This window comes from Epinephelus moara, chromosome 18 (genome assembly GCF_006386435.1).
Source record: "Epinephelus moara isolate mb chromosome 18, YSFRI_EMoa_1.0, whole genome shotgun sequence".
In the NCBI taxonomy this organism is placed as follows: domain Eukaryota; kingdom Metazoa; phylum Chordata; class Actinopteri; order Perciformes; family Serranidae; genus Epinephelus; species Epinephelus moara.
This window is the reverse complement of record NC_065523.1, coordinates 29,520,854-29,643,558: the sequence shown is the minus strand read 5'-3', so window position 1 is coordinate 29,643,558 and position 122,705 is coordinate 29,520,854. Positions and strand designations below refer to the sequence as shown.

Here is a 122,705-nt window from a genome sequence, read left to right as displayed (position 1 = left end):
AGGAATCGGTAAGAGGAATCGGTAAGGAATCGGACCGTTAAGAAGGAATCGGTAAGGAATCGGAATCGTTAAAATCCTAACGAGTCCCAACCCTAGTTCAGACCAATGATTCGTGTCGAGATGAAACCGTTTCAGGATGTTTCAGAGAAAAGCCATCTGAGCTCGACTCATGCTGGCTGATGGTGTCACCTGCAACTCAGCCGGTCAAATCGCCAGCAGCTGGTTTTAGAACGCAAGGCACGTCACCGGATTCTACAGTCAATCAGCTTGTAGCAAAGTCCACTGGTCAAGTGTGTGTAATATATCACTGTAACAGTCATTTTATCATTTGAATCAGTGACATTGGAGGGTAAAATTTAGGCTTCTGCAGCAAAACTAACACCCAACTAGGAATATCTGCATCATTTTGTTACTTCATCAATGCAACAAACATTTACCACAAGGGCCGACCACTTTCCTTTGGTTTGTCGTAGGCTACAACATAGGCTACAGCGCTGCGCCCATAATCATTTCTACAGAAGCATGCTCAGGAATAAACTTGGCTGTGCTGCAGCATGCTAATTCCTTGGTGAAAGTGTTACAACCATCCCCGGTCTCCCCTACATGTGCATGTAAATACTGACCTCACCTCCCAGAGAGCAGCACATTATAACACCATCCTACTGCACAGTAACAGCCACGCCGCCCTTCAGCCTTTATTGTAATCTCCTTTTCTCCCACCATTTTATAGAGTATCTAATGACATGTAATACGGCGACATCAGAGATGAGTGCAGGCTGCATCGTGTGACCTAATTACTAATAATCAAGTGAGATCTTTGCAATATCAAGTTCAAATAGGGTTATTAAATATGTCTTATAACCTTGAGGCTGTGTGTTTGATTTGGCTGCGATCCTTGTTGCGCTGTCTTTTATTGTGAAGGGTTGCGTAAATCTTACTGTAATTAATGTCATGGTATTATTTAAGTTTTGGAAAGTGCTTACCTAGAAGGAGACACACTCAGGACTGAGTTTAAAGGTCAGTGATAATGCTCTGCTTAAGTGAACATGCAGTTTTTGGTTTAAGATGTTCTTACTTATGGTTATTTTAAGGAAAATTAAAGGGATATGGTCTGTTCCCTGCAGTCAGTGTTTTCATATCCCATTAATTCCACCCTAATCTCTTCATCTTGTTTTTGCCTTTCTATAAAGTAATTATGTACTTTTCGTTTTGATCTTTGGAAAATGCAAACTCCCATCCTGGCAGCAACAGCGCACAGAGACATGACAGAACAGGTAAAATGGGCACGGCACTGTTATGTATGATGTGCTGATGGTTTTCAAGTGATGTCTCATCTGTGTGTGGAGCTGGCACTCTAATGATTTAATGAGGCTTTGGGAGGGGGAGGGGTTGCCTCGTTAATCACTGGAGTTATTCAGTCAAAATCAAACATACCGGTATCTTATTTCTCAGCCCACAGCGCACAAACAGTCCTACAAGGTCACGTGACAAAGGTGCGCACGTTTCAGTATGTATGTGGGTGGGTGTTACTGTTTTGCCTGTCAGGGTCACACCTGTCGGGCGGTGCCGCCAGCAGCGGGATGTCACTCACTCAGTCCGTCTGTTGCTTTCAGTGTGGCCGGTTAGATTCTTCATTTGGAAACTGGGAATGACAATGGCGGAGTGTTAATGCACCATGGCCGGTCACAGGACTAACACAGCTGATCGCAGCAGGAGACCACATGAAGTTATGTGTGTGATGTTTGGAGCTGAACTCCTGCAGAGGACCAATTAGAGCACTTTTAAGGAGCTTTCTTTAACCAAAGTTAGGAGCGTCACGTGAAACGTGGAGTTAAAGTTATAGCCTACTGTTTACTTTTGTGCGCGAGCCATGGCTCTGTCCCAAATACTGTGCCTGGACGATAACCATGTGAACCCGCGGACGCACGAGTCCAAACCGGAGTTCCTGTACAGCGAGGACCAGCGGCTCGCGCTGGAGGCTTTCCTGCGGGAAGGTCACGAGGCGTTTGTTAAGTACCTGGGGACCCACGGCCTGCGCGGCTTCCTCTCAGACCCGGAGCTGGACACTCTCGCCGGGGCGGTGGAGCCCTATGACCCGGGCTTGGAGCTCTTTCCGGAGGATGCCGAGGAAGACGAGCCCCCGCCGCTGTCAGAGCACTACTGGCCCGACCTGTCGGACACGTCCATCCCGCAGATGGACCTGGGCTGGCCGGAGAGCATTTCTTACCGGGGGGTCACGCGCACTACCGTGTACACGCAGCCACCAATGGAGGACCAGGCGCACATCAAAGAAGTTGTCAGGAAGATGATTGCGCAGGCGCAAAAGGTATGTTGGGCCACTAATGGACAGAATAATGTTAATTTGGCCACGGGCGGATTGTGAGACAGTGAGCCTCTGGGCACAGACATGTAAAAGGCCCCTCCACCTTTTACATAGGAACCAGACATGCAGGCTCTCTGGTTGTTCAGCCTCTTTGTGTTGTTGTTTTGTGTGTCTTTGTAGTTTTTGAGCCCTATGGTTGTTTTTCCCCTTTTGGCCTTGCATTATTTTGAGTGTCTGCATCATTTTGCATCTCTTTGTGGTCATTTTGAGTCTGCATGTGACGATGCGGGGTTGCAATTTTTTAGTATTGTCTCTTTGTGTGTCTTTGCAGCTGTTTTACATCTTTGTGTAGTCATTTTGTGTGTCTTTGTGGATTTTTTGTGTCTCTTTGTAGTTGTTCGACGTTTCTTTGCAGTCATTGTGAGTCTCTGTGTGTCTTTGCATTTCTGTATAATCATTTTGTGTCTCTCTGTAGTAATTTTGCAGCTCTTTGTGGTCATTTTGAGTGTGTTTGTGAGGATGGGGGGTTGCATTTTTTTGTTGGTATTGTCTCTTTGTGTGTCTTTGCAGCTGTTTACATCTTTGTGTAGTTATTTTGTGTGTCTGTCGATTTTTTGTGTCTCTTTGTAGTCGTTCAATGTTTCGTTGTAGTCCCCGTGAGTCTCTTTGCATGTGCCTTGCATTTCTGTATAATTGTTTTGTGTGTCTTTGTGGTTGTTTTGCCTCTTTTCATTGTTGCTGAGTCTCTGTGTCCCTTTGCAGCTGTTTTGCATCTCTGTTGTCATTTTGAATCTCTTTGTAGTCTTTTTGTGTCTCTTTACAGCTGTGCTGCATCTTGTTGATGTCATTTTGTGTCTCTTTGCATTCATTTTGAGTCTGCATGTGAGGATGGGGGATTGCAATTGTTTGTTGGTATTCTTTGTGGGTCTTTGCAGCTGTGTTACATGTTTGTGCAGTCATTTTGTGTGTCTTTGTGGACTTTCTGTGTCTCTTTGTAGTTGCGCGACATTCCTTTGCAGTCATTTTGAGTCTTGTTGTCATTGCTTTACAATGTGCTGAAGTGAACTCAGTCCACTTTAACCAACATTAAGTCATAAAACAACCTCCAATAAAGCATACAAAGCCTATGAGCAGTTTAGGGTGTTTTACCTTATTTGGAATGCATGCTATAATATATTAATCTCTCTCCAGCTCTGTCTGCTCAGTAGAAGACCTACAGTCTATACATAGCTTATAGTTGATATTTATTATCTGTACTTTTGAATCTGTGCTCTCCTGTGTTACTAGTGCATCAATGAATGTCTTTTATATTGGTCCACAGTAATGTCTCTGACCTGCTGTGCCCATTCAGATGATTAACTTTAATGTTGACATAATGTAACCATGAGCAGCCATGGCTCTGTCAGTATGAGATCAGAGTACAGACTGATGTTGACCAAGTGAGACAATGAAGAGTAAAGTGCAACTTGATTAAACTGCTTTATCAGGGTCTAGTGCAAGACAGGAGCATGTCTGTTATGTTGGACATTTTGCATGTCTACTGCAATTGCACGTGTATAACTGCCCATGAGTGTGTGCCTCTGTCTGTTCTGCAGCCGACATATCCAAAGGCACTGTGACATGTTTTATTTCTCAGTAGCTGTTCTCAGTGGCATGTGTTACTTGTCTAAAACATCCTATGGCAATTTCCTGAAGAGCTTCTGACAGTAACAATAAGATATATGGGTCATATACAGTATGAGCTTGGAGAATATATATATAGCGTTAATTATCGCCTGGAGAGTTTTGCACAGAAAAACTTGTGCAATCGTATTTTACTCAAACCCGTGGAACAACTTGAATCGTATTTGTTTTGGCAGAGAAGGTTAAACACTGTTATGTTTGCATGTACACGTGTGCTCACATTAACCTCAAGTCACTTGCATGCATAGACAATGTATGCACAATGTATGCATGGAATTATGCGAGAGTGTTTGACACATGGGTGTGATGTAAGTCGTGTGTGTTTTCCTCCAGGTAATTGCAGTGGTGATGGATGTGTTCACCGATGTCGACATCTTCAGAGATTTGCTAGATGCTGGTTTCAAGAGGAAGGTGTCAGTCTACATCCTGTTGGAGCGCGCAACACTACCTCATTTCCGATCCATGTGTCAGAGGGCCGACATGCATGCCGGACACCTCAAGGTGAGTCAGTGGTCTGACATTTGGCATCAGAGGGCAAGGCTTAGTTGTAGCTAAGTTAAAACAAGTCCATCTGGAGAGTCAATATGTGCTCAGTAAAATCTAGGGCTGACCCCAACTAAGAATTTTCCCAGTAGTCATTTAGTTGACAAGTCGCCCGCATGTTTACGATATTTATTTGATTATTAAATGATATATTTTGGTTGGGGCAACACAATGGTTTGATTTGAATGTGTGAGAAAGAATAGTATCAGTGACGCTGTGGGCTAATGGGCATGTAGCTACTTCCATGTTTCAGATGATACGTCATGTTTGTAGTCGACCAACTAAGATGAGTTTACATATCACCTTGGGTTCGTCCTTCACCTTCTCAAAATGATCCCACACTTTGGATTTCCTGCCCGACATGTTATTAACTAGCCTGTGGAATAACTGCAGGTACCTGCCCTGGAAATTAAGGTTGTGTTTCCAGGAGCTTTTTGAGTTTTACCAGGGAAATCATCTAATTGTGACCCAATCGTTATAAACCATGACATATTTTCTGTGGAGAGGAAATGTCAGGGCAAACTGGCCATATTTTACTCTAAAACAACCAATATTGCTGTGTATTATATGTCACACAAACAGAATAATAAGCTGACAAATAATAAAGTTCATCAACAACTGTGTGAGGATAAAATTTCAGTTTCTTCATAGGTAGTAAATGTTTCACGAATAGAGTGAATCTGACCTTTGGATTGCGAGGGGTGGAATTTCCAGATGTTCGGAAAGCAAGAAAATGATCAGCTTAGTTTGAGACCGTAACATATCTGTAAGACGCTGCTATGAATGACAATGAATACAAATTGTTGTTTGAAAGAAAGACGAGCAATTGAAGTCAAGAGGTTTTCGTTATGCGTGGATAAGTGAAAGCACATGCCATCCCTCCCTTTCTCTTTCTCTATTTTGCCTTCTGTCTCACGCACACACACACACACACACACACTCACCCACCAGTACTCAAACAACCAGCAAACCCTCCCAGCTGGCACTGTATCATAGACGAATCTTCTACCTTGTTGCTTTACTTGGACTGTTTTATTCCATAATTGGCTGGCTACCACGAAAAGCACAAGTTAGAAAACACATTTTGCTCATGCCAGGACAAGTAAAAGGGAGTTACGTGGAAAATACACCTGTATCTCCAGTAAGACATAAATCTTTTGATCGAACTGCCAAGTCAGCCTATAAGAATGTCTTCATAGAGGATAGGCCTTTAATGGTTAGCATAGCAGTGCGGTATCTGGCCGGCAGGAGTCTGACTTTTTGCTTGCTTGCTTCAATGCTGCTGCTTTATTCCTCTTTTCTGTAGAGGGGATCATTTAGATGATCCAACATACAGGAGAAGCAGGGATGGGAAATTTCCACAAAGGCTCCCAGTGTGCTAATTAAGTTCAAAGTCATAATAGGTATACAGTGTGTTAGAGCAGTATTTGGCAGGCAGAGGTAAGACATAGAAGATGCAGAAAGCTGTGTTTAGGAGACTTCAAGAGGCATGAAAGCAATGCATTTGCACATGGGGTGTGCACACAAATGCATATGTGCTGACAGACATATTTACAGACACACACACACACACACACACACACACACACACACACATATCCTGCAGATATACAAGAACAGGTCAGCCCCCACACACACACTCTACTCTCTGTCAATGTATGCAAAGCAGCAGCTATTTTCACAGTCTCATGTGTCAGTTTGTTTTTTAGAAACCTAAATATCTGACAATTACACATGACAAATGATTGACGAGGTTGTTTTAGCTGTTTTCTACTTGTTTTATGAGCTCCCGCAGGTAAGCCTGGAGGAGATCATGCTTTGGTTGTGAGTGTGTGTTACTGTGTCTGCAGCTAATCTTGCAAACTACTGGACCAATCAGTCTAATATTGTATGTGCACATTTATGACTCTATGCGCAAGGACCTCTTGTAGTTGTGGTGGGTTACAATTGTTGAAAAACCTGCTTTATTGACTGGTTTTTACCATCATTAGCTGCTGTCTCGGCTGATATTGGCTCAGCTGAAACCAAAAGGCCTTACCTGGTCTGTTGCAGGCCCAATTTTGGGGTTTATTGTGGCTCAAAAACTAACATGCATTAAAAAGTTTGGTCTCATTTTGACCCAAAGCATCTGCAGTTAAATTTCAAACCCATCCACTAAAGTTAGGCACAATACAAGATGAATAAGTCCATTGTTTTTTGTATCTTCGCCACCATTTTGACTGTATTTAGCATTTTGATTTTACTTTCATTCTTAGGGATGTCTCGATCATGTTTTAGGCCACAAATCCAAGTACAGTGTGCAAACCTGCACACAGTAATACAGCCGCACAGTGCACTCTCCGCCTCAAGCTGCCCTACATTTAAATGAGTCAAATGTCTGATCACAGAATGGCTGTTCATGAAGAAAACAGCTTGTGTCACAGCTTTACTTTTGTGTTTTCCTTTCCCTGTCAGTGTGGATGTGTTATCACAATAAGCTTTGAGCAGGACCCAAGTTCACATGCAGTTATCAACAATAGTAGCTCAGGTGTGACACTCGGGCGTGGTGCCCCTGAGAAACGTTGCAGAAATACACACAAAGCAATCGTTATTTGAACTCAAACCGAACCTGCTGCCATTACATATTGACACTTGTTGTCAGAGTGAGTGTCATCAATTCAACAATCAATACAAACAGCTGGCTGATATTTTTTTAATGCCACTGTATGGTTCACTTGCTCTTAACAAATAGATCCGGTGTTTTAATGGAGCTCAATGAGGTGTGTTTGACAGCTGGCATACTTAGAGCACAATTGGCAGCAGCACTTTATATGAGCTCGGTTAGACACAGTTGTCGGTGTGCTGGGATCTGCCCTTTAAATGTATCCTTCAACAAAGTCTCTGACAGACTCCCATCACTGTGGGTCCTATGTGTCATCCTAGAAAATATAATAGCCGAGGGCACAGCTGTACAAGTGGCATTTACGACCAGGAGCAGTGATGAGCGGCTAATGCAGAGTCTCCCACACAGTCGGAGAGCCGAGTCCGGACTGCTGAATTGAGGAAATGATTGGCAGGAAGAGCAGCAGACAGGTGTGACAGCTTGTGGACAGCTTGAGTTTTTACTCTAAGTGACAGGAGTAAGCAGGTGGAGGAGGGGATGGACAGGATGGCAGGATGAGTATGTAGTCAAAAAGGTGCCAGATTTCTTTTTACTCTTCGGTCATTTGAGGGGGTTTCTGCACATGTTACACCTCTGCCAGATGTGGACTAAGAGCATTTTAAATGTAGCAAATGCACAGTTAGTTGGTGTGCTGTTTTGTGTAAAAGCAATTAAGCTTCTTTGGTGGTTGTCTTCTCACATAATTCTTTCTAGGACAGCTAAAGCACTCATCTACAGTTCAGAGCTGAAGACGCACACACATTGGAATTTGCTGATTTGATCAAATCAGTAGCCAAAGGAATGCACTGAGGCAAACTGAGAGCCAAGGGTGGGACCAAAGGAAGGAGAAAAACAAGTGTTCCTATTGTGAGACACACCAGGAATAATCTGGTGCATCAAGATAACTGGTTATCTAATGTTTTGGCTACATGCATTCGAGTTCAGGATCCGGCCCCTCAGACGGACGTGGCTCCCAACGTTTTGCCCTTCAGAGGACTTAAAGGTCCAAATGAGATGGTCTAAATCTAAACTCACAGCAAATAATGTAATTGTAACAGCTTACAAACAGCTGGGCATCTGTTACCAAACAGTTTCAGATACTGTCACGCTAAAGCTGCAAATCACATTTACTGCATTTCACACAGTAGCTCTTTGCCAGATTTTGGAATGGTAGTCATTTTGGGCTGAGATATAATACATTAACGGCACCCTGAGCCAAAATGAAGTTATGCTCTGTGTGCGTGTTATAATCCAAGCTTCTCTGTTGTTGTGGTAGACAGTCCAGTTGCATTCGCATGTTAGTGCATGTGAGTCGCTGTGAGTGTGTCCTACTGGCTGGCTCATTATTGCCGTTCTGTTCTGCACTCATACAGCATTTGCCACTGATATCGAGACGCTGGTGGCGTGGAAGCATTGCACCCATCCTGCAGTTCCTCCCCAGGTTAACAATGTTAGCTTCACCACCAGTGTTGCTGTTGTTAGCTGTTTATGGAGTTAGCACCAATAGGTGCTAGCCAACTCTATGTTGAGAACCATCTGCAGACAATCCCGGCCCAAACTCAATCATTAGCTCCTTAATTATTACTCTGTTTAAGGACATAATATCATGCCTTTATTCTGCCTTGCAGTTCTGTATAAAAAATACCATTGTGGAATGGGGGGAAAGAGTTGACTTTAAGCTGGCGACAGAGATAGTAACAGTGCCGAATTGACGTCGGTGTAAAAGGGACCGACATTTTGAAGATGTGTTACCACCAGGAGGTTTAAAAAAGCAGCTAGCAGCAGTTAGTGGCTAACTCAAAGAATAAGAACAGCGGCTGAAAATGTCCTCAAACTGGGGAGACAATGAGGTTCAGGAGCTCCTTACCCTCTGACCAAAGGACGAGATCAGCCACCATATATCAAAGATGGTACATTATTGTTATGGCTACATTATACCATGGTTGTTGTTAGACATTAGAGGCCAATGCTGCTGTGTTAGACCTCATGCCTGTCACGCCTTTTTTGCTTCTGCATTGCCGGCATGCTGTCTAAAATCACACACTGGGACAACATGATGCTATTTGGTTCTGTGTAAAAATGCAAAGGCAGCGTAAAGAAGGCACTTCGTAGCAACCCTATAGCGTGATCCATAGATATGGTTTGAATTGTCACATACAGCTCCTTTAAGGCCTATTATTTACACCTTGCAGGGCTGCTGTATGCGCCATACTACTGATCACCATCATAACCAAACAACTGCATCACATGATACTTCCTGACTGTTTCCAACACCTGAGCACTCCAAGTGACAACAAAGGACAAAAAATGGATTATTAGATATCACGAGCTGCAGTAAATGTCCATCAAAGAAGGGCTGCATATGTCTGTGTCAGAATTAGGATGCAGTTTTGTCTTTTTGAGATGGATTAAGTACAGATATTTGTAAGCATATCTATCCTAAAGAAAGAAACAAAAAGTGAGTCAGAGTGAGAGAACTGAGGAAGACTTGATAAAGAAAGTGTTAAGCTCAAGGTCCCTTTCATGTGTAATCTCTTATCTGAAATGTTGTTACAGTCTTTTATGGCTACAGCACCATATACTGCAACACCCATGACTATATTGCTTTATAGCTATACAGTCACACCTGTAGGCCTGTTAGTGTGGCTGTGTTCACGTGTGCAGGATGCAACAACAAAAAAAACAAACATACACACTAAATTCTTTCCTGTATGACTAGGGGCTTATAATAATAACAACAACTAAATATCACCTTTAAAAACAGAGTTTACAAAGTGCTTTGACAGACAAAGCAACAGCAGAAACAGGATACTCAGAGGGCAATACAGCAACAGGAAGCCAAACAGTCTTAGCAAACATAAGCGAGACAACATGAAGATGACAAAAAATGCAACACAATATAAATAGATAGAAACAAAAAAGCAATAAAAAGACCAAATGTCACTGATTCTGCGAGCCTTATCTCCTCAAGCAGGCCTTCTGAAGCAGAGGGGACCTGATGGCAAAGGGACAAGCACCTTGAGATTTAAGCCTTTACTTTAGAGCAGCCAGATGGGCCCCACCTGAGGATCTAAGGCTGCTAACGTTTCTGTTATGTAGCTCAGACCTAGACCAGCTTTATAAATGATCAGTAGAACCTCAAAATCAATCCTAAATCGAACAGGGAGCCAGTGGAGAGAAGCTAGGATTGAAGTGATGTGCTTTCCTCCCGTAAGAAGAAGTAAGAAGCCCAGCTGCTGCATTCTGAAGTAGTGGATTGATTATGGTCTGGCTGGACCAAATAACGAAATAACCAGTGGACAGAGAAGTGAGCCCTGTGGGACACTAGATTTTAATCTGACCGAAGCCTGACACAGAAGTAATTTTTACTGTATACGTGCAGTGTTTTCAGTCAGAAATGAGCAAACAGGCAAGTTCCAACAGCGACCAATTAAGTCCGTCAAGGTAATAAGAGAGAACGGTGTGGTCCGTGGCGTCAAATGCTGCACTTAAAGCTTCATGTAAAGACAAGACGAAGATTAAATCAGGATCCATGGCAATTAACATGATGTTGGGTTGTGTAAGATTTAATCACAGTACTTAGTTTGGATGTGGTATGTGTAATTGCACAGCAGTTTGAAAAAGTAGAGCAATTTGCTTAAATGACAGGTGGAGAGTGGTAAATTAGTGCGCCTACTGTCTGTGTATGACTGTAGGGTTTTTATTAAGAAGTACTGTCAAACAAGCAGAGTGACAGTTTGAATTTGCATTTGATATGTCAATGTGTTTTATGGGAAAACTTAAATCATACTTCACGAAATTTGGCTTGAGACGTATGTATGTCTTAATTGGTATCTGTGCTGTACAGATTCTGAGCATGTTGGAGTATGTCGGCCTTTTTCATGTAGTTTATTCACACCTAGTGGCCATCAATCAGCTAATAGATAATCAAAAAAGAAGATAAGGTCCCCTCATAAAATCATAAGAATTGTTCTTGATACTAGATGCTATAAATATTTGTTGTGTTGATAATATCCGATTAAAGCTGGGGTAGGCAGAAATCTGGAAAAGAGAATACACCCTCCTCCTGCAGCTCTCCCCTCTCTGTCCTAAGCCCCTCCCACCAGACAATCATGGGCAGATGCACGTGTATCATACAGTAACCCAGTGTTACCTATACGATGATTTATTTAATCTTATTTGAGTGTACAGGTGCATGCAGCTCATTTGCTCAGCCCCTCCTTGCCCCTCTTAATCAGGCCACAAATGAGACAAGAATTAGCTAGTTAGCCAACCCACAATCTCTCCCTCTCGCTTTCTCCCCGGCAGGAACTTCGGTCGGTGGTTACAGTAACTCGAATTTGGCCAGAGCAAACCCCTCAACACCGGGTGTCACAGAAGGCTGGTGGCCACTGTCAATGCCGAGTCTAACCTGTGTAACAGCAGCAACAGAAAGTTTGCTGATCCAGCGGAGAGCCGGGGCTGCCCGGACCTCTGGATCTGGGGTTTGTGCTGGCTGGATTTAGTTGCTGACTGGGGGTCCATTATTAGAGCTGCGCAGAGGTAGTCTGTAATGGTGGAGAAACAGGCGGAAAACACATTCTGATTCGACCTGTGATTGGCCAAAGTCTCCTTTCATGGTCTAGATTTCCTAAAGCCTGAAAGCAGACCACTTCAATTACAATTTGCTCAATGGTTAGTGCAGGATTTTTCCCCAAGAAGCCAAAATTAAACTGTCATTGTAATTTCGTTAAATTAATATAGAATACCACCATGTTAGGTCAAAGTTCAAGATGAAGTTATCACTGTCATAGTTTTACAACATCACATCACTCAGGTGACAGGTTGCAGGGTTAGTTTTGAATCTGGAGAAGGTATAACATCTGTACTCTTTTTGTGTCTGTGTGTTACAGCACCTGCGTGTACGCTGCACACATGGATCAGAGTTCTACACTCGGTCCTGCACCAGAGTCAGAGGGCGAATGGGACACAGATTCATGTTCATCGATGGCGACAAAGCTGTGTCTGGGTCGTACAGGTCAGTGCTCTTAATGAGTGTGTTTGTCACTGAGAGTGTGAGAAAGAGAAAGACGGTGAAAGAAAACAGATTATCTCCGTGTGCTCCACCTGTCGTTGTTTCTATGAGTGTGGCATGGAGAGATACAAATGAAGAATGCACTGTGTCTGTTAATGTTCAGTAGCATTCTCTGCATAGTAGACAAACTGGTTGTAAATGTATCAAGTGCACAAGACAAATAGATGCGTGTACAGTGCAGTCACTAAGTAACCAGACGCTGCTGCTATCATCCACATACATGTATATATGCCCCAGCTGTCTGTCTGGTTCAGAGATTTTGGTGTTTACTTTCCAATTAATAGGTGTTAGTTTTGTAATGTCTTAAAAGAAGTCTAACATATTTGCTTTGTGTTCTGTAGTTTCACTTGGATGTCATCACGGCTGGATAGAAATCTCATCACCGTGACTACAGGCCAAGCAGTGGAAACGTTCGACAGGCTGTTTTGCATCCTCTACGGATCCTCCAGCTCGGTTGACCTCCGGCAAGTCGCCACGAAGCCTGAACCTGAGCTGGAGCCCCTCCCACAACAGGCCACAGTGCCCCTTCCTTCTGCTGCTATTGCAAGGAAAATGTACAACCCCAAATACGCCCTGGTTGCTTTAAGCAGCCCCAGCCCGGCCCCTTCTGATGGCCCCAAAGAGACCCAAAATCCAGAGGAATCCAAGAACCCTGAAACAAAGAAACGGAGGCGGAGGAGGGGGAGTAAAGAAGCCATACAGGAGGCCCCTCCCACTCACCCTGGACTCATTCTAGAGAAAGTGAACTTGATACCATACCTGCCCACCTGGCCAGAGCCTGACCCCTCCAGTGATGTTATTGGGTTCATTAACATTCGTGATTCCAAAAAGCCGACTCAGGTCCATCTGCAGAGATCTGAGATGTTTCAGACCAGCCAAGCGATCAAGTTTAGCAGTCCATTCAGCATGCCTAAGGAAATCCTGCCAGAGGTCGCCAAGCCAAGACAGTTCACCGTCAAACATGAGGAGATGAATAAACTCAAACCAGCACAAGATAAAACCAAAGCTGAAGAGTCGGCGGTAGGCAGAGCTCAGCCAACGCAACTCAACGCACAGCCTGGTGACATCAAAAGCAAAGCAGAGGCACCTGGACAGAAACCACCTACATCTGAACCAAAGTTCGAATCTAAAAATGACACAATAAAGACTCTCAACGCTGAGAATAAACTGCATTCAAACACGCACAACAACCTAGATGCAGGGCACAACGGTACACCTCACCTTAATGCGCACACACCTCACCAATCCAGCAACAAAGCATCCACTCCTCACACTGAGAGGCCTTCACACACCACACAAAATGCCACCGTCCTCCCCAGATCAAACACTAAAAATGAAACTAATTCAAACACACATCGTGCTGTTGTGTACAGGACGAACACCCTGGAAACGAGCAGTACAAAAACCTCACACCTGTGTCATCCTGCTGACATCACAGAGCCACACACACAAACAAAGACAGATTCACACACACAGTCTGTTCAAACGCAGCCACAAAACTCCTCTGAAATGACTCCCGACAACCACAAGCCCTCCTCGCCTACTTCTGCCACGTGCTCTCAGTCTGTCAGTTCCACCTCTGAAAACAATCACGTCTCCGTTGCTACAAGCACGACTACCAGTGGCTGTTCTCCTTTGTCCTCCCTCAGCTCCTCTTCTTCCGTTCCTCCTCTTACCTCATCTTCTACAACTCCAAATCCTCACCTCCCTTCATCCTCAACATCCCCACCTTCAACCTCAACCCCTCCCATCCCTAAACCTCGCACTATCCAGCTGGTTATCAAAGGTGGCGTAACTGGCGATAACCAGAAGCTGCCAGAGTTCAATGTTGTCAGGAAGCCTGAGCCCAGCACGGGGCCGCCAGTGGTTCAAAATGTAACAACAGAAAAAGTCCCCGAGACTGTTCCAGCACTGCAGGATGTCAGTGGAAGCTTGACAGGGGCACAAAAAGATGTCAAGAATGCAGAGAAATCTCCACAGCAAGGTTTTACCTCTCAGCAGATGAAGAATGAGGAAGCAGTTGGACGACACGATGACAGAGAAGGAATGCAGTTGGTGGCTGGAAACAACCTGGAAGCAAAGTCAGATGTTTTGATTACTGGCATGCCAATAGCAGAGAGTGAAAGTTTTCGGGAAATAATTCCAAAAGATGTCGAGCCCAAGACTTTGACATCAAAAGAAAGCACATTAACCCCACAGACAGACTGTGAAGCCGAGGCGCAGACAGAGATAAAGGCCCCAGAAAGAGCACTAACAGGCTGTGACCTCACTGAGGTGCCAAATGAAAAAAGTGAGAATGTCACAGAGCACGAAACGTACCTTGCAAGAGCATGTGTACCTCAGAGAATATCATATAATAATACAGATGCATTAGAGACTGTGGACTCTTTAAAATCTCCAACACACACTCCTGTGTCTGCTACACACATATCCAAAGACAGTGCAGCTGTAGACACACAAGGCCAGCAGGTTAATCCAGCACACCACACAGATGGCATACCAAATACTGCAAAACATAACACGCACAGCACTTTCCAAGAACAAATTCCTAAAGCACGTGGAAGCACACACACACCTGAAAGACCCCTGCACTTGCATCTCTCGGACATACACACGCCGGACTTTCGTTCACCTGAGAGAGAATCGCGGTCGCTCACGGCTCTCATACGCACTCCGACTCCAGATGGATTTCTCCCGCGGACGCCCACCCCTGACTCAAGAACTCACACGCCGGATCCACGGTCGCACACTCCAGACTTTCGAACTCCTACGCCCGACGGGTACGTCTCCGCTCTCTCCACCACCTCAGAGGATTATTACGAATGTAGCGACTCTCCTTCTCCTTCTCTCCTGAACCACGAAGCGATGGAGGATCATATTGACTTTACTCTTACAAATACTTCTTACGCTACAACCAGTCCTCTATACATGAATTTTAACAGTTGTGCTGCTTCATTGGGCATTCCAGACAGTAAGACCTCTAGCAATGAAACACTGAGTTCGTCTGGGCCTGCTGGAGTCTCCCCTTCTTCTCCTTTACTTGAGAAGAAGGCAAAAATGTGGGATGGAAAGGAAACCACAAATGAAGAAAATGGGAGAGAAGAGGGTGAAAACGGGAGAGTGCCAGAGAGGAGGACAGAGGGAGTTTACAAGGGGACGGAGAGGAGAGGCAGCGAGGAAGCTAACATAACAGCAGACCATTTAAAACAAGGAGAAAATTCAACAGAGACAGAAGAAAACAAACACGAGGCCCAACCCCAGGCCCCGAAGAGGAAGAGGGTGATAAACCAATCAGCAGCTGTCGATGGAGGAGTGACTCCAGGAGAATTAACCAATGACAGAACAGAGCCAAAGCGACTGTCCACAGGTGACCCTCAACCTAAGAAGACTTCTGAGGGAAAGAGACCAGACAAAGAGAAGGCAGTGGACAAGGCGTCACTAGGACCCGTCAGTGTGGAGAAGAAAGACCGGCCCCAGTTAACCAAAGAGACGGAGGGACAGAAGGTAAGGCAGCAGATGTTTTCATCTATATATGCCAAATAATTCTCATCACACAGAAACAAACTTTTAAAGTCAAAATCATTTGTAATTTGAATTTTCTAACCACTTTGCAGTACTTTGTTCAGCGTACGCCATAAGTTTTCTTTAGTGTATAATCACCTGAACATAAGAATCGTTGTGTTTTTTTACCTTAGAATGAGCCGTTTCTATCCACATAGGGAGTGGGTCATCTACAGAGATAGCCATGTTGCATCATCATGTTTCTACAGTAGCCCAGAACATACAAACCAAATACTGGCTCTAGATAGATCCATTCGGGTTTTTGCATTGGCTGCCTTAGTTAGGAGCCCCTACGGAGTAGTTTGTAATGTGAAACTGATGTATTCAGTGTTTTTACCCAGGTTAAATCACCAGAGGCCTGTACTATGAAGCAGGATTTGGAGTTAGCGAGGTAACTTTAGGGTTAACTCTGGGTTTTCAGTACCATGAAGCTGGTTCTCTTTTTACCGGGATAAATCAACATGGTAAACTATGCTAAACAGCTAACCTGCTCCGGAGCAGGTTAACTTCAGAGTATCAGATGACAGCCTGTCAGCGTCCTGACCTCTGACCAATCAGATCACTAAAAAAAAGCAGTATCCATGGACGAAAGTCTGGAGTCACAGGTAATAAAGAGTAGCCCGTGTAGTATTACAGGTCAGTGGAATCATTTAATTGTTTCAAGGCTGTATTTCCACTGTTTTAAATCAAAGCCTGGAACAAACAGAGAGATCGTTAGCAACACTAAACACATGATTTTAGCAGCATTTTAACGTATGCAAAGTTAATCTTTGTCCGCAGTGACAGTGTTGCTGTTTTACACTCTGGTTCCATCACTGCAGCTCAAAATATCATGAGAACTAGGAAAGAAGATATTTTATTAGAAAAATAAATGATGATCTCAGCAGTCATTAATAGGCTACTTTTCCCCCCATTACTGCAGTAGCAGAAAGAATGATGTTACTTTAAAGTGTTTAATGTGACATATTCAGAGTAGTTTTGTCATCTTCCAACTAAACAGCAAAAAATACTCTACATTAATGTCTCATATAGCATAAAATGAGCTGTTTACATTTACATGTGGAGCGGCTCTTTGTCTGTTCTGGGCGACTGTAGCAACAACATGGCACATGGTTTTATTTGGTTGCAGTCTACATCCTCACTGCTAGATGCCACTATGTCCTGCACACAAGACCTTTAAATAAAGATATAACATACTAATAAATAATCTTTTGAGATGCTGCTAGAACTTTGTTACCTTTGGACAGAACCAGGCTAGCTGTTTCCCTATGTTTCACTCTTTATGATAAGCTAAATTAGCCAAATGCTAACTGCAGCAGCTTCATGTTTAGTGTACAAACACAAGATTGGTATCAATCTTTTCACCTAACTCTCAACAAGAAAGTCAATAAGAGTGTTTCTCAATTATTAAACTTGTCCTCTAATGGACCTTTTTTTAGCTAACGTTTAATTAAATGAACCTTGAAAGTTTACATGACATAGTGACAAGTGTGTCTCATGCTGTTTATTATTTAAAACTCTATCCTTGATATTTAATTATGAAGTAAATATAAATATTAATCACCTTTTGCTTCACTGTATTAACCCAAATTATTTTGCCATGCTAAACAGACAAAGCCAATACTATGTCAGCAGCTGGTTTGGACAAAAATTTAACGTCCTGTTGCAAAATTTCAGCTGCTGAAGTCTGCTGATGTTTCACAGAGGTGTTACAGTCATTGGCTCTGATGTGTTGGTGCTCACTCAGCTCCACAGCTGGTTTAAACGCTGTCAAATATTTAACAATCAGTGTGGGTGTATGTGTTTGTAAATGCAGCTAAATGCTATCTATTAATTTATCTGTCTGTCAATCAGCTGTGTGTGCAGCACACTATGCAAGGTTACCATCTCTGCCCGTTTGCCGAGGTCTGTTGAGTATGCACCAGCAGAGCGTAGCTAAGTCGAAGCGCACGACACTTGTTCATTATTGAACAAGGAGACTATGTGTGAATTAAAGTGACATACTTTTAATGAAGCGTGGCCCGTGTTCCCGCTGATGCAATATTGATGAATCGGTAAAAGATTGATAGTTTCACATTTATTGATGGCGGTTTAGCTCACTCACCGACGACCTGAGTCTTCGCTTTTCGTCTAACAATAGTTCTCTCGAGTCAGTGAGGTGTTGCTGGCATGTTTAAGCTCGCCGCTGTCATGTAATATTAACAAGAGTGACAATAAAACGGATCTCACATCAGCACCCAAGTACCTCTCTTTTCCATTTGCAACAAAGCTTTTATGTCACTCATCTACAATGCAGTGTAAAAATAGAATACAATATGAGGAACTGGTGTTTTAATAAACACTGGTCAAATTCATTGATATCTTATTCATACATTAAACATTCCTCCTCATCTCCATTCTCTTATCTTTCCCTAGATTTTGCACACTCCTCCCAAAATTCCACGAGGACAGCAGCAGAACAATGGATCGTCCTCTCCTTCCCGACCACCCAGACCCCCGCGACCAATCTCAGGCAACCAGTCTTTGGGTCCTCGTCCCTGGGAAACCCGTCAGCCGAACCAGACAGAAAGCAAGGTGCTCCACGGTAATTTCCAGGTCTTGGATAATACCTCATCACCTCGCAGGCTGCCATCCAGACCACCTCCTCCAGTGGCAGCGGGACGGAAGCAGGCCGAAGTCTCCCCCGGCCAGCAGAGCCTCCTCTCACGACAGCCTCTAGCAGCGCAGGGCAGGACGAGACCCGGACAGTCACTAAATCCACATCCCTACCCAAAGCCCCAGGCCTCTTTCCTCCACATACAATCAAACAGAGGGGAGCAGCTCCAACCTCATTCCCAGAACCAGATGGTAGCACAGCGGGAAACACATTGGCAGGAAGAAGCAAGGTCTCCATTTAGCTTCACTTTTAGCAGGCTGTACAACTTGAAGGGTCTGAAGGACAAGGTGAGCAAGCTGCCAGCACAGAGCAAGAGAGGCAGCGCCAGCTCTCCGGGACAGGGACGCAAGAGCACGAGCTAGTCTGGTACCATCGGTCATCCTGGCATCAATACTGTATCACACCAAGCCAAAGCAAAAAAAGCCAACTCAAAAAAAAAAAAAAAAACAGATTTAAAGGGACAGTTCACCCGAAAATCAAAATTACATATTGTTCCTTTTACCTGTAGTGCTGTTTATCAATCTAGATTGTTTTGGTGTGAGTTGCTGAGTGTTGGAGATATCGGCCACAGAGATGTCATCCTGCCTTTAATATAATGGAACTAGATGGCACTTGGAACGAGATTGTTTGTGGTGCTCAGAAGAAACATTTGAAAAAGCTCTTTCCAGAAATCATGATGTGGTTACTCAGATATTCAGTAAAAACCAAACAAAAATGATCTCTCATTTCTTTAGTTTGTCAACAACAGGTGATTTCCTTATTTTAGCAAAATTGTAAATGATTGAGTTGGGGTTATGCTCTGCCATTTCTCCTATAATCATCGCGCTGTAACCTGTGAGGTTTATGCCAAGATCACTTGACGACACTGACTCCTGTTCGCACACAGCGAGAAAGGAGAGGGAGAGACGCTGTGCTGCTGCCAGAGGAGCCGCTGAATAAGTTCCCTCTGAGTGGTAACTCGCTAAAAGAGTGTGAGAAGTCCGGGGCTGTTCATAAAACATTCAGGACGCCACAGTTTATTCCACACTACTGAAACTGCTCCTCTTTTTGGAACCACTGCGGAGTCTTTAATAATTTTGCTTTTAGCTATGCCATGTCACAGCCGAACTATCATGAGCATCATGATTTACATTTTTCATATGATATTAAAAATTATACCAATATTATCGGGAACAAGATGATATGGCACACTCCTAGCAGGAACTATTTTCTCTCTCACGAACTACAGCCGCCTACTTTATCACCGCACAGAAGGAAGCATGCATCTACTACTGCTAGTACTACTGGCGTCCTCCTTGGCTGAGCTGTAACGTTAGCTACCTCAGTGGTACTAGATGAGCAAGCAGTAGATGCATGCTTCCTTCTGCACCATGATACGGTTGGCAGGAGTAGAGAAAATAGTTGCCCGTATGAAACTGCTCACAACAAGGATTGTGGATTATCTTGAGTAACCAGGTCACGATTTCTTGAGACATTGCTTTTGAGTTTTTCAAATGTATTTTTTGGCACTTTGAGCACCAGCAACCTCAGCAACTCACACCAGGACAATCTAGATTGATAAATAGCACTACAGCTAAGCGGGAAAATATGCATTTTTTTATTTTGGGGTGATCTATGTCTTTAAGGCAGAAAGCTATCTCTCTTGACCCAGTATGTTTACTGTGAAAGAAATGCCAAAAATAACAGTTTCCACAGCGTCTGTCCTGTGAGCACATCAAAGACTTGGCTCCTCACCACCTTTTTTACACTTGGGTTACTTCTTAACTTCGTTATAAGCAAATGTCTGAACTTTGACCTGTGAGTCATTACTTGTGGGATTAGCCGGCTCCTGTCTCATCTGATGGAAGATGCACTTTAAGTTGTTTCCACATGGCAGTATGAAAAGGCTCCTGTGAGTGATGTTGCTCATTACTGGACCAAACAAAGAGTGATAAGACTGGTCGTTTTTTCTCTTGGCTCGTCATTGCTAAAGAACTTTTTATGTTAAAAAAACCCCCACCTGCCTTTTCTGGCTAAACATGGAGCTTTGTGCCTTAGGGGGTCGTGGCCTCTGATGTTATCAGTGGCCTGGACATCTGGAGCTGAACCATAGCTGCCTCTCCTAAATTATTACATAGTTTGGAACGGTTTTCTTGTTGCTTGTTCACCCACTTGGCCTCACTTATTTAACAACTGGATAATGGAGTTCGTGTTAACCATTTTCACATGAAATTTTGGATATTAAAGTTGAAAGTGTTTGTATGGCTATAGAAGATGAACACTGGGACTGTATGTAAGTATGCCTGTGACATTGGGTATTACACTTACTGCACATTAGATAGGCTGCTGTGACTTAGATCAACTGTACATAATATACTGTAGATAGAGCAAAAACATAAGCAGTTGCTTCCTGAATTCACTGTGGTACACTTTAAAGGAACAGTGTGTGAGATTTAAGGGGATCTGGCATCTGGCGGTTAGGATTGCAAATTGCAACCAGCGGAAACTTCTCCCAGTTGGAATTCCTTCAGGAGTTTTTTTACCAGCAGCTGAATTATCCGCAGAGGTCTCTTCCTCTCCAAAACAAACGGACCAGGTGATGAAAACCAGTGAAAACACAGAACACAGAAGTTTAATGTGACAAATCGGTGTTTCTCCTACGCTGTTACAGAAGAGCCGCTCATCCAGCACCTGCTAACGTTTGCTCACCTTGTTTTATTCAGACGTTGGGGAGGTTTATACCATGAGCCGATTTGTCCACAAAGGTCTCATCCTCTCTAAAACAAACGGACCAGTTCAACCAATTAATCAGTCAATCATTAATTTGTCACTTGGAACTATACGAGGTGCAACTTCTGTGATTCAAACCGTTAAAAAAAAAAAATCTGAATAAAGCATTTTCGCACTGTTTTTTCAACACATTCGCACTCCGACCTCGTCACATATCGATGTTTTGGTCATGGACTTTTCACGTGAATGTACGACTAGCAAGGTACCCTGGTTGCGTTGGTTGTTGATGTTCTGGGACACCGTGTCAAGTTCTGCAAACACACGTGGTTGGGTTTAGGCAACAAAAACACATGGTTAGGTTTAGGAAAACAGAACAGGGTTTGGCTTTGGCATCTTATGGGATGCAAACACTGCTCTCTCGGGTGAAAGTCAGTGTTTGTTAGACCCATCCACCCCACTTGGACTCTTGCCACCTTAACTTTTGTCCTCGTCTGGCCATGTTTCCCCTGATGCCGCCGGGTGCTGTTAAATTACAATAGCAACCGGCTGCGTATCATGCAGACGTTAAAGGACGCCTTATTTCATTGGTTTCCAAGTGCCGGATTTTGATGACTTCGGAGTGAGACAAGGCTCTTTTTTTTTTTTTGATGCTCTTGTCATGAAGGCGCTTCTAATTATGGTGACCGACACGAAAACACGAATGGCTCTATCTAGAACCAGTGTTTGGTTTTGTCCATTCTGAGCTACTGTAGAAACATGGCGGTACAATATGGTGATCTCGATAAATGAGGACCTGCTCCCTATGTAGATATAAACACCTCATTCTAAGGTAACGAAAACAACGATTCTTATTTTCAGGTGATTATACACTAAAGAAAACACACTCATTGAATGATATTACATTTCTGCCAGTATATCCCCCTAAATCCCTCACACTGGACCTTTAAGTGTCTTAAATTAACCACTTCCTCTTTTTTTTGTCTTTTATGTCATTTCACTCAGACAGATTTCAAATGTGGGAGATCCTCTTTGCTTGCAGTTATATGCTATCTTTGGTTGGTGCTGTGTGAATGTGAACAGTATGAGTGACTGCGAGTCATCACACTGCACATTAATGGAGTTTAAAATAGGTACTATTATCACATGTTTGATTAAAGCATGAGAATGTACACGCACACTGTATTTACAGATGTACTGTATCTTGTGCGATAGTGAACAATGCTGAACACTACTGAATGTCACAGACTGTGTTGGAGAGGTTTACTGTTCTCCAGCACCACTTTACATTCTGTGAGCAGACAAATAAGTAAATGTTCAAATGGCTGACCTCATGACAGCGGCTGTTTATATTGTGTTTATACGAGCTGGGAGCGTTTGTCCCACATTTGTATTATAACAAGCCAAGTTTTTCCTCTGCTGTGCATTTAAGTGTTTACGATACAAATATGAATGCTGAAACTGTTGATGCAGAATCTTATCGTATTGTTTTTTTTATGTCTCGGACCTTTATTTTCGTTGTCTTTGTATTCCTCCATTGTGTGCTATACATGGAAAAGACTAAAGGGGTCAGGTAATTGATTTATTCTTTGTTTACACCAAAACCCATTTACATTCAAAATGCTTTTTGCCTGGAAGACAAAGTCACAGCGACTGCGCCCAAACAAAACATAAGTTATCTGCAGAGACGAGCACAATAAACACTGCGCGGGACAGACTCGTTACTCTGAAGACGGATGCAGATGTCCTGCAGATTACGACGACGGTGTGCAAGATGGTGCCCTTGAGTTTTTCTGAAGGAAAGTGGTGCAGAGGTGCTGTTTGCATTGAAAATAAACTCAGATGACATTAATGAAATGGCTGATGTGCACATAATTCACGTGTCGTTTGACAGAAGATAACAACTGTCTTGTTTTGGGCGACAGACAATAAGTTTGTGCACTTACTCAATGTTTGTTTGGGTCTTTACTTCTAAACCAGCTTTATTTGCCTGTAGTGAATCCCACATCACTGTTCGGCTCTGTGAGTGCGTGTGTTCATTTTGTTTTGGGTTGGATTTCCCAATCTGCTCTTAAGGAAGGCATCAGATAAAAAACAAGTTTTCTCCCAGTGCGAAAGAATTGAATTTTTTTAATGAAATATACAGTAGTTTATGAATCATGGATGGCTGCCCTTTGGAGCTGTGAAAGGCTGCTCTGCATGCCGACTGAGATGCACTAAACATCTGATTTATCTCAGTTTATCTCTTCTAGCTTCACTCCTGCCAAAAAGGAGTCAGAGAGAAGTGAGCAGAGCTGGTGTGCAGTCTCACGATGCCTCTGTGGTTTCGGAAGCTTCAGTCATCTTTCACAGCACGTTGCAATTCGGCAAATATCAGCTGTTATCCGTGTCAGACAAGGTTGTGAGTTGTTATCAAATTTCCAAAAGTAAATAGCACATTCAAGGTGGTATTAAAGGATGTTTTTATTAGATGTTACCTAATACTCAGACATGGAGCACAGAAGCTCCGGCTGAAAAAAAAGGGCGAGCTGGTGTGAGTTGCATAAAAATCCGCAGCTGGTGTGTGATGATTTATAAATCTAGTTTCACAGTTAAAAGAATTTGTGGCTTCAGTGTGTGAAAAGACTGACACGGTTTGTTTAAAGTTGTCTTTGTGTGCTGTAAAACCTGATAACATGCCAGGAGAGAAAAGTGATACATCTGACCGCCGACTGACTCATCTGACTTTACATGTTTAGGTAACAAGAGGAGGAGAAAGTGAAGACCTGCTTATTGGGTGGGATGGTGTGCATACTTTCAGAAACTACTTATTATACCTGATGTAACCTCTGTGAGAACACCTGGATGTGACTCCATGGCTCACCTCCAAATATCTGAGGACTGTTTTTAACTTTAAAGGAATACTTCACCCACAAAATGATAATTTGTATATCAGTTACTCACCCTGTGTTATGTTGAAGTTGTGAAGAAACTTTTTTCTTGCATGCCTCCACAGTGAACGACGACCTGGTCTCACTCCGAGGTCGTCAAAATCCGGTGCTTGGGCAGTGACTTGCTGCGTTGTCTTGTGTCTGCTTTCTTGTTGCAGGGCTGCAGACCTTGAGTGAGTGCAATCAGCAGCATAGGACACACCTGGAAATACTATTAGGGTGCTTTCAGACCTAGAGTTGTCTTGCTTTGGTCCGAATCAGGGACTAATTTTGTCACAAAGTTGTATAATTGCCTAGAGTTGGTTCATGTTCTCACAGCAGCATTTACAAGCGGACCAGATCAAATGCCTTGTGTGAGAAAGCTCCTCTTGATTGGTCAGAATTTCCATGTGGGAAAAATCCAGGAAGTAAAGCAAGATTGGTCAGAATTTCCATGTGGGAAAAATCCAGGAAGTAAAGCAAATGTTGAAGAGGAGTACACTTGCAAGAGTTGATTTTAGNTGGTTCAGATCCAGGTCGGAACACGTTCTCACCACAAACGAACCGCACCAGAGTTTGTTTGTAACCAGACTGAGACCACCTCTTCAAGAAGGTCTTGGTCCAATTAGCAGCAGTGGTGAGCTACAAAAGAATTCTGACAATATAATTTTGATATTAAAATATTTTAACAGACATTTAACAGTGCTCCAAAGAGACCAAAAACTGCAGCAGGTTTTATGTAGATTATATATTTGCATATGCCAAAAATTACAACATCCTATATGAAATTGCATCATCAAAGAAGTGCTAATGTGATTTCATCTGACTCCACTGTAAGACACAAGGGTGACAGGTGCTGGAACAAAACTAAATTCACATCGTCATATAGACACAAGATGAAATATGGTTTATGAATAGTTTTCTGGGTCACACATCCGGATTTAGAATGAGTCAGACACACACACTCATATCACACGAGGAGGATACGGGGGGGGGAGAGAAGAGCAGTGATTGAGATGCAGAAAGCAGAGAGATAGAACAGAAAATCCCTCCTTCTTATCTGAAGTGACTGAGAGGCAAAAGGCGGGGAACAGAAGGAAACTGCGAATAAAGCATGAGGCGGGGAAAGATGGAGAGACAGAGATATACAGCAAGAGACATGAGAAACATGAAATCTGTTAAATAGGATGACTTCAGCATCCACAGGACAGGCTTCTTCCCAAGTTTACCTTTCAGCTTTTTCTGTGTGCCACACTCTGTTAGTAGCCTACATCTCATGATACACCTTCCCTGCCTGTGGCTGTCAGTCCGGCAGTTCCTACTGAAGACGTACATCTTTAAAAGTTGTCACAAAAATATAGTTTAATTTTTGAAACAAGGGTAAAACTATGTAAATAGACTACACTTGTATAGCGCCTGTCTAGTCCTCTCAGTCACATTCACCCAGTCACACACATTCACCCACTGGCGGCCGAGGCTGCCATACAAGGTGCCACCTGCCACTCAGATTTTAACACACTCACCGACGGAACAGCCATCGGGAGCAAATTGATGTTCAGTATCTTGGTCAAGGATGCTTGGACATGCAGGATGGAGGAGCCGGGGATAGAGCTGCTGATCTTCTGATTGGTGGATGACCTGCTCTGCCCCAATTCATGTTTTGTTCTGTTGACATATAAGTGTCAGAAATTTTCACAGACGGAATTTTAAAATAATGTCAACCAGCTGAAATGTTTCCACCACATCTTCAGAAATAAAATGAGGTATAAATCAGGCTATAAATTAAACATGAACAGTCCTCTCTGTAAAAACCTTCAGAAAATAAAGATATAAGTAAAACTGGAAAGTTTGGTACATGTAAGTCCTACTGAAGTTGAGATTTATGTCGTTAAAATGGCCTTTAAAGACATATCTCCTAAAATTTTTCCAATGCGTTCTCAAACCAACTCAGCAAATATTGCTGCTTTGTCAGCGGACTTTCACGTCAAAATATGACAGGCAAGGTACCCTCCTACATCTGTTGTTGAGGTTCCAGGACAGTGTGTCAATATATGGCTGTTACATGTAACAGGAAATGTACAGTTTCTGCTCGTTAGATCTTTTTCAAATACAATTACAGCATAGGTAAAACACCTTGTTTTTACGTTTATGTCCTTGTGGAACAAAAACACATGGTTAGGTTTAGAAAGAAACATCATGGGAAATGTATGGTATTAACTGAAAAGTGCACAAATGTATTATGTAACGAAAGATAATTGCAAAACTATGGTAAAGTCATGGGAGGGGATGGTCTGTGTTTGAGTGTGTCAGCAGATGAATGAGGAAGTGAATGATGTCTGCAAGGTGTTGTATGCAGAACTCAAACTGGAAACCAGGTCGAAGCCAACTGTATGAAGGGAGAGAGCAAACTGACTGAACAGCCAGGCTTATATAAACTGCCCCTGGGAGACTGGCCAGGTGCTCCCAGTTGCACTTACTTAGCTCCGCCCAACAGGACCTGCAAGACACAGCAACAGACTGGGGAAAACACACACACACACACACAGCAGGCCGCGCTGAAGCACAAGGGCGGTCACACCTCCCACCCCCAAACTCGCCAACTGTGAGATAGCGAGGGCGACAGTGATGTACCCAGGTCGAGTGGTTGAGCAGGGTACAGTTAATCCAGTCAAAAGAAAAAATCCTAGGGCTTGGTGGGATACTAGAGAGAAGTAGTAGCGCCCCTACTAATTTGTTGAAGGGAAAATCAAGTTTTGTCTGGTCCCCTGTTTGCTAACAGGCTTTTGAGAGAGTAAACTCACTGTTGTGTAATGCCCCAGTTTCGGCAGACCCATGGTTTGACTGTCCATTGAAATATGTCCAGGCAGGCGCTGTTCTGCAAGCTGATGGCCAGGTCATGACAAAATTCACACAAGAAGTGAACAGCGAGCTGCCGACAGTTTGTAGGACCCATCCCCCCATGTGGGATTATCTAATTAATTATGTGTGTTGTGTACAAACTTCCAGAACAAAAATCTGACCTAAAATAAAGACCTAAATACATATTTTAGTAGCTTTAAAAAGATTTGTTATAGAAGCAAAATAGCCCAGAATCACCACACTGACCAGTGCATTGAGAAAAAAAAACCTTTTGTAGTGTCTCCCCTAAAACAGATGTCAGTGAAAGCTTCTCAAATAGGAGGCACATAACATCTGATGGACTATTTGCAGCAGCAGGTCTGTGTATGTGCAACAGGAATGTTTGCAGCCATGAAAGAACATGTCACAGTGCATTTCTGGTTTTGGAGAAATATGGAACGTCACCAACCTTATAAAGCTCTGTAAATAGGCTGACATGCTTGTGAACACAAAACACTGGCTGCATTGAAATTGACTTGAAACATGGCTGACTTAATTAAACAGTTGCTGCAATGCAGAGAAATTCACAAACAGAAAACCTGTTCTGATTCCCAAGAATGACGCATGTCAGATCTGTCCATCACCGTCCTGTAAATGTTTTCTGTCATGGAGTTTATGACTTGTTGTTATCTTATCTTATCATTATCTAGGGTGGAGCCTGGATGGTATTTAGGTGGGACAGACAAGCAGCAACCCGAAAGGGAAAAAAAGAAAAGAGAAAAGCCATCTGTAGTGTGAACGTGTGCCAGACTCAGGTAACCTGTTCTGTCAAACCTGTACAGTCAGCAAGCCGAGCAACGTTAACCGGAACTCAGCGGCAACACACTGCGAGGCTTCATTACCTCATTATCTCAAACATAATGCAAATCTTGTTACCAGTGAAACACACACACACACACGCACAAACAAACCCACACACACACAGGCGGTCACGGAAGTCTTGTGATGGTGGTTTTGTTTTTGTGGCTGATTGGACGATATGATAGTGGTGGCTCAATCCCAGAATAGCACACCATACACATACAAACACTCACATTTAAATAGAAACTATCCCCTCTCCCTCGGGCCATTTATATGGAGATGAGAGACTTGGTTACACCACACACACACACACACACACACACACACACACACACACAGAGTGGCTTGCAGGGCTCATCGTAGCATCATCCATTCAGCTGAGCCCTCCAAGCTCATCATAAATGATAATGCCAGACTTCCAGTCAGCCTCAGGGGTCGCAATACAGACAGGGATGACACAATGGGCTCACACACACACACACACACACATGCACAGACACACACACACACAAAGTGGTGACTCAGCCCTCTTTTGGGTCTCTGTTCTGTGGACAGCCCTTTGGGTCCTTCAGCTGCCAAGCTGCTCACACACACACATATACGCGGACACGTGCACATAAACACAGACACTGGTTGTCTTGCAGATTCACAGATATGAGAGAGAGGTGTGTGTGTCTGTGTGTGTTTGTGGGAAGGTGGAGGTGGACCGAGGCTTCAGTCAAGACATCCTCTGATGTCAACAATTCCCGACACAAGATGTGAGTCATTCTTTAATTAGCACATTTCACGCTCAGATGGTCCTCTGGGTAACGAAGTGTCCCATTAGCCTGTTTAGACTTGATTAAAGACACACATGTGTCTGTTCAGATTTCTTTGTGTGACACTGGGCTGTGGTGGAAGATGAAGATGTTAACTGTCGTGTTCGCTACTTCCTGTGCTTCGCTACTGAAGCCTCATTCATGTGACGGAAGAAATAGAAAGTTGTGGTTCTTCTGAACAGCTGGAGACCTGCAGTTACTTGTGTCGTTTCTGAAGTGTGAGAATAAAGTCGAATGTAACTTTTCTGAGCAGGAACTGTGTACAGTAAAAGAGGGCTAAGATGCTTTGTGAATAATAATCTTTACCAGTGGGATGCCACCATCACCCACTGCACAAAAAACCCACTAACACCTGCTAACATCTGGCTTTCTAATGTAATGGGAAAGGTTACAATCAGCATTCACACCAGGGTCAAATGACTGCAGTAGTCACAGGTATGTATCAGCACACAACATTCTGGTGAAGGACAAAACACCCAGACATAAGCAGAGTAATGTAGTGTATGCAGTTCAGTGCAGCCAGGAATGCACAGATTTGCCCAGTGGGTAAATAAAACAACCACTCCACAAGCACATGGCACAGCACAGGAGAGCCAGCTCCTCAGGTCTAGACTCAGCTGTCCATTTACATCTATAGGAGAAGTGACACTCCTTTGAGGACAGCAATGTACACATGTTGGCAAGAGAAGACTTTTTGAAAGAGGAAGCCACCTACGTCAAAATGGAACAACCACCGTTAAACAGAGGAAGTGGCCTATGACACCACTTATCACCCACTTACAATGCAGCCTTGGGATCCCTCCCCAGGCAGCTTAACACCAACTCACACCTGGACCCATCTAACCTTAAAGGGAAATTTCGGTTTATTTCAACCTGTCTCCTATCGTCCTAAATTTGTTTCAAGTGACTAGTGACATAAAAATAATAGTTAGCATGTTAGCCGTTAGCCTAGATACAGCCGGGGCGCATAGTAGCGTCAGACCTGTTAAAACGTAAGTGAACGGGCAACCTTCAAGTGCAAAGTTAGTCCACTAAACAAGCTTTTTTTCCACAAAGACCGCCTCATATCGTTAGGATAAATGTCAGAGAACATATAGAAAACGACATGTAAACGTGTTGTCTTACCTTACCTATGATACAGCACTTAGGATAACCAAAACAAGTCAAACCCACTGCACCAAATGGGAGAAATCTGTAGAGTCAGTGATGTAGAGAGTGGATGAGTAGAAACGTGCCGTAGGGGTGTTGTGCTGTGAAAATAAAGTAAAAGGAAGCAAAAGACACAAAGCACAAGGTTGATTGAGGAGGTCTGCCAGCCCAGACTGACTTCTGATTTCTTAAGTGGGCATGGAGAGCACCAGGCACAGGTGTGTCCTATGACACTAATTGCACTCAATCAATCCAGCTGCCCTGGAATGAGAAGACACAGGATGAGCAGGGGAACCAAGCAGAGGGGCCAATTGAGGATTGAGGATTAGGAAAGGAACAGTTTTCCCCCCTCTGAGCTCTCTTAAGAGTTAAGATGCTTTGTGAAAAACTGTTATTTTTACCATGAGGATGCCCCCCCCCTCAGAATATATATTATAACGACTGCCTTGTGACAACTACTCTACATTTAACGTGGGCAGGAAGTATGACTAAGGCATGATCCCTCACCCTCATTATCAGCTGTTAGAGGTGAGAAACCAAATGTTCCACAATGAGTGCAAAAGTTCAAAATCTAGAAATATTACAAGGCATATTTAGCATGTGAAAGATGATAATGTCAACAACTATATTAGATACCAAGCTGACTGTCACATTATCATCTAATCATCTGTGCTGTAGAGTCCACATAAAATGTAGCTGGTTAGGAGAGATTTAATGACGCGTGGACAGTGATGTTTGGGAAGCAACAATCTTTTTTAACAAAGATACTTCACCTGATGCAGAAATACGAATATGCCCGAATATATCTGTGAGTTATTTGCTTTCTGAATCTTAAACCAACAGAGACATACACTTTGAAAGAATCCACACACAGTCAGCCTGCAGTGAAGTATTTGTTCGAAAATGCTGCACTTATAGTCAATAACAGAACAGCTTTGAGTATTAAATAATTAACTGACTGGTCATCAGTTGTTGCGATCTGGTGGGAAGAAAAGGCGGGACAGCAGAGAAATCACTAAAGCAGCAAATCTCTGCATCTTGGTGAAAATCCAAAGTGATAAAATTGTTGGTGTCAGCTTGCAGAAGCAGCCGGGCTCACCCTGTTACACAATCACATTGCTGTACAATAGTTGGATCACCTGGGTGTAGGTGCAGTTTGTCTGCTTTCCTCTGGGAGCAACCAGCACAAAGCAGAGTGGATTCAGATGCTGACTGCAAAGATTTCGTGAGAAACAACTCTCATGGTCACGTGTACTCTGGAGGCTCTACAGTTAATAATACCGGCTGACAGGGTGTCCGATAGACTTAGGGAAAGAATAAGAATGCAGAAGAGTGGTGACAAATTAATGGGAAAACCTGAATAAATGAGAGGAGAAACATAAGAAATGCAAATGCTTCCACACAGGTGCACTGCATGGTGTAATTAACATCCAGTCATGCTCTGTGGCATAAAAATTCTCGGCAGCCACAGTTAATTCTGATTTAGATTTTGGTTTTTATTTGTTTGTTTGTTTTGTTTTGGACCAACGTGCTAGACCGTGCTCTCCATCAATCGAGACACCAAAACAGGGAATATCTTTTGGAATAATATTGTTTCATCCCTCCAGTAAAGTTCCACAGACTTGCAGAATCAATAGTATGGTGCATGTTTGAGTAAGAAATAAAAACAGAGCACAGCCCCTGCTGCAATAGCTTGCTGAAATGGATTTTTAAGCAGTGTGACCGAGCAGCTCCTCAGCCAGGTGAATTATATGTCTGCAGGATCTGCAGGGAGGGCGAGCGTGAGAGGTGGTTTACATATTTCACAGGGCGGTCAGGTGCATGGGCTTGTCTGGAGCCTTCTAAAGATCAGAGCGCAGTGCCAACTTTGGTTGTTTGGCTTTTAAATGTCATATCTAATGCATGATCATTTGCTTTACTGTAAGCATTCCATTCAACTCTTAAAATCACTCGGTATGGTCATTAAAGTCAGAGGGAATAAACCTCAACTGACAGAAAACTGGAACCACAGGACTGTAGACACATCCTGAGCACAATGGTGATATTCAGTTCAATGTAATTTGAATGACTCACAGTTTATTAAATACAGGAAAATTAACTAACAGTGACTGTGTGTTGTTACCTTAGTGAAACCAAAGATTATGAGGACCTTAAGCTAATTTGTCTTAACATAGATCACAGGGTCTGCTCATTGGCCCAAAGCAAAAATAAATAAATAGCTTGACTTTTTAAAGAATCATATTATTTATCAAAAGCTTTGGAAGGCAGTAAAGATGTGCTTTGGGCTGAATGCTAAAATCAGCATGCTAACAGCATGCTTTACAATGGCAATGCTAACTGCTAATGTGTAGTGGGTGTAAAGTTTACTTTACCGTCTTAGAAGAGACAGAAAAATTATTGTTGTGGGGAGTGGGGCTGAATCATAGCACAAAAAAAACAAGACAAAAAACATCAAAAACACAACCAAATTACCAGAAAAATAATGTTTGCATTGAGCTTTTATGCAAACCACGGATATGTTACATTTGTACGTTATTTTGTAGCAGAGATGCTGAAACTTTATGTTTCTCAACAATGCTGTGGTGAAGGTGTGGCTGGTTATGGCTAGGAAAGGATTGTGTTTTGGCTTCAAACAATAAGTGGAACAAAATCCACTGGAAAAACAAGGACAGGTAGGTGAACAACACCCATGATCAGTGCTACAAACTTTGGTGAAAACGCTGCAAAGAGTTGCCAAAAACAACTAATGCTGTTGTTCATTGGTTTCCAACGCGTTTTTATCCCAACTTATCAAATACCGCCACTTTGTCAGTATGCCTAAATGTCAAAATATGATGCATTAGGTAACCTCCTGCGTTAGTTTTGAACATTCTGGGACGGCATGTCAATTTACATTTGTTACACACATTGTGTGTTTTTAAAATGCACTTCCATTTTTACAGGAAATGCACAGTTGCTGCTCGTTACATGCATACAGTCTTTTTCAAAATAAACCCACAACGCAGGTAAAACCCCTTTGTTTTTACTTTTCTTTCCTTAAGTTTAGGCAACAAAAATACGTGGTTGGGTTTAGAAAAAACATCATCATGCTTTGGCTTAAAATACAGTAAGTAATGTTGTTATTAACGTCATGTAAAGTCATGTGGCTACACATACTAGCGCACTGTTTTGTTCTTAACTCTGCTGACGTTTGGTTTCATGTGGGAAATGATCAGTGGAGTCTGATCCATCCACCACCCCTTCCATCTGCCCTATAGGGCCTTTCTTACTCTTTACACTATAGTTACTGGCAGTGTTAGAAACTGTTGCTAGCTGGTGCGTTTCATGACTCTGTAAAATATGCTTTTGTGCATTGATATCTCACACTGACGTCCAAAGCACACAAAGCAGCAGTATTTTACAAGTTTGGTTGTTTCCCGCTGTGTCAACAACTGCTGCCGCCTGTTGCGTACTATACCACCGCAAAAGGTGCCTCTGTGTGTCTGTATCTTACGCTGAGATTACTGACAAAGTGGTGGTATTTGACAAGCTGTGAATGAGAACGGGCTGAGGTTTTGAACACTGGTCCCCAGCTTCATAGCCATCTCACCTAGGTGTCACACCGTCCACCATTCCCTCCACCGCCCTATGACAAAATCAGCTCGTATGCTAGATTACTTATGAATAATTTATATGATACATATGAAATGTAGAAATGTAAAGTAACTGTGGTTTGCAGAAACGTACAATGCCAACATGGCAACCAGACCAAATATTTAGACCCTATCGAGCCTTATTGTACTTTTCAATGAACCTTCAAAAATGCCATATCTTAAAATGCAAGATCTCAAAACAAAACATATGGCAAACACAACAAAGATGTGAAGATACTGTCTGTAAAAGTCTGGATAAATTAAAGTTCAAATGGATTTGCGTTACAGTACTGATGGAAGCTTTTTCCATGTAGCATGTGCTGTTTTAAAGCTCTCGGTGTTTTGGTTACAGTTCAGCTGACTGTAAAAGAACAACTGATAAAACTGAGTTCAGATCAGTTTGTGGACTGAAGGGAATGTGCACGTAGAACAGATCATATTACGTAGCTATGTTCCACACTGTAAACTGTCAACATGTTCATTAGTTTTGCCGCAAGGCTAAAAGACAGCCCAAAGCTCATGAATTTTTAATTCTTAATACTTAAATTAATCCACTGTCAATCAGCACTGGCTCCATTATGTTGGCTGCTACCTCATGTGGAAAAAGAACATCACCTGTTGCTAATAAGAGTTTATGCTTGAAAAAGAAATCGACTGCTTCTGTCGATTTTTGTTGACAAAGTGGATTAAATAAATGTCATGAATGAGAGAACTATGTTGAAAGAATAAAGAAATGAAAACATTTAACTCATCGCTCCCTTTCTTTCACTCACGTGGCAAACGCTTGCATTGTGAAAGTTAAAGCCACTGTTTGTTAGACGCCAGCCTCACTTGATTTCGGAAATCCAGGTTTTGGAATACAGTGAGGTCCAAAAGAAAACCTGAAGTTGTGTAAAAGTAAAAAACTATAGTGTGACTTTGGAGTGGCGAAATGTATTATTGAAAGATGATTTATCGGATCTTGAAAGCCGGGTGACTAACACGTCTGCCCTCGGCTGAATAGTGTCACACTGGCACTTAAAACCACACCTGGCGTTAGAGGATGTAGAGTAAGCCTGCTTTGTCATCTCGAGACTAGCTCACGGCTAACTGGCACATTTTGAAAGGCACTTGAGATTATCTTTATTGTTTCATTGGAAGTGTGATGTTGTAAGGTGATATTTCAGCCCCAGTCTCACAGCAGATGAGACATCCAAGCTCTACAGGCTGCCCTGCAAACAATCAGGACAGACAGACTGACAGTGATTTTGGATCTGTTGAGGCAGAGCAGCAGGGAGGGTCCTGGAAAAAGGGAACGGTGTGTAAGGTCACACACACACACATTCACACCATCCTCTGGCCCACTCCCTCCTCTGGCATGCAGCTGATTGTTGGAGTGGCATTTAATTAATCCTGTCAGAAAAGGTTAAGGAAAAGAAGTTAAGAAGGGACGGAACAAAATTAAAGACATTGACGGAGGGAGAGACTTTGTAAGGCGCTCCATTTCCCGACTAAAAAACACAATTTCACTAAAGCAATTTAGTTTCGCTTCACTCTGCCGACAACTGAATTTGGTATACCTGAACACGTATATCTAAACTGTGTCTGCATGCCAAAGACGAAGGTCAGTGTAAGTGATGCAGGTTTTATAAACTCTCAGATATGCTGTAAATCTGCACAATGTCATTAAAAGTCTACAGCGCTCTCGTTCTGGATCTCTCACTACAGGTCGCTGCTTCACATCCAGGTGGTGAATGTACATGTGGATCCCCTCCCTTTGCAGCTATTATCAAGCCCTTGAGCAAGGTATTCAACCCCTGCAGAGAGGCGCAGGAGGAGACTTGTTGTGAATGAGGCTCCAAGAAACATCCAGACTGTGATGCATGGAGGTTATACGAGTTATTTTTTTAGATGGATCTTTTTTTCCAAAGAGGTTTTTATTGCTCAACGCCAGAGATGACAGTAACACTGTATCTGCAGGGGATGATAAGGTCGTTGATTTACTCATCAGGACCTGAGCTTCCTGTCTTGTAAAAGTCATTTTCCAGACCTGGTGGAGTTTAGTGATTCAGGAGCTGCATCTGAAGACCTTTGAGTCGAGGCGTCAAGACGAAACATGAATGAAATAGCAGTGTTGCCATGACAGACAGTAGTTTCTTCTTCTGATGGATTTGTGCTCTTATTATCCAGGTCCTCCATACTGTGAGAATCTAACTTCATCGTTTAAGTCAATTACAGGCCGCTGTCATCAAGCTGGATAGAATATGTGAGAGGTGGCAGATGTTAAGGATCACTCCATTCAAGTGGTGATGTCTGTGCACTTCCCTAAAATCTAAAATTCAAATGTATGCTGAACAAGCTAGATGAGGTACGTCACTAATACAAATGCCAATGGCTATCTAGTATGGGAATCAGGCATCGACAAGGTAACAGAGTTCAACGCAACACTGGCAAAGAAACCTGTAACCACCAGCGCAGAGCAGACTTGTCAGTACAGAGAGTAGAATTAGCATGGTGAAAGTTTAACCAACAAACCTTGTAGTGTGCACCCATTGTAGCAGACTGTATGTTTCACAACCACTGCCAGTTAGCCTGCAAGCTAACAAACAACATGAAAAATAAAACATGCTAACTACTCTTACCATTCTTATATGTCCGCTAGTCGCTGATTTTGGTGCACAACAGACTCCTCATCTGAGTCTGGGTCTGACTGAGGCTCAAGCGGGTATGGCTGAATCTCTCTGATGTTTGCTCTAATGCTAACGCTAGCTATCTCGATGTGCACTGCTCTTTCACCGGTCAACCTGGCTTAGCACTCAGTCAGCATTTGTATGTGGGGCCCATGTGGGCTGAAAAATGGGCCCTTTATGGGATTGTTCACAGTTTCCATATTGGCCCAATTCGGATTGCCCACATGTGTGGGTTTACCTGAGTGGGCCCCAGATGAGATGCCCATTTTGGGCACCCAGGTAGCCCTAGCATAACCCATGTGGGACCCACTTGTGTAAAGTCATCGATGTGGGCAATAGGCATGGGGCCAATATGGAATCCATGGACAGTCCGATATAGGGCCCATTTTTCAGCCCATTTACTGCCCACATGGGCCGCACATACAAATATTGGCTGGGCACTAGTCTCCCATAACCACACCATGGATGTGTAAAGAGAACTGGATACAGCATTGAAAAGGTTGCACTTCCTGGGTATAACCCAGATTTTCCTCATTTTGCAGCCCCAGAGCAGCAAATTTTCCCCAGTGGTCACTTGTGGTATTGCAGTGAAAAAAAATCCCCTGTGGCCCAAAAAGTATTTTCCCCATAGCCCGCCATTGTAAAAGAGCATCTGTAAACTGTTGACAAGAGCCCTTGAACTGAAAACAAGATCAGTTATGAATCTTTATATTCTGATTTTTTTGACCCATTGAGGTTATATATTTGTAAGACATCCCTCAAGCCAAGAAAAGCGAGTTAAAAATCCACAACATCATCACAATTTAAGGTCTATGAGCCAAGTGGGAACTCACAGGCAGGGCCAGCGGGAGAAACACTACTGCACATATTCAGTGGGCCGCATAGCGCAGAAGTAAAACCCAGAACCTAGATAACGTTTTTGGCATATGCCCCAGGCAAGCAGCTCCATTGGAATGAATTGGCGCCATCTTGGTGTCCAGTATCGAGTTATTATTAAAGTCCATGGCAAGCTCACTGGAGACTATTTTAGAACCTCTGCTAACTTAAATGGAGATAAAAATGAGTTAACTGTGCTGCTCTTGTAAACTTTTGAAATGTTGTCAAACCAAATGGATCAAATTCTGATTCTGGGCCCCATGGCGTCACATAACAGACCTGGAAGTTGTAATTCCACAGTGAGGCCACTTTATGAAATTGGCTTCCAAACCTGGCTCTCCTTCTGGGGACTTGAGCCAGACCTATTTCCACATTTCATTTTTTGCATTTGAGAAAGCGGAAAGCAAAACCTGAGCAGCTGTTGGGGTGGAGCACAAGGCCACATCCAGGTTTTCTCAATAAGGGAGGAGTAGATGTGCCTTCAACCCCAATTTTCATTGGTAAAAAATACTAATTATAATGTGGTAAAACCACGTTAAACAAAACATTTATCACAGCAGAGTACTTTTACATATTTTAAAATGGGCTTGGAGGAGGACTTTAATGAAAGTCATAGATCAGTGGTTCTCAACCGGGGGCCCAGGGACCCCCAGGGGGTCTCCAGAAAAATGGGAAATGGGTTATTGACTACACTACTATTTACTATTTAATTTACTATATAAGTGAGCCCAATGTCAGTAAGAATCATAATTGTGACTATTCTAATCATAGGTTTTTACATTCCCCACAGTTATCTCCTCAACTGTAGTTAGCAACTGTATAATCTGGTCTTGATCATGTCTCAAAACCAAAATCTCTTCAGATGTAGATCCCTTGAAGGGAAATCTTATCAAATGGGGTCCTTGACACAGAAAGGTTGAGAACCACCGTCATTTGTGCCACTTAAACTTGTTCCTAATGTGATTAAAAGTTGGCCCATACTCCATCCTGTTTAAGTATTTATATGCTTGAGACACAAGCAGCGTAGAGGTGACCTTCAGTGTGACTCATGTTTGTGGCTGTCAGGAGTCAGTGACAGCGGGCGCAGAGCAGCACACACCAGAGACAAAGACAGGACACGGCACAATGTTCTGTGGCTTCCTGTGGAACAATTCTTCTGCAAACTTTCTAACAACTGCTCTGGGCCGCTGAATTAAAGACACACAAACACACGAACACACACTCACACACGCAAGTCCCTGTTCTCCCCAGCTCTAACCGAAGACTATTACAACCTAGACTATATTGCCACCTGCAGGCTGTTAAGTTTAATGGAGTCTTGGGCTAGAAACATATGCAAGCTCCGAGGTCGAGAGTTGGCTGAAATATTTTAGTCTAACCTTAATAATTGTTAGAAGGCGCTTTTTTTGTTGGTGTTGCTTTGGTGTTGATTTGACTTTATGGTCACTTTGACGTTGCAGTTTCAACAGACCACAAAACTACCTCAGAAACTGTGAGCTTTTAAGTGAACTATGTTTAAACACTCTTGTTTTTGCTCACAGATACCCCAAAGAATCAGTCAGTATCTGGTGTGACACAATTTGCCTCATGCAATGCAACACGTCTCCTTCACAGTGGCTGTGTGAAGTTACTGGACACACTGTCGTACACGCTGTTCCAGAGCATCCAAAACATGCTCAGTGGGTGTTATGTCTGGTGAGTATCCAGGCCATGCAAGACCTGGAATGTTTTCAACTTCTAGGACTCATGCACAGATCCTTGCAACATGGGGCCGTGCATTACTGTGCTACAACATGGGGTTATGGCAGTGGATGAACAGCATGGCAACGGGTCCCAGGTTCTGGCCACAGTATCTCTGTACATTCAAACTGCCAGCAGTAAAATGCACCTGTGTCTGTAGCTTATGCCAGCCCATACCATAACCCCTCTGCCATCATGGGGCACTCTGTTCACAGCGCTGGCATCAACAAGCCACTCACCCACATGACACCATACACCATCTGCTCGGTACAGTGTAAACCAGGATTCATCTGTGAAGAGAACATGTTGGAGAGAAAAGATTCTCAGTCATCCAGGTCATGGTAAGTGTTATATTGTAGGCAAATGGACTTGCTTGAGTTTCTTGGAGACGTTTCACCTCTCATCCAAGAGGCTTCTTCAGTTCTGCAGCTCTTCAGTTCAGAACTGAAGGAACCTCATGGGTGAGAGGTGAAATGTCTTCATGAAAAGCAAGCAAGTCAATATGCTTATGATGTAACACTTAAGACTGTGAAGAGAAAACTTGCCAGACACCACTGAAGTCGAGCGGTTCCCCACTCAAGTTGGTTAAAACGACAAACTGCTGTCAGGTCAAGATCCTGGTGAGGACGACCAGCATTCAGTTGACCTTCCTTGAGACAGTTTGTGCAGAAATTATTTAATTGAGCAAATCAATTATTACATCGGCTGTTCAGATGGCTGGTCTCAGACAATCTTGGAGGTGAAGACGCTGGATGTGGAGGTCCTGAGCTGGTGTGGTTGCACGTAGTCTGCAGTTATGAAGCGGGTTAGATGGACTGCTAAATTCATGGAAATGACATTGGAGACAGCTTATGGTAGTGAAATAAACATGAAGTTCACAGGCAACAACTCTGGTGGACATTCCTGCAGTAAGTAAGTAAGTAAGCAAAATTTATTTGTATAGCACTTTTCACAGAGAGGACTCACAAAGTGCTTCACAGGGTTAAAATACAGACAAGAATACATACATACAAACATACAGGTCACATACAGAGACACAAAAATGAAACAGTTGTTGCAAAACTAAATCACTTAAGACAAGTTAAAGAATGCCTGCCTATACAGATAGGTTTTAAGATGCTTCTTAAAGATATCAACCGATGCTGCGGCTCTCAAGATCTGTGGGAGGGCGTTCCACAGTCTGGGTGCAATGGACTCAAAGGCCCGGTCACCTCTAGTTCTAAGCCTAGTGCGAGGAACTGCCAACAGGCCGTGATCGGCAGACCTAAGTGTCCTACTTGGAACATATACATGCAGCAGGTCAGACAGATACTCAGGTGCCTGATCATGAAGGGCAGTCAGCATGACAATGGTACACTCTCTCAAAACTTGCAACATGAGTGGCATTGTGTTGTTTGATAGCACTTTACATTCTAGAGTGACAATCCCAAAGCACACCTGTGTAGTAATGATGCTGTTTAATCACCATCTTGATATGCCACACCTGGAGAGGCACCCACTTGAACCGCTTTTAACAAAGTTGCAACCGAAATTGAAAGAATCATATCTATTGAATGCATTTAAAAAAAAGTCATAGATCTGTAACGTAAACCACTGAAAAATAAAAGCAAAAAAAGTGCATATTCATTTTTGTACAGCAATAAATTAGGAGTTCAGACACAGTCTCTGTCTCCCTCTGGTGGACAAAGAGGTGCACTACGGATATCAAACCTATCTGTATCCAAGATGCACTCTCTGCTTCACCACAGGTGCATGCTCACACCTGTTTGGGTTTTAAGGTAGCAGTGCTCAGGTATAGTCATCCATCCATCCATTTTAACCCGCTTGCAGGGCCGGGTCGTGGGGGCAGCAGGCCAAGCAAAGCACCCCAGACGTCCCTCTCTCGAGCAACACTCTCCAGCTCTCTGCTTATCTCTTCTGTACATCCTTGTGAACTGAATGTCTTTGCTTTTTGTATGGTCCATCCATCCATCCATCCATCCATCCATCCATCCATCCATCCATTTTCATCCGCTTATCCAGGGCTGGGTCACAGGGGCAGCAGGCCAAGCAAAACACCCTAGATGTCCCTCTCCTCAGCAACGCTTCCCAGCTCCCCCTGAAAGGACCCCAAGGTGTTCTCAGGCCAGATGAGATATGTAATCCCTCCAGCATGTTCTGGGTCTGCCCCAGGGCCTCCTACCAGTAGGACGTGCCCTGAACACCTCTAACGGGAGGCGCACAGGACGATCCTGATCAGGTGCCCGAACCACCTCAACTGACCCCTTTCCATGTGAAGGAACGGCTCTGCTCCGACCTCCTTACCCTGTCTCTAGGTTATTAGATATCTACACACTGTAAGAATAGTGTATAGTATACACACCATAAGAGTACAAAGCCATCTACGTAGTCTTTAAGCACTTTCCCTTTGAAGAATTGTAGTAGCACCCTCATATTTTTTGTTTCCATAAGCTGTAAAGCTGTAAAACTGTTTTATTGTCCAGATATTTGAATCAAAAGCTCAGACATGACTCCACATATATTTGGATCATATATCATTAATAATCAACACAAAAAAGAGGCAATTTTTCTATATGAATATGTTTATTGGTCTTTTAAAAAAGAGGTCTATAAACAAATAATTACGAGAAAATAAAAGATGATGAATACCTGGTTGTCAACAGCCAGTTCAATAGATGCAATAACAACCTTATATGGATGTTACAACTCAGAACCCAGTCAACCCCTCCTCAAGAAAGCTTCACAGGTCACACAGAATACTGCCTGTAATAGAGAATCAGTGTGTGTTTGTATTGTAACACTGATGCATACCAAGTAATAAGTATTTAATGTGATAGAGTACTCAAAGAAAGATTTGTTCCCGTCTGTTGTATTTTATTTCTGTGCACCACCTATCTGCTGTCTGGGGTAATGGCTAAGGCACTCTCTGGAGAAACTTTTTCCCCTATTTGCACTTACTTCAAAGTGAAAAGCTGCGAACACGTGGCACACGATTAACTTTTTGTTTTTAACTAACATGGACAGAATAATACATTCAGCCATACCACATGGATCCCCTGATCTACTGCACTAAAATCCAGCTCAAAATCACCACATCAAATAACAAAGCAATGAATACACAGTCATTGCCTAGCTGTAAATCATGTGTGTGGATACAACGGCAACTCAAGAGATTCTGACTATAACAAGTATAACATATTCAGATTCTTTGAGGATCATAAAAACATCATTGGGTCTCATTTTGGTTCATTCTCTGTGACACAACGTCCTTAAATTATTTCTAAAATGCCACAACAGCATGGACAAAGACAAGTATTAACATCTGTGTTTAAAAAAAGAAACTGCTGTTACATTAAAGCAGCCAGTGGAATAAACAATTTAACAGTATAGTACCATAATTTAACAGTAGTGTAACACAGTCCTGCACCAACATGTCAACACATTTTTATTTGCAGCCGTGTTTCTAAGCATCAAGTACATTTCTCTGATGGTAAATTACAATAACATGGATGTTTGCTTCCATTAATGGAGGTTTGTTTGACGTTACGTCTCCTGCATCGAAGCTTAATGTTGATTCATTCATGATGGTAAATATAAGAAGCAGGAAAGAGGTGTCAGTCTGAAGAGATTTGCACAGTATGACATAATATTTCAGGACTGTTCAATGAGTGTATATGAGCGGTCCAGCAGAGGGCCCCCTCACTCCAGATATCTGCAGCCATGACAAGGTATTTGCATAGCTTATCTCTACTCTTATGAGGATGTACTTTATACATTTAATAATGAACATTGCATGTGGGCAACTGCGAGTTCATGAGTGCAGCCTGCAGAACATGATAATGCATTCAAAGCACCTGGATAACTGATGAGGATACAGTAATGGTAGAAGGTACAGTATGCTGTAGCTATGACTATCACACACAGTATATGAAAATGTTTCAGACAGTAAAACCAAGTTATAGGCAAAAAATCGGCACTGCAGTGAAGATGGAGAATGGAGGAGGTCAACTTCAAGTATGTCATGGTTCACTGAGGGAGTGTACAAAAATTGTTGGAGGGGGTCAAATAGTTGCATCAATAAAATGGCTGCTGTGCATGCCACAAGTCATGGTGGTGCATTTTGCCGTATGTGAAGGCAAAGAGTCTTATATTTGTGTCTGGGCTTTATTTTCCTCAACACAACTGACTTGTAGCTAACAGGGATGGGAAGGTTACTTTTGAAATATTATAGTTTACAGATTACTAATCAATGAGAAATGTATAAATTGCATAAAATCAGTTCAGTAGTTTTTGAAAAGTGCACAAAAAAATATTTTTAAATGAGCTGTATGCAACATTCAGAACATATGTGTATGACGCAGAGTCTGAGCCAGGATTGTCTGCACTTGGCTCTCAGCATGGAGGTCGCTGAGCCAGCGGCTAGCACCTAGCACCAGCACCAGCGCCAGCCAACGCCAACGCCAGCTCCCAAGGTGTTCCCAGGCCAGATGAGATATGTTATCCCTCCAATGTGTTTTAGGGTCTGCCCCGGGGCCTCCTACCAGTGCGACATGCCCGAACCAACTCAACAGGCCCCTTTCGACACGAAGAAGCAGCGAGCTCCCTCCGGATGTCCAAGTTCCTTACCCTATCTCTAAGGCTGAGCCCAGACACCCCACGGAGGAAACTCATTTTGGCCGCTTGGATCCGCAATCTCATTCTTTCGGTCACTACCCAGAGCTCATGACCATAGGTGAGGGTTGGGATGTAGATGGACCAGTAAATCGAAAGCTTTGCCTTCCAGCTCAGCTCCCTATTCATCATGATGGTCTGGCGCAACGCCTGCATCACCGTGTGTCGTGTGTCAGTAACTGCTGAATGAGCGCGGCACAGAGCGGTGGTGATTAGCTAGCTGGTGGGATACACGAACAGGGACACACATGCACTCACATGCAGGTGCAGCTGGACCTTCTTCCACAGCAGAGAAGCTTGGATTACAACACAAATAAAGGTGGTGTGACTTCATTCTCTGCTCAGGGCACCATTACTTCACTTTATCATTACATAACAAATAGATGTTTGCTGCTATATTAATGCTGAATGTTGTATACAGCACCTTTGAAGGAGCTGAACAATAAGTGTGCGGATTCTGCTTTATTTAGTCTGTCTTTACCTGCTGGGCTGCCGACGCTAGCTTGCATCTGTCTTCAGATATCAAGCTAAAGTCTTGTCAAGAGACTCTGCAGACTTTTCTGCTTTATCTCTGCAGGATAATTAAAGTGGACGCTTGCTTAGTCCATAGCTACAGTATGTGGGATAACCTGTATGTTTTTCAATGTGCACAATGCAGGTAGTGCAGGGTTTTTTAAATTATTAACGCTCAATGACTGTATCTTGTACATGGAGTCCTAAAAACATGATATTTCAGTCATGTTTTGGTCTTGTTGCATTTTGTAAATTAAAATCATGAGTTGGCCCAAAGCTTGAAAAAAATCGAGATTTTACTTTTTGGCCATATCATCCAGACCTAATGTGTTACATAAATTGTGGCTGCAAAGAAAGTCAGGGAGCGTTCAAAATAACTATTGTGCTGGTCAGAGAGTGAAACATAATCCTCAGCCTCCCTTCACACCCAAATAATTTTCATACAGTCCCTAAAGAGAGCTTCCTTATGTTTGCATAATGTGAGAAATTTTATTTACTCTTCGTCCAATGAAAGCCAAACACCGTCCTCCTTTCACAAGCTCCAGAAACCTCAGCAGTAAAACAATGTGCGCTATCAGCTCACTGCACTGACTGTATTGCACTCAGGATGACAGTGATGTATTCATCAAAACATTAAAAAGCTTATAATCAGCATTTCTTTGAACCCCATTAGCCTGTCAACATTCTACCTTTCACTTTCAGCATGAGAGGTGATTGCGTTGTTTGCAGATGCATCAGCGTTCACACAGGAATGTCTCACATTCCGATTTTGTTTCATAATTGAAGAATATGATTTGTTTTTAAGGTCAGAGAAGACAGCTCACTCCCTAAGTGATGATAGTCAGCTGCTGCATACCTGTGGGTGTAACAGTTCTGGTGCGGTCATCCTGACCTGAAATAAACTGGTGTGTGTGTGTGTGTGGGGGGGGGACTGATGATAATGCTAACATATGCACTCTGCTCTGCTCTGGTGCACTAACGCTCATCACCGCAGCACTGACAACCAGGGAAAAGGCCACACGGTGGAGCAGAGCACTTGACTCCCTCCAGCTCACATTGATCGCACGCCTCTCGATATGTAACGCTGACTGACCTGGTGTGAAACCTCTCCACTTTAGTGAGCTTCAGCCTGTCTAATCAGCGTTAAGTGCTGAAACTCACTTAAAAGCTTCTTTACGATTAAAAAGTTTTGCACGCCTTCGCAGATGTAAAGCTTCATATTAAGGACACATTAGGTGCTGATGGCTCATTAACCGAAGGAGGGAGGGAGAGTACAATCTTAAGATGGCAAGAGGAGAGGGGATCATATGCACAGTAGCAGACCATGCCCCTCCCCCTCGCTAAGTGCTGCAGAGATGCAAGGGAATGTGTGTGTACAAGTGTGTATGTGAGGAGCTGTGCATAGGAGGAGGGGGGATGGGTAAAAGAAAGTGTGTTTATGTGTGAGTGGAGGCGGTTTCTACAGTTTGATGATGGTTGCAGATGAAGCAGGGTGAGAGAGCGGACAGGACAGGAAGTGGATGGAGGTGTAACCCCAGCTGGTCAGGTTTCTCTCCACTTCACCAGCTCTTCGTGTATCATCAGCTGGAGGAAGTTTTCACACACAGAGAGAGAAAGGGGGGGCTGAATTCACTGCTTAGTGTGACTGGATCTAGTATTGTTCGAGTTTATATAAGCTATGCAAAGATTAAAGATTTTTCAACATCAAATCCCCGAGGGATTTATATCTCCTCAGGAAGAAAGCTCCTCTTTACCAGGCTGAGGGGGAGGCGATGCTGTCAGAGCAGTTGCCCAGGAGGGAGATTGTCGGCCTGGGGGCAGTACAGTGGGACAAGGGGCGTGGTTTCTCCACAAGCCTCCCAGGACGGGACGGGAAAATGTGCTTCTCTTCACGTGTGTCATGCTTATGAGGTCCGACAGCAGAGTGCACAATGCACTCCTCAGCCACTGCACCGCTATGTGCCAGAGCTCCTCGCGCACAGTCTCACACATACACACACGAGTGCACACAAACATACATAAAGATCTCGCTAGCTTATGCACACAAACACACACACACATACACACACACAATCTCTATCCATTTCTCTAAGCTGGGACCAGCCAGCAGCAAGAACAACCATCCATGGCTTTGACCCTGAATCAAACATTGAGAGAAAGAGGGGACGCGGGGAGGGGGGTCGATAAAAATAGGACAAGTTGTTTCTGTAGAAAAATAGAGGAATTTCCAGAGGCTGATAAAACGTCTTTGGCACTTCTGAAAACACAGCATACAGAAAGAAATCGACACTGAGTATAAAAGGCCAAACTAGAAAGCTCTACAGCCAGAAAAGATTAAGATAATCCAGGTTCATCCACAAATGAGTCTGGCCAGTCCCGGGTGGATTTGAGCCTGAACAGGCCCGTACTCCACCATCTCCCCGTCCACAGTGATCATGCCTTGGGGAGAGACAGGCTCCAGCCGCAGGGCCTTCACCTTCTCATACACCAGGTAGGGGCATCCGCATGCCAAGTGGCCGCCCTTCTCCATGGCGAGGAAAAGGCGCAGGAGGGCGGGACGGGAGATTCCTGCTGTCACATAAAACAGGTGAATCACACCGTCGTCTGCATTTGCACCAGGGACTGTCCACAGGTCCTCAGCCAGGTGGGACTGGTAAATAGCCAGCACCAAGACAAAGTCCTCCTCCTTGACCACCGTCCAGCTCTCTGGGACTGGTTGGTCCAAACCAGGAAGCAGAGAGTCCTCCGGTGCTCTGGTCTTGATATCACTCTGGGTCTCAGGTCTCTTGGTGGTGATAGCGTTGTTGGAGGAGTTGGTGATGGTGTTGTGGTTGGAGTTTGTGCTGTTGTGATTGTGGTGAGAGTTCTGGTTTGGAGAGGAATTGGGGAGGAGGCGACAGGGAAGGGAGGAGCAGAGCGAAGGGCGCTGAGGTGTGGAGGGAGGGTGGTTGGCCTTGATGCTCCCTTTTGGATGTTTCGGTGTCTCCTTTACAGGCAGATACGCTAACCGGCCCTGGTAGACTCTGAGGGAGGCCAAACGCACCAGGGTGCCCATCAGGAAGCGGATTGCTCCAACATGGCGGTACTTCTCGCTTTCGATGTCGACGTCGGCCACGAAGCCCCAGGCCAGAGAGAGGAAGGAGAAGAGGCGCTGGCGAGAGGACAGGTGGATCGACACCAGGTCCATGGAGACAACCAGACCTTTGCACAGCATGAAGCCACAGCTCAATAGTAGCTCCTCGTTCCACGCTGGAGGCGACCTGAAAGAAGGTCAAGAGTTAGAAGCAATCATAGCATCACCTGAGAGTCTTATCAGTTACTCTTGCAAGCCCCTCCAGGATTTCAGATGTTGCAATCACAACAATTAACGCAAATTCAACCAGTCCTAGTGAATTCTGTGCAGTTTCCTGTGAGTTTCACCCATCATAGCAGTCCCTCGCACAACGTCAACATAAACACTTGTTTGTTTCTGATTATGAAGACTCAGATGTGCGACATGAACATCTCTCATTTACCAACTAAAATTACTGCCAAGCATACGCACGCTGTTGAGAGCATTTATACTTGTGCGGTGGTGTGTCTGTGTCACTCTGCAGTTACACCTCCAAAATACTAGTCAGCGGTTGGGTTTCTGTGAAGTGCTGTAAAGTTTAGTTGATTCAAAACACACATTAAACACACATTAAACATGTCTTAATAGAGACAATTTCAAACACAAGTACACAAATCAGCTTCACTATAACTCGCAGCATTCACAGACAAACACTTGTCTTTATCTGGACACATTTTCCCCACAAATAAAACATGCTAATGTTTTTAGCACAAGCCTATGGCATTTTACATTGTATAAATTAGCCTAGCGGCTAGCGGATTTTTCCTCTACTCGTGTGAAGCCAGGGACAACAGCAACATTTAACAAAGGTAACGTTACAAACTTTGGCTCCATTACGACTCACAAGGTTCACTGACAAAACAACTGTCTTATACTAAACATGTTTTCCAACCAAATGTAACATGCTAACGTTGTTAGCACAAGCCTATGGCATTTTACATTGTATAAATTAGCCAAGCGACTAGCAGAGAGTTATTTTGTGAAGGTTTTATTATCTTCACAGTTTATTGTTTCTTATCTGTGAAATTAAAGTAAATAAAAGCCTTGTTTCCACTGAGGGAAATGGTTTCAGCTTACAAAAATAGACAGGAGATGTGCGTTGCTGCGACATGTAGTTACATTTCTTAGGAGGTACACATCAGGCTACGACCCATACCCCGTACGTATGGTGTTGATTCGACACAGAAGTATAAATCCAACTTAATTGTAATTGGAACAAGTTGTCTTCAATTTTAAAATAACTGCACCAAAAGATTGCAACCATTTTTGCAATCTCCTCCTGCACTTTAATTGCAAAAAACATCTAAAAACATTGCAACATGCATCGAAATTTTGTTTTAGAAAAGCTGTCATGAAATCAGGCATTTTAGGCCACAACAATCTCCACAAAACACCTGTGAAATCCTGGTGAGACTGTCTTAATGTCACAATTACTTGGCAAAGGAAAACAACAACAGAGGAGGGCACTTGGGCTCATGATCACAGTATTCTAAAAACCCTGGCTCCAGCCCTGATCACACCTGCAGCTCATAGGAGAGCACAAGCACTAACCCCCGGGGGACAAATATATTCCCGTTTTCTTCTCTGACGTTGTGCCCACAGCCAACCAGCAGATGGAGATGACACCCTGGACATGTTCTGGGTCTACTATTTCCACATCTGCACCCTGGACTGTAAGCGCTCATAATGTGCAAGTTTCTAAACCCATCACATCATTTCTCTGTGAGTTATCAGCAGCCTGAAATGACCTCTGCCGCACAGCCAAGCAGTTCCAGTCCGCTTGGCTGTCTCTGCCCCCTCCTGAGAAATGATGTGCACAGTCAGCCCTTGGCATAATTACACCGAAAGGAGATAAATCGTTCTTTTTTAGGCTGAGGGAGGTTCTTCTTATTCTGTACTGTTGGTCCATGCATTTAAATGACTCATTAATGGACTGACTCACTGTGAGTAGTGGTGGACAGAGGCGGCCAGGGCGTTGCCTGAGCCACCTGGTAGAATACCCAGAGGGGTCTGAATGGCCTCTTGCCAGTCCTCCCGCTCCATCAGACCATTTATCACCTGAATAAACAAGAACAATACAAAAACAGAATTAGAGCACGGTCCTAAATAGAAGGCAGCTTTTGTGTGTGATTTACAGTTATGAGAAAATGTGTTTTTTTGATTGCTGTTCAAGTGGTATTGCCAGGGAACATGGAGCCACTCTGGCGTTAGATTTATACATCCATAATATAGTACAGCACAGAGCAGAAAAGCACATGACCTGTGTATTTTTTTTTAAATATTGTTTCTCATCGTTTTTAACAACTAAAATCAGTGAAGCATCTACAGAGCAAAAATTACTATTAATCAATGACTGCAGAGATCATAGGTGCCAGAATCACTGGGCTTTTTAGTACAAATTAAATTTCTACAGGCCTATTTTGAAAAGTGCTAAAAATAGAAAGAGGGGTGAGAGAGGTTGTATTACTTCCATCTTTGATTGATTGATTTAATGGAAGATTTGAAATGCTCAAAAACAAGTCAAACAAAGACATACATTGAAATGCAATACATATTGTATGTGTTATATATCTATATCTATATATTTATATCTATATAATCAATGAATCACATGATAAAAACATATGATAAAGGTCCAGTGTGTAGGATTCAGGGGGATATATTAGCAGAAATTGAATACTATATTCATAACTACGTTATCACCTGAAAATAAGATCACACAAACCAGTGCAGATCCGAGCGCAGAAATATTCAACAATAAAGTTTGCACGTGACTCATGAAACATTCGTATCTTGCCAATTACAGCGTAGGAATGATCGGGCTTTGATAAATGTGGCAGCTGAAGACAATCATCAATGAAATATCTCTGTTTGGAAATGTAACCCCTGAATTTACAATATGGAGAGACATAAAACAGCCAAGAAGAGAAACTTCTCTGAGCTATAAATGGAAACACTGATGCCCCAGGTCCAATTTAACCAACTGGTTCTATTTGGAAGCCTGAAAAGTGGCATCAAAGGTATTCGGAAAAATGCAGCATAGCGTTGCAGTGGACAGTCAAACTTGAGGCTGGAATATGTAATGTATACATCCTTCCAGGGTGCAGTGGTTAGCATTGTCACCTCAAAGCAAGAGGGTTCCTGGTTTGAACCAGAGGTGGGGGAGCCCTTCTGTGTGGAGTTGTTGTTCTCCCCGTGTCAGTGTGGGTTTCCTCCGGGTACTCCAGCTTCCTCCCACAGTCCAAAGACATGCAGGTTAATTGGTAACTCTAAATTGTCCGTAGGTGTGAATGTGAGTGTGAATGGTTGTCTGTCTCTATGTGTCAGCCCTGTGATAGTCTGGCGACCTGTCCAGGGTGTACCCTGCCTCTCGCCCAATGTCAGCTGGGATAGGCTCCAGCCCCCCCGCGACCCTAAAGAGGATAAGCGGTTACGAAAATGGATGGATGGATATATTAACAACATTAGCCCATATATTACATAATATTGATATTGTACTTACAATACTCATATAAAAGCTTATCACTGACCCAGACCAAGGAGTATGTTGCCACGTGTATTGGGTCTGCTTTATTTTCGGGCATAACGGGTGGTGGAGGAGACACAGACACACCACCTGTGTCCGAGCCGACAATTGTAAAAATGTAATCACCTAGGACACTAGTATTTCAATGATTTCACTGTTGTAGGGTTTATCTGTTTCTTTTTAGAAATGTTTTAATGATAAATGACTTTGGCTTGTCAGTGTTTAAAATAGGAGCTGCGATAGAGAGCATGCAGCGATGCGGGCCCTTAGAAAATGTAATATTTTGTCATAGGCTTTACATTTTGAAGTGATGAATCTATGGCTGCAAATATTTAGATGCCGATCAGAATATGGTCTAATAACAAAGACTCAGCCATATGTTCTTACTTGCTGCGCCGCAACCGCAAGTCCACACTGACTCAAACTTGCGTCCACGAGTTAAGTCCTGACGCGAGATCTGATTGTAGCCTCCGCTCACGTCCACATTGATAAATGCCAAGCATTGCATGGAAATGACCATACACCCAGTTTTTTTGTCATACATTTTGTTTCGTAAACAAATCCCTATACCTACGGCTCTCCTCCACGGAGTCCACCATGTTGTTTCTGCAGTAGCCCAAAACAGACAAACCAAACACTGACTGTAGATAGGCCCATTTATGTTTTAACGTTTTCGCATTTTCACGTTGACCACTGTAGCTCTCCTACACTCTTGGCACATGGGAAATGTTTCAGTTGGTTGCAATGTTGCATCCCTTACTACTAAATGCCCCTAAATTTTACACACCGTACCTTTAAATGACAATTACAAAGGAAATAGATATAAAAATGTGTACTGTATGTCACAATTTGATTTGTTTTTATCTAGGCACTTTTAATCTTCTGTTTTCATTATCATATCACAATAGTCTGGGTCAAACTCTAAGCACCTCATACAGCAGTCCGTCTCCAGACATGATAACCAGGGCGTCCCACTGCGACAGGTCGGCCTTCTTCACCAGCTCCCGTGCGTGGTTCTGGTGCTCTAAAGGAAAGACATGCAGACAAGAGAGAAAGAAAAAAGACAAAACAGAGGATGTGTAGGACAAACTGAGAAAAATAAAAACAAGGGCAAGGGCAGAGAAAAGAGACATGCTGCCTTCATCACCAGCCTCTGGGGTGGGATCAGGGAGATTAGGCAGAAAAGAGATTCAATTTCCCCTTATCAGGCAAAACATATCACATTAGCCCATCCAGCGGCTACTCAACAGCTCCGAGGCAGCTTAGCCGGCCTGCAAACATCTGTGACTGACAAATATCTGCATGTGTGTGTGTGCGAGTGCATTCACTGGACGCATGTGCTCAGTATGTGTATGTGTGTGTGCATATTGGTTAATGCGCCGGCGGAGGACTGAGCTATTTGTTCAGCCTAGTTTTATTGGCAGCCTCCTTGAGTGGGTCCCTCTGCAGGGGCTCTCTATGGGCTCATCCCGCCAGCATTAAAGTCTACAGTCCTACCAGCTGACACTCCCCAGTGGAGCGGTGTGTGTTTGTGTGTGTGTGTGTGTGTGTGGAAGAGGGAGAGAGACAGAGAGAGGAAGGCAGACGGCAAAGAAGTTAGCAAGTATTGATGCACTGCCATCATGAAGGAAATATTTTTCCACTCCAGCTCCAGTATCGATCGAGGACAGAACTGGAATAAAAACAACTGCCCTCTACCTCCCTTTCACTTTGCTCAACCTCTACCTGTCCCCCCCACACAACACACTCCCGGGCCTCCCTCTCCCAGCGGTGCGCCCCGTGTTGCTGCTGTTTGTTTGCCGTGTGCTGTGGAGGCTGAAGGCAGTGATGCAGTGCTGTGTTGACAGACAGAGGCAGTTAGAGAGTAACTGCGCTGCACAGCTGACTCAGCACTTTAAAGCTGCCGGGGCTCGGAGCTGATGCTTTACTTCCCAGCCACTTCCTTATTCACGGGGTCACAGCCAAACACACACAAACACACCAACCTAAATCTGAACCCAGCTGTCGTGTTTATCGTTAATTTGTTGATCCGTCTTTGAGCTGCACAGATTTTGGCTGACAATTACACTCTGCCAAGACAACAAATAAATACACACTTGAAATTTCAGGTATATTCCATTTAGGGGTGTCGCGATACACTAGTTTAGACGATGAATGTGATATTTAAAAATGAATAATACACATATGATAGCATCATGAAAACAATCCAGCACCTCTTAAATCATTTCCATTTCTTTGTCTCCCTCCCCCGATGCCATCTGGTTCCTTCACATTAAAGCTGGGGTAGGCAGAAATCTGGAAAAACCCCACCTACCAGACGACGCAGCATATGCAGTCGCTTCATGCATTAGTCCAGCATTTCACAGACATTGATTTATTTGATCTCTTTTCTTTATTGTAGAGTTGCACACAGCTCATTTGCTCAGCCCCTCCTTGTCCAGTCACTCTCTTTTTACCACCACGACTGAGACAAGAATTGGCAAGCTAATGTTGGCCACCCCACCATCCCTCTGCCTCGCTCCCCGCCACTGTGGACTGCTTTCCCCGGGAGGAGAGCTGACAGCAGCCAAGGAGATGGACTTTTGGTCGGTGGCAGAAATGGCTCGAAATCAGCCTGCACAAATGGCAGCGGCATTCATTTTCAATGAGAGCCTGGCGACTTGGGCGACCTGGCCGCCAGCCGCGCGTCTTGGGCGACCAAAGCGACTGGAGTGGCTCCGGAGGGGAGTTAAAACTTGTTTAACTTTATGGCAATGAGCTTTGACGCAGTACGGTGACAACCAATCAGAATGCTGACGTGCTTCGATGAAACGGGTCCCAGAGAACAAGCCATGTAACTTTGGTTCCTACGGCACACTTGTTCCGACAATGGATATCGAGGAGTTTATTACTTGCGTTCGCGCCCACCCAGTCCTTTATAATGTGTCGCTGTTCGGTTACAGAGACCAAAATAAAAATAATGAGGCTTGGAACTGCGTCGCGGAGGTAGTTGGTTGGTCTGGTGAGTTTTAAAGTGTGTAATGTTAGTAATCGAGGAAAGAATTGCAAGTCTTCCTTGCTTGGTTTGAACTTTCTGTCGTCCAACTATGAGCTTTTTGACTGAACAACAGTGAACGGTGTGAACGTACAGTAAGGCTCCAGTTAGCAGAAAGCTAAATTATTAGCAACATTTTCTCTCCATCTCTGAAACACTTCGCTGATATTCACATGTTTTAGTTTGTTTATTGTCAGACTCTCTTTTTGATGAGTCCGTCTTCCAGTTGTAGGTTGCTTTGCAGTGTAGGGAATTGTTGCTAATGCTGGAATAGCAACTCTCTCTGCAGGATTCTCCGCTATTGAATCAGGTTTTCACAGAAGGGCGGAGCATGCACATCTGCATTCGTACAGTAGAACATCCAATAGGAACGTCTCGGAAGTCTCCTGTCACCGGCTAGATTTTGCAAAGCTTGAAGACAGAGCCAAGAGGAGGACAGAAGTCTAATTTTCTCTCAGATCACTTGAATTACAATATGCTCAAAGTTTTGCCCAGTGACGCCAAAATTAAGCTGCTCTTTTTGTATGATTTTGTAAGTACTCTTTCTCCACCTCCCTAGACTCGTATTTTAAGATGAATTCATCGTCTCAAAGAGACAAAACACACCATAAACAAAGTTAAAGATGAATTTAACTGACAACTTTTTTTCAAATGTTCTATAGATATTGTGATGTTGTCAACTCTTCTAACCACGATAATCGTGTAGTGATTTAATATCGTGCCTGTCCTAATTCCGATTGTTTCACTTTAAATGCAGCATTTTCCTCCCCGTGTCACACTCCATCGCGTTCTTCTGAGGTTAACCAGGGTAAAGATAAAGCTCGGTACACTGGATGCTTCATACAGTATGTAAAAGGTACACGCTGACACAAGAGGCGCCTCCATTGGTTCGTGTCCTTCCTCGGGCAAAGGCTGTGTGATACATTCATCAAGGAGCTGCGTGCTGGGAAAATGGGTTGTGCCTGTTAATCCACTCACGGTTGCTTCTGACTGGCTACCCTATCCGACCACTGAAGGCCCTCGGCGACCCACATCCTCCCCCCTCCCGCCACTCCACCCTGTTCTGCTCGGCCCGGGTCGACGTCGGTAATTACTCTGTCTTTTTTCATCACCATCCAGCTGCTGACCTTCCTTTAAGTCCCAGGGGTTGGCACAAAGAGCCTGCATGCGCATCAGCGCTCTTTCTCAAATAAACAAACACACACAAACACAGTTTCACCCTCCTTTTCCGCTGTCTTCACTGTCATATTCAATCTCACTTTGAGCTGTATCAGATATTCAGCCGATGCACTGCCAGGCCGATGCTGGAAGAGACTGCTAATTCTTACCTGTCAAATCCTGCCAAACAGGGCTGGGGCTGGAGCGGAGGGGCGGATGTGAGTGAAAGGCTAAATGATGCACTGTGCATGATTTTTTTTTTCTTTTGGCATTAAAGCCTTTCCCTGTTTCCCAGCAGCTCCTTGGTATTCAGAGGGAGGTCACTTGAAGTTCAGAGCCTCTGATGACAGTAACCAACACATGGCACTGTTTAAGGTCACAAAAAGCCACCAGCAACTCATACAGAATGTGGAGCAGCTGGGGCGGCTGAGACGAGAATTGAATGTGTATCAGTGCTCGAGCGCCCGCAGATGTGGCCTGTGAATTTGGGACTACACAAATAATGCATCATAACTGCAGAGAGTGGAAACTGCTGCTGAAAGTTTGTTGATACTGTGATTACGCTAAGTTTAGTGTGTGTGAGCGTGTGTGAGCTCTTAGTGTAATTGTCCCATGCTGGGGTTGAAGGTTTAATCCCTTCAACCCTATTTCATGTCAGGGTGACCTTGACAAGAATCCCACTGTCTCTGAATGTGCACAACTGACCTGTGATGACGAGTGTGTAGGGAACAGCAGCCTCAGTGAGCATGCCCTGTACGTGGCCGGTGAAGAGCTGGAGAGCCTGGCCGCGCCCGCTGTGAGGGTTCACCAGAATCATGACTCTGCAGGGCCGACGCACCTCCGCATACACCACACCTGCGACAGGAGACACAGAGAGAGGTGGATGTGAGTGAAGGCAAGGATAGAGATGATGCAAGAAGACAAGAGAGGAGGTCTCCTTATGCATGATCAAATATTTAAAAGAATGTATAAGGACAGGCTCGTCCCTGAGGGGAGAGAAAAGAGCATGAAACGGTGAAGTCAGAGGCTGTGACAGCATTCAGATCGACGATGCTTAATGTTAATGTGACGTGCTGCGTTCTTCAAGGAGAGAGGGCTCACAGGTGCTTCTCATAGCGATTATTTATAGCAATTCTGTGACATTTTATTAATCCCCGCAAGGAAATCCTCCTGTTGCTTACGGGTCTCAAGGGAAGACTGAATACGCTTCATTACCCAGGGGTTGGCAGGGAATCAGCACCTTGCACAACTGATGTTCCAGCTCCCTTTTGAAGATAATATTCTAAATAATAAGATAGAAAACTGAAGGAGAGCAACAAAGTTACGTGTCAGTTAACTAAAGTGTAAATAAGTAGCAAATGAAAGCTAAGAGAGAAAAAGGGGAGTGGGATAGCTTGACATTTTGCCAGTTACCTTGGCCTAGCATAGCATAAAGACTGGAAAAGGTAACAAAATCCATGGACCAGCACCTCTAAAGCTCACTAATTAACATGTTTTATCTCATTTGTTTAATCCAGAAGCAGCTGCAGGCAGGCAAACAGTGGCGACTCCAGGAAGTTACTGGTCCTGGCCAGGAAATATTTCAGCACATAACCACCATAACATGACACTTTTTAACGCTATTTTTGTATGGATTTAACAAATTGACATTAATTAAAAAATTAACAAATAAACTATTGTTTTAAATGAAATGGGGAGAACTGCAAATTAAAAAAAGCTATGAGTTTAAAATGTATAAATGATATGGGGGTGGCTGTAGCCCAAGTGGTTGAGTACTTGTTGGATAACACCTGCTAAATAGTTATACTGAAATGTGTTAAAGATCAAATTATCTAGGGCGGTACTGAATGTCATTTTATTTTTTAATTTCTTAGCTTTTATTAAAGTTTTTGAATGAAGCTTCTGATGTCTGTCGTTACTTTGTATGACGACAGAAGTCCAAAGCTAACCCTAAAAAAACTTTAAATCCTAGAAAAATATTAGGGATGTCAGTTTTGGTTGCGCTTTCAATAGCCTGACAACCATTACCTGGTAACTAACCGGTTAATTTTTGAGAAAAAAAAACAAACAAAAAAAACCAAAATGGCAAACAGCTGGCTAGCTGCATTAACATGCGAAAACACAGAGTGCCCTAGGAATGAGTCTTAAAACCCCGAAATGAGTTAGCATTTTCACACTCTCGGTTTCCTCGTCTCGAAGTCAATGGGTTTTTGGTTCGATGCCTGAAATAAGGTCTGTGTTTTAGGGCTGCCCCATTATAGTCGACCACACATTAGTCAACCAGAAAGGTCATTAGTCGGCAAGATTTCATTGGTCACTTAGTCGCAGAAAGAAACCCCATAAAAAAAAACGTGAAACTCTATTAGGAGCTGCACCTTGTCAGAATAATTAAAACCTAGCTATATGACTGGATCATGTGGGAATTTAATTTGAAAGGACAGACACAGGAAGTGACCACACTCAGCAGTCAGACAGGAGTCAGGTTAATTTCCAGGGCTGGTACCTGCGGTTATTCCACAGGCTAGTTAATAACATGTCGGGCAGGAAATCCAAAGTGTGGGATCATTTTGAGAAGGTGAAGGACGAACCCAAGGTGATATGTAAACTCATCTTCATTGGTCGACTACAAACATGACGTATCATCTGAAACATGGAAGTAGCTACATGCCCATTAGCCCACAGCGTCATTAACAGGCGGCTCGCTCAGTGTGTGACGTGCACTTGTAGATAAAATATAGGCCTATATTAATGAAGGTTCATTAGTACGGTTTTGTATTTCTCTGTAATGTAGCACAGTGTTAACAGTGTTACTGATACTATACTTTCTCACACCTTCAACTCAAACCATTGTGTTGCCCCGCCCAAAATATATAAGTTAATAATGATAAACGTGCGGGCGACTAGTTGACTAATGGCAGAAACATATAGATTGAAACAAATTTTATCATTAGATGAAAACATGTATTGCATTTGAATGCTGATTTAGAATTTGAATTTTACGTTAATGAATAAAGCTTCAAACTATTTGGTACAGCCCTAAAATTGCATTAATCACTATTGCGCCTGCATGATTTTTGCCTTAATAAATAAGGAGCTGTTTGTTTCACCATAAAGTTCCTATTCTAATATTAAAGCCATCTAATTGTAGTCCTGGCTGCCACTGAAAGGTTTTGCTACTTTTTAAAGTGAATTCAGAGAGAAGCATCCTGTGAAGGTGGATTTTTCAGCTGATGCCCTTGACCTTTAAATCAGACACAGACTCTCTGGGGACCATATCAGATGATTCAGAGAGGACATAAAGTACAATCCATTTTGGGGTGTGGAGGACAGAAACTTCTGTATCAGTTTCGACCATACTTGGCTGCTGGTGATGCTGATTTGGTATCAGGCAGACAAAATTACCAGCAGCACAAAATGTTATGGGTGGTTAAATTCCACCACCTATTCCTTATCAGGTAAATGAATCAGCACTGCTCCAGATACAGTAAGATGCTAAATGCCATGCTGTGACTCAGGAACATCTGTCTGCCTTGCCTGAGCTGTCTGAGCCTCAATTTCCAGTACTGTGACCTGTGCTGCACCGCTGCGGTCGCTGCCGCCCTCATTTGGCCCGTGATGATAGGACTCGGCGGAGGTACAAAAATATCTCAGTGAAAGAGGTGTAAACCCGCCAGGAAGAGAGGAGAGGAGAGAGAGTGCGAAAACACACAGGCACATGCCAAACTCTGCCTCCATTCACCCACACAGGGTTACCATTGTTTTTTTTAACCTGTATCAGAGCACAATGCCGCTCTCAGACACAAAGGTCCTCTCTACACTTCCAGAATATAGTAGAAACTGCCTTTTGACGATGAAAGAGCTTTAGAATTGGGCTTTGCACTCAAGTGTGCCAAGCTGAATAGCGTGCCCTTAATAAACCCACACAAACCCTCGAAAAGGTCAGATCTAAACAAATACAGATCAGCATCCTCCTCTGGAAACTCTGACACTGGAATTCATCATGCCTGAAGCACTGATGGAGGTGGAGGAAGGTTTGTCCAGAATGTCTTGTCCAGCTCCTTCAGTAGCCTGCGTGAATCACTGCACACAGTTCTGATGATTTCAGTGATTCAAACAGAATAATGAATGAATGAAGTGAAGAAAAATTGAAATTCAGTGTGATTATCATGCTGCACCTTAGGACCCATGCTGCTTTATTCTGAAGGGCTGCTCTAAAATCACTTATCATGCAAGTGAATCTATGTATTAACGCTGCAGTTGGTAACTTTTATTTGAAAAATTACTTCTTTTTTTTTGAATGACAACAACCAATCTGAGCCGAGGATTCTCCAGCGGGCTGTCAAACATGTCAATCACTGCTCGGGCACTGCGGTCAAACTGTCAAACTAAGCAGCGCTGATCAAAAATGAATCAAGATTCTGTTACTGCATTGCCTATTTCTCACCTCAAATGTTTTCAGAAACATATTTATTGCACTGTTTAGCTTAAAAAATGAGAATATTTGTGGCCTAGCTGCCATGCTGAACGCAGTCGACCAAAGTACCAAGCACCAGCCAAAGCAAACTTTCTCATTTTACAGCTAAACACTACACTTAAGTGTGTTTCTGAAAACGTTTAAGGCAAGAAATGCACATACGGAGGTAGAGCTTAAACCGCTAGTCAATTAAGTTGTAAATTGACAGAAAAAATTATTGACAACTATTTTGATGATTAATTCATTGTTTAATTGTCAATTTTCAAGATTTTTTTTGTCTTATGGGGTAATAAACCGGTTATTTTTAGATTCTGGACAGCTATTTCCTCACATTTTAGAGACCAAGCAATTAATCTGTTATCCTGTTAGGGGTCGCTGGGGTGCTAAAAAATTAGGATGAGTGTATTTGGAATGCATTCATCCAAGCAACAGTTATCTATATAACTGATAACTGAGGAGTAACACTGTGCACAAAGGTTGAATGGAAATGTTCTGACTCATTTATCTGTCAGGGGATGGATGATTATGAAATGCTGATTATGTGCAATCACTTGGCAGTTTATTAGATACAATAAAACAGCTCGACTATAAATCCAGCCTTCATGAAGTGATTAAGACATGTTTTTAATATTTAGTCTATGCGTAAATACTAAATTTCCATGCAACCATTATTCTTACAATGTATATAATGAATTGATTTCCTTTATATAGTAAAGGCAAACAAAGTCTGTCCAGAGATAATTAATGATTATTAATTGTGCACAGGATTTTTATCAGGAGACGACCTGGATTCAACCTCAGTGACATGTTTTTACTCTATTTTACACGCAGGTTATAAACTGAATATGAAGTCATATGTTTCCTTTTGAATATACACTGCCAAACAGTATGTAAAGGCCACATTTTAAATCAGTCTCAGGGCCTTTAAAATTAAAACAAAGAAACAAAATCACTCTTTGGTCATTATCAGTAGACAAATGCCACTAACCACTAACGAGAACAAGGGATCACAAGCACCCCAAAAAAGTTTGGGAACCACCAGTTTAAATAATTTTAAGTGTTTTTGACTTTACAACCAAAAAGACTGCCGATTTTAAGGCAGCTCAATACACTGTGGATAAATTCATGATTCATTGTCCATTATTTTTCAATGTGCCGCCGCAAATTTCTGCCTCTGAAAATGTCTTCTCCCAGACACTCCTGCGGGGCTGTGCCTGTACGTCTGTGTGTGTGTGACAGGAAAACAGATGCAGGGTGTGAGGGTGTATGTGAAATCTGTCTGTGATGTGAAGTGAGATACCTCCGGGCAGATCCTGCCCGTCACACCGGCGAGCAAACTTTCGACTGCGGTGTGTGTATTTCACAGGGACAGGTTGGTAAACACACACAGAGGCAGCCAGGCGACAGGATGACAGCGCTGACAAGTGAGCTGATAGGAAGAGTTATCATCTCATTGCCACTAGTGTTTCACAATGCTGATTATTAAATAAAAAATGCAATGTACCTTCAGTACCTCAAACTGCAGCACAGGTGGGATTTGTTTGACCATGACGCCACTCAAGAAAACTCTTGGAGCAGAAACAAATATGTGGGCTATTCAGTGAAAGACGTCTTGTTTGGGAGTAGCTCTATATCCAGACTGGACTGATGTGTCTGCAAACAAGCTGCATTCCAAGGTTGGGTGAGTGTTTGCCGGAGAGGAGGGGAGGGAGTCCAAAGGGCATAAACACAACTACCCACTGAGGCATCACCAGGCGGGGGGGCGGGTTGGGGAAGGGGGGTGGCGTTGACAGGCCATCACAGCCGGGTGTCACGGAGCAGGAGACGAAGGGCCCTGAGGGACTGAGATGTTGGTCGGGGTGAGAGGTCGTCTGGTGACGCATTTTAGCCCTTGTCTCCTTCACTGAGGAGGCCACGATGACTTCAGCAGAGCCCCTCGGGAGGAGAGATCACACACTGACAGACACACACCTGACCCTGCGGCTGCTGAAAAACAGTCACTTTTGTGGGAGCTGAACAGACCGCAGCTCTCTCCTCCATATCCAAGCAGTCAGTGCAAGGTTCATGCTCACACTGGCACTGGAATAGCTTGCAAGAATTTAAACTTTAAAGGTCCAGTGTGCAGGATTCAAGGGGATATAATGGCAGCAATGAATATAATTTAATAAGTATGTTTTCTTTAGTGTATAAAATATGAATTTTCATATATTTGTTACCTTGGAATAAGATGTTTATACCTACATAGGGAGCGGGTCCTTGTCAACAGAGTCCGCCATGTTGCACTAGCGTGTTTCTACAGTAGCCCACAACAGACAAACCAAACGTCAGCCACTGTTGTTAGCAGCTCTTTTGCATGAGCCGAATAGCATCAGTAAAACACATATTTTTAACATGAAACTGCTTTGTTCAGTGTTTTTATTAGTTTGACGACTCATTTCCACACTTACTGCCCGTATTTTCGTATAGTATATGGTGTACACCACTAATATTCAACGCAAGGAAATGCATTTCTTTCAGGATGGATAAAAACACCACCACAGAAATGGCAGAAAAGTTATTTTTGAGTGTTTTCAGTGTTCAGTCTTTTGGAATATTCACATGGAGCCATACAGAGACAAAAATGGGACCAATAATGCATGGTGACAAATATGTATTGATGTTGGCCTGTCAGGTGTGTAGCCAGTTTTATAAGATATTTTGTTAAAAGACGTATGATCTACTATGCATGTTACACAGCTAGCATGCTACCAGTGTTCGCAACCTTAGCATGCCATCAAACGTTTTAGTCGATCTGTATAACATTCATCAATCTCTTAGTTAGTTCATTTAAACGCTAGTTCCCTGTGGCACATTGCGTACGGTCTGTCCGAAATTTGCCACAAACTGGACCGTAAAAAAAATGGAAGGTGGAGTTTCACGAACACATCAGAGATCATGGAGGTTCTCATAGCAACATGGACTTCCAGTTGACTCACACAGAGCTATGTGGAAACAAGGCGTCCATCACCTGGTCTGTTTGTTTTGGAGAGGAAGAGACCTCTGCAGATAATTCAGCTCCCGGTGAAAACCTCCTGAACAGTTAACCCTAAGGGAATCCTAACCCAGAGTTTCAGCTGGTTGCAGTCTGCAATCTTCACTGTTAGATGCTACAAAATCCTACACACTGCTCCTTTAAGGGTGCACAGGGGTCAGACACAGAAGTTTGGGAACAATCAAGACTTCCATCATAACTCTGTAGCACGAATGTAATCAGAAGAATGTAAAACCCACAATGTCTAAATGTTAAAGCTGTAACCGAGCTCCTACCAGCTGTTTGAACAGCATATAAAGGATACAGCCAGTGGCAACGAAGGCAGCAGTTAGAAGTTTCGGAAAAAGTCAAAGCAAGTAACCATCATCTCACTCCTTTGCATGCAATCTCACTGTGAATCCACTCAGCAGGGGTAATACTATAACAGACCATTAGCGTGTGCAGGACTGTATCATAGTGTGTGCACTTCATTATTTACGGCTCATTCATTCCAATGAACCTGCAGCGAGAGTACGAACCCTCTGAGACTATTGGTGCCGTCACCCAAACTAAACTAGAGTCAATGAGTAGAGTTACAACCTCGGCGTAAGCTGCACCTTCACATGTTCAATGAAGTGTTTATCTGCTTCAGTGAAAGTGTGTCACTCTGACTAAATACCAATCTTGTGCCGCAATTGCACTTTTAATCCAACCTTTCCATCTGCAATACCAGATGAGATGACACGCAATTAACTTAAATACACTATAAGGGATTAGCGACTCACGCTGACCTTCACACACCCTCTCCGACGAGGCAGCAAAGCAGCAATTCTGCTGCATCTATTACCACAACATTACTCATTTAAATCACATATCATATTCTGTTAAATACTGTATTATTGGCTGGCCTGGATCCGGAATGCTAAAACAAGCTCATAAATTAATGATATGATCACATCATTGCTGAGACGCTGCGTTCAAAAGAGGCAAAAAAAGAAAAAAATCTGGGATGAGAGACCATGTTAGAGAGCTGTTAGATGTCTGAGCTGGTTCATTAGTATGTGTGATTTGAAAACCTCCCAAGCTGGAGCTCTTTGATGAGTCCAGTGAGAGGATGGTGACAGGAGGGGCAGTTACCTCTCAGGTTACCATCTGCCTGCCTGCCTGGCATCCAGGGCTGAAACCCAAACTCCATGCTGGCTGCAGACCAGAGGGAGGTGATGTTCTTCATCACACAGAAGCACAGTCTCTCTCTTTATTCATCGACCTCTCTGTGTTTGCTGTGTACACCTGGAGGCTGTGACCAGGAGGGCACACCTCACTCCTTATCCCACTATACCAACACTTGCCTCCATCTTTGGCAACCAACATTCCAAATTAGTCACTGTCAAATCAAATATCCGCTTCCTCTTTGAACTGCCCGGGAGCACATGCCTGCTTTATATTTTAAACTGTTAAATATTTCTATATGAGGAAGAGGATATTAGCTGACCTGACATGCCGGATTCTGCACCCGTTCCCAGATGATGGACCATTTTGGGACTGAAACAGCTTTGTCTCATCATCAGCAAGTATCACCACTTCCTCCCAAATGAGTGATGGGGGTAATTAGCTGCATAAACACTTCTCATATAGTATTCATGTTAATGACTGTCTCATTGTGTACGAGGATGGAGCAAAGGGAAGCTAATGAGATTGGAAGACAAAGGAACCTGAGGACAGGCTGCATTTTAAACAGAGCGAGACATGACGAGACCTAATTAGACGTAGCTGCCTGCAAAAGCTGGGGATGAAAAACAGGCTTTGTTTTGATGTGATTCTTCCACCCGTCAACAATAAACTCTCAGTGGGAATTTACTGAGCGGGAATAATGAAGCCTGAGCAGCGGCTACACTCTCTGCAGACAGAGGATCAGTAGAAAATCTAACTACTTAAGTGATCAGTTTTGTGAGTGTGAGCGTGGGACTGTGTATATGTGTGTGTGTGTAAGTTCACAACAGGCTCCACATCCAGAACCATCATGCCTCTGATGGGCTGTATGAATGAATGAGGCAGCTGTAATTGCTGCTGGCAGGTGGATCACCTTTCAGGGCAGGTAGAGCAGGTTAGTGAGAGCTGAGGGAATGTGTGCATCCTCTCTGACAAACCTGTTTCTGGAAATAGAAATGTGTGCTGTGCTTGAGGTTTCATGTGGGACTTTCTGAGTCAGGTAGCCTGATTTCATTTACTCCCTTAAAATGCTCACTTTTGTCACATTAAAGAAAGTGAAATCACAGTGATGGCCATCAGAATATCCTGGCATGCACCATGTGACTGAGCTTACACTTGATAGTTTTCTCTTCATATAAAAATAGTATTTGCTAGCCCTCTCCTGGCCTGTATTTTTGTAATATTAAGTTAATTGTTCAAGCTCCAAACCCGCTGTGACCCATGTTCCCCTCAGTGCTCACCGTCTCTCCGGGGCGCCTGCAGCACCGAGGCATCTCTGATGGCACGAGCCCACCTCTCAGCCTCCTGGAGGTTGGCGAGCGGGTCCTGGACCAGCGCGACCCGAAAGCACTGCTCCACTCTCTGCCGGGCCACACCGGCGCTCATCCAGCGCCTCTTGAACGGGTAGAAATAGGCTGTAAAGTAGGCGCCGACGTCCGCGCCGTCCGGCCCTCTGTGCGCCCGGCAGCCGACACAGTCTGTCAAGTTAAAAACCACCTTAGTCCGGCCGGGTGATGAGGATATCCTCTGGATGGTCAGGGCGCTCTCCGTCAAGCTCACCGAGTACCGGACCCTGTCGTTGAGCGTGTCGGTGAACTCCCCGTACAGCACGCCCACGACCCCGTTCCGCTGGCGGGATGGGTCCGGTTCAGAGGCGTCTTTCTCCATCCCGGGCGGAGAGAGCGACGCGTCCCGGAGGCCGGTGTGCGGATGGCGGTGCGGTGCAGACTGTGCTCCCTATCAGCCTGCTGTGGGACCCTTTGAGTGTGTGATAACAGCAGCTTTCCTAGTTCGGAGTCTCTCCCTAGTGACTGAAAGGGGAATGGCAGTGATGGAGCCGGAGGAGCGCGCAGCTCAGCTGTCCTGTCTGTCTCCGAGCGCACCTGAGGAAACACAGGAAACCAGATCATGTACAACACTTTAACTTGGCCTGACAAACTAGTTTCTCAATTTCAAGCATCTGCTCGGGCTTATTTATAACTATGTAGAGAACAATTCACAAAAAAGGCCCATACAGTTAACTTATTAATTCAAATTTGAACTAAATGTGACTTGACTCCCACAAACCCTCCTCCTTCTTGTCTGGATTGAAGCTACTTAAAAATAACCATTATGAGAATCTAATTTCTGACAACATCCAACAACACTCCCCAGCCAACATTTGTAACTAAGGGCCCATGTAGGTAGAAAATGGGCTGAAAATTTGACCCTATATGGGATTGTCCAGAGTCTATAATGGCCCCATGCCAACTGCCCTTATGGGTGGTTTTACCCAAGTGGGCCCAGGATAAGATGCCCATTTTGGGCCCATACCCATTTGGTACCCAGGTAGCTGTAGCATAACCCATGTGGGGCCCACTTGGGTAAAACCACCCATGATGGCGATTGGCATGGGGCCATTATAGTGCCAATATAGGGCCCAATTTTCAGCTCATTTACTAACCACATGGAGCCCACAGAGTTGACTGGCTTTTTCAGGTACTCGCCTATGAAGATGACAGATGTTTCTGAAAGCTCCGGACACAGCCTGTAAGTGGACCTTGAGTTTAGACTGTTTTGCAAAACTACATCATCTTTTATCTACAACTACTTTAGTGTTTAAACTTATTTCAAACAGTAAAACTGAAAAGGCATGTCGACTTTGTGAAAGAAATGACTTCCACTCTATTTATTTTTGCCCAAACTGCGAAACTCTATCAATTCCCTCATCACATAGCCTAATTCCTCTATTAAATATTTAGATACACTGGCAGTCTCTGTCCCCTAAATGTCCTCTGGAAGAGATATTCCAATCATTTGTTGAATGTGATCCCAATTATCAGCCTCAGGCATATCCTTGTGAATCTGTTTGGAGGCTGGTGGACTTTGCGCGTCTCTCTTTCATGTTAACTTAGGCTAATTGACATAAACCTGCAGTCTAAATTAACCCCATTAATTTAGGTATTAGCCATGGGAGCTATTTTGCTTTTTGATGCACACATCTGACATCATATTTGTGATGCTTCACATTAGTTGAGACTAAGATGAAGTAAAAAAAAAGTTGTGATCAGACTGCACATATTGTTTTATTGTGTGATTTATTCCACACAGGCCTTTTTCATACTGATAATATATTGGTCAGTCCTTCTAGAGCAGGGATGTCAACCATACAGCCCAGGGGCCAAACCAAGCTCGCCAAAGGGTCCAGTCTGGCCCACTGGATGACTTTGCACATGTATTAGTGATGCACTTGTGAAGGCTAAGAGGTGCCAGGTTTCAGGAGCAAGTTAAACAGTGAGCAGATACTTTATGTAAAGTACTGCTTCAGAGGCTTTTCCACCCTGACCAGACTACACTTTTCTTTCACTTTAGTTTGGTGTGGTAATGTCAGGACTACTACACAGGAGTGGAAATGCAAAGAAAAATGCACATCTAATGACAGTGGACTCACTGAATGTGGAAAAACTGAGCAATATTGCTGAAATTGCATTTATTCCTCTGAAGACAGCACAGACTGTTTGTTATCTGATTTGTAGGCCTATAATGGATGAACATTTTCAAAATGTAGGCTACTTCTTTAAACAAAAAAGGGAAAACATTTGGAGGTGTTTGTTATTACAGGATATTATGCACTGGTTGCTGGTTTTACTAAAATGAGTTTGACACCCCTGCTCTAGAGGTTTAACTTCATCTTTATGACTTATAGTTTGTTGAATAATGAGACTCACGGTAAACAAATAATTAACACACTGTACATAGTTTTACCGTCACTGTAACGAGACAAAAAATGTCCATGGTTGAAACTTATCAGTCCATTTCATGTATTTTTGGGGCATTTGTGTCGTATTTGTATGATACTCACCGTTTTTACACTGTTTCACTTCGCATATATTTGTCGCTATTTTTAATAAATCTAATTAAAATCGAAATGAAATATTTAATGTTATTTTTGAGTCTATTAATAGCTAGTACTTTCTTGTTCTTTTTCGCGAAAAATACAAGTTAAACTTTTACGACACCGGGTCAGTAATCACGTGGGATATGACGTTTACAACATATAAAAGCATCATCACGCGAGATTTTCGTTCTTAAGCTCTTTCACTGGCGGGGTGGTAGCGAGCTAACTCCACTGCTCTTCAACATGCCGTTGTCACATGTCTTTTTAAATTTACGTCTACATATGGACTTAACTGCAGATGAGCCGCCGTGAACAGGTAATATTTTAAGAGTAGTTATTGAGACTTTAACTATTTAGTTAACTATTTAACTAGTCTGGAGGCGGTTTCATATGAAATGTGCTAGCGTGCTGCTAGTTGTTAGCTAGCCTTAAGTTAAGCTAACACGTGCAAGAAGAGCATGATGTGCTAAAGTTACAAAAGGGTTATAAGTAGGTGATTGTGAGCAACAGACAACATGCATTAAATCTACTCGTGTGTAGAGTAACATGGAAATAAACTAAAATATTAATTTAGCGTTGCACAGTGTTATTTAGCCTACTATAGGGGCGGTGAGGAGCATGGCCTTCTTTGGTCAGCAGCCCATAACATAATGTCCGATTTGAGATCTACTGTCTGATTTTATTCGATATATTTTGACTTAAGGTGCAGCTTGGGCGGATGAGGCTCATCTTCATGCCAAGAGAAGCAGCCTTTCAGCGAAATGAAAGGTAAGATTGACATAGTGGTGTAATTTTTAATTCTGAATAAATGCAGTGAACATGATTTTGCACCCTGTCTAAAAATATAAGTGAGGAAATCAGTGGCATCTGACATGAAGCGGGCTTATGTGTGAGTCACATGTTGCTGTTGAACTATCACTAATGAACTGTCTCATTACAGGTTCACGTGTCCCACTTCACGCTGCCTGCTAACGTGAGGAGCCCTGGTGAAAAGGTTTGTACCCCTTTACTGCTCATGATCAACTTTACCACAGATTCAGTGATGAAAACTGCCGCATAGGAAGTGCCGTCTGATGCGATAACTGACGATGGTATTAGCTGTTCTGAGAAATGCTGTTGAACCTTTTGTCTGTGGTGCACCCACTCTGAACACTTGATAAGATAAAGATGTAATTTTTTTCTACAGGTTTTGATCTTCAAAGCAAGACTACGACAACACGTGGGAGCTGATGAGAGCTGAACAGGTAAATACTGTAAGACTTAGCTCTCGATGATAAAATCAAGCCAGTGATGATACAAGTTATCCCTGTCTGAACTAATTGTGGAGTCATGGTAACCTGAGGCTTGACTGCAGAAACAGTACACGTTTGGCTGACGATAGTTGTTTGAATTTTACTGGTATACATGATCTAAATACAGAATTTCTCCCTACAGGTCTTGAAAATCTGCAAAGAAGACTAAGGCAACACACAGGTGCTGAGAAATGTTGAACAGGTAAATGCCCTTAAGACTTAATGATAAAGTCTAGCCAGTGATGAAACATGTTATCCCTGTCTGAACTAAAGTGTGGAGTCATGGTAACCTGAGGCTTGACTACAGATACAGAAACGGCACATCTTTGGCTAACTAAAGTAGTATATCATGAGTGTGAAAGTGTTAATCTCCCTTTTTCCCTAACTTGCAGATGAAATCGGAAGTGGATGCAACACCAGCTTGGGATAGATCCAGAAGTGTGTATTAAATGCAGTAGATTTGTCAGTATAAAAATGAAGCCATGTTTAATCTAAAACATGTTTAATAAAATTATGAACTGTATAAAATTTCAAGCACAGTGGCGCATTTTAAATATATTCTACACATGAAAAGTAGCCTAAATCTTACTGGGAGCACCCAGCATGTGTTGGTCAATCTGTGTTGAAGGGGGATCTGTATGATTTCTTTTTCAAATTCTCCAAGAAGATCTGCTCCTCTGCGAGGAATTCCTGGTCCTGTGGGGAGGAAGAAAGTAATTAGGAACAGAAAAGCAAACTTTGAAACATTCAAAGACAACTGTTTCTAGATTTTTTTGCCATCGACTGCTGGAAGCTGTCACTGTAGCTTAGTAAATGTGTTTATTGTGGATGAGTCACATGTTGTAATGAGCTTGTTTCAATTCCAGATTGACATTAAAAATCTACAGTGACAACCTACTTGTGTTCTTTTGAATTGTAAGTCCTTAATGTTTAATAATCATCTCTGGTGCAGTTAACGCTGATCAAATTGCAGTTTCATTTTATTTTTTGAAGTGTTAAGGACTCAGCAAAATGTTAAGTACCACTAGGACCTCAATGAGTTGACCTCAGATTTCTTCATGTCGTAAATGACGACTAATAATGATGGTCCTGTGCTTATATTGTGTTATGATGACATTAAGTTTGTTCAAGATCACTACACAGTGCATGCTGGTTAAATTTGTGCAAGACCCAGGGTATGCTGGGAAACGCCTAGCTGTCACCTAAACAAAAAGCTGATTGGCTCTTAGTTTTGACCTCAGATGCCATGTTTTTTTAGAAAATCCTAATTTTGTGTAAATCTAATACTTAATGCTGGATTCTAGGCTAAAAATCTCATGCAATTAAGGTTTCATCTATTAAACACTGTATGGCTGACAATGTTATAACATAGTTTGCAAATCACAGCCTACAGATGGACGCAACAGGATAGAAATATCTCTGTGACTTTGTGTTTATTCTTTGAAGGCTGCTGGAAACTGTCTGACTTGACTGTTTTTTCCCACCACCATCTGCTGCAGCTGCTTGACTTGTCTTTTTCAGGCCTCGTGTCTGACACACAGCTTGTATACCAATATAGTTATGTAAATTTCTATCTCCAATACTTGCAATCTTTCATCAAACAGCTTTTTGAAGGTTTGTCACCTTTAATGCTAAGTCATGTACCAATCATTATGATAATGTGACTACTTTTTGGAACACTGAGAAACCCAAGTAAAAATCTCAAGTTGCTAGTAATTATAATGTAACTTAAAAGGAAGACTTTAAAACAAACTTAAAACAATGTAAAGACTTATACTAAAGTAACCGTTCTTAATCATCCCCTATGACCCTGTCTGCTGAGACGCTTCCCTATACCTTTAGTTTAACTTCTATCTCCACTGGTTACCTTTTCTGAAGTGTACCTCCACAGAGCCAGACTAGCTTGAAGAGCCATGGATTTAGAGTTGGCACATGAAGTTGTCGTTGGAGGAGGAACATTCAGGGTTGATTGCAGCTCCGGGTTTGGCAACACTGAACCTGCGTCTAAAGATAAATATAACAAAACCATGTTATACACTTTATATTGGACAAGTACTTTTTGCTGAACGATGGCCAACACCCAGCTTTGATCTCACCTGGTAAAACAGGTGGAATCATTTGTGTTAAAGATGTAACTGGAGCGACTTGTCTCAGCCTCTCTGTGTCCTCCTGCAGATGATTTAACCGCACTCGCTCCTGTGATGAGAAGTGTTTACCACGCAGTAACCATTTATGTGCTGTTCATCTATTGTTTTTGTAAAATAGAAGCCTGATCTGTTAAATATCGTACAGAGAGGTGTCACCTGAAGGATTCGCTGCTCTTGCTGCCTCAGCCGCTCTGCCTGGGTATGGATATTTCTGAGCCTTGCCTCGTGCTCAGCCTCCACACGTTTCGCCTCCTGCAGCGCTCGTTCTCCTTCCTCGAACTTCTCCGCAGCGAGCTGCAAACAGCACAGCGTGGACAAAACTCAGACATGACTTATTACAGCACTACATGTAGGGGTCTGCGTGGTGTGATCCTACCTTGCTAAAGGCCTCCACCTCCTGGGCTCGTGTCTTGAGTCTCAACGCTGTGCTGCTTATTTTCTCTTTCTCTCTGTTCACTTCTTCTTTCAGTCTGTCCAGAGTTTCTTTCTCTTGTGCCAAAGCCATCTCCTTTTGTTTCAGCTCTGCATTGTGAAGTTTTAGGTCCCCTTGTTCCTGCAACAGACACAGAGAGAAAGGTATATTTATTTGTCCTTCGGAGTCCCTGCCTTGGCCTGTGCTGCTGTCATCCTCCAGCGCTCCTGAGGCATACAAAAAAGGTATCTCCAGTCTTTGAAGGGAAAAGCATCAGTCTTCACTGCAGGTGTTTTTGCCTCCTGCTATGTCAAAGAAAATGCAGGTATCCTAAAAATAGTCTGTTTTTAAAGTCAGATTTTACCCTGACCTTCTCAAGCTGTCTCTGCTGCTCACTGAGCTGAGTGTCCATCCTGGAAATGACTTCCTTGAGGTACGCTCTCTCCTCCGCCATCGCCTTCTGCTGCTGGGCCAGACAGTCCTGCACCACTGAAACGGGAATTAGGAGAATGACCTTAAACCACTTGCAATGTGATACCAACTAAAGTAGGCTATTAGGCAATGTGTATCTTGACCTATTTGTGCAAAGCGTGTGCATGCATGTAAATGTGTGTTTGTGTGTATAAGTACTTCGAAGCTGCTCGTCCCTGTGCCGTGCCCCCTCCTCCAGGCCATGAGCCGCGTGTTCGTGTGTGCTCTCCACCCGAGAAGACAGATCACCCAGCCGAGAGGAGAACTGCTCCATCTGCTCAATCACCACTTTAAGAGATCTGGACAAAAAAAACACACAGAACTGCTAGTAGATAATACAAAAATCTCTGAAATGTAGGTAATCTGTTTTGATATAAAATATAATAAAAAACAATAATTCCAGACATTCTTCAGTTGTAGTTTGCTCTTTCTACATACTGTATATAATAGAAATATCAGCACTGAAACTAGTATTACACACAAAAACGTACTTTGATCAAATCTAACCTGGTCTGAGATGTTGCGCTCGTAACTGCATCAATCTCCTCCTCCTTTAATTTCTTTAGTCTCTGGACATGATCCTCGTGGTCTTTCTTCATCTCCAAGATAGATTTCCTTGACAGCAAAGTGGTACAAATACAACAAATATGTGGTAAACTTTAAAGTTTATTATTAAAAGAATCAATATGCTCACTCTGGGACTTAAGAAGTTATCAGGGATATAATTTTCCCAGTTTCACGACAACGATATGCACTATTCCTCAAGATATTTGACATAATAGAATGGCTAAAAATCTGCACATCATTCAGGAAAAACATGAGAGTTGCCAAGAAAAAAAATCATCCTGTTTGAGCCTTCATCTGATTTTGAATCAAAGTGTCTTCATCATTCTAAAACCATGACACAGCAAATGTTAAGGATGACTAATTTTCACTCCTTACATTTACTCCTGACAAAAAATGACTGATGTTACTATTTTTAAGTTACAAATCTTGGTAACAGTGCAAAGTACATACGGTCTTCAGCACTCTGAATAAAATATTTGGCCAACAAAAGAACATTTTCTTAACTAGCTTAGATTTCTGTAGAGAATAGCGTAGATTTAGGGAGAACATTTGGGGCTAATACATTACTTGTCAGAGGTGGGACCAAGTTATTGTTTTGCAAGTCACAAATAAGTCTCAGGTCTTTCCATTCAAGTCCCAAGTCAGGACAGGCATTTCCAAAGCTTTGAGTTTCAATACCTCTGCAGGTCCTTGAGTCTTTCCACCTCGCAGTCTCTCTCTTGCTGGGCCTGGGCCAGTTTGCGCTGGTACTGTGCCTGCAGCTCCGAGCGTTCCTGCTCAGCCGATCGTGTTACTGCAGCCAGGCGATCCATTAGGTCTTCACACTCCTGCCGTGTTTGTGTCTCCCTCTGGGCTGCCGATTCCTCGAGAAGCTTCACTCGAGTCCTGGACGTGCACAGAAATCCTTACAGTATGAGTTCAGTACACGGACACACATAAGCTGCTTGAAGTGCAGGGAATTATACATAATGTATGTTAAACATGTACACAGGCACTACATATGTGTGTGTGTGTGTGTATGTGTGTGTGGTGGACGAATAAACTACTTGTGTGCGTTCTCCATTAGTTCCATATCCTGTTTATGCCTCTGCTGGACACACTCTAGCAACATTTGGCTTTGGTCTCGCTCCAGCTGCAGGGTCTTCACCTGGACAGTAACACACAGACAGTTCAGGCTGTGCAGGTACATGGATGTCACATAGGAAGAGGATTTGGGACAGCAGGGAAGGTTATTACTCCCTTCCCTCTCATCATGACAGCAGCGTTAATGTACCTGTCCCTCCAGCTGGATGATGCGAGCCTGTAACGCTTGATAATCTCCAGGCGGCTGCTCTCTCTCTTTGAGTCTCTGCAGGAGCCCTGCATCCACAACACCCCCAAGACCCAGCAACTGAGACTGCATCATCTTTAGGAGAAGAGTAAACAAGTCAAGAACAAACCAGGTGGTAAATGGGTTCTTACATTTTTAATAAATCTACAAGCAGAGACTTTTATGATCTTACTTGCTGTTGTAGAAGCAGCTGCTGCAGACTGTCTGCTGAAAGTGTCACCTTCACAGAAGATATGGAAAGGATTTCAAAAAATTAGTTTACAATCGCCCAAATTCTGTAAAATATATTACAGAAAAGCATGAATACCTGTTGTTGGATGGCAGCTGATGCATTTTGCAACTGGTTTTGCTGTGGAACAGCTGGAAAGAAAACAACCATCATCATATTTACCTGCTCGCCTTAGATATCAAAGTGAATACTGCATCTGAAACTACATCAGATTTTCCCAAAGTTACATACACCACACTGAGCCAGAAGGTATAGCAGAGATGGGGTTGGGCAGCGGCTGCTGTTGCAGGGTTTCATCCGAAGCCTGAACGGGCCCACTTGGCACCCTGGATCCCTTGTTGGAGGATAGGTGTTGGGGTTGGGACTGAGGATGGGGTTGGGCGAGGCTAACGCTAGCAGCAGAGGCCGGTAAAGGAGCAGTAACTTGAGGAGGGCAATCTGAGGGATGAGACGAATTTAGAGTTTGTCCGAGGTCTACTTTAGCATGGAGTGCAGTCCCTGAGGGGGATGTTAAGTCTGAGGGGAGGTAAGGTTGGGTGGTGGGTGTATGCTCTGTGATTAAAGAAGGGGAATGTGGTGGAGTGGAGGGACAAGCGGGAGTGGTATCTGTTTGAGAGGGGGAGCAGAATGTTATGAGTTGGATGTGACATGAGGTAAAATGAGGGCCGGGACACATGCTGTGTCTTTAACTGTCTGGGAAGGTCGGATGCTGGGTGCTACTCTTGCATGTACCCTGTGCGAGGTTTCAAGGGCAGAGAAGCAGGTTGCGTCCAAATTTGCAAGGCAACCTTAACCAGCACTGTATATGATGTCATAGATATTCCAATTTAGGAGCCGATTTCTTCCAAGTGTTGTTTCTTAATATGTAATTGGCCTAAACTGTTGTTCGTAGGACAGATGTAAAATTCTTGTGATCAACTTCTTCTCCATAGGTTTAATAGACTGATATTTAGAGAAGAAAAGGAAGATATCTTCCAATTGTGATTGGCTGTTCCACGTCACATGACATGCTGTACCCTTAGCTGCGTTCCAAAAGTTGTACTTCATCTCAGGGTGTTGCTGACGTGCCCTGAAAAGAGGCGTTTGGGGATGCTTGCGTGCCTTAACGGTGTCATTCTCACCTTTGAGTACATGTTCTGTGCGTCTACATTGAAAACAATGGATTTGAGGGTGAAAAAAACGCAGCATGTGTACAGGCCCTGTGGTACCAGATGTGGGGCTCATAACTGCTGTGTGATGTGTTTAATTTCTCAGAATCAATGAGAATGAATGATTCATTAATGGGATAAAAGAAGGCTTCTACTGCTAATGTGCAAAGCTGCCAAGAAAGTCACTATTTTAATACACAGAGTAACTGAAGAGTAGTATATCTGGATAAATACCTTGCTCGGTCCTCGCCTCTCTGACAGGAGTGGAGTGAGCACTGGGGCTGGGCTGTCCAAGAAAAGGACTACTGCACAAAACAAAAGCAGAATGACAAAAATAGCAAACAAATTTTCACTCACAGATCACGGGTTTAATGGATTTAGATAAAAAAAAATACCTTACTTAGCTTCTCTGACAGATGTAAGAGTGTCCTCTCTGCCCCTGGGAGCTTGTGAAGTGACTTGTTTACTAAAAAACAAGAGCAGGTTATCATTCAGGGCTGAGGAACACGCTTCGTCTGTCATTGTGTCACTGTATTTCCTTTGTTGTGTACCTAACAGTCGACTCCAGATCCACTTCCTCTCCCAGGCCCAAAGCGTCTTCCTGCTTGGATGTTTTTGCCTCAGACTTTGACACTGATGGCACCTTCTTCCTGCTCAGTACTCCTGCTAACCAATCATCTTCCTCCTCTTCTTTCTTCTGGCTCTTAGAGACCTCTGGTTTGGTTTGTTTGGCGACATTATCAGTTGTCGCTGGGGTGTCAGCTGCCATTTTTGCAGCAGATGTGGCATGACTGCCAGTCAGGGAGGGTCTTCTCTCTATTGAAGGAGAGGCAGGAGCCTTTGGAGACTCTGTTGAAGTCTTGGTCTCTTTGGCATCGCCCTCTAGAAAGGTGAGGTCATCGTTTGTCTTGAGGCCGAGCCAGTCAGCTGAGTTGCGGTGTCGTAAGGTGGTGGGGGTGGTGGGTTTTGGTTTCTTCTCTGGCGTAGAGACGTCCTCTGTAGAAAATCTGATGATGAGAAAACATGTAGTGTTCAGTTTCAGGCAAAAAACGCTGCTGTAAAACACCAAAATCAGACTTCACACACACCTGACTGACTGTCTACGGGACAGGCGCCCTTCAAGCATGGATCCCAGAGTGGGCTGATAGGAGCCAAATGTGAGGTCGTCTTCGAAAAGTGTCTCTGACGAATGGGAACATACAAGTTTAAATATTTTACTCTTCTCCTACTCATGAGAGCAGAAGATCAAGGTTGCTTTACTACCTTTCAAAGTAGGGATCTTTTCTTTTTGCTGCTTCTCTTGAGGCTGAGGCTGCTCCTTCTTCTCGCCCGTCGCAGGTCGCTCCAGAAGACGAGGTGAAGTCAAACTCTCCAGGATCCCGTCTACTGCAGTGAGAGGTCTCTGAGGGGTCCCACTCCTGAGGACAGGGGGACACAACAGAAGGGAAAGGCAAAAGAGATTTTGTTAAGACACAAAAGAAGACAATAAAAGTTGCCTGATGCTGAAAGATGTTGCTTCATAAAACATCACCACGGTTTGGCTTTGTTTTGTGGCACCCCTAAGCCCAAAGCTCAAAGCACTAAGGCAGTAATTATTCATCGTTGGAGCACTATAAATAAAAACAATAACAGTGAGACAGTGTGAGTGAGAGCAGAGCTGTTACCTCTCCTTGTTGGACCAAAGCACACTGTCTTTTTTCCTGGCGCTGCTTTTATCACTGTCAAATCCCAGGGCATCCATTAGGTCATCCTTATCATCATCATCAAATGTGAGATCCCTTCGTTTTTTGGCTGCCTTAGCTGTTGAACAAAGAGTATACACACTCAAACACATACAGTACTTCAGTGTTTGTTTGAAGTTTGAAAATTAAGAATTATGGACCATTTAAGTCTCACATGTTTCAGTCTTTAGGATAGGAGATGCTGAGGGAGATTTTTCAGGTTTGGACTGCTGTAGGTTTGATTTAGGTTCAGGCTTGGTTTCATCTGGAAGCAAGTCGTCAAGATCAGCCAGCGGGTCGTCTGGATCTGCAGAGGAAATTAGATTCTTTACTTTTATTTGGACACCAGGCGGTAAAGCTTTAAATGATAACGAGGTTTTATATCTGTATTGACTTTCTTATGATACATTTTTAAAATATCACATACAACAAAGTAATTGTGTTCAAATAAATTACGAGCATATACTATATGTTTATTCACTAAGTTACCAGTTTATTAGGTACACCTGTTTGCACCTGTTCAATACAATAGTTGTTGGTGGTGTTGAATTGGATTGCATTTACTGACAGACTTTTTTATACTGTTCCCCTTATAGATATGTAAAAAGTGGTGGAGAAAAATAAGAGAAACACTTTTTAACACAAGGCAGTAAGCTCAACATATGGTACTATTATTACTTGCAGACCTCTGGTAATTTGTAATCATTGCAGAAGTCGTCTGTGATCTTAATCCTGTGCAAATCTGCCATGTCTGTAATTTGTAAAGTAAATATTCCGCCTCAAATGACATTCCTTCCTCATCTCACTGCACAGCATGGAAACCATTTGCAGAAAAAGCAAGCTTAAACTGATCAGAAGAGCGAAATTTCAAAAGGTGATGACACTGACAATGTGTGGCAGAATCGCTTTTGTTTGTTTAACCTACATTTTCCATAACTGCTTATCTTGTTAGGGGTCGCGGGGGGGGGCTGGAGCCTATCCCAGCTGACATTGGGCTAGAGGCGGGGTACACCTTGGACAGGTCACCAGACTATCACAGGGCTGACACATAGAGCCAGACAACCATTCACACTCACATTCACACCTACGGACAGTTTAGTCACCAATTAACCTGCATGTCTCTGGACTGTGGGAGGAAGCTGGAGTACCTGGAGAAACCCACGCTGACATGGGGAAAACATGCACAGAAGGGCTCTCTCACCCCAGGGTTCGAACCCTCTACCCCTGGAGCCCTCTTGCTGTGAGGTGACAATGCTAAACACTGCACTACCATGATGCCCTTAACCCACATTTAAAAGGAAAAAAGGGGTTAACGCTGTTCACCACTTCTAGTAGTGCTGTGTTTTTTCGTGTATAGAGTGGACTGTGTGCATCATATCCAGGGGATAATGTCCGTAAATTTAAGTAAAATACTGACTTCCCTTATCCCATGTAAATGCACTGCATGAAACACACACATTTGGGAAGGGGGAGTCCCCAGATAATATTAGTCCCATGCAAATAAGGCAAATATATGCTTTTATGAAGGGCTATTGTATTAAATTGTACAGGTGTACCAAAGAAACGTATCAGTATTGTATTGGTAGTTGATGAGGTGGGTGTACTGCTAGGTAGACAGGTAGGCCACTGACGAGGAGGTGGGTATACTTTCCTATATATTTTAATGGCTTTTTGGCTGATAGGTGAGGTTAACAGCTAGAAAAAGAGAAGGCTATACCCCTGTGTAATTGCGTATACCCTCCACTCCACCACTGACTGGTGTCCATGTGAGTAATTTACACATTCCAGATTTGTACATCTGTGTGGGATATCAAACTATCACCTCTTTTTGTTGTGTGTACCTCTCTTGTTCACTAACTACCCACTGACACGACCCACAGATATTATTCAACCTACAAGTAAAAAGGCCAAACACATATCTGTGCTAATGTACCTTTAGTGCTGGGTGTCTGACCAACACCTTCATCATCACCACCACTGTCTAAATGAATGTAGCAGTTCAAGAAAAACAAAGCAAAGCTATTAGTAAACAGCTGCTGAGTTATATAAAGCTCAGTGTCAGAGATGGATTTGGACGGGGGGGCTCACTTACCGGAGAAGATTAACTTCCTGTAGTTCTGCGTTGTAGATGAAGGTGCAGAATTGGGCTTCCTCCCTCCTGTGGTGGGTTCATCTGAGTGAACAAGGGGAGACACAAGCTCTCTCTGATTGCTACTCTTAATGCAAACTTCAAAGCCAGTAATAACGTGAAGCTAATAATGAGAAAAATAATTTATGCAAGAAACGCTGTGCGCTGAATTACCTGCTCCCTCTGGTTTTACTTTACTTTCTAATGTGGCAGAGTCTTTCTTCGGCTCTGTTTGTGCAGGAGCTGAACTGGGCTTTTTCTTTGATGCAAAGAGGTCAGCGTCCATATCATCCATGTCCTGTACAGGGATACAGAAAAACAACAGGCACTGTGAGAGGACAACTACAAAGCTGAACATTGTCTCCGCATTCTCTAAATTGATAATGAGCTACCTTCAAGTTCTTCAGTATGTCGTTGGGATCTGCCGCTGAGACATCAGAGTCCTTGGACAGAAAATAGTAACTTAAATAGCAGCTTAAAATACTCTGAACAAATACATGTATCTCTTCACATCTCTGTCTACATACCTCAGTGTCCCCACCATCCCTCTTTACCTCCTGTGCTAGCATACTGAAGATGTTATCAGTGGCAGAAGTGCTGCAGAAGAAACACAAGTTACACAAAGTGAGTTATGATTTATAAGTGGTGGTATGTAACTCTCCAAATCCTCCGACTTACCTATTCAGTGGTCCACTGCGAGTTGCTTTCCCCCTTACTGGGAATTCTGGTGAGCAAATTGATGAGAGGAAGTATTTTAACACAAATCTCTCACGGTGACATTACAATAATAATGTATAATAATACTATTTGGTTAAAAACTGCTCACTTACTTTCATCATCAAATAAGCTGTCGAGCAAATCGTCATCTCCAAATAAACCTTGGGAAAACAAAGAGGACACACATTCACACAAGCTTGAGACAATTCAGCTTATTATAGGATTTAGGGAATACTGGCAGAAATGGAATATAAAATAGTAAGCATGCTTGCTGTAGTAAAGGTTCACATTTTCTTTATCTTGACACTACTTTTCCTCACTTACCTCACTTCCTTTCCTCAGCACTGATTGGTTCCTTGTTCACTCATTAACCTGACTGCGTTCACCTGCTCACCCCGATTTAAACCCTGAACACCATTCCACTCATTCTTTCTTCAGTGTCACATGGGGCAGAAGTGCTGGTAAGCAATTTCTTTCTCTTTAGTTTATTCTGGACATTATCAGTTTAACTGAATATTGTTTTTCCTTATTAACGTGGACTTTGTTTTATTTGACTCAAGTTCTAATTTTGTATTTGTTTTGAAATAAACCTTTGTGTTCAATTATACTGCCACCAGCTCTTATATGTTTAAGTTGTATGCTGTTTTTCTGGTATTCTATATGACTAGTATTTTGTGGCATTACTACTTTAAGTTTCTTGGTTGTAAAATTAGTCACCAGCCACTTTATAAGGTACACCTGTTCAACTGCTCGTTAATTCAAACAGCTCATCAGCCAATCGCATGGCAGCAACTCAATGCATTTAGGCATGTAGACATGGTCAAGACAACCTGCTGAAGTTCAAACTGAGCATCAGAATGGAGAGGAAAGGTGATTTAAGTGACTTTGAACATGCTATGGTTTTTGGTGCCAGATGGGCTGGTCTGAGTATTTCAGAAACTGCTGATCTACTGGGAATTTTACACGCAACCATCTCTAGGGTTTACAGAGGATGGTCCCAAAAAGAGAAAAATATCAGTGAGCAGCAGTTCTCTGGGTGAAAATGTCTTGTTGATGCCAGAGGTCAGAGGAGAATGGCCAAACTGGTTCAAGATGATAGAAAGGCAACAGGAACTCAAATAACCACTGGTTCCAACCAAGGTCTGCAGAAGACCATCTCTGAACAAACAACACGTCCAGCCTTGAAGCAGATGGGCTACAGCAGCAGAAGACCACACCAGGTGCCGCTCCTGTCAGCTAACAACAGGAAACTGAGGCTACAGTTCACACAGGCTCACCAAAACTGGACAATAGAAGATTGGAAAAACGTTGCCTGGTCTGAGTCTGGATTTCTGCTGCCACATTCAGATGGTAGGGTCAGAATTTGGTGTAAACAACATGAAAGCATGTATCCATCCTGCCTTGTGTCAACAGTTCAGGCTGGTGGTGGTGGTGTGGTGAGCATGGTTTAAACTTCTTGGCACACTTTGGGCCCCTTAGTACCAACTGAGCATGGTTTAAACACCACAGCCTACCTGAGTATTGTTGCTGACCGTGTCCATCCCTTTATGACCACAGTGTACCCATCTTCTGATGGCTACTTCCAGCAGGATAACGCACCATGTCACAAAGCTCAAATCATCTCAAACTGGTTTCTTGAACATGACAATGAGTTCACTGTACTCCAATGGCCTCCACAGTCACCAGATCTCAGTCCAATAGAGCACCTTTGGGATGTGGTGGAACGGAAGGTTCTCATGTTTTCAGCACCTTGTTGAATCTATGACACCAAGAATTAAGGCAGCTCTGAAGGCAAAAGGGGTCCAACCTGGTACTAGTAAGGTGTACCTAATAAAGTGGCCAGTGAGTGTGTATCAGTCAGCATAACTATGGGGTACACTACGGCATTCAAATAACACTTGAACTTACTTTGGGATGGTTTGCCCTTCAGCTTTGCAGCCTGTAAATGACAATAAATATGTTGTGTTACAGATAGAATAATGTAATTCAAGCAAATCAGTTGCGTTTACATACAAAGTGACAGAAAACATGCGTTTAACTTTTCCAAGAATCCAGTAAACACTAATAAATAATGGAAATGTTGATACTGGCAGCAGCCTGACTCACCATGTCGAATGTCTCCTGATGGGGTTAAATGTGAGAGTAGTTTGCTAGCTAGCTAACCTAGCTAAATCTGATTAGGCGTCTCCTGTCTCCATTGGTTACCACACCGTTACACCGATGAGCTTTCGCGTTAAGGACACTATACATGATGTAGGTCGTAACTGGTTACATACCGTGTTGTTTCATGATTAAATACAGTCGTGTTTAGTCGTTTAGCATTTTTAAAATTGCCCGGTTTATGTGAAGTGACGTTAAGTTAACGAATGAAACAAATAACACCGCCGCTACCGTAAACGCAGCATCAGAAGGTAAGTTACTTACGTACAAAATGGACAACGCTGTTCGTTAGTCATATTAGACATTTAACAATACGGTAATTCAGTCTTATAATACAAACTTTATGCGTATCATTATAAAGTCTTAGCTTTGAGCTGTGCACACAGCAAACGGCAATTCGGAAGCATCTAGATGCAGCAACGTTTCCACAACCGGCGCGAGCCACACGCTTCCTGTTTACAGCTCGCGGTGCATTGTGGGTAGAGTAGTTTTTATAGCGTACAATTTAAGAAAACGCGTTTCAGAAAATGTGTTTGCTTTGTTTAAATTATGAAGTTGGTTATTTTGAACTATGTTTGACATCTTAACCTGCTTGTTTACTTGGTGAAATGTACGGAGCGCTTTCACCACCAGGTGGCGTCAGAGCTCAGGAAAATTTAGCCAAAGCAAATCAGTTCCAGCAAAACTGAAGAGCTGAATAATTTATCCTCTGAGAGCCATGTTTAATTCAGTGAGGTCTAGGCCTGATGTTGCTCTTAATCAGCACAATGATATCCAGTAAGCACATTGCTCAGATTTAGCTTTATAACGCTATTCCTTATGAGACTTGAGTCTTTTTCAGGTGTGTCAGAGTTGGGGTTAGACATGCGTGCCAACATGATGTGATTTTATTATTAACATAATTATTATGTTGAGAGATTTGTACTATAAACATGGTGAACAACCACACAGCCTCAAATATACAAAAGGCACCACCACTTTTCCCACATAGCAGCAAGACACACAGACTTCATAGTTGTTTACCTCCTTTAGTTGTCGTTTTGCTTGTTTTTGTAGTCATTGTGCTTCTCTCTCTGGTTTTGTATAGGGTGAAATGTAGTTTTGATCTGATGCCATGTAATGCAAAGCCAGAATCATGAAATATCGATACCAATACTGATACAGAAACTACTGAACAGCTTATGATGAAAAATTACAGTTTGAGGTGAAGAGGCTGAAGATCTGGTTTGACTAAAATGTTAATTTTACAACTACCTGGATGTTTCTTGCCTGAGCCTCTCTGAAAAGACTCTGCCAGTGAAGTCTGTTTCTGTGTTCGGGGTCTGGATGCTGCATTCTCTCCTCCTTCCTTCTTTTTGTTGCAGCACCACATTCTCTTTCCCATGGTTTTTTTCCTCCTTCAGCCATCATCATTGCAATCATGCGTTGGATTAAATAGTCAGGTTGTGTGCTGCATATGCACGATACATAAGTTGTTTATGCATGTTGATTTAAGTGCACACAACATGACAACAGCAGAGGAGAAGCAAAGAGTACATCATTGTTGACACTGACAGTTTTGCTCTTGAAATACAAATGGGTACAAGCTAGACGAGAGAAACGGATCCCTGGTTTGATATCAATCCTACTGATGCAGGGATCGATTTTCATAACACAAACATATCTGTAGTCTCAATATTTTGGTATCCATCTGCCCACCCCTTGTTTTGTGTCTCTTTGTTGTCAGTTTGTGTATCTCTGTAGTTGCTTTGTGTCTCTTTGTAGTTGTTTGCTCCTTTCCGTAGTCTTTGTGACTCTCTTTGCGTCTCTTTGTGCTTATTTTGAGTGTCCTCACAGTGTCACTTTGAGTAATATTTTGCAGGTGATGTCGGGGGACCACTACAACTTAGGGCAGTGGGGCCCTTTTCAGTAATCAATCCATAATATCAATATTTATGACTTTTTTTTTTTAAGAGCGCACTGATGATCTCAAGGCAGGAAGTTCATACTTTTACCTAATCCAAGGAAACTATAAAAGTTATTAATAGTTTCCTTGACTTGATCAAAGAAGAAATAGCTGAAAAACACAACTTTAATGTTTTTAGAGATCATAATTGATTGTGAGGCAAAAGTGCAGGCAAAATTCATATGTACTTTGAAGGATAACACCATTTACTGTAATGTCAGCCTTGTGCAAATAATAATAATAAAAATATGCAAATTGTAAGATTTATTTTACTCTTTCGGGGGCAAAAGACATTACTCACAGCACAGGATGGAGACAATAAATAAATACAATCAAATATGTATTGTCAAGAGGCAAAACTGACTGTTCAAACTACGGAAGCCTGCAAGGAAAAGGAAAATAAATGCTTTCTCTTGTTTTGATAATAGAAATGTACCCTTTTGAAAAAGTCATCAGCTAATCAAACACAGATATTTTTAGTAAATGTGAAAGACCACCTTCATTTGCATTCTGAAGCACACAATGACACACAAGTCAAATGCATTCCATTGCTTTATTTTTGGGCTCCTGTCTGAACAACATAAACCTTTAAGGGATTCACAGAATTGATATACCTGCCATACACAATGCAATACATTACAATACAATGCATGACTTCAGCCCCTTTTTTCTCAAGAAAGTAGGTCACTTATGCGATATTAGAGACACTACTCTTTAAGAAACATCCATCACAGCTCATCCTGTCCTCATACATACATACATACATACATACATACATACATACATGTAACACAGATCATTATTTTTAAAAGCGAGCAAAAGCAGGAAATCAAAGAAATTATTACTGCTTGTTTTTATGCAGAGGCACATAACATGTTTATCACTTTCTGATCATATACCCGACTTTGAAGTGACAGTGTTGTAAATTTTCACGATCAGTGCATGGCATTTGTCAGGCTTCAACTTCTGAGCTGGAATTCATCCCGGAGTCACTGTTTCTTGTTCCAGTGGTGAGAGCATCTGCAGGACAGACAGGGGAAGCCATGCTGAAAACAGGCCTCGTTGTTTTTCAAGCCCCACTTTTCTTTTTTTTTTTTTTTTTAAATCCTGGTGGGAGTCTTGGCGTGAGCTGTCAAGCGCAGATAAATCAGAGTCTGATCAATGACAGAAAGCAAGAAAAAAAATTACAGGAAATTTCTCTGCGTAGCATCCAGGGAAATAAGTCTTGATAGCAGAGGCCGCTGAGAACAAAAGAGAAAACTAATCAGGGTTTGTAGCTTTCAAAGTCGTGACGTAAATACTTTTTTTTTTTTTTTTTTTGGACAATTTGTTTTCTGGTGTATTCTAAATATAACATATGACAGAGCTCACCTGACGCTCACCAGACTTGAGATGATGGCCTACTCTGGTCATGTCTGCAGGGAAATAATCAGAAAACAATAAATCACCCTGACTCAGCTAAATGCACCTCCATAAAAATGATTGATAAAGCAAATGAAAGCAAACACATCAAAGTCCTGGGATTTGCATGCATACTTTGTGCAGCATTAGGTAAAATGTTTAGTAGTTTATTACTTCATAGTGAGATCTTTCAGCTGCATTAAGCGGTGTGGTTGTAGGGAGGTAATGTATTTATAATAACCCTCCGAAGAGATGATGGATTGTTGTTCTGCCTCTGAATCATTTAGCATTAGCAGCGTAGCAGTGAATACTTAAAAGCTAAATGTGGGGCAGGCATCTTAGCTCTTTATGCATCTGTGCCTCTGTGACATGCTCCACTGCTCCACTTTCTCCCCTTGTCTGGAGCCCCGTCTGTAAACCTCCCGGAACACACTGACACACACACACACTGACACACACACCACTTCAACGTTACTGTCAACGTCTCTTTGTCTTGCTTAGATGTTTTCCTGTCTCTGTCGCCCACTGTGATTCTCAGTTTTGGCAGTATTTTGAATTCACAACCTAAATCAATTTTAAACGCTACTGCTCTCTAAAACTGTTTCGCATTAGCCCATTTTTTTTTTTTTTGTTGCTAAAATTCTGCCAAAAACACAAACACGGCTCGCCTCAAATAACTTTTGTCCAAGGTGAAGTGCAAAAGTTATTCCTAAAGGGGTACGCTACTGATTTTACATCTGAATAACACTGATCAGTCACTTGTTGGTTGTTGTATTATCATGGACGGATTATGAGACAATGGGCCCCTGGGCACAGACACGCAGAAAGCCCCACCGCCTCTCCTGTGTAGGAGCAAGACACACACACATTGTGGTTGTTAAGCCTCTCTTTGTTGTTGTTTTGCATCTCTTTGTAGTCATTACACATATCTCTGTGGTTTTGTGTCACGTTGTGGTAATTTCGGTTCTCTTTCTATTTTGTGTGTGTGTGTGTGTGTGTGTGTGTGTGTGTGTGTCTGTGAATGTTTTGCCCCATTTGTAGTCATTTTGCATCTGTTTTTGATAATTGTATGTCTCTTTGTGGATGTTTTGCCCCCTTTCGTGGTCGTAGTGAGTCACTTTGTGCCTCTTTGCAGCTGATTTGCATGTCTTTGTTGTTGCTTATGTCTCTTTGTGGTCTTTTTGTGTTTCTTTGTAGCTGCTCTCCATCTCTTCATGGTCGTTTTGCATCTTTCCATGATCATTTTGCATCTCTTCATGGTTGTTTTGCCCCTTTTCGTAACTGTTGTGGGTCTCTACATGTCTATGTGGGTGTTTTGCATCTCGTTGTTGTTGTTTTGAGTCTCTTCCTTGTCAGCACGTGTTAATTTGAGTGACATTTTGCAGGTGAAGGTCAGGGGGGGCTGACATTCGGGCCCCTGGGCATGTGCTCTGTAAGCCTGTTCAGTAATCCATCCATATGTCTAATGTCTTCTGTGGATCTGGAGGAGCTTTGTTAAATCCAAGAAAATGCTTAAATCCTTACTTTTCACCTGTACTTAGGTATGAATGTACAATAGTTTTGATGTGCATACTTTATATTGCTGTATTTTACTGCACAGTTTATATATTTTTTAAATATTTTGTTTGCAATGTGTTAGGTATTTTATCTATTTTATTTCACTTGTACGTTATTTTATATTTCGCTAATGCTTTTTATTAGTGGTTTATTTAATATTCAGCCCTTTCAGACATACTTTGTGATATCTGGGTATAATAAACTCTGACTCAATGATTATGCACCTCACCATTAGTCTCGCCACCAGACAATCAGAGATCTCCGGCTTAAGCAAAGCGTCTAAAGACTGACTTGTGAGTCTACCTCACCATTTACGTCTAATGCCAGTATTCAGTGCTAATGCAGGAAGTAGCAGAGAGATTGAACGTAGTCTGAGGTTTTACGGAATCACCCAATCTTGGAATTCTTCACAGGTGATGGTTATCTCAGCCTGGACTATGAGACTACAGCTTTATAACAAAAAGCAGTAATGCTTTATCTGACAGGTCCACTATTTCCTGATAATTCCCAAGGAAGTTTTCTGGGGAGAAATATAAAAATTGGTTGTAAATAGTCACAAAGCTCTGACACAGGTGTCTGAGTTGGACAAGTTAAAAAAAATTGTTTATTTCAAGAGGAATTTTCTAAAAGAACAAGTCCATTGAAAGCCAAGTCTATATCCACTGATATTAAATTTAAACTTTAATTTTAATATAACTTTATATATGTGCATGATGACCATCTTTGCACTAGTTAAAATATTCTGTAGTTTATTCAAAATAATTAAAGTTAATTAATTGAAAGCTGAACATTGTGTTGCATTCTTGTGTTATCCAGTCTTTAATAACCTTTAACTTCATCTGCTGGTTCAGACTTTTAACATGTGAGAACAGGACACAGGCACAGCCCTAAGCAACCTCATCGATGTGCACAAGGTGGCAGATCCAGACCACCCGCTTCATGGAGAGCTCAGGTTGTATCCGTCCGGACGCAGATATCTGCTGGGATTCATTTGTCCCCGCAGCGATTAGCCTTTTATATGACTTGTTTTGACTTGATGTGTGTGCTGTCTTGACATATATTGGTTTCTATGTTGTTTTGATAACTGCTAGTTGTGGAACTAATTGCCCCAAGGGGATAATAAAGATTCTTGAACTTGAACTTGTGCGTTCCTTTTTAGAAAATTATAGGAAGCTATGTGACTCATGGAAAAAAAGTGTTCCTAAAAATCCTGTTTTCCATCTGGACCTTGGCGAACATGGGTGTTTCCCAGGCAGGGAATGCTATCAAGCTGCATGTTGCAAGTTTTTGGACCAAAACTAACCACTTAAAGTCAGGCTAATTTGGCCTCTGCTGCCTGCAAGTGCAGTAAAGTCATAGGAGTACCCCTTTAAGGCCCCTGTGGCTGTATAGTACATTTGCTCAGTCTGTTTTCACTGACTTGATTGTTTGTGTGTCCTTACCCTGTGATGTTCACTGTTGTCATTTTTGGGTTTCTGCTGCTCCATTGCTCTTTGTGTATGGCACGTCTGTCTCCTCTGTCTGCCTGTGATACGGGACATTAGCAGAATTCAGTATTAAATGCTCCATGTGTATCATCAGTGTCTTCTTGAACACACTTATCTGGAAACAGTTTGGTTAAGGAACTCATTTAAAAAGGAGGTTTCAGTGTTTATTAGCTCATAATTGTGTAAGCTAGCTGTTGCCATGCTCCGTGGTGCCGTAGCCTCCTGGTATTGTTTGCCATTGCTGTGTGAGTGGCTGAGCAAGGCCGGGGGGGCTGAGAAGATTGCACTTTGAGTCAATTAGCAGCCACGAGCTCAAGAGCTCTGATGCTTTCCCCTCCATTCATCTCTCCATTAAAAAAGAAAACCTGGAATACACTGTTGTTATGTATCGAGCCACTTAATCCGACACTGTTGCTCAAGGCTTACCCTAAAATAATCACTGGAGTGATTTCAAATCAATGATGCAGATAAGTCTAACCCTATCTCCCTCACTCCCCCACATATGAAACGGCCTTGCACTTTCTGTGTATGTTCATATCTGCTGTATGGGTGGACATTTTTACATGTGTTTATTTTATGAAGTATAAAATGCTTTTCTCACAGGCCTCAAGCTCTTGAATGTATCTTTTTTGTCAGGCACTCCAGTCTTAATCCAAATCTTGACAAAAACTAGTCTCTTATTTCTGTTTCATAACTGAAAACACACAGATTTTCAACAACCACTGTTCTTTAGTGCCTATTAAAAGTCACGGTTCATGATAAGTCAACCCAGTCGTCGGAATAAATGTTGGCATTGTACATTTCTGCAAGTACTTTTTATATTTCGGGGATGTGTTTTAAATTTGAAATGGTATGTGACAACAGTGTAATGTGTGGTTAGGTTTAGGCACAACAACCATTTGGTTAGGGTTAGGAAAACATAATGATTTGGCTTAAAATATTGGTTTGATCGCGAAAAACATGGCTCTAAAAGGTTCCAGCCTCTTGTGAAATAATACCTGGTTTGGTCCCTAAAAACACAGCTGTAAATGTCTCAAACCTGTGTTAAAAATTGCCTTCTTATGTTACTCTAAACACTGTTAGAAATACCCCAAACTCGGGATGTTTGTATTGACAAAAATTGCTGGAAATGTCCCAAACTCAATAAAAAATAGCTGTTTATGTTGCTATAAACATGGATGGAAATGTCCTGAACTGCCATGAAAAATACCCACTTTTGTTGTGGCAAACATGGCTGGAAATGTCTCAAACTGTGGTTACAAACACCTGCTTTTGTCACGACAAGCACTGCTGAAAATGTCCCAGACTCATGAAAAAATACCCTCATTTGTTGATACAAACATTACTGGAAATGTCTCAAACTCTTGTTGAAAAACACCCACTTTTGTCGCTACAAACACTGCTGGAAATGTTCCAACCTCTAATTGGAAAAACACCCACTTTTGTAGCTACAAACACTGCTGGAAATATTCCAACCTCTTATGTAAAAATACTTGCTTTTGTCGCTACAAACACTGCTGGAAATATTCCAACCTCTAATTGGAAAATCACCTGCTTTTGTAGCTACAAACACTGCTGGAACTGTTCCAACCTCTAATTGGAAAATCACCCGCTGTTGTCGCTATAAACACTGCTGGAACTGTTCCAACCTCTAATTGGAAAAACACCTGCTTTTGTCGCTATAAACACTGCTGGAAATGTTCCAACCTCTTATGGAAAAACACTTGCTTTTGTAGCTACAAACACTGCTGGAACTATTCCAACCTCTTGTGGAAAAACACTTGCTATGTCGCTACAAACACTGCTGGCAATGTTCCAATCTCTTGTGAAATAACACCTGCTTTTGTCGCTCGAACACGTCTGGAAAAGTCACAAACTGTTATTAAAAAATACCTGTTTTTTTTGTCACCACAAACATGGCTAGAAATGTCCCAAACTCATTTAAAAAATAATCGCTTTTGTTGCTGGAAATGTCCTGAACGTCCATTTACAAATACCCACTTTTGTAGCTACAAACACAGCTGGATATGTCTGGCAATCTGTTTAAAAAATATCTGCTTGTGTCTCTTCAAAGACAACTGGGAATGTCCCGACCTGTTTTGTGTCACTCCGTCTACCTACCATCCTCTGCTCCTCCTGATGAGAGACTCAGCTCATATACATTTAACCTGATCTATGTCACTACAGAACTATATATGACACATATGAAACATACAAATGTAATATAAAATGTAAAATGCCAACATTTTATTCTAGTAATTGTTCTGGATCAGTACTCACGGTTTGATTTTGTTGGAGAATCTCTGCCGCAGGATCAGAGCGATGGTGGTGAGGACCGCCAAAGTGGTACACATGGTCCTAACCCCAAGGACCTCCTGCCTCAAGGCCGATGATGGTTCAAAGCACTGAGACTTCTCCTTCCATTGAAAGGCTCGAATGGCAAGAAGTGGTGTAACAATCTGACTATTCCTGTCTTTCCTTCTTGGCTCTCACTCATGATTGGGGAGATTAGCTCAGAGGATTAGCTAGGATCAAGGCAGGACTAGGAGGTAAACAGAGCATGCTGTGTGTTTCTATTCTGAAAACAACCCACCTCGCCCCCATGTCGTCAACACAGCGAGCAAAATCAAACTCGATATTGTGGGTAGCCTGATTTTTACAGCAAGAATTAACAGATACCAATCAAATTATCATATATCTTGATGAAACCAGTTAATTGCTGCAGTCTTCCTACAATATCTAATGAAAAGAGGGAACACAGTGGGATAAATGGGGGTAAAAATAGTGACTTCCAGCAGCTTATACTTAGCACTGCTGACTCAAGCAGAGAAGAAGGGAGCAGTAGGCCAAGCGAGAAAGAGGAAAGGTCTAATTATTACAACACAGACATGCAGGGGAATCAGATTAGAGCAGATATAAGTTTAAAAGGATTTAACATCGTGAAAATAAGGTTTTTCTTTGTATTTTTATTTCAAAATTGTGTTAGATACAGATACAAAGGTGAGTTATAATGAAAAAAAATGTACAATCATCACAATTAACTGTTAAAAATGTAAAAATGTCTCCTTAATATCCCGTTAAGTAAACACAAGTAGTACAGACTGATAAAAGAAAGGGGAGGAAAGGAAACATCACACGATATTTGGAAAATATTTACATGGCAGTTTCCAAATCCACACATTCAGTAGAAGGCACATCCAAGTCAAATGTGACCTCTTGTCCACTGTCGGGTTTACGTTTGCATTTTCTTCCTCTTTGCTCACTCCTTTAAATAGTTTGGTCCTTTACAAGAGTATCGTAAGAGCTTTATGTTTTCACTCCCTGTCCCTCTCTGTCTCTCTCACACACACACACACACACACACACACACACACACACACACACACACAGTTAGCAATGAAAATGGTGCAGTACCCGTCTCTATTCTGAGTGTATGTCCCATAGCTCACGATTATCTTAGATTATATTAAACTGTATTTGCCCCTAGATACATTACTTCCCTTCAAAGGTCAGTACAGTTAATTCATTCCTCTCTTAGGAGGCCGTGGCCCAAAACTTAAAAGTCTCTTGGAGATTGTTGTCGACTAAACCCAGACTAAAAGCCTCACCCAGTTGAAGTTGAATGCTTAGTCCAGCCCACTTCCTCATAGACGGCTGAGATGCTGCAGCAGACAGTTGCCAGGAGTTTGGTCCACGCTGCGGCCACCTCTGGTGTCACCACCTCCGGATACACTTCTCCTAGGACCTCCAGTATCACACCACTCAGGAACTGGACAAGACAGAACAGTACTTAAGACAACTGATCTTTCGCTAGGCCCTGCTGATAAACATGGAGGCCACATTGTAACTAACTGCACTCCCTGAAGAAATATGATCATATTTTTGGTGAAATGAAAGAGTGATTCCAGAGAGAAGCAGACAGAGGGGTCTACAGTCTGTGTTTGAAGGATATATCCAGGATGTCAAACTGACTCAGCAGCAACAACAGGTTAAAAAGACAAAGATAGTTAGAAGCTAAAGCCGAACTATAGGCTACAGATCACAGTGTAAAAGTGAACCACCACATCACTGCTGATCGCCACACAAGACAATGAATATAAAGGGAAACTTTGCTGATATTGAACCAGCTGTGTGGCGTCACAGTGTGTGCAGATGAACCGTGTTTGGCTTCACCCCCGTGCCGCTGCCAGCACCCGGACCTCCACTGGCGGATGGGCAGGGATCTCCAGTGGAAGTCAAACAACATTCATCTGCGCACAATGCGATGACACACAGCTGGTTGAATATCAGCAAAGTTTCCCTGCTTCCCTTCACTGGTTCCTGTACAGCAGGGTCGGTCTTTGTTTCACTGTTATAATCATTAAAAAGCAAAAGCAGCATGTGTATACATTCAGTAGGCTATATCTTCAGTAGCTAGCTAGCTAACCCTACACTTTTCAGGGTCTGATTTTGGTTTTGGAACAGGGAAGAAACGTATATCTTTTTCCAACCTCTCCAGGTAACGAGTATCATTAATACACGATGTGCCCCAGGCACAACATTTAGCTCCAAATCCACAAAACCAGCCTGAAAATGAAGGAAATCTGAAACGACTGCATTAGAGTCAATGGAGCACAGCTGTGTTAGACCCTGGTCTGAGCCGACCTGATGCTACGTTATGATTGGCCAGTCTGTGTGCGGGTATAGGTGTAGCCATAGCTGTTGCTATATCAGCATGTTTTCAGTTCATGAAAATTAATTGTAATGCTTTGGTCACATAATAAAGTCTTGTTCAGTGTTTGGTTGAACTAAAAGACTGTATACTGTATTTTTCTAGTAAGAACATTTTGTTTTAATGGTTTTAAGCCTGTTTTTTTGCCGGCAAAACTTAGCAGCTAGCTACCTCATCCAAATATGATCACTTCTGGCTCCAAAATCCAAGATGGTGACAGCCAAAATGCCACACTCGAGGCTAAAAAATGGGAGTCCACCAACCAATGGGTGACATCTTGATGGCTACGTCCATTATTTTATACAATCTATGATATTTTCTTATCTGACACGTCTCTCAACCTATCACAGTGAGCTGTGGTGTTTCTCTTTCGTTCCCATCTTCACCCAGGCTTCCTCACTAGATTGTGCCCTCTAATGGTCAGAAAAACCTTAAGGCAGCTTTAACTACTGTTTTTTAATCTAACCATTAAAGTTAATTTCTGAGTGTGTGTGTGTCACTCTCTTATTACCTTGAAGTACACAGGCTCCACCTTGTGTCGAAGTGCATGAGCCTTGCCCACCACCTTCAGCACTGAGGCCACCTTGTCGGCGTTGTCAAGGCTCTCCACCATTGTATTGAGGGCATTCATGACTCTGCGAGCATGCTTCCTAAGCTGGGCGCTCCTCTCCAGCTCCTCCGACTCCTCGATGTGCTTAAACTGGCTGAAGTACTGCTTGGATGAGGGGAAGTTCACAAACAGCCTGCAAAGGAGGAAGGCGAAACAGAGTAAATGAGAGATATGAGTATGAGCAGCTGCTGCGAAGCTCCGCTAATCTCATCGCCCTTCAGCCTGCACCAGCTTGATCCTGCAAACCCACGTCCATTTTTTTTTCTGAGCTGGCAAGATACCATGAGTAAATATCCGCACTGACATGAGAGTGCTGCATATTTTCCCTTTAAATGTTTGCTCTAAGCTATTATCTGGGTACGGCGTGTATCCCATACATTTGAAAAGAATTTCAAAAGTGAAGGAAAAACACTCAGCTGCGGGGGAAGTATGACATAAAGTGGCACATTAAAGTTATTAACCACAACAGATGAACACATTTGTTTGATGACTTTGCACGTACATCCTCTTCTATCATACCTGACTTTTTCTTCTGCATACTTTGGCTCATGAAGTGATTCAGTAGCAGGCACGATAAGCTCTCTGCTGATAAGTTGACCTCTTATTATTAATAATTCCTCATACTTTTTTCTGCAGGTGATTGTATAATTACGTGCATGGGGCAAATGTGAAGACATATTTTTTCCCCTTAGTTTGGCCTATAAATCATATTAAAGGTCAGAGTGGAGAAATAAATCTTGCAGCATCAGATAAAATGTATGTATATTTCTCTATTTATCTAACTCTGATAGTGTCAGGGAGGAATTCTTGTTTTACAACTGTTTCAGCTTTGGTGTTGATAAATGCAGGTATTAGTTTCTTCAGTGTAATCTCAGAGTTTGTACATTGGTAGAAGTTGGTCCAATCCTTTAACAAACAAGGGATGGGACCATATATGCAAGGGTATAGGGGTAACTTTGACCCCCCCCCCCCCCCCTCCCAGTGCTGACACCAAACCTACACCCTTACACGCATATAGGTTTAGGCAACAAAACTATTTGGTTAGGGTTCTTAAAAGATGGTGGTTGACGCGACTAATGACGATGACTGACGTGACAAAATAACTCAATGCTGACTTGTAGTTCTACACGGGAAATGAACAGCGGTTTCCTGGGTCAATGTCCTGTGCTTGTTGGACCCATTGTCCCATCCTCCAACATGCCTTAAAGGGACAGTTCATCTCAAAACCAAAAATACATATGTTTCTCCTTACCTGTATTGCTATTCATCAACCTTGATTGTTTTGGTGTGAGTTGCTAAATGTCCAAGATATCGGCTGTAGCAATGTTTGCCTTCTCTCCAACATAATGGAACTAGATGGCACTCAGCTTGTGGTGCTCAAAGTGCCAAAAAATACATTTGAAAAACTAAACAGCAATGTCTCTTTCCAGAAATCATGACCCGGTTACTCAGATAATCCAAAGACTTTGTTTTCTGTCTACCAAACTACATCCATCCCCGTATCACTGTGCAGAAGTTAGCGTGCATCTTCTGCTAGCTCACCTAGCACCACTGAGCTAGCTAATGTTACAACTCAGCCGAGGAGGACGCCATTCATGTTTACATCTTGAGCTGTCACGAGGAGGAGTCTCACGTTCATGAGTAGATGCACACTTCCTTTTTGTGTGCTAATATACTTGGAGGGTGTAGTTTGACAGAAAGAAAATAGTCCCTACATGAAATTGCTCACAACAAGGTCTGTGGATTATCTTGAGTAACCGGGTCATGATTTCTGGAAAGAGACATTGCTGCGGAGCTTTTCAAATGTATTTGTTTTGGCGCTTTGGGCACCACAAGCTGAGTGCCATCTGGTTCAATTATATTCCAGAAAGGGCAGACTACAGCCGATATCTTCAACACTCCACACCAAAACTATCTAGACTGAGAAATAGTACTTCAGGCAAGAGGAAAAATTTTGAAAAAAAATAATTTTTGATTCTAGGGTAACCTGTCCCTTTAAGCTGACTTTGCCAATAATAATAATAATAATAATAATAATGGGGATGGGTTTACACTGGATCTCATACGGACACTAAAGGGCGCATTGTGCACCTGATGGCGAGGGCCATTGCCCAAGCAACATTTTTTGATGCCCTGGAAGTGACACCAGACTGAACCAACCGAACCACTGAGCTTTAGAGCTGCTGACCGCCGCGAATAAAGCAGAAAAATAACATCCTTTGCCACAGGATTTATATAACTGAGTTTATAACTGAAAGCATATCTTGCAGCAGAAATCTGGTCTCTGGATTCACACAGTCTTGTTACTATATGTGGTCCCCCCTTGTGAACCTGTTGGCTCAGGCATCTGACTGGTTATGTACTATGGTTCCTGTCATGCCTCAAAAGTAGGGCCCAGGATCCTGCATGATTTCACAATTCCTAACAAAAGGTGAAACGTGCTAATTAGAGAGGGCGACGTGAATAAAATCACTACTCAGGGTACCATGAGCACTACTGAAGCTGCCTTTCTTTTACTGTATGGCTGAGAATTATTTTTACAGCAACGATAGCTCGCATTTCATGTTTCATTTGGCATAAGTATTATTTTTGCACAAGTTCCAGGCCCATTTCTTTGCACATCCTTCTCTTTCTAAGAACAAATACTCAGTTCAAAGACATTTCCTTTGAATTATATCCTGGTTTGACCCCCAGAGGTATCACAGAGAATTAGCAAAGAAGAGCCTAAAAACTCCCCCCTCCCACAGTCTGGGAAGAGGGCCAATGCATCTGGTTGCTGGCTATCTCAACCTGATGTCCCATCTCCCACTGTCTCTGCAACAACTAGCACAAAAAGGAAGCAAATATTTCTCTGTTAGCTCTGAAGCATATGGCTGGATATTAGTTTCAAGTGTCAATTAAAATGGCTGAAAAGGGAGGCGATGGAAGGTGGTGTCTCAATCTGTCACCTGTGGGTGAAAGGCCTTGGCAAGTTGTGGAGCAAAGTATGAGGAACCAGGGTGTTTAATCTTTCTTTCTTGTAATTACAGGACCTGTGGTTGCATATAAATAGCCTCATTAGTACTTTGTATGTATTTTAATCCTTTCTTATCTATTCTTCAAGACTAATCGAAAAGCTGATTCCAGAGAAAGTTTCTAATTTCAGACAGTGTCAGAATTTGCTACTGTAGATCTTTTAACCTTGAGACATTTAGCTTAAAGGATTTAAGTTGGCACTGAGGTTCAGGTGGAGTGACAATGATCTACTCTTTACTGTTGCGAGGAGAATTTACCATGGTCATGCTTATCGATCAATCCTCATTCCTCAAATTCCTGAAGGTCGTAGGGTCTTTGTGAAGGAATGTGGAGGTAAAAAAATACGGGGAAATTGAGATAAATTAATTGAGTTTTATCACAGAAAGAAGAGGAATGAGATTCTGATTTGTGCTGCAGCTAAATCCTAATAGTCATTCGTTTTACTGACTGTAACTGTAAACTGCGCCCTGCGTTTGCTCACCTCCCTCTCAACTTTCACCCCCTGCAATCAGAAAGGATTATGTAGGCACGCTGTGTCATGCAGCAAATCTCGTCACATGTGGAAGGACGTCAAAGCCCTCACACCATTTCCAGATTCCCTGCAGATGGTTGTTTTTAGAGCTGTTTCTTCTCGCTGCTCTCAAAGTAAACATTAAAGCGAGATAACAACAGGGGTGAAAACAACTGCAGGAACGCTCCAACGAAATTGTACGCTTGCCTTGAAATGTATAAATGACAGATGAATAATATTCAGCAAATGTTGTGATTGCAGAGACATGATGGACATTTTAAAGGTCTGACTGCAGGTTGCCCCGGCGCTCCATACAAGCATTCAAAACACTGACCTGCTCCAGGGGAGGAAACCCTTTTTGGTGCCAAAGATGTCTGACTGATGGATTATAATGTTTATCTTTTGCCTCTCCTATTTCATAAATAGGATTAAGAAAAAGGAGGAGAGGTGAGAATATCACGTGCGAAAATACAACTGACTGAGTTCCTTTGGACAGAGTGGAAACTTGTAAAGTCAGTCAGATCATTTGATTTCAGCAACTGAGGGAGGATAATCCCATGGTTTGGGTGTAACTTGATTTAGTTAGATGTCTGCGAGAGAAAAGCATCAGTGGCTCGAGCAGGTGCAGTGATATTACTGAGGGGGGAAGAGACAAAATGCAAATTTGACCTTATCAGTGGTGAACTAATTAAAGTTGAAGAAATGAGTTGAATTGATGAAAAGTCCCAAAATAGAATGAGATGCAGTTTCGTGTGGCATGCAACTGCTAATCAGTCTCCCTTCTAATTATACTCAGCATTTATAACCCCCTCCACCATGATTTTTCTCTGTCACACTATGAAATATCTTCCGAACTCTGCATCAAACAGGAGTAAATCTAACAAAAAATACCTGACAAGTATGGCCACCCCAACATCATCACAGTTCTGGTAGACTTTTGCCCAGGAGTCCTGGATCATCACCCTCTCCTTGTCAGTCAGTGGGCTCGGCCGCTCTAGGTGGTCCACCTCTCCCTCTCCTTGCATCCTCTCCATCTGGGAACACAGTTGTGCAGAGCTGAGCACGTGCAGAAGGAAGGCAGGGCTGATGATGACAGTACCCCCCCCTCTCTCCCTCAAAAATATACCTTTATTTCTTGGTTGTGTCTCTTTTCTTGATGTGAGAGGAAGAAAATCTGTTTTCCCTTCCCCCCCCTTTTTTCCCAGTGAGAATCTTTGCTCTCCACCTCTGAATCTCTGCTGAGCGAGAGTGTGAGTGGAGAACAGGCAGAAAAAACACAAGAAACACACGCAGCGAACGAGGAGGAGCCTCTGTACTCTCTTTTTACACTCTCCCTTCCCTCCCTCTCTCTGTCTCTCCCTCCGTCTTTCTCCCTCTACCCACCTCACCTTTGTAGGTGGTGTTTGATGAAATCATGATGAGATAGAAAACAAATCCCTAATAAGAGCGTCAGATATATAACACATGCACTGGGTGAGCATGGATGCGATGTAAGATTATGACACTGGAATAAGATAAAGGAGCACGTACCCTGACCTTTTACCTCTGTGGTTGTCGTCATCATTCCAGACTATCCAGGAGATTAACCTGTAATATTGAATTGCTCACAAAGCCCTGCTAATGTAAATGTAGAAACACAAAATTAAACAGTGTGACGTCCATCAGAATTAGGGCAGGCGTATTTCATTTCGTTTGTTCTATGCTTCCGACAAGATTCAGATTATAGGAGCGTCCATTTTTTCATTACTTCACACTTTTCATTATGTGCACACACCGTCAAGAGAGCCACACAGCTCTCAGTGCACTTTTTCAAATGCATACATTTTCCACCTTTGTTGTGGCAGAGCTTATCTTGTGTTGTGGCAGCTGAAAACTAGACAGTGTTTTGAATCAAGTTTCAGGGTTGGGTCGGGCAAATGGGGTCAATTACTCAGGAAGCTGTGGGTTAGCTGTCAAAGGAGAGCAAACAGAGGAGCAGTGAGAAGACATCAAATATTGCAAGAAAAGCCAGATGAAGGTGATTTACTGCCTGAATGGGGAGGATCAATGTACAGTAGGTACCCATGTTAAATATTGACAGAGTTCTGCAGAGTATGCCATTAACAATCAAGTTGGGGAACAACATGTGCTTAAGGTTGTCACATCTCATATTTCCAGGATTGCTGTGTCTCAAATGTCTCGGAAGAATAACCTGTGCCACCTTGCCCGACAACAGAGTTTAATCCTCTTATTATACCAGCCGATCACACTGTAAATATTTTAACTTCGGTGAATATTATTCAAGTCCACACCAGGCACTCCCAGTTAAAACCAATAAAATCAGAGTCCATGTATTGCCCCTCCTTCTCACTGTACAGGTTTATGATTTTAAGTGTGGCTGGTCCTGGTCAGATGAGGTTGTTATTGATCAGACAAACATGGAGACTTGGTCAATGATTGATCAACACACTCTGCTCCTTTATGTCCTCACAGAGGAACTCAGACACATTCTGTAATGCTTTGTAATTGTTTCTACAGTCTGTGCACTCACACTTGCAAAATCAGACTGGGTCATATAAATAATGTTATACCTTTAGCCCACTCTGCTCAGAAAAACAAAGATCCCATGATCTCATTATGCTACATCCAGAGACATAACTCCACTCTGCGGGTCAGGAGCAAATGAGTAATGACATCTAGTGGACAGTTGCAGTAATGTAGCTTTTCAGGTGGTGCCCCATCTGTCAAAAACTGAAGGCAAAGATTATGCATACAGGTCTTTAGTTGAATGACATACAGGCTAACTGCTATTATCTTGTCTAATCACTGACACTTAAAGGGTAACTTCATATTAACTTGGGCCCTATTTTCCTATGTTGTGTCAAAGTGACTGATAGGAACAACAATTTTTGGAAAAGGTCCAGTACTGAGCGAGAGGGCTGCAGCCAGCAGTAGCAAAACAAACTTCTGTGGGCAGTTGAGCACCATCAATATACAGTAGGTCGACTAAAAGTGCTTTTTTTTGCCACTGACAGGCTCAGATTGTTATTGTAAGTGTCTGACGACATTATGGAAAGGATCCCTACAGAGAAAGACCTTTTTATTCAAGTGTAAGATCCTTGTTGTTTAACCAGAAACAGCCCTGAAACTGTTATTGCCGAAACAAGAGTTGGTGATTGTTGGAACAGTGGAACAATGAACCAAGACAGTCTTTGTGGGCTTTATTTTGCTTTTGTCGACTTTGAATGAAGTGTGTTTCGCACTGATAAAATAACTGTATATTTAAATGGAGTCTGGTGGGCTTGGTAAAAGCAATCTGGGGTCTGTTTCTTGTTTAAAAAAAGGATCTTACACTTTAACAAAAATGTCTTTCTCCACAGGGATAAAAAAAAACAAAACACTTTTAGTGGACATATTTAGACAATGTGAACATGTCCTGAGTGATTACCTTGCAGCCTGTTTTGCTGCTGCCAGCTGCAGAACTCTTGCTCATTACTGGACCAATTAAGAAAAAAAAGTTGTTACCCTTAGCCACTTAGAAACAACAACATGGGATAAAAAAGGTTGATAAAATTACTGTGGGATTTGCAATAGCAATTTCTGGGCTGTTTCTGGTTAAACAACAAGGAACTTATTCTTCAGTAAAAAGGTCGATCTCTGTAGGGATCCTTTCTATAATGTTGTCAGACACTTAGAATAACAACATTATAGAAAGGATCCCTACAGAGAAAAACCTTTTTGTTAAAGAGTAAGATCCTTTTTAAACAAGAAGCAGACCCAAAACTGTTTTTACCAAGCCCACCAGACTCCATTTAAATATACAGTTATTTTATCAGTACAAAACACACTTTATTCAAAGTTGACAGAAGCAAATAAAACCAACAATCACCAACTCTGGATTGGTTGAAATAAACCCTTAAATCAGTTAGTTAAATATGAAAATATGCTGGCTCTATATGCGCTTAAATTACTGTTTATTTAAATGGATTCTGGTGGGTGTAGTGATAGCAACTTGGGGGCTGTTTCTAGTTAAACAACAAGGACTTTACTCTTGAATAAAAAGGTCTTTCTCTGTAGGGATCCTTTCCATAATGTTGTCAGACACTTAGAATTTTTGTCTGAGCCTGTTGGTGGCAAAAGGTTTACACTTTTAGTGTACTTTAAATAACCGTACACAATTGGCTGGCTCAGTAGTAAGTGATAACACTGCACCCTGTTTCGCTGCTGTTGGCTGCAGTCTTCTCACTCACTATTGAGCCAGTTTCAAGAATTGTTGTCTTCATTAGATACTGAGAAATAAAAACATGGGAAATACGGTCCGGGTTGAGAAATACTGAAGTCACCCTTTAAAATATGATAAATCCACAGATCATCAGATATCAGCCTGTTAATTAGGATAACACCAGCCTAATTATATGGTTATAAACAAATGAATATATTATTTCAAATACACGCCATTTCACGAGCCAATGCATGACATATAAACATTAAAGTCTATTTTAAGACTAGTTACATTTTCGATTACATGGACACAACTGTATCAATCCAGATTAGAAAAAAAACTATCATTTTACTTTTTTTTTTCTAAAGAATGAAATGCACGTGATGCATCAACAAATAATGTTGCTTATTAACTTAAAATGCATTTTAAAAAATTTAAAGAAACCTTTAAACCTAACTGTACAAGAAGACCAAATCATACCGTTAACCTGAAATGACTCACCATTACTCACACCCGCAAAGCGCAGCTGGCAAGATTGACCTAGAGAGGCTACCGTAGTTTTAAGCGAGGACAGTTGTTAGCAACAGTACAACACAAGTTAGGTGACAGGTACCAGCTGTGAGTCCGCGAACAATTAGACAAATACGTATAAAATAGACAGTAATGAATGTTTGCTCTGTAGCTATGCTGTAGCTAAGTTTACGTCACACACTGAAGGTCATTTCGCGTAATTAGCTTAACTAGCAGGCGAGTGTGCGGCAGGTGGCTAGCTAGGTAGCCTGTAACGTTAAGCTAACGACAACGTCATAAGAAAATCAGAAAGTAACGCGGTGGTGAGTTGATTAAAGGTGCCGCTGCTGTCAGTGCCCGAGAAATAAACCACCAGCAGTGCCACAATGAATGTCCCGAAAAGTGGCTATCGCGTATTTTCCGCTAACTCCTCCGTAGCATGCACAGAATTGGCCAAGAAGATAACAGAGTAAGTACAACGGGACATTTCTGGCATTATAGCCTCATGTTAGTGAGTAATTTATGTTGTACAACAGCTGTTGGAGCTGTTTTCGCCAACGAGAGTCTGTGTAGTCTTGAGTGAATAAATGGTGTGCTAAATAAATATATCATGTGGTCGTGACAGCTGTGTCTCAGATATGGTTAAACTCTAAATGTGTGCCCTTGTTCCACAGGCGGCTGGGAGTCGAGCTGGGGAAGTCTGTGGTCTTTCAGGAGTCTAACAGAGGTGAGGAGAATATTGTGGTTTTATAGGGTAAATGACAAATGAACATGTCAGGTATTTATCTAGCTACCCTATAAAACAAAGCACCTTAATTTGAGTTAGGCTACCTGAGTGCCTTGCATCTGTATTACAAGAGCAGAGGTTGGTTTGGGGTAGCATCACAACAACATACAATGTGTAAAATATGAAGGTGTGACAGTTTTTATCTTGTTTCTTATTTATTTACACACATTAACAAAAAATACAATACATAACATGCAAAGGAATGTGAAGGCGAATTGCCTAAAAACACTCCAAGGTCTTAAAAAGTGGGCCTCTCTAGGTATTACAGGAAATAATTCCAGCTATGTGATATACAATATTTGTTTGTATCTGTCAATAATTTTAGGCTTAATAGAAAACAAAATTAAGGCACAGTGTATCATAGTACCTGACAACAATGCATCCCTAAAACACCCATCTTATACACAATAATGATTGAGTTAGTCACCCTCACACACGAGAATACTTAATCATACATGCAGGTGTCCACAAACACTGTCACTGTCATCAAAAAGATATCTTACTTCAAAATCTGAGGGAATGGACTTAACGTGCATGTTTTGCATTGATGTTTTTAAGATGTATTTGTCCTGAAATTATTATTGACTGTTGTCCATTTATCAAACAAGGTAGCAGGCCATATTATTTAGATGTGCATAATATCTACTGCACTATACACAACACGATAGGGCTTGGCGATAGGGATAAAATCAAATGTTACAGTATTTCTGACCACATTCCACGATATTGATATTGTGACAATATTGCAGGGTTGACTAATTTTTAATAAATAATCATCAGTAATGTGGATAGTATGACTAAGTGTGTAAAGGCAAACAAATACAGCAGCTAGCCTCGAACAGTCTGGTAAGTTCAGAGAATTACATCACCTTACAGTAATGCAGCTTTTAAAACTAGGAAAACACAACACTTATGATATTAGGATATCCAAAATCTAGGTAGATATCTACTCTGGTATCACAGTATTGATATATTATTGATCTACTGCTCAGCCCTACAACAGGATGTGACTAATTCAAAATGTAGTTATTTTACTTCAGCTGCACTATCAGATAAATCGTTATATTTTGGGGATATGAAATTTAAAGCTCTGATAAAGCACTGAATTGAACAGCTGAACACCCAGCAGCTGCCACCACCCCTCCGACACAAACACACACTCGATACTCGTCACTTTGCACCTCAACTCACTTTACTGGTTACCTTAGCCTGTCTGACTACCTGCACTTCATTTTTGTACCTTGTTTTGCATAGTGTTTTGTTTGCACCTTATGCATAGTCTGAATGTCGCTTCACTGCTACTGAATGTTGCATCAGGAGACACATTATTCTGTTTCACTATGACTTTATCTTATGTACTTTACTGGACTTTATACAGTTGGATAACAATTAAGTCTGTCTTATCTCTTATTTGTTTATACATGCTCTGTCAATGTCAGTATTTGATGATGAGTGGTGTGTTCACGGTGAAGGGATACAGTTACAGAAAACATGAAGCAGCTTTGCTAAATGAATTGACTGTGTCATTTCTTCCTTGACAATAGAAACTAGAGTGGATGTGAAAGAATCAGTTCGTGGACAAACTATCTTCATCATCCAGACCATACCACGGTTAGTATAATGTTTGAGTTCTATACAAATCACCACCTGTAAGTGAGATCTTGTTACACATTTTTTAAGATTAACACTAGCTAAATTTTACATTTCTTTTATGCACACAGAGATGTCAACACAGCCATCATGGAGCTGCTGGTCATGGCCTACGCCCTCAAGACCTCTTGTGCAAAGAACATTATTGGAGTCATCCCTTACTTTCCCTACAGCAAACAGTGCAAGATGAGGAAGAGGGGCTCAATAGTGAGCAAGTTGTTAGCTTCAATGTTGGCGAAAGCAGGTAAAGAGAACAAAATGAATCTCACCTTGTGATATTTGTCTCGCCATCAGTATTATTATTTTTTTTAATTAATCAAACTGTTATATATGATCGACTGAACTGAATATATATTAATTCATTAATTGGGAGGACAACCATGCCAATAATCTGTCATTAACACCCAAAGGATTAACACACATCATCACCATGGACTTGCATCAGAAGGAGATCCAGGGCTTCTTCAGTTTTCCAGTGGACAACTTGCGTGCCTCTCCTTTCTTGATTCAGTACATCCAAGAGGAGGTGATAATCCCATTCCAATGTCTGTGTGTGTTTGTTAAAGTTTAAGCGTTGGTCACCCTGCTGAAGTCAATCAGTTATTTAGACATAATCATTGACTCCTGTTTTCCTCCGTCCTGTCAGATTCCTGATTACAGAAATGCCATCATCGTGGCAAAGTCCCCAGCAGCAGCTAAAAGGTAACTGTTTGATAAAAATTAACATATTTTACCTATCTATGAAATTACATTTTAAAGGTCCAGTGTGTAGAATTTAGGGGGATATATTGGCAGAAATTAAATATAAGAATGTTTTCTTATGTGTGTAAGCACCTGAAAATAGGAATCGTGTTTGTCTACATAAGGAGGAGGCCCAAATGGATAGGGCCATTTGCGTTTTTGTGTCTGCCACCCTAGTTAAAAGCCCCTCTGTAACGAGCAGCATCGGAAAAACTCAGTTCCTCTACGCAAAGCGGCTGTATTCGGTATTATTAACAGTTTGAATCACCTGGTTAGTTTGTTTTGGAGAGGAAGAGACCACTGTGGATAATTTGGCTCCCTGTAAAAACCTCCTGAACAATGAACGCTGAAGGAATCCTAACAGGAAAGGAGGAGGAGGCCCCCACATGCTTGAGCTTTACACTGCCGACTTGTATAATCAGAACAGACATGTCCTGTGATTTTCAGCCTTCTATGATTATATTTACCCTTTACAGGAGGCACATCCTGACAGCTGAGAATATTACTGTCAGGTATTGTCCCCCCTCTATTAAATATGAAAGGAGGCTGAAAATCACAGGACATGTCTGTTCTGATGATACAAGTCAGCGGTCCTGAAATGTGTGTTTCTCTTCTATAATACACATTCTACATCTCGGAGGTGACGTCTTTCCACATACGGGCTTCCTTCGCCTTTCAAACGGGGCAGAGCTCCGTGGGAAACAGTAGGAAAGACACAGCCCGAGGGGGAACCGGGATCTGACACAACACAGGATGGAGAAGCAGGTCCGTGGAGCTGTGCGCTGGATGAAAAAACAAACGCGTCGCACCAAAGGCGCGCCACTATGGCGTCGCTTTGGGTTATGAGTACGCATGACGCGCGTCTACATTGATAGTAATGGGTTTGTGCGCGCCAAAGACGCTACATCTGAATACCCCCCAAGCACACACACACGCTTTAACCAAGGCGGTGGCCAATATCACCCAGGCGGCCCGCCTTTGTCTTAGATAGGCAGGGAAAACCCTGGGTTGCCATGTGCAATCCTTGCCACTAGATGCCACTAAGCCCCACACACTGTTCCTTTAATGGTCTCAAAATATAAACATGACATGAAGTAATTGACAATACAGATGTTTTTTTTAGTAGATGTCTGATGTTTGAAGTTTTTGTGACTTAATATGTGTACATAAACCTATGTTATCTATTTACTCTTCATTTTCCCAGGGCTCAGTCTTATGCAGAACGCCTGCGTTTAGGTTTGGCTGTGATTCACGGCGAGGCTCAGTGTTCGGAGTCTGACATGGCTGACGGAAGACACTCCCCACCATGTGTACGCAACACCACAGGACACACAGGACTGGAGCTTCCTTGTAAGAACACCCATTTTTGTAGAGAGCTGTTTTATTTATTTATTTATTTATTTATTTTTTTTTGCAGGTTGTCTTTTCAGATTAGTAGGTCCAGTGCCTGATAGATTTTACCTCTACAGAAAGCACGTCCCTGTTTATTGTTTCTCACAGTTAGATTCCTTTTTATTTGTCGCACCATGGTTAAATTTAATAAGAAATGTCTTATAATTTCTACTAGTTTAACTCCACAGTGCTTCAAGTTGTTAATAATGACAACCCAATGCAGCTCTTACTTGTGCTAACCTATTTTTGAGCTGATGATTCTGCTGTTTCTCACTCATGCCATCAACCATACTCCAAGAAATTGATTTTCTGTGTCACTGCATGTTTTGATTCCACAGATACACTACCTCTACTCATGCTGCATCCTCCGCAAGCTGCTTACAAAGACTTACAAACTTGCAAAGAGTGACATGCTTAATAATCATAGAAAACATCGTCCCTGCCTTTTTCTTGGCAAATACCGTAATTTTGAAATATTAATATTTGGTGAGAAATACTAATGTGACTCATAGATCTTAACATATTTGCAGTTTTAATTCCTGGTGAGGCCATTTTAATGGTTCGGTGTGAGGAAAATATCAAATGATTGTGTCATTGGCAAATGACTCCGACGTATTTGCGTCCAGTATTCACTTTATTATTTAGTAAAAAATATTTCTATTCTTACTTGTGTTTCTATTCTCACCCTTGACTTAAAAAATCCTCCTTTTGGAACAACTCAGAAATTGCTTCAACCATAAGAAGACTTAAATTCTTAACACAGTGAGGCTGATTTGTTGCTGTGAAATATTTTCCATTTGTGTCAACCTAGCGAGAGGATTTTCCAAGTCTTGGTATCATGTGTTTGTCATGTCAAATATTTGTGCATTTGTGTTAACGTGGTGTTTATTTGTTGGTAATAGCAGGCAAACAACAAGCTCCGTTCCCTGGCATAGAGCTCCCAAGTACGACCGTAAACATAACTTACATCTGACTATGAAATGATTCCTCTTCAAATGGTTCCTCAATTGGTGCATGTTTAGAAAAAGGGTTTGTGTTGCATCTTGTGAAAATACAGTCTGGATTCAGGGGGTGCGAAAAATGCACAAAATGAATGTTAGTGCCCAGATTTGCATTGATAAAACTTCCAATCAGCTACAGTGCGCTCCATACTCTGTGCTATTTGCATGGCATGTTTGACTTGAAATCAGCAGCTGACATGTTTACCGCACCTCTCTAAGATTCCAGACCGTTGTTCTACAAGATGGCCAAACTCTTCTTTGTTTTGTTGTGTTCTGATTTTATTTTGAAACCCATAAATCAAACCAGAACCATGCCAAACATTTTTTTGTTTTATTGTTTTTTTTACTTAAATATCTGGACTCATCTTGCCAATCAACACATGGTGCACCCATATTAAACCCGCTCTCTAAAACCTGATTAACTTTTGGTCATAACTGCATGTGATGATAACTACAAAGCATGCTTTTGAAACCTAACATCTAATGATGGGAAGAAGAAACGTTACGAATGGAATTGTTGGTACGTTTAAGCATTAAAATTACGTTAAATCAAAGTTTTAGTTTGCTGCTTCAACGATTCAGAACTTATTTTATCAACAGTAATATTTAGTTAACACTTTTATCTCTATGGCAGAATTTTCTGTAACGCAATGTTTAACCTAATCAAATCTGTCAGGACAATATTGATGACTGGATTTTATTATTTCATCTTAAATTAATTTCAAGATATCTGACCAAACATTTCTCAGGTAGCTTGTTGCAGTATCTCAGCAAGCTGTAAAAACATCTTTTTTTGAGAAGTGTGTGTACTGCTAACAACATGGCTTTTGCTGTTATTTTGGTTAATAGTGATAAAAGTCTGAATGTGACACTGCCAGGTTTTCTGATGCTGTGGGAACTCACGGTATTCAGCAAGTGTTCTGCAAGGCATGCTCCTCCTGTCTCTGCTTCTTTATACTTTTTTCCTTCACAATCGGCTTGGCTGGCTGATTGTTTACCAGTTGATTGTTTCCTTATACCCTCTGAATGACTACATTTACATGCACAACAATACTTCAGATGCAGCTGGTTTTTAAATTCTGCTATGTATTCAAAAAAATGTATTTAATGGGTAGCTGCTTAAATGTGCTGTATTGAATCTAATCCCAGTCTAATTTCAATTCGTAAACAATTTATTTTAGTTGTAGGTTAGGCACATATATCATAGATACTTATCCACAGTCAGTGTATAACCTACAGTAGATGTCAGTTGGCATGCCCTCACTCCGGAGAACACGGCTGGAGTACGGCCACCGAAGCACAGCAGTGTTCTGCTGTGGATGGGGGCAGCAACAAGATGTATTTCAGCCACTTAAGAGAAAAGCCCACCTACAAAAAATCCATATCAGTTTAAGTGTATGCCATATTTAGAAGCTCTCTCCATCAGACAGTGATTTCCGATGGGGAACTGAAGTCGATACATCTGTCTCTTCAAAGCCAGACTCCATTAAGAAAAACAGTGATCTAACATTGCTGACTACAGGAGCAACTGGTCTACCACTGCATCAGTCAGTTATTCTGTTCATGTTATTGTGTGACTTTGGGGTTAGTCTGGATTCATCAAAATGATACATTAACACAAACAAACTAACTGATCGAGGCAGCTGTAGACCAGCAGCTCCTGTGAACATGGAGCTTAAATTACTGTTTTTGTCAATGGAGTCTGGTGGCTTTCATGAGAGCATAGATGGGGAACTGACGCCGTTAATGGCTTCTTCATCAGGACAGGCTGTCTGACAGCAAGGCAAAGTGGTAAATATACACTCTTAATATAGTGTGCACTTAAACTGATACAGCTTTTAGCAGGTGGTACTTTGTTTTAGGTGGCTAAAGTATGTTTTGCTGCTGCCCCCGTTCACAGCAGTGCTTTGCTTTCGTGTCAGTACTCCTGCCTGCTTCTCTAAATGGGGGGCGTGCCGACAGATGTCTACTCGTACAACCCTACTCGCAAATATCTTAACTAGGGATGACCTCAAGCTCACGTGCAAAAGCGTGTGCCCCATATAGACTGAGCCCTTTGCAGCAGCCTGGGTTCGATCCCAACCTTCAGCCCTTTGCTGCGTGTCATTCCCCCTCACACTCTCCCCACTTTCCTGTCACTATAAAAAAGTACAAAGCCCTAAAAATAATCTTTAAAAATGATTTTGTTTAACCTTTGTCATAACAGTTTCTGTATGTCTGTCAGATTGAAAAGTAGAATGGTTTTATTTTAACCAAAATGACATGACACCAGGATGTTTCCAGTTTGTCAGGAGCAAAGTAGTCGGTTCAGCGACTGGAGATGGACAGCGTTGGACAGCAGCCTGGCTCAGCTGTATTCACAATAACAAATGAAGCTGTGTAGATATGACAAACTAAACTACATTTTGTTTGTTGTGTGACATTGCCCAAAAGACGCAGCTGCTGCATCTCCTGTGATTGCCCTGTGAGATGCAGTGGGATTATTGTGTGCATGTAAAAGTAGTCGCTGGCAGCAGTGATGTTCGACTGAGGACTGACCCCAGAACATTGGCAAGTGTGTATGAAGAAACTCTCATCAGTGCTTGTCAACCACTCTTGTCCTGTGTGAATTAAGACTGTCTGGTGCATATTGGTTCATATGCAGACTGCTGCCATATGCCTGCCACAGCCTGGGCCTGAGGTTGTGTGTGTCCAGGCAGTTGCCTTCTGATTGGGTATCCTGGGCAGAAAACCCTGTCATTTGATTTTTGCATGGCATGTGCTGTACTAAGTTTGGCATTTCAGTTTAATCTCATAGGGGTAGGTGGGGTACAATGGGGGGAATTTTCTTTTACTTTTGATTGCCATTTTTAAATTTATTACGGCATTGTATAACTAACAGAATTTCTACAAATCATTTACATCATCCGATAACGACCCCATAATTCGGGGTGCAGATTTGCCCAAATCACAAAACATTTTCTCAACCCATTTTACCCAATCTACTGAGATTTGTTTTTGATTAGGTGAGATACAGTTCACACAGCCTCCTCAGAGTGCTCTCATCAGTAACAATTTCTGCTTTTCTTTGCAGTGATGATGGCCAAAGAGAAACCTCCCATAACTGTAGTCGGAGACGTGGGAGGGAGAATTGCCATCATTGTGGTAAGATGCTGCAAATGCACTTTTTACAGCCTACATGAGCTGTTGATGTCAGCTGTTCTGCCACCTTTGATTATATCTCATCTCAAAGCATTTAAAGTGGTTTGCACTTGTAAATGAATTCGTTTACTACCACTATAAACGCCTCATCACTGACAGTGTGGTTTTAGAAACATAACTGGCCAGGTTGCTGCGGATCCTTAAAGTCTTTAATGGCATTGAATTAATGCATCTAAATATAAGGTTTTAATTGGTATTAAAATGTCTTAAATCAACTTTTCAAATCTCTGAAAAATGCAGAGACATTGACTTTGCACTGTAAAATCTCAAAATAATTGCTAACATGTATTTTTCTTAAATTAATTCCCAAATGCTTCTGGCTTTAACATCACTCTGTTCAGGTTGGTTGTTCAACCAACAACACTCAAATTTTTCTTTTCATCCGGGAAGCAGGGGATTCACTGACCTCTAGATTGCTGTCACTGTTACCTGGTCGACATGGGGAAGTGCATTTTGATTTTGCTGTGTGGCTGAATCCAATGCCAGGCAGTGTGTATAAAACTCATTGTATTTTATGCAAAAAGATTTACAAATCAGCATGATGGAAATCAAGGCGGTGGAATCCCACTTGCTGAGTGAGAAACAAAAAATTGCAGAGAAAGCATGCCAACAAACACCAGGCATATCGCAGCTCTGTTATACTCTTGTCTCTGACACAAGAAACATTTGAGCAGAACTGTACCATAAGTGATTGATATTGAATTTTGGTGATTGTAAAATTAAATTCCAAGTGTCATTAAACTGTCTTAAATCTATACCCACATATTTTGGACATGCACTAAGTTGAGTACATTTTTGGAAGAGATTTTTGAGGTGCTAAAGAAAGTATTTTACCAAAACCTCATAAAAGATTCAAGGATAGCAATACTGGGTTTAACACCAGAGGGTATCGATGGGAGAGCAAAAAAATACCTTTGACAAATATTGACAGCAGCAGCACTTACATGCATCACAATTAAGTGGTTAAAACCTGGTATGGGAAATTTACCAGATGGAACAGATAACATACTCCTTGAGACTCCAAAAGAAATATTTATCAAAGGATGGGCCCCTGCTATCGCCATACTAGCATAGTGAAGTGATTGAAATCCGCCTACATACTTTACAGCATATATGTATTTTTACCTCGCCCACCTGACTCACCCCTGATGCCACTGTATATACACAAACGCAACTCCCCTTTCTTCTTTCTTTATTTTTTTTTGTCCAACATTTCCTTTTCCCAACTTACACCTTTTTGTTCTATTTCAAAGTAAATACTTTAAGATGGGATATGCTTGGTTTATTTTAACTTATTGTTGTTTGCCTGTAAGATACATAGACACAGCTGTAAAAAATAGAAAAAAAATATTGTATAAGTTGCTGGATTTTAAATTGAAATGAAGTTTAAAAAAAAAAAGTCTTAAATCTAACTTGCCTTATGCTGTAACCACGAGTAAGTGTGAGCTGAACTGTTTGAGTTACATTGTTTACACCTTTAAGTGAGACTGTCATTTTTTTTTTTGAAGAAGAAGAAGAATTATTAACACTTTCTCTTTTTTACATATAAAAGGTTTAAGCCACAACAGTAAAACTCACAGATGCTCAATTCAGTGAACATAGAGGTTTTGCTGCGACAGCCTAATGTGGTCTGGTGTAGCTTATGGTGGCTTATGTAAGACAACGCTAGCAAGGCAAGTTTATTTATGTAGCACCTTATCATACATGAAGGTTATGCACAGGCAAAAGACAACAAATAGTTTAAGTATAAAATCGGGTAAATAGAAGTTTATTAAAAATACAGACAAGTTTAAAACCAAATTAATAAAATAAATTAAAGTATAAAAAACTGAGTAAGAAAAGGCTGTGCAAAATAACAATCATCCCATAGTTCTCATTTGTGGCCACATAGTGGTGCTCACATGATCCTGCAATTATCCTCCACAGATCAGATTAATAATACTTTCACCATGACAAAGAAACTACCAAAAGTCAAAATCATTAAGTCTTTGCTGCAGGTTGTATTTTTCTTCCCTCTTTCCTCCTTCAGGACGACATTATAGATGATGTTGGAGACTTTGTTGCAGCTGCTGAGATCCTGAAAGAGAGAGGAGCCTATAAGATTTATATCATGGCCACACATGGCTTACTGTCTGCTGATGCTCCACGCCTCATAGAGGAATCTGCCATTGATGAGGTGAGGACACTTAACTTTTTGTTTTCAGTAATGTGTTTAAGTTTACTTGCAAAACAGGCTTTAATCTCAGTGTGACTCACTAGTTAAAGATTATATGAATGTTTAATCAGTAAAAGTTGTTATTATTGAGTTTAAATGGAAACCTTGTGTGTCATACCTGCATAATATAAATAAGGAAGCTAAAGTAACAAGGGAAGAAGATAATACCAAACTGATTTGTGCTCCTTTATTAGCTCTCTGTATTCTTTATAAACAACATGTAAAAGACGATACTTCCTCCTAGTGGAAGGTTTTTCAGCTGAACTGTTGTGGCATGAAATTATCTGTAACTGGAACAATGAAATGATCATTATAACGACCAGATGCATTTCTGTGAACTATTAGTTTCAGTTTTCACTTCCTCCCTGACTACCCAGGGTTCAGAAAACAGTAGTTGCAGTTTAGTATTTTCAAAAATGTATTCATGTGATATCTGATTTAGGTTGATAATATTTTTATTATTATTTAGAACATAACGCTTATTGAGTTCTGGGCCAAATCTGGTATATTTGAACTCGCTGGGTAAAAAGGGTCTGGAATTTTAATTCCCATTAATTTTTAAGCCATCTCTATATTTCAATTTTGAAAGCTTTTGAGAGTCCACTCATGAACCAGGTGAAGGAGGCAAGACACACAAACAACACATTCCCCATGTTTTCACAACCATATTTCCATCTCTGTTTTCTTTTCCCCGCACAAATGAGTACACAAGCCTAGTTTGAATTATCTGATAATCAAATCCTGGTGACTTTTAAAGTGTGGCTGTCATCAGTGTTACTGAAACATTTCAGTAAATCAGCCTGACAAAAAACTGCACTGGTCGACTGCTTTTTAAGTTAAATGGAAACAGTCTCACAAACAGCCTCTTTGATGGTCCCACAAAATCAAATGTGTTTAATATTATAAGATGTTTTTAGTCTTGACTCATGCAAATACTGAAGTTCAATGATGAGAACATTGCCAACAACCAACAGCTGCGCCCTCTCCAGCACCAAACAAGAAGCAGCAAATCTTGTAGATTGTAGACGAGGAGGGGACTCCAGAAAGGCACAAGAACATAAACAAGTCTTGGTTCTCTTGTACTTTGGAAAAGGAGGAGAAACTGATGGAGATGTTGAGTGAACAAGAGTCCATGTTTGATTCAGTGGTATCCAGTCCACTAACCAGCACTTATTTTGGTGAGAAATCTTAATTTATGAAACAGTTCGCCTCTCATTTCCACGGTCTCCTCCCACTAAAACAACTCAGCTAACTTTTGGAGGCAAGTCGCGAGTTGAGGCGACAAAATCCAAAGTTTGTACACAAATACAGTTTTTTTATGGATTATATTGATGCAGACTTAACAAGAATACTGTCGACATGTAACGCCTTTTATCTTGTGTTTTTGTGGACGTGAGGAATTGTTAATATGTCAAATTTCTTAAAGGGAGTTTGGTGTAATATTTTTCACTAGGAGCAGGGCGGGAAATAACCTCAAAAGAAATCTAGTAGTATTTTAAAAATAGTGACTCTGCAAGATCCTCAGTCTTTGCAAAATTTCATAGTGTGTGACTAAAAAAGAATGTTGTCTTAAGATGTGAAAGGGTGTCAGACTTTAGTCTCTTAAAAGTTATGTCTAAGTCTTCTCATGCATGGTGAGCATAAGTCTGAGCATGATGTCTCTGTTTATGCGGCCCTCAGGTGGTGGTGACCAACACAGTCCCCCATGAAGTACAGAAGCTACAGTGTCCCAAAATCAAGACTGTGGACGTCAGCATGATATTGGCTGAGGCCATACGCCGCATCCACAACGGAGAGTCCATGGCCTACTTGTTCCGCAACATCACCGTGGATGACTAATTGAGTGTCAAAGAGGTCAGAGGGTGAGGTGGGTGTGATAGAGATGAAAGGCAGGTGCACTCCTTCTCCGTGCTGTAAAAACATGCTAACGCCATGTTCCATGTGTTGTATATGTCGGGATTACATGTATCCTAATTCTGTGAAAGAAATTTAAATAGTAAGAATTATTCAAGGTTATTTAACTTAACATCAAAAGGTGTAAAGAGGTGTTTCTTTAAGTTGAAAGATCTTGTTCTTGTTGAGAAAAGACGATAGAAATAGCAAAAAAGTGACTTTGACCCCGCCTCTCCTTGCCTTGCTGCTCTTTTTGCTTTTCAGACTTGAACAAAAGATGCTTTGTATTAAAAAAAAAAAAAAGTTATTTTGTCATAAACTGCGGTACCTCATATCTAACGACTGAGCTTCGGCTGCAAAAGACAATAGAAAAATGTCTGCAGTAACAGGACTTTATGCTTTACCACCCGTTTTCCAGACGCTCTTGCTCTTGCTGGCCCGATATGATCAGGTCTGCTCAGCACTGTGATGTCTTTGCATTTAATTGGGTGTGTTGTGTCTGACCACACAGACAGGACTGGACAAACTCCTGCTTATTGGTGCCCAAACTATATTTTTATGCAGCTTTTTTTGCACCATTTGAGGGAATGTTTGGTAAAATGTGACAAAAGAAGTTTCTAACATCTGTAGAAAGGGATCATTATTTCATATTCTCTATATTAGTGGGTCAGTTAAACTAAATCATAACAAAATATATTTTTCAACTTATTTATGTTAGTATCAAGCCAAGAGGATAGTTTTTGTTTGGTGCTGCCTTTTTGGGGACTGCTGCTGTTATCACAGAGCAATAGAGGTTAATGTAATTTAATTTGTGGTCCTTTAAGTATTGGCATACTACGTTTGAAAAAGTTGTGGTGCTTAAACAACTGAAAAAATACTTAGAAAACTCAGGATAAATTGCAGATTATCCTGGAGAGGAAATTATTTAAAAGATTTGCACACCACAAATGAAATTTCATTCACCTTATATTGCACCTGCAGCAGTAGTCTCAAAGCTAAAACACTCAGCAGCCGAACGACACGCGTCAAAACATCTGCCCCTATTATTTTCAATGTGCAACCCTCACTGGTGGTGGCTAGACACACTTCTGCACTCACAGATGTGCCGCCCCGTGACTCTTAGCGCCACTATCCTATTCCTAGCCTCGCTGCCCCTAAAAAGAACACTTGCTCCGGGATGGTAGCATACATCGCGGCTCTCGCTCCTTACCTCTGCTGTCACTGTGTCTCTCGTGTGTGTGTCAAAGAATAGATGAGGAGAGACGAGTTGTTGAGGTTGACAAATACCCCAAGCTATACAACCTACGGTCCTGTCATTATAAAGACAATGGCAAAAAAGATATTGTCAGTTGAGCCACAGCTCTGGAATTTGGCTCTTCCGGTGAAAAATTAAGTTCAAGTAGTAGGTGTCCACACGTTTTTTAACTAATACAGGGTGGAAGAAGTCGTCACTCATTTTTACTTTGGTAAAAGCAGTAATAACTTCTGTTGACGGAGCACGAATCCTCCTTGGAGTGTCATATTTCAGCCTAACGGTGCATCGTTACCTATACTGAGGCAGTGAGTGGGATTTTTTTGGCATTATTACTATTATTTTGTTGTTATTTGGACGGGCTGACCCCTTAATATACTCCAACTTTCTAGCAGTAGACTGAACACACCCAGCTCAGTATAGTTCTTATTTTGAATGGCTGACGGTGTAACCCGACAGTGAAATCACATGCATACGCATATACATAAAGAACCATCTTTGTTGAAGCCAGTTAACTACAAACCTTAACACCTAACATTACTGCTGACTGTTTTTCAAAGCAGAGAAGAAACAGTTCTTCATGTATTTAGTTTGTGTTTTTCTAAGCAGCCAGTGGTTTTCCTTAATTTCAATTTGCTGTGAGAGACACCGATCACAGTGAACCTCCTGCTTCGTTTTCCTTTTCATCACTTTACAGTATGACTGAAACTCTGCTTGTCTGATGGGCATATATGTAGAGAGGCTCCGATAGCATTGCGTTAAAAAGAAATCTAACAGCTGTTTACTGCTAACCCTGTATAAATGTGAAATGATTGCTGTCGTTGTTGTATGGCATGGCTCAGGTTATGTAAAACATGAACTAATACAGAGAATGACTGCCATATAACTTTATTTCATGCTGTGTAAAAATATTGCCAAATTGCTGACATCTTGCCAACGCCTAATGTAACACTATTTACTAGAAATCACTTCTTCTTCACTGCTCTAAGTTTCACAGAGCAACTTGCTGTGTAGGCTACTGTTTTGGATCGGCAAAGAAGAATTGGGAAAACTGTCGATGTGAAACTGCTTAAAGTTTACTAATAAATTCTGTGGTATCTGATTGGTGCTTGACATGCAAACTTGCCGATACCCGATCCAGCATTTTAGGCAGTATCAGTGGCATTCCCCAAACTGGTATCAGAACAGCTCCCCTCATCTGCTGCTGTTGCTCTGTGTTGGAAACAATTCTCCAGTCGGAGGTTAGCAACACTTATCCACACCAAGTCCATAACCTTCTCTAATTAAAGCAGCAGTCACATTCTTAACCTGTTTTTGCTCATTGTTTCCCCTTTGAAGTCTTGAAACTTGAGCGTTATACCAGCACTTGAATGTACCAGATAGGTGGACTTTGATTTGATCCATGCTTTAGGCGCGTCACTTTACAATGACCGCTTTCACAAACTCCAGTATGGTGGGCTGCTCGAGTGGCTTTGTTCTAAGGTGTGTGGAAGCCGATGGCTGCCTGGAAGATAGGATTTGTGTACTACAAAAAAAAAAAAAAAAGAGAAATAGCCAGCAGTAATGTATAATATGTGTGTTTTTAGTGAACTGGCACAAACACCAGTATGGTCGATGAATTACTGTGACGTTCCCCCTTAAAACGTGATCTGAACACACGCACCTTTCTGCGCTCTCTGAGTGAATTTCCAAGTGATGCTTAAGAGGAACTGAGTGTATTTCTGTTCTGATTGAGTCCTCTGCTCAGGGAAATACACTTAATAAGCCAATGCACAATTATCTGTTCTTGTGTTTTCGATGCTTTGTTCTAATGTCACATGTTGAAAACGTATGTCTTCCATACAGCAGTACTGTACACGTTATCTTTGTATTCTTTGTCATAGAAACTGTATTTCTCCAGTATTTGAGAGCTAGATGCACATGTTGGGGTTGTGTTGGCACAGAGTTGGAGGTTGTCGGTATCAAATGCTGTTGCTATGCAGGCTAAGATTTGATCTGTTGTGAGTGTTTATCATTCTGTCTTCTCTGTATTCACTGTTCCCCTGACCTGTCTGTGACGCTGAGGGAGTATGATTGACACTAACACTCTTCTGTCCAGCTCTACGACATTTGTCAATGTGTATGAAAATAAAACATTTGCTTCCTTCTGTGCCTTGTCTCTACCATATAAGAAACCATGTTATTATGCTTTGGTGAATGGCCTTATGGGTTAAAGACTTCGACAGTTTATGTTACTTAATGACAGTTAAGTCATTTTTTATTGGGCTTAAGTGTGGAAAAATTATCTTTTTCCTCAAAGTGTATCGTAAACCAGTCTCTCTCTGTAAAGTCAAGGTAGATATTGTGCATTAACTTGACAGGAGACAACTTTTAAAATGTTAAATCTTTACATGTTACTGTATTATATGATCACATTTTCTGAAAATATTGACTTTAATCAGAATTTTTAAGATTTCATAAAGATTTCAGTTCAGGAAAGTGAGCTTTTCAGCTACATTATAAGTGTTGGATAAAGGAATACTTCACCCACAAAATGATCATTTCTATATCAGTTGCTCACCCTGTGTTACTTTGAATTTATGAAGAATATTGTTCTTCTTGGATGCATCCACAGCGAACAAGGAATCAAAAAACAGAGAAAATTCTTGATGAATTGAAGTCATAACAGCAGCAAAACATCCGTTTGCAAACTCTCACTAAACTCATGCAGTATAATCCAAATCTCATTTATCCAGTCGAATGCTCAGTACTTCCCCACCACATGCACTTCTGTTAAAACCTTAGTATTTAAAACACTTAAGCATACTGCTGAACGTTCCACTGAGCAGAGTTCAATCACAGGCACTTACCCAGGCGTGCTAATCGTCCGTGCTTGAAACTGTTTATGCAGAAGTGTTTTAAATCACTGGTTCCCTACCTTTTCCCTCAGGGACCCCTTTTCTATCGTTGAGTGAACTGATGACCCCTGACTAACTGACAGAGATTACATATTATACACAATGCATAACAGTGAATGAATGAACTTTATTCATAAAGCACCTTTCATGCACAAAATGCTTTACATTTCAGCGGCAGAGACAAACAGCAAGGAAATAAAACCGTACAATTATACAGCACTCATTCAAGGAGAAATAAGAAGAATGAACACATTTATCAGTCGATAAATGAAGTAATGAAAAATACATATAGCCAAAAGAAGCATCCCCAACAACGGTGCAGAACAACTAATAATCTGAACAATTAATATAGCTTGTATTCAGGTCTTCATTGTGCCCTTTTCTTGAGAGTTTTTTTTTTTTTTTTTTTTTCAAATTTCTCTAAGAATAATCTAAAATTTAAAAGTAAGCAATTCATTTAGTTTTCTTAACAGAAATGAATTAAATGCTGTATTAAAGTTCTTTGTTTTTGGTACACTTGGGTTGGGACCCCGGGTGGGATAAATTAAATTTCATACATTATCATGCCCTAAAAGTCATTAAATAGTCTTAAATTTTAATTTGTGATCTCTTAACAAACATTTTATCTAATTTATCCATCTTTCAATTTACCTTTGTCAAAATGATTAATTTCTGATGTTAGCAGTCTCTAAACATACCTCTGAACCAACTTAATACTTGCAATTACCTGTTGGCAAAATGTAGATTAACCGAACTTGCCTGCCTCTGCATGTGTCCACATATATAGGCTACTACTATATTGCATACCTTTATTCTTATTCACTGCTTGAATAAGAAAAAAAGTCCAAATATTTAGTTAAAAATCAAATATAAGTGTCTGAGACCTGTAGACACCCTGAACCAGTGTTACAAATTGTAAGGTTTTAGCGTGAATGCTTGTTTGGGAAGTAGTGAGCATACGACTGCGACTTGGATTATTCTGCATGAGTTGTGTGAGAGTTTGTAAACTGATTTGTTTTTGATATAGTTTTGCTTTTGTTAGTAACAGTTCCCTATGACTTCAATCGGTGAAAAGGTTTCTCTGTTTTTGGATTCTTCAGTCACCATAGAGACAGTCAGCTTGGAGTCCTGTCCTTTCTGGATCTTGTCCTCTTCATGTTGAATCAGATTTCAGTTTGCTAATCTTATTCTTTGAGCAATCTTTATGTATATTCAATAAACATAGCTGAACACGGTAAAAGGTAACAGATAAATGAAAATACTGTACAGGTGTATGAGAAGGCCTGATTTTAAGTTTGACAAGCAGCACTACAGAACAACATAGATTACAACACTTGAAGTAGTGACAGTCAGAGATCCTGTACTTGTTCAAAACTTCTCAGGTATCTTTACAACACTGAGGAGCTTTGACCAAGTCCAGGAGCAGAGACAAACCCAGACATCTCAAACCACAGAAATCTAACCAGCTGGCTTCAGTTACATGTGAGCTATTTGAATCATTTACATGTCATGAAGCTTATCTATGCCTGTGTTCACTACAGCCTGAATGAAAAGTTAAGTCCGCACCTTAGCTTTAAAAGGGACGATCTGCCTCTCTGCGTCCGCCCGTGTGCCGCTGTGGTCCAACTGAAGACAGCACTGAGTTTAAACGGGACACAAAGAGGAACCAGAGATCTGATAATCACAGATCACTTCCTCGTCTGATTCTGGGGAAACAATGCACCTTGTCTCTGAACGTTTTTTGAAAGAGGAAGCATACCTTTTTCTCTCCCTCTCTGGGGCCTGTGGCCTTTTGACAGATGGGAAATGTTAACAGTACATGTGAAGAGAACATCTAAATGTCATATCAAGTTAACTGATCCATCTAACCAGCAATCATGTTTCACAGTAGGTGGAAAGTAGTTTTCATAGACTTAGTGTACTAAATACTATTTTAAGTATGTACCTTCAAGTATCTGCAGTGTCCCACATCAACTTATATGACAAAAACACAGTAGAGAAATGCATCCAAGTGGATGTCAGTACAGCTAATTTTACTTTTAAATTACTGTAAAGCCTGTGTTCTTTTTTTGTCATGTATTGTAGGGCCACAGGAGACAGAAGTTGATGAGGCATTTTCAGTTTTTTTGGTTCCCTTATAATGTCATTTGCAGTATTGTTTGAGACTTGCTTCCCCATATCAACCACCGTTCGTGGAATTGCTGCCTTGTTGGTAAATAATGACCACCAGAGGGCGATACAAGACAAAGCAGAGAGATCATGGGATTGATTGATTGTGTGTGTGAGTGTGTGTATTAGGACCATGCAATAAGTCCATAACTGACTTTATTTCACCATGATAATCCACTCAGTGTTAAAAAACACTTTCTATGATTTTCTTTTTGGGTACAAACATTAGAATCAACACCGATCACTTTAAACAAACAACAAACAGGTTGGTCGAGCTATTAAAGCAATTATTGTTTTTTAAAACTTACATTTCTGGTCAGACCAGCAGTTCTCAAGAAAAGTCAACACAATGCAACTTGGAGTAGAATTACAGTCATTTAATACGGCATTTAAAGAATATCTCTGTATGTTGTGACAGAATTCATTTCATTCATACAACTAAGTCTGCGGGTCCAAACTCTAAGTATGTTCATGTGAGCTGAGCTGTTTGCACGTGAGATTTCAAAATGTACTTCCTGTCAGGACTTGGCGTCAGCTTTATTGTTCTTTCCTTGTTTTTCCAGTTTGGGCTGCGATAACTTACTTTACATATATACTTTAGAATTTGTCTACACATCTTTGCCCCTGCCCCCACACAGACACACACACACACACACACACACACACACACACACTTGTTGTCTGCTGTCACGTCAAGAACAGTTTTATCAGTAAAAATTACAATATTATCTGCAAAAAAAAAAGCTAAGTAATGTGCCGACGTTGGATGAGATAAGCTGTTTTATTTATCTTTAAAATAAGCTCTGAATAAGAACATCAAACATCACCTTTGCACCGTCATGGTGAAGAGAAAATACCACTAACATTTTTTAAAAAGAAGGCAAACACCCATTAAAAAATGAAATGACAAAGAAAGGGAGAAACACCAGTATGTGTGTGTTTTTTTTTTATTGTCTTAGATGCAGGACAGGCTGCACAACAATTCACAACATAATGCTTAATGTGTTGCTATCAAAAATATAAACCCCACTTCTGTTGTTCACTTCATAAATCTCTCATGTAAACACTTCACAGTTATTTGCTCTTTTAACACCAGCAACACAAAAACTTAAACATGATATACATTTGAAGGAAAATTGAGCGTATGATACACAAAGCTGCACAATTTTTACACCATCATTTCTGACATTCACAGTTAGCAGTGTCTGTGCACTGCCGTTTTTTTTTTACACACAGTTGTTCAACCACATTCTTTCACGTCTTAAAGGTGTTTTCATGGTGACATGTCCATCTCACTGTGGCATCTCTGCACCCCCAGTGTTGTGGCGATAGATGCAATGCTCTCAAGCCTGATGAGTACACAACATTTACTGACTCAGTGTTTAGTTAGAGTCTTGACACATGTAACACTGTCTCTCAGTGTGTAGCTCCACACCAACGAAGCCCTTTCAGTCTCTTTTGGGCAGTTCTTTCTCAGTCTCTTTGGGCGTTCTTGTCCTTATGAGATGATGCAGCTGTTGGCCTTGTTCATAGGAGGTCGTTTGTTGCTCTCCTTGGGGAACGTCTCCCGTCTGCGGCACAGCGCTGGGCTCAGCCGACTGGGCAGGTTGGCTTGCTGGAGCAGCTCTCTGAAAGCCTCCAGCACGTTGACGTTGTCTTTGGCAGAGGACTCCATGAAGCTGTGGTTCCAGTCCAGCTCCACTGTGGACAGCACGTCCTTGCTGGACACCTGGCGCTCGTTGTGACGGTCTATCTTGTTGCCTATCACCACAATAGGTGTGTACTTGTCCTCTTTGACCTCCAGGATCTCCTCTCGCAGACTCTTGACAGCCTCCAGGGATTCGGGGTCATCCACAGCGTAGACCAGGGCGAAGGCATCGCTGCTCTGGATGGAGAGCTTTCGCATGGCAGGGAAGGAGTAGCTGCCGCTGGTGTCCATAATGTTGATGGTGACTTTAACACCTGCCACCTCGT

The 122,705-nt window shown here is 42.0% G+C and overlaps 6 protein-coding genes, 1 long non-coding RNA gene and 3 other non-coding genes across 16 annotated transcripts in view; 6 read left to right on the top strand and 4 right to left on the bottom strand.

Moving 5' to 3' along the window:
• The first annotated feature begins 1,608 nt into the window (after positions 1-1,608).
• Positions 1,609-22,653, top strand: LOC126405113 (serine-rich adhesin for platelets-like). Its single transcript, XM_050068666.1, has 5 exons — positions 1,609-2,326; positions 4,340-4,507; positions 12,083-12,207; positions 12,606-15,768; positions 18,241-22,653. The coding sequence occupies exons 1-5, from the start codon at positions 1,871-1,873 to the stop codon at positions 18,841-18,843; spliced, it is 4,515 nt and encodes a 1,504-aa protein (XP_049924623.1). The 5' UTR covers positions 1,609-1,870; the 3' UTR covers positions 18,844-22,653.
• An 18,605-nt stretch (positions 22,654-41,258) lies between these two features.
• LOC126406014 (sphingosine kinase 1) lies at positions 41,259-65,107 on the bottom strand. The gene is made up of 5 exons (XM_050070113.1): positions 64,628-65,107; positions 55,399-55,548; positions 51,431-51,525; positions 48,918-49,033; positions 41,259-47,123 (listed from the first exon to the last, which is right to left on the bottom strand). Exons 1-5 carry the CDS (start codon positions 65,052-65,054, stop codon positions 46,214-46,216), a joined length of 1,698 nt encoding a protein of 565 aa, XP_049926070.1. The 5' UTR covers positions 65,055-65,107; the 3' UTR covers positions 41,259-46,213.
• A 2,354-nt stretch (positions 65,108-67,461) lies between these two features.
• LOC126405758 (uncharacterized) lies at positions 67,462-69,590 on the top strand. The gene is made up of 6 exons (XR_007571607.1): positions 67,462-67,579; positions 67,967-68,031; positions 68,204-68,257; positions 68,450-68,507; positions 68,698-68,757; positions 68,948-69,590. It is a non-coding gene; the product is annotated as an uncharacterized LOC126405758 (long non-coding RNA).
• On the top strand, positions 68,299-68,372 carry LOC126406198 (small nucleolar RNA SNORD49). Its single transcript, XR_007571665.1, has one exon. It is a non-coding gene; the product is annotated as a small nucleolar RNA SNORD49 (small nucleolar RNA).
• On the top strand, positions 68,543-68,611 carry LOC126406196 (small nucleolar RNA R38). The gene has a single exon (XR_007571663.1). It is a non-coding gene; the product is annotated as a small nucleolar RNA R38 (small nucleolar RNA).
• On the top strand, positions 68,787-68,856 carry LOC126406197 (small nucleolar RNA R38). Its single transcript, XR_007571664.1, has one exon. It is a non-coding gene; the product is annotated as a small nucleolar RNA R38 (small nucleolar RNA).
• LOC126405756 (fas-binding factor 1-like) lies at positions 69,114-82,006 on the bottom strand. 3 transcript variants are annotated; one of them, XM_050069657.1, is made up of 29 exons: positions 81,532-82,006; positions 81,334-81,364; positions 79,539-79,586; positions 79,387-79,432; positions 79,236-79,305; positions 79,101-79,151; positions 78,883-79,006; positions 78,673-78,753; positions 76,756-76,887; positions 76,524-76,659; positions 76,123-76,277; positions 75,948-76,041; positions 75,411-75,866; positions 75,260-75,325; positions 75,094-75,164; positions 73,943-74,149; positions 73,790-73,842; positions 73,655-73,702; positions 73,426-73,557; positions 73,199-73,299; positions 72,831-73,037; positions 72,093-72,200; positions 71,745-71,884; positions 71,485-71,603; positions 71,079-71,255; positions 70,859-70,996; positions 70,652-70,751; positions 70,423-70,559; positions 69,114-69,251 (listed from the first exon to the last, which is right to left on the bottom strand). In XM_050069657.1, the coding sequence occupies exons 1-29, from the start codon at positions 81,532-81,534 to the stop codon at positions 69,168-69,170; spliced, it is 3,315 nt and encodes a 1,104-aa protein (XP_049925614.1). In that variant the 5' UTR covers positions 81,535-82,006; the 3' UTR covers positions 69,114-69,167. The 3 variants fall into 3 exon arrangements, with proteins under 3 accessions (XP_049925614.1, XP_049925615.1, XP_049925616.1); XM_050069658.1 differs by lacking the exon at positions 73,943-74,149; XM_050069659.1 differs by lacking the exon at positions 73,943-74,149 and having other exon boundaries at positions 75,094-75,161.
• A 2,063-nt stretch (positions 82,007-84,069) lies between these two features.
• LOC126405998 (cytoglobin-1-like) lies at positions 84,070-98,096 on the bottom strand. Of its 4 annotated transcripts, XM_050070084.1 has the most exons (9): positions 97,949-98,096; positions 97,714-97,856; positions 93,198-93,429; positions 91,584-91,744; positions 90,256-91,306; positions 87,931-88,013; positions 84,902-84,945; positions 84,719-84,771; positions 84,070-84,550 (listed from the first exon to the last, which is right to left on the bottom strand). In XM_050070084.1, the coding sequence occupies exons 2-5, from the start codon at positions 97,854-97,856 to the stop codon at positions 91,282-91,284; spliced, it is 561 nt and encodes a 186-aa protein (XP_049926041.1). In that variant the 5' UTR covers positions 97,949-98,096; the 3' UTR covers positions 84,070-84,550; positions 84,719-84,771; positions 84,902-84,945; positions 87,931-88,013; positions 90,256-91,281. The 4 variants fall into 4 exon arrangements, with proteins under 4 accessions (XP_049926041.1, XP_049926040.1, XP_049926042.1 ...); XM_050070083.1 differs by having other exon boundaries at positions 84,070-84,771; XM_050070085.1 differs by lacking the exon at positions 84,719-84,771 and having other exon boundaries at positions 84,070-84,684.
• A 3,480-nt stretch (positions 98,097-101,576) lies between these two features.
• Positions 101,577-117,811, top strand: LOC126405108 (phosphoribosyl pyrophosphate synthase-associated protein 1). Of its 2 annotated transcripts, XM_050068658.1 has the most exons (11): positions 101,577-102,002; positions 102,208-102,260; positions 103,865-103,931; positions 104,042-104,214; positions 104,381-104,496; positions 104,617-104,672; positions 105,916-106,061; positions 107,006-107,047; positions 110,178-110,248; positions 112,335-112,481; positions 114,201-117,811. In XM_050068658.1, exons 1-11 carry the CDS (start codon positions 101,920-101,922, stop codon positions 114,357-114,359), a joined length of 1,113 nt encoding a protein of 370 aa, XP_049924615.1. In that variant the 5' UTR covers positions 101,577-101,919; the 3' UTR covers positions 114,360-117,811. The 2 variants fall into 2 exon arrangements, with proteins under 2 accessions (XP_049924615.1, XP_049924616.1); XM_050068659.1 differs by lacking the exon at positions 107,006-107,047.
• A 3,851-nt stretch (positions 117,812-121,662) lies between these two features.
• Positions 121,663-122,705, bottom strand: part of rasd4 (rasd family member 4) — a 1,370-nt gene continuing 327 nt past the window's right edge. Inside the window, exon 1 of the mRNA XM_050068935.1 lies at positions 121,663-122,705. This exon is cut by the window's right edge and continues 327 nt beyond it. Within this exon, the coding sequence (XP_049924892.1) occupies positions 122,230-122,705 (476 nt within the window). The 3' untranslated portion in view covers positions 121,663-122,229.

Bases quoted from the DNA above. Each gene is read 5' to 3' on its own strand.
- LOC126405113 (XM_050068666.1), top strand. From the start codon at position 1,871: ATGGCTCTGTCCCAAATACTGTGCCTGGACGATAACCATGTGAACCCG. The intron at 2,327-4,339 runs GTATGTTGGGCC...GTTTTCCTCCAG, and splicing joins TGATTGCGCAGGCGCAAAAG to GTAATTGCAGTGGTGATGGA. The intron at 12,208-12,605 runs GTCAGTGCTCTT...TGTGTTCTGTAG, and splicing joins GCTGTGTCTGGGTCGTACAG to TTTCACTTGGATGTCATCAC.
- LOC126406014 (XM_050070113.1), bottom strand. From the start codon at position 65,054: ATGGAGAAAGACGCCTCTGAACCGGACCCATCCCGCCAGCGGAACGGG. The intron at 49,034-51,430 runs GTGCTTAGAGTT...TTGTTTATTCAG, and splicing joins GAGACGGACTGCTGTATGAG to GTGATAAATGGTCTGATGGA. The intron at 47,124-48,917 runs GTGAGTCAGTCC...ACCTTCTTTCAG, and splicing joins TCTGTCCACCACTACTCACA to GTCGCCTCCAGCGTGGAACG.
- LOC126405756 (XM_050069657.1), bottom strand. The intron at 76,888-78,672 runs GTAAGTGAGCCC...TTTCCTCTGCAG, and splicing joins CAGGAAGTTAATCTTCTCCG to ATCCAGACGACCCGCTGGCT. The intron at 72,201-72,830 runs GTATTGAAACTC...TTTGCTGTCAAG, and splicing joins AGACTCAAGGACCTGCAGAG to GAAATCTATCTTGGAGATGA.
- LOC126405998 (XM_050070083.1), bottom strand. From the start codon at position 97,856: ATGGAGAGGATGCAAGGAGAGGGAGAGGTGGACCACCTAGAGCGGCCG. The intron at 93,430-97,713 runs GTATTTTTTGTT...CCTCCTTTGCAG, and splicing joins GGGGTGGCCATACTTGTCAG to GCTGTTTGTGAACTTCCCCT. The intron at 91,307-91,583 runs GTGAGGCTTTTA...TGAGAGAGACAG, and splicing joins AAGCATTCAACTTCAACTGG to AGAGGGACAGGGAGTGAAAA.
- LOC126405108 (XM_050068658.1), top strand. From the start codon at position 101,920: ATGAATGTCCCGAAAAGTGGCTATCGCGTATTTTCCGCTAACTCCTCC. The intron at 103,932-104,041 runs GTTAGTATAATG...TTATGCACACAG, and splicing joins ATCATCCAGACCATACCACG to AGATGTCAACACAGCCATCA. The intron at 104,497-104,616 runs GTGATAATCCCA...CCGTCCTGTCAG, and splicing joins TTCAGTACATCCAAGAGGAG to ATTCCTGATTACAGAAATGC.